Genomic DNA, 144,179 nt, shown 5'->3' on the forward strand with positions numbered 1-144,179 from the left:
TGGGGTGGATTCTTGTAAATTTCAGTTATATCTCCCGGGACGAGTCCTGGCTTGCTTTGATTGATTTTTTTGGCTTTCAAGTTGTAGCACATGGATTTCTGAATTTCAAAGCCCTCTAGCAAATATGCAAATGGTTTTAATTTGAGGTGTAACAGACAGGTGGAATTAACACTCTGAAGCCAGCACTTTCTTGGTAGTACCTGCCATGAAGCAGGTAACTCAAAAGCAAGATTATTTTTTTCTACACAAATCATCTGGGTCTCTTCCATCTGCTGGTCCTTTTAGGCTGTGGTGTTGAAGAGGGAAACATTTAAGGAGACTATTCTAAGAAGAAGAAACTTAATTTTCCTGCTTTTGAATGCGACATATTGTTTTGTGTGTGTCTTTAGCAGGAATGAGTTGGGGGCTGTGGCTTGGGTGGCCCCTGGGTCAGTCTTAGATCAGAGAGGAAGATGCCCCCCAACTCCAGGCCTCCCCCCAGGGCTTGTTTGGGTGCTTGTCTATTTTTCCCTTTTTCTCTAACTCCTCCTCAGGGGCTTTTTTGTGGGACACTCTGTTCCAACAGGGGAATGGAGCCTGACTAAATAACTGAGAGTAAGATAATGGGTAAAAGCATGAACTTCAGTGTCAGACCAATGTGGATTTAAATTTTGACTTTTTCCACTTCCTGCCTTGTGACTATAGACATTTCATTTAACCACCCTAAGACTTGGTTACCTGTAAGATGGATATAAAAACAGCACTGGCTTCATTTTGCTGGGATAAAAAACATAATTATGTAAATTGCACAGAACAGCACATAACACTTAAAAACTCTCTTATAGAATGTGTAGGGGTACAGGTTGAATGTCCCTTATTCAAATGCTTGGGACAAGAAGTGTTCCAGATTTCAGATTTTTTTTCAGATTTTGGAATGTTTGCATTATATTATACTTACTTTTTGAGCATCCCTAATTGGAAAATCTGAAATCCGAAGTGCTGAATGAGCATTTCCTTTGAGCAACGTGTTGGTGCTCAGAAAGTTTCAGATTTTTGGATTAGGGATATTCAACCAAAGGGGCTCTGGGAGAGAGGAGATTTACACATGAATAGAAAATGAGCTAAACAGATCCAAGCCAGTGTTCAATAAAATGCTAAGTTGAATGAGGCAGGTGATAAGAGGAACTGAAATGCAAGGAAGAGGGGTCACTCTGAGAAGTGAGGGGGGCCAGGCTTCACAGGCTGGGCCCTTCAAAGTGTACCATAGCTCTGGGAGGTGGACATATTTACCCCCGTTTTATTCACAAAAGGGCACTAAGGCTCAGAGACATGAAATAAGTCATCCAAGGTCATACAGCTAGAATTGGCCAGAGTTTGCATTTGAACCTGTGCAATGGAGGACAGGCTTGAGCTGACCTTGAAAGAAGGGTAGGGTTGCGAGGAGAAGAGGTAAAATGGGAGCCCTGTTCCTTGGCTTGTTTGCTTTATGGGGCTGTGGAACTGTGCCCCACTGGGAAGATATTAGGATTGCTGCCTGGGGCAAGAGAAGTCTCCCTTGGGACAGACTGCTGGGCTTGTCACACCCGACAGGCTGTGGGCCTCAGTGCCAGCCAGTTCTGGCAGGTGAAGACCACATATGGCTTTTGCCTTGCCACAGCCCAGCAATGAAACCTGATACCCACACTGGCCCCACAGGGTGCCAGGCATTTGCCTTCTTATCTAGCTGGGCACGTTCCTTGGTCAAGTGGCCACTTGAGTTACCTCTGTCAGGGCAGATCTACTTCAGGCTGTGTGTGCATTTGCATTGCTGCCTGTCTGGCGAGTTTTGCATTTTTGAAAGTCTGGCCTGGCTGTAGGGGGGTGGCATGAGGCTGTGCTGCCCAGGCTGCTTGCTGCTCTCCCATCCTGAGCTGCCAGAGGGAATTTCAGCTGAGTTTGAGCTGGTGGCAACTGTGCTTCACCTGATTGCTCAGAAAGGGGTGTGTGACTGTGACAAACCTTTGCCCCAAAACATCTCTGCTGGGCTGAAACGGAGCTTGAGGAGCGTTTACTTCAAATGTACTGCCTAGTTAGGAGCTGTGTCCCAGATGTGAGACCGTAGAAATCATAATGTGCAAATGTGTGCACGTTTCTCATCTGTTATGTCCAGGGCTTAGTAGAAAGAGAACACAGTGTGTGTCAGACACTCTGGGATTTAAACCACAGTTTGCCACCTGTATGAACTTGGGCAAGTTCCTTAACTTCTCTCTGTCCCCTTTCTCATGTCAGGGGGTTGCATCCCTTTACCTTTTCTTTCTCTGGCATGTGCTACATGACAGCCCTGGGGGGCTGCCATTATTGTGACTATCATCAAGGTGAGCAAACAAATGCAGATCTCTTAAGTGACTTGCTCAAGGTCACTGGTCCAAGAGACCCAGGGTGAGAATAAGGTGTTGCACCAGGATCAAGCCCTGCCTGCTAAAACCTCAGCCCAGTCCCCCTGGGACCCTCACAGGGGCGTTCTGAGCCAGCTATCCAGTTTGAGGCCTTGAGCCCTTTCTGACGTTCGGTCACTGTGTTTTTCCAAACTAAATTCCTAGTCTCTGGTGATACCAACTGGATATTTGCATAGTGTATCTCGGAGAACAATCTCAGGCCAAGATTCTGACGTTTTATGAGAAGTTGGCTAATCCTATGTGGCACCACTGGTCTGTTGCCATGGAGCAGATGGGGCAGCTTGACTGTTCAGGGGGTTGTAAAAATTCTCTGGACAGCTGTTGCTAAAAGGCTCTAAAATGAACTGCAAAGTGTCTCTATGGAGACCTTGTTTCACAGGGCAGGTCTGGCTTTATGAAAAGTCGCTGGAGAATGGGCCCAAAGTTTTGATTTTGATCATTTCAGCCTGAAATCAACTTTATTCTCAAAAACAGAGCCACCCAGCCTGCAGCTCTGGGGCCCCGTCAGATGAGCAGGCAGGGCTAGATCCTGGCGTAACACATGGTTCTTACCCTGGGTCTCTTGGACAAGCGGTCGTGGGCAACTCGCTGAAGCCATCTGCATTTGTTTGCTCATCACAACAGCAGCCACAATGCAGGGTTGGGTGTGAGGGTGGAGCACACTTAATTCAGGGGTCTCCTTTGGGTTTCAGAGAGTGGCATGACCCTTAAGGGTGGCAGACCTGTGGATCCAACAGGAATTTTGTTTTCCTCCGAAAATGAGGGTGAAACTCACGGTGGCTGGAGGAGATGCTGTAGCTTCTGTGGATGCATCCTTAGCGTTTTCTTCACGTGGTCTTGCACGTGTTGGCAGGAACACATGGACGCTGACTGACATGAGGTGCCAGGGAGGAAGAGGAAGAGGGGCTGCATGGTGAAGCACTCTAGGCCAGGAGGAGCAGACTTCTGCCAGTCAGTTTGCATGTAATCGGGGACCTCAGCTTAATTTTAACTTGTCTAGCTCTAAACACAGATAGTCACAGTCTCCGTTTGGGGAGAGGAAGTTGGAGAAAGAGAGGCAGGTAATGGTTGCACGAGTCAGGTCCAGAGCTGGAGATTTGACTGGCAGCTTTGGAGACTTCTGACTCAGGCTTAGGAGGAGCTGGCTGACCTCTTAGTTTCAGCCCTTCCCCCTCCCCCAGGACCCCAGTTTCATAGGCTACAGGTGAAAGGAATAGAGGACAAATATTTATCAAAGTTTTCCTTTAATAAAATGTCACTTGTTTGAGTCCTTTTGTTTTACTATAACAGAACACCCAAGACTGGGTAATTTGCAAAGAATGGACGTTTCTCACAGTTCTGGAGGCTGGGAAGTCCGAGATCACGGTGCCAGCAGGTTTGGTTGCCCGGGGAGGGCTGCTCTCTGCTTCCAAGATGGGGCCTTGATGCCGCAGCCTCCAGAGGGGAGCAACCCTGTGTCCTCACACGGTGGAGAGCAGAAGGGCAAGGGAGGGTCAACGGCTCTGGGCAAACCCCTTTATAAGGGCCCCTAATCCCCCTGCACAAGGGAGGAGCCCTCACGCCCTAATCGCCTCTTAAAAGCCCCACCTTTTAATGCTATCACATTGGCAGCACCTGAATGTGGAGGGGACACATTCAAACCGCAGCATAACCAGTTCTGCCCAAGCCATCGGCTTTCTCTGCGTATCTCCTCCTGGCCTTGGGGGTGAGTCGTTTCCTCTCCTGGGGAGTCAGGGACCTCCCCAGTGCCTGCTTTAGCATCCTCACGGATCTCTCTCCCTCTCTTTTAATCAGCATTCGTGATATATTCATGGAATAGAGTCCTTACTTCTTTTCTTTTCCTCTCTCTTTCCCTCATTCTCATTCTTTCGTCTCCCTCCCTTCCTTCCTTTAGCCTCCTCGACTTCTCTCTTCTTTCCTCTCTTCCTCCCAACTTTTCTTCTTTCTTTTTATACATCCATTTTCGTTCTTACCCTTCACAGTCTTGCTCCTTAATAAAACTGTGGGCTCCCTGAGGCCAGGGACCATGTCCTGAACATTTGTCCACATGGTTCTCGGTGAGGTTTTGACCTTCCTGGCCAGTGACCGTCCGTGGACACCAAGGCACCAAGGCACCTTGGCCTTTCCTGCCAAGCCCTCCTGGGGAGCGTTCTTTGAGCTGCCTGCTCTCTGGGTGGCTCTGGTGGGTGATGGTTGCTTTGTCTCTTTCCTGGATGGCTGGTTCTCAGCCTAGTGTTATCATCCACAACTGCTTGTTTTGGCTGTACAGACCCTTTTTCAAAGGGAAGAAGTGGTTTTGGATAGCAAGTAGGCGAGTCTAGGGCTCCCCCTTCTTTGCATGTCTTTATTCCCCTGCTGGCAGCAAGAATTCTTAGTGGCTGGAAAAACCAAATATGTCTCTGTGCCTTAAGTTTCTGATTCAGCCTGTCTGAAAAAAGAACAAAAACAAACAAAATCAAAAACGAATTCGCTAGCTACACTCATAGGATATTATTGCAGACAAATAAAATTACCCAGGCGTTAGGCTTGAAATCAGGGCTTTTTGATACTATGGGTTGTGACCACCATGCGAGATGCATGACAGTAGGGGACGAGAAGTCTCCATGGAAGGGCTGAATTGAAACCTCAATGTTAAATAGCTGATGCCCTTGGTGTCCTTGCTACATGCCGGGCAGTGGGCTCACTGCTTCATGTACATTCTTGTTGAGTCCTCCAACAACTGAAGGAGGCAAGCTGATGTTATTTATGTGCCCATTTTCTATATGAGAAAACTGAGGCTTAGGAAAGGCTAAGTAGTTTACCCAGGCTTACATACCTGGGGATTCAAACCTGGGAGGCACACTGGTTCTCATGCTCTTCTTAGCCCTTATATCATGCTACCTCCAAGAGGAAACCCATAGTTTTGAAGTTTTAGAAAGCTTTCAGGAATCAGGTCCTGGATTCCTGGAGTGAGGCACTCCAACCTAAACTGAGCTTGCAGATTAATAAATCATCACAAGAAGATTATTATGTTTGCCTTCATTTTATATGTTTGGGTCCATCAGACCAGTGGTTCCCAACATTTTTGGCACCAGGGACTGGTTTCACAGAAGACAATTTTTCCATGAATGGGTGGTAGGGGTGGGGGATGGGGGAGTGGGGGGTGGGGGTGCAGAGCACAGCCCCCTACCCAGGGGCTGGGGACCTCAGCATTAGACAAGCCCTACAAAAGTATACTATGTACTTCTGGACACCAATACTACCATCTGTGTTGCTGTTACCAGGTGAACAAGCATCTTAGTTGAGAACCAGTGACATCGGTACCAACTGGGAGCTTGTTAGAAATGCAGGGTCTCAGGCCCCACCCCAGACCCATTGAATCAGATTCTCCGCTTGAACAAGATCCCTAGGTGATCTGTGTGTGTGTGAGAATGTGAGCAGTGTTCACAGTCTTGGGGTGTGGCTGTGAGTAGTTGGGTTTTTCTCAGGAGTAGAAATAACTGAAAGCAGAGATAATGATTCACAATTTAGTCCCTCCTTTTTTTCTGTAGGAAATAACTTTTTATTATTTAAAAAACATTTTAACCACTCATGATGTAACTCATGACAATGACCAATTCATCAGAACTGATCATTTAAAAACACTTCTTTCACCCCCACATATTATCTCATTTAATGTTCACAAGACGCCAGTGAGGTGGGGTAAGTACTCTTCTTACCCTCATTTTACAGAAAAGGAAGCAAGGCATGGAGAGATTAAATAAATTTTCCAAGTTCAACACAGCAAGTAAAAACAATTTTTTTTAAAAACAGTAACATTTACCTGAAACCAAATACCTGGGCACACTTCAAAAGTACCTTATCCACTGAACATCATTTGTTTTCAGTCTAACACTTAGAGACTTTCTGAGTCACTCCACAGGATGAGGTCCTTAACGTACCTCAACAAAAGCATGTAGCCACCTGTGCACACTTATTAGCGAGAAGAACAAAAATAGCAACCACTTTTTAGTGCTTCTACTTAGTCAGTAGCACTTGTATTTGTATTTTTTCGTACTTCAATTCTTGCATCTCTTCTGATTTACTTTATAAAAGAGAATTGAGGTTTTTGTCAATAGGGACTGTGACTTAATCACCTTTCCACCAGCAGAGTGCTTGAGGCAGTGTTTTGTATACAGTAGTGGCACAATAAATGTTTATTAAATGTGGAACAGTCTAGCAAATCCAAGCTCTCTCCAAGAATGTTCTTTAAAGAAGCCTTTCCAGTTTTCTTTAGGGCATTTAAAATAATAGCTGAAAGGCATCATTTGAAACTGAGCTACACTGGAGCAGTTTCTTGTAGAGGCCAGGATTTGTCTGCTCAAAGCATCTTAGCTCCTTTTTCTAACTTCTGCAGAGCTTTCCAATTCAGTGGCGTAGCTCTGCAGCCTGGTCCCTAAGAGGCCATGGACTGGTACTAGTCTGCCCAGGGATTGGGGACCGCAGTAGTAGAGGATCTGGTACACAGCAGACACAAAATAACTGGGTGGCCCCATCTGCAGAGGTGATCACTTGAAGTCAGCAAAAACGTATTTTCTCCCAAAGTGTGGGACAGCATAGAAACCAGATAGGCAGGGAAGTCTTTTCCAAAGGAATGAAGAGGACCCTTCTCAGACTTCTGTGTCATCGATGGTGCTCTCACAGTCCCCATTCCTTCTCAGATGGTCTGGGCTGTGCAATGTGACCCGACTCCCTGGGATGACACCAACTATGACCTCTTTTCGATCAATGCAAGAAAAATAGAATTCCACAAGTTGTTCCTGGGATGAAACCATCTTTGAAGAGCTTTTCTGAATGAGGAGGTTTTAGTCCGTTGATTTGCATGCTTCCCATACTAAATTGAGGTCCAGAGAGGTTAAGGCACATGTCCAATGTCACAGAACAAAAAAGTGAAGGAACCAAGAAGCAAACCCAGGTCTGTCTGACTCCAGAGCTCTTAAGTCTTTGCTGTACTGCTTTGTGTGAAAATGGAGTCAGTGTCCGGGAAGTTGGATTCCCACTCTCTCTTCCTGCTGCCGGGAGGAGAATTGCAGAATGAACCCACCCTTCTCCTGCAGTGGGAGTGGGAGTGAATGCCAAGGCTCAGGTCCGCATGACCCACCAGACCAGGAGGCTCCCCACGTCCTCCACAGGTGGCCCCCTCCAGGTAAGCATTGAGCTCCCCTCCCCAGCCAGGGAGAGGCTGCGTGCCAGCACCAGGGGTGGCAAAATGGCTGCTCATGGAGCAGGGGTCCTCTTCCGCCATTCCAGCAGGAGAGGAGGCAAAGCCTTAGGCAAAGGCAGCCAAGCCCCTTGTAGCTTTGATCCTTCCTTTACCCCCTTGGGAAGTGTGGGGGACAGAGAAGACACTTCAGCCTTTTTAACCTCGGCTGCCAGGGAATGCTTAAAATTCTTGGAAGAGAAATTTAAAGGAGCCAACCACCCAGAGCCTCTTTAGCTGTCTATGTCTAGTTCTGCTTAATAAGCCAGCGGCAGCGGGGACAAGCTGCTCATGAATAGTCCTGCTCCTCAAACGCAACTCAGACTGGCTGTAGCGAGTGGGTGGACTGACAGAGGGAAGCTGCCTTGTGAGCTGAGAGTAGGGCCCAGGAGCCAAGTCAGAGGAGAGCCAGCTGGGGTTAGGAGATCCGAAGTTCTAACCTGCCACACCCATTCTGGACACCCTCAATCCACTGCAGCTTTCCTGGGCCCAGACTGAGGGTTTTTGATTTCAGGCAAAAGGTGGCGTGCAAAACGATTTGCTAAGACAGGCGAGATGCTCAGACTCAGAAGGGCTTGGGCTGGAACCATCCTGCTCTGTTCCCGAATGTGCCTTGTTCAACAGAGGGAGCAGCGCACGGCCCACGGTGTGCGGAGCAGGCTACTGCAGGAGGAAGAAACCTTTCTGTGGCTTACTTAGGAAAGAACATGAAAGGAAGACACTGAGCCCACAGAGAGTAAGTGAACTCTCCCACCTGCCTGGCTGAATGCTGCCATGGAGACGGGAGGAATGTTCCCGGGAGAGCATGGCGGGAAGTCATACTAACAAGTCTGATTTCTTCTTAGCCACTGGAAGTCCCTTTGCAACATGGAGCAAATAAAAGGAGCTACAAGGAGAGAGAGTCAAAGAATAAAAGAATTTCTACAAGATGCCAGACCCATGATCCCTCCAGGCCTAAATTCTCTGATAATAATAATGAACTTGGTAGGGAGAAGGGGTGTTCACTCTGTCGGCCAGGGCCTGTGTTTTTTATGAACTTTTTTTTAAAAATGTCTTTCAATAACCTTATGAGGTTGGAAGGGCAGCCAAAAGTTGTTTTGTGTTTGTCCCTTAAGGAGACCTCAAAAATTAGGCACGTGTCCCTTCTACCTCCTATCCCTGTCCCTAGAAATCAGTAGCACATTATTGGCCTGTAACCCACAAAGGAACACAGGTAACTTATGTACGGCAAAGGGCACTGGTCTAAGACAGTCCACGGCCTTCCCTGCCAAAAAATGAGCATGCCCTTGGGTAAGTCACTTTGCCACTCTGGACTCAATTTCCTTGCCTGTGAAATGAGGATTGGCTGGACTAGACCACTAGTTCTCAACCTTGACTGTGAATTAGGCTTTTCTGGGGAGTTTTAACAAAGTGGTAATTCTTATTGCATAGAAACACCCACCCCTACAATCCATAAATGCATACATGTAAAAATGGTGAAAACCGAATAAGATCTATAGTCTATTTAATAGCACTGTACCAATGTCGACTTCCTGATTTTGATATTGTCTTATAGTTATTTAAGGTGATAATCACCATTGGGGGAAGTTTGGTGAAAGTCACATAAAACTGTATGTATTATTCTACAACTTCGTGTAATTTCAAATAAAGAGTTAAAACAATTCTAAACCAGGTGCAGTGGCTCACACCTGTAATCCCGGAGACTTGGGAGGCTGAGGTGGGAGGATGGCTTGAGCCCAGGAGTTCAAGGTTACAGTGAACTATGATCACACCACTACACCCCAGCGTGGGTGTCGGAGCAAGACCCTGTCTCGAAATAAAAAAAAAATCCTAATGCCCAAATTCCACCCCGTTGGTCTGGGGCTTGGATATCAATGTTTTGTAAAACCTCCTCAGGTGATTGTAATGTGCAGCCGGGTTGAGAACCACTGAACAAGGTGATCTCGAGGTCCCTTTCCAACCCTAGAATATTATCAGTCAAATTTATCTAAATCCCTCTTGGAACTATTTACATGTTCAGCGTGTAGGAGTAAGACATTTTTAAGTTTATTACCCGCTGTATGAAAACTTTCTTGAATTTGTCCTGAAGTTACCCTTTCTTTGAGTGACCCAGGCTTGAGCCTCTTTCACTCTCAAACATTGTCATCCTCTAGCTCTGTGGTCCCCAACCCCCAGGCCAAAGACTGGTGGCCTGTTAGGAACTGGGCGGCACAGCGGAAGGGGAGCAGCAGCAGGGAAGCTTCATCTGTATTTACAGCCACTGCCCATGGCTCACATCACTGCCTGGGCTCCACCTCCTGTCAGATCAGCCGCAGTATTAGATTCTCGTAGGAGAGCGAACCCTACTGTAACTGTGCATGGGAAGGATCTAGGTTGCAGGCTCCTTATGAGAATCTAATGCCTGACGACCTGAGGTGGAGCCGAGGTGGTGATGCTAGCACTAGGGAGCAGCTGCAAATACAGATTATCATTAGCAGAGAGGTCTGACTGCACAATAAATGTAGTGCGCCTGAATCATCCTGAAACCATCCCCTCCACCACCACTCCCTACCCGCCCCCAGTCTGTGGAAAAATTGTCTTCCATGAAACCCGTCCCTGGTGCCAAAAAGGTTGGAGACTGCTGCTCTAGCTGCATCCTGGGGCAACTGCTTCTCCACTCAACCTCCCTTCCTCAGGACTCTGACCTTCCCCACGGCCCCGCTCGCTGGCTGCAAATCCCTTCCTAAGAGCCCACGACCACAAGTCCCAGCAATAAGATGCCACCAGTTCCATACGGGTCTCAGGAGAGAGGGGTGAACTGAGCAGGCCACGCTCCTCTTTAAAGCTTCTTCACTTCATTCCCTGCACTTCCACCCACAGCTCTGTGGTGTCCCAGACTCCCAAGAAGCCCACTTGAGGATGCACCCTAGTTCCTAGTCTAGCTCCCCACCCTCCAAAGAGAACACTTCCTTCTTTGCACAACCGCGATGCAATGCTTTACCCCACCCCCCTTTAGAGAAAGTGATGCCTACCCACAAACTGATCCCTCCCTTGGATTCACCCCTTTCCTCATCAGGGCAATCCTGGGACTTCAGTAACCCACAGCAGAACTCCCCTCAAAATCTGAGTTAATCGACCAAGAATTACACAACGGACCAGGGAGTGGGTGGCTTCAGTGGGACAGTCCCAGGTGAGCTTTGGCATTCCAGGTCCAGTCCTGACAGGTTAAGGAGCAGAGAGGTCTCCTCTTTCCTCCTCATTATCCAGGTGGCAGCTCATGGAGTGCACACACACACACACACACACACACACACACACACACACACTTTCACATTTCCCAAATAACGATGGTATGTCCCTATCCATATTAAGCAAGAGAAACTGTTTTCTAAAGTATGACCTAATGGACACAGATTTATGTCCTTAATAGGTTTAGTAGTTTATGATCATGCAAAACTGCATGGTCTCAGATTTGTTCATCTTCTAGCCCCTACCTGTTTCCAAGAGACCTATAGGAGTATAAGGAACGAGGCCAGTTACTCTGCCTTCAAAGTACAGAGACACTTGGTCCTGAATGGTGACCTCTGGCCATACTAAAATCGAGCCCCCAAGGCTCTGAGATACCCCACTGACCAAATGCCAGTTTTAGGCAGGGCATCTCCACGCCTCATCTGTAAGAGGAAGGGAGCCTGAGCAGACTCACCAGTGGGCTGCCCTGGAGGTTAGTTATACAGGCTTTGAGGACTGGGAAATGATGTAAATCCATGTTTATTTTAATTTACTTATTCATAATTTCATTGGCATTAACCCTAACTCTTTTTAGCCTTTTTCTAGACTGAATAATAATTTTTAAAAACATTTTCTATCAATAGGTAGCCTCCCTTTCCCTCCTCCCTCTCCTCAGTTGTCCTTATCTATCCATACCTTGCTCCCACATGTTCACCTGCAGGCTTAGGCCAGCTGCCAAGATGTCACGCTCTGGCCATTGCTTGAGGTGATAGTTTCTAAATGTTTACTGCCTTCAACTTTGTCTCATCTTATCTCTGTCAGCCTTCAAGAGTTGACCCCTAATTTAAGTTTCCCAATACTTTGAAAATCAGTCCATGCCCATCTTACCTGAAATTCTCAGAGTTTTAAATTTGTAAAATCGCATCCCCCTTTTAACTATGAATTTTGCATTTTGAAGGCAGGTATTAACATTTTGTTTTATTAATCTCTCTAATGGTTCTGAATAACAAAATTATTCCTCCTTTTAAACTTCCATTTATAATTTTATTCAATGCCTTTGTGGTATGAGGAACTGGCTACAGATATACACGTGACTATTAGGACAAAAAATCAAATTCCAAAAAAGATTATTCTTCCAGGTATTGGGGATTCAGACTGAAACATCAGATAACATGAGTTGGAGAACTTTTACCCTGATTTTATAACCTCGGGGAAGTTATGATATCTCTTCAAGCTTCAGTTTCATCATCTACAAAAATGAGGACGATAATATATACCTTGTGTGGTTTCTTGAGCATTAAATGTGATAATGCCCACAGAACTGGCCCACAGAGAGAGCTTAGTCCACACAAGCTATTATTATTGTGCTTTTAGGTCCTTCAAGGGAACAATTCAGACATTGAACATGTCAGTGTTCTTCAAGTGTACTTAGAGAACCATCTTTATCAGAATCAACTGAGGTACATTTAAAACATACAGGTGCCTGGGCTCCACCCCATACCTACCGAATCATGCTTTCTTCTACTAAGGCATCTGCATTCTACCCAATACCCTAGGTATATGCTGATGCATTTTAGATTGTCCCAGTGCTGCTGGTGATGTTTTCCCTGCCGCTATGGGTCCCTGAGCTGTCTTGTGTGAGTTGCAGCAACTAAGACTGGGTGGGCAGCATCTATCCACTTAGAAATGCATCAGGTGACCTGTTGGCCCAAATGTCTGGAAAGCTCTTAAAGACCATTTTGAGTTGGAGTCACACATTGTGATGCACAGTAGCTATATTTGCCCTTGTCTGACATTCCTTTATGAGTCCTTTTCTATACCAGATTTAGGCAAAAACTAGGGGCACGTGAAGAAAGAGTAAGAGATAAAGAGGTAGGAAAATGCTATTAGAGCTGCAAGAGAATTGATTCAGGAGGCAGAGGATCAGAATGGGGAATTAAAAAAAAAAGAATGGCATCCAGAAAGGGGATATGTCGGTGCCGACCACACTGGACATCTTCAGATTCTTTGCTCTTCATCCTTTGGGAACAGCTGCTGGGCTGGGGTGGAGAGTGTGAAGGGGATCTGGTCTGTGTGAATAGATACTTGTTGGCAACAGGCCAGTTTCAATTCAGTTTCAAGCCATTACAAATTAGTTTTATTGGCTTCTCTGAAAAGCAGCAATTGTTCTATTTCCCTGGCATAATTATCCCATGGGGCAGGCTGCAACTTGCCCTATTTGCCCAAGCCTTACTTGAGTCCCCAGGGAGGGGACAGTCAGACAGTGTAATTTTGAAAGCATATCCATCTCCTGATAGGAGGAAGCTCACTGTGGTGGTCGTTAGCTTCTTCCCTTGGGTCCCCAGAGTGTAGAACCTATAGTCTGGCAGTCCTTGTGCTCAGCATCTTTGTATCCTGTGGACAGTCCCTCCCTTTTGGGGAGGTCTGACTTAGTTGTGATGGGAGCACAACTTTGTGAGTATTAAGAAGCTGGGGCTTAATGATTCCATAGGTTCCTGAACAGTCTTTTACAAATGGTGGCTCAAACTTTTCACCACTGGGGAGTAAGGAGCAGGGCTTTGGTATCCTTCAGACCCAAGCTTGGGTGCTTACTGGCTGGGCAGTATCGAACAGGAGACTTTACTCCTCATTTTCTTGTCAATGTTGTTGTGAAGATTAAATGAGATAATGTGGGAAGAAACCCTTAGACAATTCAGGCACACAGGATAGGGTCAGAAAATGGCAGCAGTGGCCGGTGGTATGGTATCAATATGGCTGCCATTGTGCTCAAACTTGGGATATGGAAAATCTACCCTCCTCCCCCAGACTTCACTTCAGGGATTCAGTCCTGTGTCCTAATGTCCTCAGCAAACAGGATTTGACAGTATAGTCTAGCATAGGTAGATTAAGTAACTCTTTACATTGAAAGACAGCTGGGCTTCTTCAAATAGATTAATCAGACGAAGTAAACTCTGAAGTTCAGTTGTGAACAACATAGTGGGTTGTATAAATCAATTAGTAAACACAAGTGATGCATATTTAAGGACCTACAACAGAAATTCAGAAATCTGTGGTAACAGTGACTTCTAAATTGGCCTGCCTCAATGGTATGGCAGCTCTCAAGGGAGAGAAGATCAAGTATTTGCTTAGAAAGTTTACAAAGCAATCCTTTAGACAATAAAAAGAATTGTCTACAAGTTAATGTTGCTGTAGGTAAGACATGCTTTTTGGTCATATTAACATTTAATTGACTAGTGCTATATATATATGAGAAACTAACGACTCATGAATGTCTTCTTCTCGTGTTGCTGCAAGATGTACACCCTCATTTAGAGCTGAGGCAGATTTTCCCTTTTCACCATCACAGCTGTGTCTACCCTCCACCCCATGGGTGCCAAGGCATCTCACCACATTGTAAATCAAAATAATTTTAAATTCATGAATCAATCAGATTAGACTACTGAAGATGAATTATTGATTTCCAGAATTAACTGATAATATTCAAATCCATTAGAAACTACTATTGGAAATTAAAAGAAAATAACCCAACATTTTGTAATACAAAATTATTTATTGGTTAAAAAAAAAAGAGAGAATTTGTTCGTTACACAGAAAAGTAAAACAATTGAAAGTTCCCTATAAAAATTTTAACTGTGAGCATACAAAGTAGGAGTGACCCTATGACCAGGTTTGAGGACTAAGTTAGCATCAGAAAATCGAAAATGATGACATGTAAACGGTGCTTGTGATATTTGTGAAAGGGTTGCATAGTTTGAAGTGTCATCTAGATGTGGTAGAAAAACAGATATACCCATGCCACGTTCCAAACGACTGTGATTTCTATTAACTATAGCAGATGTCACAGTTTGTTTCCCTCTTATAGAAATCACTGGTGGCGGCTGCTGAGGGGGCAAGTTCCACACAGTCTGTGCCGGGGTAGGAAAAGTACTCTGATGCCCGGAGAGCATCCAAGTGCTCTGCCTCGCAGGAGGCGCAGTAGCAGACAGAGGCGGTGGGCGAGGAGAAGCAGTTGTACTGGGCGTGCGAGGGCAAGTGATGGGAGAAGTAGTCTTCCGAAGGGTAGCCACAGTTTCTGGCGTCCAGAGAAGGGGGAGAAGTGTAATTCTCCGGAGCATATGAAGGCAGCTGAGCTGGTGAGTAACTGTAGTCTAAGGAGCCAGAGAGAGTGGAGGAATCCGAAGGTGATCCCGGGGTCTAGAGAAACAAAAACCAAGGAACAAAGAGCTTGGTAACTTAGACAGGATCAAAAGAAGTGAACAGTGTGGATTCATTAGCACAGACTAAGAAAATCAGGAGTAGAAACAGAACAACACCCAACCCACGTCTGTAGAAGTAATTTTATTTGCTGACTATATGATTTCATGACACCATATTCTATATTTACCCATTTCTTTCCCAACAATAAATTGCCTTGCTTCACTGGCTTCCTTTGTTATAACCATACTTTAGAGGATGCTTTGTTCTTAAACCACAAAATCCCATTGTGCTTCAAGTCACCTGCGCAGCAAATCCTGCTGTGTGCCACAATATAAGCTGCAGGTGGCACCTTGGCTATCTCTCCACACACTCACCACGGAGAACCAGGTGAACATGCAAAGGTAGATCTTGGAACCCTAAGGACCCAGTGTCTGGCTACTCCAAGACGAGTAACTATTCTTCCCACTGCTAAAGTTCTCTGGGGGGAAGGAGCCGTCTGCTTTCTCTTAAGCAAGCCTACAATGGTTACCGAGAAAGCCTCTCTTAGAGGCTGGAAGGGAAATGGGTCTTTGTGGCCCAGTATTTTCCCCGTGACAACACGCATATTCTGCAGAGTTAATTCTCTGTCCCCTCTAAAATTTAGTCTGAAGCCTACCCAGACTTTTGACAATCCCAAAAAAGTTCTTAAAACAATTTTACATCTTAAGGTTTAAAAAAATGGTGAGTCTCTAGAAGACATCTAAAATAACTAGGATCTACTAATAGAAGCCTTACTTTAGTTTAAAGGATAATACATTTTTGGATATTTCAGATCCATCAAGACCAAACAATCCAAATTCTTTAAAAGATTAGGGCTTCATTTTTACTAACCATCTCAGACCCAGCTGAGTTCTTGTGCCTACAGCAGATCAAAAAAACCAGTTAATAGAGCCAGTTCAGTGACAAAACAGAACAAAAACCCCTCTATCAGAATGAAGTTTGGTATTGTGTACACACAGCCTTAATTCCATTTTCAAGAACTCAAAAATCCATCAAAAATCCAAGGGCCACTGTTTAAACCAGTGAGTTCCAATTAGCAGGTGTCTTAACGTCACAGTTTAAAAAACATTAAATGAATATTGCCTGGAACCTCTTTTTATTGCCATACACCAACTTACTTGGGAGGGGCCTACTTGGGAAATAAAAATTATGTGTGTATTCAAAGGTTTATGCCCTGCAATGTGTGGCTACCTCCACATGTTGACTTTTGAATGGTTCTCTACTTGTTTTCTCAGATGATTTCCTCATTAACAGTGTTTGTATGATTTCTCACGAGATGATGCAAACTCACCGACAAAGCATTACTACCCTCTATTTTGCGACAATCAGGTTATATAAAGAACTGAGATAAATTACCAGGCTCTCGTTAAAGCAGAAAGGGGCAGCCTGGGAGCCATCTGGGAAATAGTGTGGGGCACTTTGCGTGGAATTGAGCTCCGGGTGCGTCTCTGACTGAAGGTAAGAATCAAAGATCTGGTCAAGGCAGCTTGGGTTTTCTTCACGAGAAACACAACTGGAAAATTCTCGGGGATGAAAATAATTGGGCGTGGAAGAGATCGGTTCAGGCTCAAAATACAGTCCTAGCGGAGAAAGGAAAAAGACATATTTTTGCTTAAAAATTGCACTTAGGGATTTGGAGTTCTATCTTCTGAATAATTACTATACCTAGGGGAAAAGGGGGCTTGAGATGTTCCAGAAAAGTAAACAGGACGGCAATTGGGATTTTTTAGTTGTCTTAGCTAATTCAAGTCCCAGGGGAATGCATCTGGTTAATAATGTGGAAATTGGCTAGAAATGTGGCTAGGGCAAAAATAAAAGAACGGTGACCTAACCTGTGTCCAAATGTCACAGTTAAATAATGATTCAAGCCTCCACTTGCCTGGAATATAAACACATCAACATCTAGCTCCTACCAGCAGTTCAAGGAGACCTCCCAGAAGTAAATGATAAAGTTGTTTGAGGCTCTAATAAAACTTTTGATGCTATAGGAAATGATTCTTTTGATTTAGGGCGATTGCTTTCCTAAACTTTTCACACTTACTCAGAAACTTAAATTTTGAGAAAGAGAGAGTTTTGAAAAGTGATCTAAATGGCAAAGCAAATGATAAACATGGAAACTGGAAACATAGGGTACTAATCAAGTCAGCACTACTTGTTCTAAATTGCAATAGGCAAAAATGTTTTCTTAGTGAACATGTAAATGTAATAATGGAATTAAAATAAGTTGTTAAATATACCAAATAAGAATAATTTGGAAAACATTACCCCTTTTCCATTTTAGTATTAATAGGCCCAATTTGTGATAATTATTCTTAAATGCTCAAAGAAGAGAGGTTTATAGTGTGGCCAAAAATACTACAGGATACTGGATTTTTTTTTTAAATCTCAGATTCCTTTAAGGTTAAGCTAAAATGACGCATTCGGTGGAGAGCTACCATAAGCAGAGGTTTCCTTATGTACAGCCTCCTTAAACTCTTAGCTGCTGAGTAGCATAGGTAGGAGTGTTTATGTAATAGAGTTATTCGTATTGGGCTGAGAAAACTTACACTTGTTTGAACTGCTCTCTGAGAAGAGAGAGGGAAGGGGAGGGAAGCCCCTGTCAGCTGGAAGCTAAAGGAACAGAGCAGAGGCATTATTCTAGTGCCTCTGGATGTTCTTGTGTTCCATCTAATAGTACACTAAAAAAAGATAAGGTTCTGTGAACGATTCTGATTTTTTGGTTAAGTTTAGTTACTTGAGATAGGGAACTGGAATAAGTGTGAAGAACAAACTCTTGGGACAAAAATAAACGACAGAGAATAGAGAGTTCAGAAATGAGGACAAAACTTTGCACTTGTTTCCTTGCTGGGCTTGCATCTGGAGTGACTATGCCTTTTTCACCTTCTGATTGGTTGGATTCCAATTAAATGGTGGTGCCTATCTTAACCCCTGAATCAAGCACTGGAAGTCTTTCGAGATGGACTTTTGAAAGAGTTTTTGAGGGAATTGTAATGCTGGCTGTACTGACCTGCAGAAGATGGTGCAACTGGGTCTGAAAGGTGGATACTGCTGCCTCCGGACAGCTGTCAAATCAAGAATATCACCATGAAGCAAAGTGAAATGAAAGATCTACAAAGGGAAAGCTAAGACATTCTGTGGGGAACTGTGCTTCTTTCTGCTATAAGGTAAGCCGGATTCCTTCTTCTCAAAAAATTGCCTTCATTAAATACAACCAATGTTACATTTTATTTAGATTCAATTTTTATGTTTGCTTGCTTGGGAATTTTTTTCTCTCTACTATCAGATTCTCCCACTTAAATTTTAAAGGTTGTTAATTTTGATAAAAATTAATGTAAATAATTTTTATGTTACAGATATGTAACACTTTGAGAAAACTCACCTAAGAGCCTTTCTATTAAATTATTTAATTTAAAATTATTAAGGACTAACATTTATTTAATCCCAACTCTCACTTAGTCAATTATTTTCTCAAAATTTTCATATACCATCTGGCTACTAAGCCTTAGAAATTTGTTTCCCCCCCAAAACACAATTCCTAACTTTGTTAATCCTGAGTAGCTAAAAATATTCACATCTTCTCACTATATATGAAATATTAAAAGAGAAAATAGTTTCTTAAAGCTGTAGTTGGTGAGTTGTAGCCTTCCTACATTCTAATTAAAGGTCAGGAAATATTTCAATTCTTTGTATGTTTTTTTACTATTTTCTATAAAAGTTGCTTTTTTCACTACTGTCTTTAAATACTTACAGTTTATAAAACTGCTCCTTTGAACTGTTTAAAGTAAAGCAACCCGCATTTTCCAGTAGAACTGATAATTATACTAACTGAATAATTTAGAATTTTTTTCTTAAACTTTAATTTCAGGTGGTGGCTTTAAAGTTTAAAGGGACCAGCGTTGCTCTGTGATTCTGTGCTGGGAAGCCGAGCTCACCACACCTCTGTTGGTTTGCAGGGGATACTCACTCCCGCACACTGAGCCACTGGGAGAGCTGTACAACCAGCCACTGCTGAAACAGGAGGCGGTGTAAATTTTGAAAATGATCCATGCTGTAATGTCATGAACCAGGAAGCTGGAATCCTTTACCAGCTCTTTATGCAAATATTTGGCTGCAGTTTGTGCTCAAGGACTTGGAAGGAGTGGGTTTTAAAAAATCTGCTTCATTGTCGAGTTCTCATTAACCCCATTCCTCCCCCGACTGGCCTGTTTTTCTGCCTCCCATGTTATCTCCCTGAAGTATGTTTACAATATCCTACTTGATATTATCTTTCTAGTCATGAGTTCACTTTCTGCTGTGCTCCAAGAATACAAAGAACGGCACCGCTCTCTTAGATTTCAAACAGCACAAAAATCCACAATCTACAATTTATAAAAACACATCAAGGCTATTTAAAAAAAATTCATGGTTTAAAAAAAGGTAAATTACATCTTTTGATAAGTACTGACTCAAGTTTCCCTTTACCCTAAAGGCAAAAGAAATGTGTGTGTGTGTCTGTGTGTGTTTCTGTGTGCTTGCAAATTGATCTGGCTGAAATAAGTTTTTTTAAATCAAATTTTCCAATCTGGCATGCACACAGTTTCTTCTGGCACTGCTTGAAACCTGGATATTTGTCTCAGTCTGTAACTTCCACTCATGATTGCCTTCTTCAAATTTCAAATCGTGGATACTACTCTGACTTTATGACAAATTAAGAATTTCTTCCTGCTTTGTAATATTTGATATAATTAACTCTATCTTTGGCTTAAAGTTTCCCAGAGGCATCTTTCAACCACTGAACAAACTGCAGATCATCTCTTTTAAATGAGAAAGATTTATACTAAGGAGCAGGGATAAATTATCCCTTGGTATCTGCCACCCTTGCCTACTGAGTATACTGTCACAGCATTCCTAGAATCCCAGATGCTTCTGACGGCTCCTAGTGAGGGACTTTACATCTTGCTCCTGGAATTAAATTCTATGGGTGTTGCTCCTATGTGCCTGGAAGGGCATAGGCCGATACAATCTTCCAGCAAGCACAACAGAGCAGGCTCCACTCTGCCTATACCTACAGGGCATTGGTTCAGAAGTCCTGCTTCATTTCTCAGGAGGGAATTCAGAAAAATTTAGATAAGTCAAACTGCTCTAGGGAACAGAACCTAGTTAGATACACAGATGAAATACTTTACCCTTGCTTTAGCTCCTGCAGTTAGCTAACAAGGGAATAGTGGCCAAACCAATCTGTAATGGCCCAACAGCAATAGAATTGCCATGCCCAAATGCAATTTCTCCAGGAGCAGCTGGAGCAGAAGTGCACCAAGGACCAAAGCTCCTTAATGAAAGATTAGGATTTGGTATGAATGCCTTAAAAGATTTTTTTTTCCTCCAGAAGCATTTTCTAGCTCCCTTGTACCTGGTTTTATTAATTATATAACCATGTCCCAGCTGACGGGGTTGGAGCTACCAGATTCCTGTTTAGTATAGTTGGATCTGTACAAAGATGAATTTAGGGAGCCAATGGGGGCAAGGGCTTTTATAGTAAGATCAAGAAGATCCTGGTCCTACTTTTAGCTTTACCATCAGCAACTACAAGACTTTGATTTTAGCTGTAATAGAGGTATACAGATTCCTGATCTACTTACCTTTGCTGGTAATAAGAACTAAGTGAAATAACAAGTGTGCAAAAGTGCTTTAAAAGAAGAACCACTGTAAAGCCTTCTACAAATATAAGGAAGTTTTAGTGTTACCTGCAATTCTGCACATGGAGGTACTAACTTCTTCAGCTGTATATGCCAAATCATAGCAAGCTCACACCTAACCCTAAACTCTGAGCAAAGGGTGAGGGTGTGAATGAACATTACTAAATAGCTGGCTCTCAGTCCTTGGTTGGAATTTTGTTTTAATTGGTTTTCCCAAATAATAAACAATGATAGCTGACATTTACTGAGCATGCCCTATGTGGAAAGCATTATTCTAAAAGTTTTATATGCAATAGCTCAATTAACCCTCACAAAATCCTATTGTCCCCAATTTAAAGATGAGGAAGGGGCAAGAGAGATTGAGTAATTTGCTTGAGGATACACACCATGGAGGAGCTGAGATGTGAACCTAGTCCATCTGGTTCTGGAAATTGTGTTCACCACCCCTACATCTTTTGCCTCCTCCCATTTCATGAAGTTGTACAGGGCACACAAAGAGCACCAGGCACAGAAACTGTTGTGGGGCAGATATGGGGAGAAGGACCTATCCTGACATAGGCAATACAAGCCCTAGCTGTCAGATCCTACATTCATATCCAAACCAACCCCCAAGCAACTGTACCATCACAGGCTTTCAGGGATGAGCTGCCCTCTCATGGGGGACAATCCCACCTGGTTTATTTGGTTCTTCTGCTACTGCCACCTCCTGAGTGCCCTTGGCAGTCTCATCTGCTTTAGGGAGGTGTAAAAATATCAGGGAACCCTTATGCCTGCTCAGTTCAATTCTGTAATAATCTGGAACTACTCAAAGCTTTGTTACATCTTAAGAAAGTGGTTCTATATTCCAAGCTGTCTCGTCTGCAGAGACATGGCCTTTTTCTGCTAGGGAATTTCAATGACTGGCGATTTACAGTAAGTGATCTCAGAGGCTAAGTTCCAGAAGAATGAGGAGGAGAATTTCTGGGGGAGATTTTCTATGGGTGTGTGAGGATCGTACATACACTGTCTTCCTAACACAATAACCACCCACTTACCTGCTGGCTACTCCTCTCCCTGCAGAGGACCAACAAACCTTTTATACTTAATCTTTGATCATGGGGGATGGGCTCCCCCAAATCCTGAGCCCCACAACATGCCCCTACTGTCCTCTGTGGCGTCCCCTGGTGAACTGAGATGAAGCTGGGCACAGAAGTTGTAAGAACAGCCCGGGAAGGCCAGGTTTGGGCATGGGGAGTGGGTGGGCCCCGGGGTGGCCTCCACACTTTCACAGACACAGGACCGATGAGGCCTGACTGGGCTTGGGAGTGACTGAAGGGTTTATGCTTACGGTTCCCCCCGAGGCTGCCTGGTGTGCCCTTCTTTGCTGCAACAGCTCCTTCACTGTGATCTTCACGCGGACACCTTGATACACCTTCGGTTTTTCTGGGGAAAGGCAACTGAGTCAGCGGTCAAGTCCAAGGTTTGGGTGTCAGGCTAGCAGGGGGCCCTTTATAGGCTATGTCACCTGAACCCAAGTTTCTAGGTTTGGAGAACACAAATAGAATTCTAAAAGACAGTAAAAAAACCTAGTTTCTCAAACGTGAAAGAGTGAAGAGAGGCTGAGCAGGTTTCAGGGCCCCAGTGGGAACAGAACCTATGGAAATATGTGGCACCATCTACCCCTGCCTGGGCCCCGGTCCTACACCGATAGCACACAGGTGTTTCTGCTCAGGAATGTGGAGACCGGTGCAGGGGAGCTCACCACCTTGGCTCACCAAGTTGGGGGACCCTGGGGTTCTGGGCCCAGCCTGCTGGCCTGGGAGGGTATTTTGGACCTGGGGAGCGACCAGGGGCTGGAGCAGGGGAGCTCTCTCCCATCTAGAGCAGATGACCTAGCCCGCCCCACCGTGATGTCCCCACTGGTGTGGAAGTCCGAGTCCCTTCCTAGTGCACCACGCCAGGCGTGGCCTCCGTGGAGGCTCCGACCTCTGCGTGTCCTTGGTCTGGAAGCCAGCCTGGGGCAAGCGGCGGGGTTTGGCCAGCTCTGTCCTGGGCCGGTGAGGGACCTGCCAGACTGACCCTAGCAAAGGCGCCAGGCCCGAGGAGCTCCCTCCCTCTGTCTTCCCTTCTGCCATCTCTCCCTCGCCCTTTTTCTCCGCCTTTCCCGCGCTCCATCCTTCCCTCCTCCCTCCTTTGCCCCCGCTCCCGCTCTCCCCTTCTCCCCCTCTCTCCCCACCCCCTTCCTCTCTGGTGCAGGCGTTTCTCGGCGGCGCAGCGCGAGCTCCGGGGAAAGCCGTCCCGTCCCGGGCTCCCGACTGCCGCGCGCTCCGCGGGACGCGGCCCTCGGGAAGGGGCCGCCCCGGGCTGGCGGGGCCGGGCCGCACTGTGCCGGCTCGCGGGGGCCGCCGGCGCGCGCCGGAGGGGTCCGCGGGAGGGACCCCTGCGCGCCGGGAGCGGGGGTAGCCTCGGCCCCGGGCCCCGAAGAGCGCAGTGAGTAGGTGGGACCGGCTGTTAGGCCGAGCCGGGCCCGGCGAGCGTTCGAGGTGGGGGTGGCCGCAAGAGCCCAGCGCGGCGCCGGCCGTGACCTCGACCCTGGAGACAGCGCCGGGAATCGCGCGGGGAGGAGCCGGGCGCGGGGGCTGGGGGCGGCCGCGCGTTCCGCTTGGGCGCCTGCGACAGTGCCAGCGCCTCGCCTGGTCACTGCGGGGACCGCAGCTGGACAGCAGGGACCCCCCCCCCCCCAGGCTAGCGAGCTCCCGGGAGCTAGGGTCTCCCCTGGAAAGGGGCTTGCGCTATTTCTCGCCCGGACCCGGGGAATCCCGCGCCCCGCCCGCAGGCGCAGGCGCCGCGCCCTCCCCGCGCTCTGGTCGTCCCCCTAAGCCCCCACTCTGGGGCTCGGCGGGTGGCGGGCGCGCCTCGGGGGTCCACACGGGGACCGCCACTGCTCAGCTCTGTGGGGCCGGCGCTCTCTGCTCGCGTCCCGGGCTCACGGTGAGCCTCTAGCTCCCCCCGCCGCCGCTTCTGGTCGCGCAGGGTCCGCGCCGCGAAGTGCCAGGACACAAAGGGAAAAGTGGGAGGGCGGGCAGGGGCCTGGGGTACGCGGACGTCCGGAGCGGCCAGCCCGGCCACTGGGCCTCTGCCCTCGGGAGCAGGTGCCGAGTGGGAGCGGCCACAGCGTGGCCTGCGCCCTCTCCGGATCCCCGGCCCTTACTCGCATGCCCTGACTTTGTGCCTCTCTGTTGTGTGCAGGAAAAGCTGTGGAAATACACCCGGATTGCAATGCCCCTGGCTCCCGTGACCCGACCCCTGGAGAAGCAGCTGAGTTACCCGACATCGTGGTCAGCAGGAGCCGGGTCGGTGACTGGATGCTGCAGCTGCAGGGACTCAGCGCCTGGGAGGGCTCCTGTGCCAGGAGAGAAGCAGAGATGCAACATTTTTAAAGTTTCACAAAGCATCCGGCTGCACCCAGGTCCCTGGAGCAGGAGACAAACAGAATTAATGTTTTATACCTTCGGGTATAGGTTTGAGTTTTTTCCCCCTCATGCCAAGTATTTAAAACCTCTAGAAACCCATGATTTGACAATCAATGATTGCGCGATACTTTCAATTTGAATATTCAAAGGCTTAACAAAATGGACTATCTTCTGCAGAAATCCTGCACACAAGCACCCCGCAGAAAGTCCAGAGAAACAGGGAGTGAGACCCCTGTGGGTCCTGGCCCTTGCTTTTACTGTATTTTGAGCATTTTGTCCTCCTTCCCACAGACAGAGCAGGTGTCCTCAAAGATGCTCTGTGTTTCAGCCTCAAGGGCAGCTCGGGAACCATGAGGGATGTAGGCTGCCTCCCCAGCACCCCCTGAGCCAGGCTAGCTGGCCAGACTGATCCCCACATTCCCAGTCTCCATTTTAAGGGGAAATCTCAGGTTTTGGGGAGTGAACATGGCAGCCAGTGGGTGTGGCATAACAAGCAGTCACTCTGGGCCCAGGCTGCAGGCCAGAGGCCCATGGAGGCCTTAGCTCTATGCCTGTCTCATTCTGGCCCTGCCTGGCCCAGTGTGGGTTTCCCTCCTTTTCATCCCACTCTCTTCCTGGGCCGCACACACAGCGGTTTCACACAGAATGCCTCCCCGCTAAGACCCTTTGCTCCTCCCCACGGAGCTGGGATACCCATGAACCTTGCCCTCTGGAGATTTTCTGACCCTGTGTTTCATCACTGTGCTGTGAAGTTCCCTTTTCTTCCCTTTTCTCCTTCTAGAGCTACCCTGCCTTTTTGCTGTAGGAGCACATGTTAGGAAACAGTGACAAGGTGGCTCCTGCTCATTTTAGCTGAAAGGATGTGGATTTGGGTTCAAACCTTCTCACTTTGGGGTGAGAGGTAGAAGGGATTTGAGGTCAGGCTGCCTGATTGGTCCAGGCCTGAGCCCCTCACCAATGCCTTGGGACTGTGCTGGGTCATCTTCTCCAAGCATTTGCTCTGCCCCTTTGGTGTGATTTGGAGGGTGGAAGAGACAGGAGTGGTCCAGAAAGGGAGACAGTGCTAGGCCAAGTCCTCTCGTAGCCCCTGCACGAGAAGACAGAGAGGCAGGGTGGGGGTCCCTTTGCAAATAACTAAAATATTCCCAGGACACCAGACAAGGGGATGGTTATGGCTCTCTGCTCTTTGTTCCCTGAGTTCTCTGAAATGCAAAAAGTGCAGTTTGGCCTCAGAGGCCTCCAGAAAAAGACCTGAATGCCCTCAACTGAGTCCGATGCAGGGTGGGACATACAGAGCACAGGGAAAGGGCATCTCTGAGAATGACAAGACTGATGGGTAAGAATTGCTTGGCAGCCAAAGCCACATCTCTGCAGGAGAAGATCAGGGCTGGGGACACTTGAGGTGACCTGGCAGTGGGGGAAGGATGGGGTGTGTTTGTCCCCAGCCCTGCTGGAATCTCTCAGCTGCTGGAGCCTCTTTCTCCAAAGGCCCCTGAGCCTGTGTCCTGGGGTTTCCCCGATGGAAGACAGGTCTGAGGAGGGGAAGGACAGTGGGAGTTGAGAAAGCCCCTGCTTCCCACCTCGTGTCCCCTCCTCTGCTGTACCTGGGCACAGCCACTTGTGCAGGAACAGTGAACAAAGCAGTTTGCAGTCAGGAATGGTCTCTTGTCCACATAGCTTCTTCCATTACTTCTTTTCTCTTCTGCCTTCCTCCCTTTTGTTTTATTCTTATTTTTTGGTTTGCTTTTTAAAACTTTACTTCCTTTTTGTCTTTTGGGCCTTTTTGTGTATTTTTTTTTCCATGTTTCATTTTCTCTGTTTCTCTTCCTGTCACTGCTTTCATCTCTTTCTTGTCTGCATTGCTGTTTTTCTCCCTGGCTCCTTGCGTGTCTCTGTTTTCCGCTGTTCTGGGGTGCTGTCTCCTTTCTTCCCCTTCTTAATCGCTCCTTTCACATGGGGATGGACAGGTATGGCAGGAGGCCATTCAGTTTCCTTGGCAACGTCACTGGAGTTGATGCTGGTGGTTGGCTACCCTGCGGAGAAGGCAGGCAAGCCTGGGTGAGAGGGGAGCTCCTCCTTGGAAGTCATGAGGTCTGCAGGGACAGCAACGATCTCTTTGTCCCTTTCTCCAGCAGCCTGTGCCTGAACCATGGCAGCAGTCTTGGGGGCTTCTGTGTTGGCTCCTGTTGCTGGGATGGACACCCCAGTGCCCGTGCTGGCTAGCAACTTCAGAACACTAAATTTCCCCAGGCCTGAGCCCTGTTTTGAGAGAGAAGACCTGGTTTTTAGCCCCACATTAAGGAGTTTTGTCTCCTGTTGTTTTTATAATCACAAAACTCCCCACAGGTATTTAAGAGCCAAATGCCATGCTTGTGGAGGTAAGGGGGAATCCTTTCTAAATGGGTCCTGAGACTCTTCCTTACAGATTTGCATGTACAGTGAGGCCGGGAGCAACCATGTCTACCCTGAGACCCCAGGTACCCATAAAATTGGGTATTCCAAAATACTAAAAGACTATTTAAATTGTCCTTTATTATTTATTGGATGTCAGGTGCTGTATTGTATAGCATCCCCATTTCACAGATGAGGAAACAGGCTCAGAGGATAAGCGGTGTGGCAGAATTACTGAGCACATCAATGGTAGAATTGGGATTCAAACTTTGAAGTCTAACTCCAAAGCCCTTACTCTTAAGTGTTGATGTTGTCTTCCTGATATTTTATAATAGAAGCTTTCAAACTTTTTGGATTTCAACCTACAATAAGAAATTCATTTTACATGTTCTTGTATATATGTAACAATACATTTATAAAACAAACATTATGCAACAATGTATACCTGTGTATATAAAGCACTCTGATATTTTCTATTCTATTCCATTCTCTCAATTTCATTTTATTTATGAAAAATATATGTTGGTTGGGAGCCACTAAGTTAATTTAATGACCTTGTGAGTAGTATTGAAAAATACTGTCCATAAGATATGCAAACACGTTGCACATGCGTGCGGAAGTATTTTGGGGTAATGTTTTACCCCAAACGTGTGAAGAGACTAAGAGTCACTAGAGCCCTGAAGAAGAAAGAGGTTGGCTAGAAGTTGAGAGTGAGCTGTTAATTATGCTGATTATAGTTTGAGCTTCTCAGACTGGGAACTCTTCCCTCTTCCTGGGGGCATTGCCACCTCTCTGCCTCTGCCCTGAAGTCCTGATAATCTCTCTGGGGTTTTAATAAAAGACTGAAACAAACATTGGGGGGTTTCAACAGGCTTTAACAGACTCACTTGCTTGAAAATATAACAGGATCGTGATGTTTGGGTGTGGGAAGGGATCTTTGAAATGCTGAGAGGGACTTAGGGTCTTTTTCCAACATCTGTGCTGGTGGTTGTCCCCACTCTGGCTCCATTGCTTGTCTGAGATCCTGCCTGGCCCGTAGTAGAGTCTGTGTAGTGGAAATGGAGTTTGCTATTTATAAGGCAGCCTGTTACACTCTTGCACAGCTTTAAATACAATGGTCAGTGATTGAGCCATAATCCAATTAGGCATTAATTGGACACCAACTGTGTACCAGGCTAGGTATGAAGCACCAGGAATACAAAGATAAATAAACCTTGGTTTCTGCTATGCACTGCTCTATTCTCCTACTTCCATGCTTGCTGTTTTTGTATTATGGGTTTTTTTAGTTCATTCATTTGTTTATTCATTCATATATTCATTCAATAATCATGTACTGGTAATCAACTCTGACCAGGTCCAGTGCTAAGCCTGGAGGAGGTATCATGCCCACCCCACCCTCACCCCCAGCCTTCTCTCTGTGAGCCTCACCATCCACAGTTTCTCTAGTTTCTTCACACAGCACAGTTTTTCAGATCTCTGGTTTTCCCTGCCACTGAGCTCAGAAACCTTTTAGTTTGTCATTGGCCTTCTTAAAGTCAGTTGATACCCAGAATAATAGGAATAGAGTAGATTTCTTTCTAAAGTTTTAAACTGAATATTTTAACTGAAAACTTTTGGCATTATTTTATATGCAAATGACACTGCGGAGCATTATATTTTGCCCCCTAAGCAGGAGATTTTATTAAACTTAGACACATGCACATTAAAAGACTTTCAGTATAAGGAAGAAGGGTAGTTTATTCCCTGCAAATTTGACTACAGCTCTAAATTCTCTTTATTAATGCAAAGTTCTTTTGTCACCTTGACTTTGGGACACTGTTACCAAACCTTGTGGGAAATATCAAGTTCCAAAAACTTGAATACATGGAGGAAACAAGTACTTTTTGGGCGGCCTAGAATGAACATTTGGTCCATATGAAATGATCAGGAAGACTATTATATGAAGGTTACCTAATGAATTGTGCTAAGTCAGTCTCTTCCCATAAGACATGTTCAAAGTTTTAACATTTCCATAAGAGGTTTCCATGGGAAGCAAGCATTTGATAATTCATTATTTAAATAAGAAAAACACCATCATATGCTGCTTGAAAAGTTTTCATCTTTTATTATTTAAAACATTTTTATTATGTAATATTTAAGACATACAAAAACATATGAAGAAAACTGGGATGAAAACCTATGAATATATCACCAAGGTTAAGAAATAATACAGTTGAGTGATATTGCATTTAAGACTAACTTAATTTATTAAGCATTAAAACATTTGGATTTTTCCACTCAAGATATTTGGTTAGGGAGAGGTTTAGAAGGGACATCTATCATTTTTCCTAATGCAAAAGAGCTAATTTCCTAGATATTATTTATTTGGTCCACATTGTTTTCCTCTTGGAACTTGTAACATTTTTTATTGTTCTTTTTTTTCTTATAATGTACTGACAATGACATTGTATATTGCAAACCCACATGTCTAATTTACCAGAGGTTCTGATTAGAGGATACTTCTGTATCAAAGATCAAATGTAACAGGGTATCATCATTTGCAAATAACTATAGAAGACTTTATTATTTATTTGGCTTGATCTTTAAGGACTCTAGTTCCTTATTTATTTATCATACTTGTTTTAATAACACTGGAGATAATATCAAACATTGAATAACTTTTATTTATAAGATTTCTTAGCAATATATTGTAGTCCATGTAGATACAAAAGGAAGACATCAACATTTTTCTATGGGTCAGTAATTTTACTTTTTAAAGACATTAAAGAATACCAAATCATCTTAAATATATTACCACTAAAGCCCAATATCCACCTTACTGTCTGAATGTGCAGACGTTATGGCTAATGTTAAATACTAAACATGGTGAGAATTTTCTCAAACACTGGTTTCAGAGAGCTGTGATCCACAGAATCAGGGGCTAAGTAGTTATTCATCTTTATGGTATAGTTTTAGTTCAGTCTAACAAAGATTTACTGAGCACTTACAACGTGCTGAGCCAGGTGCTGGGGACAGAGAGGTGAGACAGTCATGAACCCTCCCCCTGAGCCTCTGTAGTTAGAGCATCACTCTTTGTCTAGAGTGTATGATTTTGCACTTAACCTCTCTAGAGTCAGTGCTTATTGAATCTGGTGTGTAAGATGAACAGTGTAATATTGTTTTGAATAGAGAGGGTACTTTAGACAGAACCCAATGATAGAACCTAAAGTGAAGAGTATAATTTTGGTGTGTGGTTGGTAGAATAACTGTAATGTAATCTAACTTAAATCTACAACATCAATTGTTGTTTTGGTACTTTGATGTTTTTTTTTCTTATGACTGTATTATTTAGATTTACATTTTGAAAAATGGATCACTAAGATACTATAACACTTATATATGTATATGTGTGTATATGTACATATACACATATGTATATAAATATATATTTTGCTATTGGGGTTAGTAATCCTTTTCCCTTTGTGGAATTTCTTTGGAGTACTTCAGTCTTTTTTTCCTACCACAATGGTACCATGATATTATGTTATTAACTGAGCTATAGCAAGTGGTAATGATCATTTAAAAGCATTTATTAAATAAATGAGGCAAAGATGTGATTTTCTTCTCTCATTCTTTGGGGTTTGTATAACATTGTAAGAGAAACAAATACTTTTCAAGTATGTTCTATGTCTGTTTACAGTGATTCACGGGACGATTGTCTATAGCGCAGCTTTTGCATGGGCAAATTTTGCTTTGAACTTTTTTTTGACATTATCATCTAGTCAGCTTTCTTTAGTAGCTTGAACTTGACATCACCATCTCTGCTTACTTTAAATCTTATCCTGCGTCCTGGCAGGACCTGAAAGAGCTGGAGTTTTGAACCCAAGATCTTTAATTTTCTCTGGCTTTCTCAGAAAAGCTGTGAGTCAGGGAATAGTAAGTTTAAGGAAGGGGGGGGGAGAGAAGAATGTGCATTCTTTCCGGTTGTCAGTGTAGTGCATTCTTGTGTTAAGGTGTGGTTAGTCCCTACATGTGGTGAAAATAGGGAGTACTTGAAGGGGAAATGGGATAGGGAAATAGAATTAATTTCCCTGCCATATTTTGTAGCTTGATTTAACCTTTTAACAAAGTATTCCGAGACAATAAAACAAAATCAAATTAAAATATATGTGATATAAAAACGCATTGTCAAGCTAAATAGAATTCTTAAAAATCATTTACCACTTGAAAGTGTTAGCACCACTCCTACTGCCCCAACCTCCTCTAGACTAGATAATGGAAATAGATACTATGTGCAGTACAGGCCAGTGATGTCTCTTTTTAATAAATCAATTTAGTCAAACACTATAAAAGGGATTGGATGCTTTAAGAAGAACATAGACACCATTGCACTCACTATATTTCCCTCTATTCCATGGTCTGGTTGCTGAGTTCTCCTTATCTGAGGGCCAAGACATCTTCAGGTTGTTAGGAGATAAATGAACATAATGTGTGAGTAGGTAATATCGTAGCCACAGAAGAGATATGAGCATGCCTAATATTCAGTGTTACAATCAAACAAAAGCTAAAGTTTTGTGGCTACATAGTTATGATTTACACAACCATTATTGCGCTGTTGCTACTTAGTAACAAATGGTTAGCATTTGTAGAGGACTCTAATCATTACCAGGTTTATACCATTTTATAGCAAAATGACTCTGAGACCCTTGGGAAGACCTCTAAATAGACCAAGGGTACCAAATCTCTTCTTTCTGATGCAGGGGCCTGCTGTCCAGGTATGCGTAAGACAGACGGCTCTGCCAATGATACTGGGACCCAGGTCTGAGGTCCCAAGTTATGCTGGATTTAAGAAAGAACATCTCCGCTCTTACGCAGCCAACATTGCCAATTTTCACATTTTTCACTGAAGAGTGAATACTAAGCAAAGTAAAGATCAGGCTGCCCAGAAAAGCAGGTGGGAAGGGGGAGTAGGGCAGGGTGCCCGGGCAGTGCTGCCCAGCTGCTGAGGGCCACACCCGCTCACTCTTGGTCTGCTCCCCCAGGAGGGGGCTGACGGGTGAGGTAAAGGAGGGCTCACTACCAAGCCTTCTTGCTGGCACTCCACTAATTAGAAGCGTGTTTGCTTAACCAAAGATACCCTTGAAGGACTAGAGAAGAAGGAATATCAGTTATTCACTTCTAAGTGTGAATGGGTACCCTCGTTTGAATTTCTGGACTTCTACCCAGCTGAGGTGAGTATAGGAGGTGTGACAGATGACGTGATGGAGACTGTGCTGAGGGGCTTTGGGCAATCTGGTGGCCAATGAGAGCCTTGGCCTCCAGCAGATGGAGGGAAAAGGCATTGGGTTAGGAGGGGCCAGAAACATGTGAGAAGGGAGTAAAAGGAAGGCGGTAGGAAGCTAGGAGCAAGGGAGTAAGTGTAAGCTGTGGGCCTTCACGCAAGCAAGTGTGAAGTCTAAGTGTGTGCGAGGCATTCATGATGGGCTTGGCCTATAGATAGGCACACGGATTGGTGGGGATTATGCTAATTGGCAAGGGAACCCACATCATTCAAACCTACATGAGACAGATTAATGCTTCAGACGTCTTACACATAGTAAGAGCTGTACGTATCTGACCAATAAGCCACCCAGGCCTTTCTTCAAATAGTCAGGAGATGCTGTGTGTGATGCCACTGGCTCACACCTGGCAATATGTCCCTCTCCAAAGCTCTTTTGTTTCTTGGTATTCTGTGGTTTATTTCTTCCCCACAGCTTAGTTCTACTTTCCGTATTTTCTTTAAAATGCATGAATTCTTATTTGATTACAGAATGCCCATTTTACTCATTCACTTTAATAACCTTAGGTTTAGTCCATCAGAGAGATAATGTCTTGTTTAATTAAGGCTATCATAGATCAATTTTTGGCCTCTGTTGTAGTGGACTAATTTGGGGACATCCTGGGCTTCAGAGCAGAGTCAAAGCTATGTATTTATGAAGTCATAGTCTCCTGATTTCATCCTATTTTATGGAAAATAAATTATTTATAGATGGTACCATTTTTTCTACTGGGCTTTTACAAGTCATTATAATGAGGGAAATGTATATAACACTTCACTCTTTAAAGTCACGTGGTATAAAATACATTTTGTTTTATGTGCCCATACTTGTATTATATCCTATACATTCTCTTTTACTAAAGAATACACACGGTTCATAACCAAGAAAAATTGGACAGGAAAATCAGTATGGTTATCATCTGCATAACTTTTTAATGTAATGTAAGGAAAAAATCAGTGCCAAAAATGATATTTCAAAGATAACAGAAGATTCAAAATGTAATGGGTTACTAAAGTTCCAAAAGACCACACTGTAAGGCTGTCTCCTTAGAATACGGTCCATGATATATTTAATTAACATTGTGTTTTATTTCAGTGGGGTTATGGTGGGGAGGATTACAAATAAATGCCATCGTCCATTAACAAAAGGTGGCATTATGGCTTATCCTGAAAATCCAGTTCTGAATGAGCTGACACACCTAAAACAATCTGTGGAATACAGAACCCAACTTAAAGAAAAACGCAGAAGTCCTTTGGTCCAGCCCATCAGTAAGCTCTGCGGCAATCATATGACCCCCAAGCAAGGCTCCCATCTTCTTTCGTCCAAGATGAAGGGTCATGAAAGGAAGAGGTGTCTGCCTCCTCATCTGGGGAAAGCGGCACTGCCTTGGGTGGTAGGTCGTTTGACACCGTCATGAAAGGGGTGAAGGGGTAAGGAGGTGGGGTGGGGTACCCCGGAGTGTGGTGCAGATCCTCCAGCGCATGCAGCGAGTAGGACTGAGCCCCCGCAAGGGAGGCCCCCCAGCTCGAGCCCCTGTGTTGGGCGGTGCTCCCGGACTCAAGCTGGGAGAGGCAACTCGTGCTGGGTGGCAAGGTCTGCAGGGTGTCGGCAGGCATGGGGTCCGGCTGGCTGAGACTGTCAGGCACCGTCTGCTCCCACGAGTCCCTCTGAGGAGAATGGAAAGGTTACTGGGGTTATTCATTAAGTGACACTCTGATGATACATGGGGTTGTGCTGGACTGTGGCTTCCAGGGTAGCCTTTGTGCCCTCCCTCTACTGTCTGAACTCCAGCTATCAGGCACCAGCAGTGAAAGGTTTTATTTCCTTCCTACTCTGCAATTAGATTATATATAGAGATTTCTTTTCCCAGAAAACAACATTAAATGAGTGAAATGTGAGAATAGTAAGATGCACGTCTATACAGCATTTTACTGTTCACAATGCTCTATGTCTTGCATTCTTTTTGAGCCTCCCATTACTCCAGTCCTAGGATACCCTTTATACAGTGGGGAAGGTCAGTGCCTAGCCCACTCCTGGAGCAAGTAAGCCTCCAACTCCACGGTGGGTTTTTGAGTGGCCTAGGAAGCCCACCCTGCCGTCAGTGAGCAAAGAGGTAGGAATCTCACAGGCTTGGAGCTAGAAAGATCTGGGTTCATTCATGTCTGTGACATTTATTACCTTTCTGACTCTGAGCTCCTCACTTTGGTCATCTGTAAAATGGGGCTTTCACAAATATAGCCTGAGTTTTTGCAAGCATTAAATGAACAAAGACATATAAAAATTCCTGGCATAGAGTAGGTGATTAATAACGTTAATTCCCACCCCCTCCCTTTTGCCTAAAATCCTTTCTTTAGAGACTCATTCCTTTGTGGTGGAAGGCTTTTACAGTTTTCTATAAGAAGAGTATTAGCATTCTTCAGATCTTTAGGAACTCACCTCTTTGGAAGGATTGAGCGAGAACAAGGTTCTATAGGGTAGAAATATTGTGGGAAGGGGAGGCAGGGGACTTGGAAAGAAAGGGAGGCCCCGTGCACCTGCCTTGGGAGATGACCACCCAACCATGTCTAAGACCCAACTCCAGCGCTCTTTCCCCGTGGGCTGCAAGGATGATGATGATGCTTTGCACTAATCGGGTGGGAGAACATCGGGCAAAACCAGTAGAGCATTAACAAAATGGACACAAATCCTGCCTCATCGTCCTCCCAGTTGCAAGCCGTGGATAGACGCTCTCCCTGGGATGGTGACCACGGATGCCTGAGCAAGGCTCCCTGGAGGGAGTCCTGGCAGAGCCGGCCCGTCCTGGCAACTTCAGGCAGCTGCAAAGCAGCCTCAGGGGGCTCCAGGGCGAGCCAGACCTGGCTTCAACCCGGTTGCCAGGCACAGGGGCTGGGCCAGACCCCAGCCCGAGCGCTGCGTACTCACAAACACGAAGTGCGCGGGGTCGCCGGGGAAGGGCGGCAGCAGCGGCGGCGGCGGCGGCAGGGCCGGGGCGCTGAACAGCGAGCCCGCGCTGGGCGGCAGCGCCGGGGCGCGGTAGTCTCCGTAGGGCTCGGGGAAGCAGGGCTCCAGGAGGCCCGCGAGGCCCTGCCCTGCCGCGGGCTCGCAGGGAAAGGGCTTCGCCGCGCTGGGCGAGTACACGTCGTTGGGAAACGGTTTGCTGCCGTGGAAGTCTGAGTCTGATAGGAAGGATCTTCTGACACCGTAGTAACCGGACGTGACCGGGGAACCTGTCGCCAAATGAAAAGCACGTGGGCAACACAGTCCCCCCGGGGAGGTCGAGGCAGCTGTTGCAGCTGCATCTCTGCCTGGGAAACGAGGTTGCTAACGCGTGCCCGCCGCCAGCGCTAACATGGGCTAGAGATAAATGTCTTGAAAAGCGTGAAATGTTTCTGCATTAGCTCTTTTAACTGTTCCAGCCCAGATAACTGATGTGTCTAAAGTTCACTCTGCCCTTAGGGATGAGTTCATTTTAGGCAGTACAACTGTTCAGTCATTCACTCACATTTGTTCTGTATCTTCCACTGTGCTAGGAAGGGGCTGGGCTTAAAGAGATAACTAGAACAATCCCGTGGCATTCACATTTTAATGAATGAAGCATCTTTTTCTCAGCTTCTGAGCTCCATCTCTATATACACAGGACTGTTAACAGGAGGCTGCTTCTGGGCTTGTTATCAGATCAGAGGTAGGTTGTGCTGTCTCCTAATTCACCGTGTCTCACGCCTAACAGGCGTAAATGAATGACTTGCTTTGGGCTGATAGGGCGGCACAGAGGCAATTTCACAGGACCGCGACGGCTGGCGCTGATGCGTTTCCTGTTATTTGCTGCCCTCTTGTGGCCTAACGGAATCCTTCGCTCTGCTCACCAGGGTGCTTACCAGTTTGGGAAGAGTGTGACTGGTACAGTTTTGGTGGGAACTGGGGTTGCGGGGAAAGCTGAAACTGACAAGACTCTCATTAAAGGTAAGGCCAGTGAAATGGTTCTAGAAGAGAAGATATGTGTTTGTTAAACACTCTCTGACCCCATAGCTCAGTTGTAGCAGGAAATACACAGAATGTATTTTGGGGCAGAGACTCAAGGTCTGTATAACTGAGGGTTTAATTATTCCAGCTGGTGGTGAGTGTGGTCTAATTAGCTAAGACCAACACCTTGAGATCACAAAAGGGCTGAGCTGGGCAGAAGATGCAAGTGCTTGTCTTTCTTCCCTTCCCCCAGCCACAGTGGACCACTTATGATTTTCTGCCTCTGTATACACAGAACTCTGGTCTGTCCTGCAGGATGTGGCACTTTATATTATGCTCATTGCTCTTTCACCTGATCACAACCATCTTCAGTAGACCTGCAAGCTCCACGGTGGCAGAGCTCAAGTCTTATATATTTTCTGTGAACCCAGTAGTATAATGCTGTGTCTAACAATGACATGTAAATTTATTCCTTCAGAAGAAGAAATCAAAATTCCCCATCAAAACTTATAGCATGATTCTTCTCACTCCACTTTCATCTTAAATTCTATAACCCCAAACCTCATGTGCTCATGCATTTGAAGGCTGCAGTTAGGGTTTTCAATACAAGTATACCTCTCTGGAAAAAAATCTGCGCAAGTGAAAATTAATATCAATAAATAAGGTTCTGTTTCATACCATGAAGTTATATCCATGGGAATGGTTAAGACTGAGAATATGTAAATAAGGCTTCCAGCCTCTCATGTCTGTATTTCCAATTTCCAAACAAAGACAACAATGAAGATAAAAACCTCTGCTCTCATAAGCATACACTTTTTTTTCTCCTTAAAAAGAAGAAGAAGAATTCTAGATGAAAAGAGAAGCTCTGGAGATTTTCTTCTGTAGAAGAGAGCAGAAGATGAAACCAAATTGCAATGAGCATAAACATGGTTTGGCAAACACAACATGGAGACGTTCATATATTTGGGATCCTCTACTACTCTTATTCTCTTCCCTTATCCAGCTCTGAAGGCAATAAAACTATTGAAAACTATTGAGAAGGGCTGTACCACTTCTGATTTGAGATCTGGAAGAGTGTGTGTGTGTGTGTGTGTGTGTGTGTGTGTGTGTGTGTCCAGTACTACTATTAAGAATGTCCCCTTTCCATTTGAGCCATGTGTATTGAAATGAATCCAAAATGCTGAACTCTGTACCTGCTGTATAGAAAGCCCCCAGTAAATGGTAGTTTTCCCCATCCACCCTCAGGTCATTTTCTCTTCCCGTTTTGAAGCAGGTGCATCCTCTATCAGATTATGGTGTCAGAACTTTAGACATTTAAAAACTGTATCAAGGGCCTAATTGCTGTTACTTCTGCCTAAAAAGATTCTGCTAGGCAAGGGATCAAAAGGCTGCCATCAAGACAGAATAAATTCTAAATTCAAGAATGACTGATTGAGGTTTGTCTTCACTGATCTTGTATTGTAAAAATAACTATTTTAAAGGAGAAAAGTTTTGAAAATGCTGTGAGGCAGTTATAAAAGAATGGAAGCCCAAATGTTTGATTTAAACTCGAAAGGGAATAATTGCTCATAGAATTGAAGTGCTCACCTGGCAGCTGGACAAATGCAGACTGAGAGGAGCTGACGCTGCCCTGAAAGGCAAACAGAACGCAAATGCATTTTTCTTTACTTGCAAGTTTGAATTTAATAAAAAAATTAGGAATACATTTTGTAAGCTTTATTTTATGATACTCAGAAATATTATTTGGGGAGTTGGGTTGCAGGGGGAGGTCAACTTAGAGTAAGAACTCAAGTATCAGAGAACAAAGTTTTACAAGGGACCCAGAGAATCCAAATTTGAAGATTTTGGTAAACATGACAGAAAGCACTGGCTAGATGAAATGGAATCATTTTTCCTCTGGTTTTTACTGTTACAGTTAATACTCCTTCATCAAATATATATTAAGTGACACTATATATGGATATACAGTTGTTCGCCTTTATTCATGTGGGATACATTCCCAGGTCCCCAGTGGATGCGTGAAACCACGTATAGTACCAGACTCAATTGCTGTCAGTAGGAACACATTTCTGTCCATGTCTTCTGCCCACAAATTTAATGCCTTTTCCATCTTAACTAAGTACTTATCATGCACTGTGGTTGTAACTTTTGTAATTTGAGGTGTGACAGCAAAACCAGCATAGATTTCTTTTTCCTTCTTCACAGTTTAATGGATATAAGATTTGTTCTTACTGTAGATATTAGCAACTTCAGTGTATGATTTTTTTTCTTTCCTTATTAAGTCAAGAACTTTTACCTTTTCACTTAAAGGTAACACTTTACAGTTTCTCTTTGGCAGATCCTAATTTCCAGCATCATACTCTTGCACTTTAGGGCCATTATGAAATAAAGTAAGCATGACTTGAACAAAATCACTGTGATACTGGGACAGCTGATCTGACAACCAGGACAGCTACTAGGTGAGTGGGTGGTGTAGACAGTGTGGATCTCCTAGACAAAGGGAGGATTTATATCCTCGGCGGCACAGAGTGGGATGGTGTAAGATTTCATCACACTACTCAGAACAAAGTGCCATCTAAATCTTAGTAATTGTTTATTTCTGGAATTTTCCATGTAATATGTTCTGACCTTGGTTAACTATGACTAACTGAAACCAGGGAAAGCAAAACCATGGACAAGGGGGGACAATGGTGTATGTGTATATGCATACATATATATACACTTAGCATTTGGCTTCAACACTGAATGGCCACTTTTTACTGTCTACCCCCAGGCAGAATAGAAGCTCCACCAAGTGTAGGGACCTAGACTGTAACTTGTCCTCAGTGCCCAGAACAGAGCGTAGTTCATAATAGACACAACAAAAATATGTGAGATGAAGATAGAGTCTTCAAAGAACCCACAGCGTGGGAGGTTGGGAGATGTGGTAGGTTAATTTATGTCTCCCCAAAATATGTATTGAAGTCTTAATCCCTGGTACCTTTGAGTGTAACCTTATTTGGAAATAGGATTTCTGAAGACATAATTACTTACATTAAGATGAGGTCATACTAAATTAGGGTAGGTCCTAAATCCCATATGACTGACATCCTTATAAGAAGGGGAGAGGGACACACAAATTTACAGACACAGAGGGGAGAAGGTCATATGAAGACAAAGGCAGAAAATTGAGTGATACAACCTCAAGCCAAGGAACGCCAAAGCTTGCCAGCCACCACCGGGAGCTGCGAGAGGTAAGGAAGGATTTCCTCCCTGATGCTCCAGAGGGAGGAGGACCCTGCTGACAGCTTGATTTCAAAATTCTAGCCTTGAGAACCACCAGGCAATACATTTCTGTTCCTTTAAGCCATCCTATTTGTGGTAACTTGTTGCTGCAGCCCCAGGAAACTAATACCGGGTGACAATGACAAAACAGACAGTTCACTCTAGTAGAAGTAGAGTGGTCGGGGAAAGGTGGGCTGATGAGGGCACCTAAGCCGGGGGTTAGGCATGAGGTGGGGAACACATCCTGGAGGAAGTGATGCCTAAGCCGACCTCTGAAGGAAGGCTGTCCAGGTGTGTAGAGTCTTAAAATATACAAATGCAAATTCTAGCTGAAGCGAAATAAGTGGAGAGTGTAGCTACTATGGAAGTTAAGAATCCTTAACATCCGGTTCTTTCGATCTGAGTTTTAGCCCTGACCCTTGTGGTCCTATAGACTTAAGAGTTAGAAGAGATTTTCTAGAGAGTCTCATTCAACCACACACTCCCATCCAAGTACTAACCAGGCCCGACCCTGCTTAGCTTCCGAGGTCAGATGAGATTGGGCACATTAAGGGTGGTGGTATGACTGTAGGCTCAACCACGCACTCAATGCTTAAAATCTCTCCATACTGCTAACACCAGGTGCATCTTATCTCCAGTGACAGAGAACTTAGCACCCTCTGTGGAAGCCTCTTTCTTCTCTGGGGAACTCTATTACAAAGTAGGCTGAAAAAATAACTTTCCTAGTTCTAATCTCTTTGGTCCTTAAAGAATAAGTTTTACCTTTCTTCCATATAAAGCTCTTCAAATATTTGAAGACAACTGATCATTTTGCAACTATCTTAGCTCAGGCTGCTATAATAATACCATAGTTCGGGTGCTTAAAAAACAAAAATTTATTTTTCACAGTTCAGGAGGCTGGAAGTCTGAGATCATGGTTTGGTTTTTGGTGCAGGCCCTCTTTTTGGTTTGCAGAAGTCTATCTTACTTAACATAGTGGAGAGAGATCATGCCTCTTGTGTCTCTTATAAGGACACTAATCCCATTCATGAGGGTGCCATCCTCTGACCTAATTATCTACCAAAGGCCTTCCTTCCAAATACCATCACATTGGGGATTAGGCATTTAACATTTGAATTTTAGGGGAACACAAGTATTTAGTCCATAGCACCAACCTCAAATACAATCTTCTCCAGGCAAATTATCCTCCAACCATTCAGAAGCAGCATAGCATTAAACAGTGAAGACTCTGGAACCAGAATGTCTTTGTTTGAATCCCAGCTTTGCCTATCATTGCCTGTGGGATCTTGGCCACAGGAAGATTAAATGAGATCATATATATCAGGCACTTAGAATCGTGTCTGCCATAGAGTAAGCAGTATATATATGTTAGCTATTGTTTCTATTATACATTTTTAGGTCCCTTCAAATCTATGGTATAGCCCTCTAAACATGTCCTGATTTATGTGTTTTCCTATTTAATAAGTTAACACTTTTAAGTGGCTGAAGGGAACTCTTGAGTATGCAGTGCCTAGAAGTGGGTTCTCTAACATTTGTATGGGTAGGAAAGGAGGCAGTGGTTAAGCCACAGATGCACTTGTGTTTGGGCATATTTTCCCATGTTTCTGGGGCCATGTTATCTAGTGTTACTCTCCAATTTCCAGGTCTGTCTGCCTGGGTCTTTCCTTGAAGGCCTGTGCCAACACGCACGGCTTCTGGCTTCTGCCTCAGCCTCCTTTCAAGTCTGAGTGGGGTGTGGCAGGGTGGTAGCTGTCCCGGGTGCTGCCTGGGGAGATGTCCCATTGTTCTTCTCTCACCTTCTCTCCCTGCCTGCTTCCCTTTAGCTGCCCTGGCCAGGGCTGGGGCCAGGATAAAGGCTTCTGGGAGACACAGAACACACATCCAATTTGATGACCATCAGTATCAGCGCCCTATTGGGCCCTCAGCCTCAGTCAGCCATTTGTCCATCAGCTGGAATGGCTCTGCCTCCTGCCTCTGCCCCAGCCATGGAGAAAGTCCACATACCTGCGGCTGACACAGCTCCTTCACCTTTTGATATCTCTGCTGTAAAAGTTTTCCTTTCTTTCTCTTCCACCATCGAAAATCCCCAGCATCTTAGACTCCTCCTCCTCCTTCCAGCCAGCATCATCCCCTCTCCAACCCAATTTTAATACTGGAAGACTCTACAGAGATTTCACAATTACAAGTCTAGTTGATTTTATTTATTATTTGATGAAAAGAAGTCTCTTGTGTTATCATCTCTTGTATGATTTTGCCCTCTACCTGCTGTGAAAATTATACATCTATTTCCATTCTTTATGGTTACCCTTAAAATTTTACCATGCATATTTAACAAAACCTACAAACAATATCTTAAGCCTCCAACTGACAGACAAGAACATTAACTCTTACCATCCCTCTCCCAATTTACATGCATATGTTATTTTCTTTTATTTTAGCTTATGTCTAGTTATTAAACCACTACAAATTAGACATCATTATCAACATTTTATTAAGTAAATCTGTGTTAGATTTACTTACATGTCCACCGTTTTTTTTTGCTTGTGCTTTTTCTAAACTTTCTTTCTAGATTCATTTCCTTCTTATAAAATAATTTTTTAGAACATTTCTTAAATGTAGGTGGTGAACTGTTTCAGTTTTTTATTTATTTGAAAATAGTATTTCTTTTGACTTTGTACTTGAAAGATAATATTGTTGAGTTTACCATTTTAACTTTATAATTATTATTTTCTCAGCACTTTAAAGGTATCATTCCATTGTCTTTTGGCTTCCATGATTGCTGTTGAGAAGTCTGCTATTAAATTAATCTTACAGTTATTCTTCATGACAATCTTTTCTTTCTTTCTGACTGCTTTTAATATAATCCCTTTGTCTTTAAGGTTCTTCAAGCTCACCTCATTTTATCTAGAGGTAGATTTCTTTGTATTTATCCAACTTGGTATAGGATGTGCTTCATGTGTCTGGAGATTCATGTATTTCATAAATTCTGAAAAAAATTCAACCATTGTCTCTTCAAATATTGTCTTTATTATTCATTCTCTCCTTCTGGGTCTCTGTTTAGATATATGTTAGGTGTTTTACTTTTATCCTCCATATCTCTTAAGCTCTCCTTATTTTCTCTATGTCAATTATTCTATTAAATGTATTTTCCTATAGATGGGCATAAATTACTTCAGATCTGTATCCAGTTCACTAATTCTTTCTTCAACTGTAGTTAATTTTCTCACACACCCAGTTTTTTATATCATGATTTTATATTTTTTATTTCTATAAATTCCATCTGATTTTTAAAATATACTTGGTAATTTTTGAGAGTCTCTTGTTGAGTGCTCATTATTTATTAAGTTATTATATAGTTTGCATAAGGCAATTTTAATATGTGAAAGTCCTGGGAATTTAAATTTGTTATTTATTGATTATGCTGACTCAGGCACAGTGGTTTGTTTTCTTATGTTTTGGTGAGCTTTGATTGAAACTCATGTCTTTTTGACCTTAATCTGTGAAAATCTGTGGTACTAAATTGAGGTTACTTTCCTTCAGGGGATTTATGTTTATATTTCTTGGGAATAAGCTGCCTTCCAGGATCCCCAGATGAAGCCTGGAGTCTCAGTTTCAGTTTCCCAACCTTGGCAACAAGTCAAGGACCAGCCAATTTGGGTACTTGTCCTCAGGGAACCTGTTTTTTGGTCATGATCATCTTATCATGCAATGTCTTAATTTTCCTTAACTTCCCATGCCAACCCCTGCCTCCTACCCTCAGCTTTGGAGATTTCCCTTATTTCATGTTAGATCAACAATGCATTAAAGTTTGTCTTAGGCGGGATCCAGTTCTGTTGTGGGAGAGATCTCCTTACCCCCAATCTAGTCTGTCTGAAACAGAATTGAATCTCTAAATATTAAACCGAGACTTAGATACCTTCCTGGTTTTTAAAACAGCACAAAAGCTTTTTCCATGATTTCCAATGTTTTCCAGCAGAGATTTAAATTATAATAGAAGTAATTCATAAGCACTTACCTGTAGTAAGTTCATAAGCACAGTGTCGGGCGTTGCTGTGGCCAAATATGTTATCTGTATCATCTCACTGAAGTCTCACAACCACCCCAGAAAATGAGTGATATTATTCTCATTTTACATACGAGAAAACCAAAGCATTGAGAGAATAACCTAAGCTCCTTTCTAGGATGGGGTTGGTTGCGGTGGTGGTGGCGGCAGTGGATGGGATCAAACAGGGTACTTTCTGATTTCAGAGACTGTTTCTTAATCATCCCACCAGACTGCCTTTTAAGCATTCTAACAACTCAAAAATCAAAAATAGAAAAGTATCATAGTTTTTTAAAAAATTTAATGTAAAGGAGACTTAGGGATATCCAGAGGGATCGTATAATTATATAAATGCTCACAAAAAGGATTAGGTGGGATTGGGTACTTCCCTGTCTGATAGATATATACATCTCCTTAATCCTTCAAGTGATATTCTATTTTAGGGGTCAGCCTTATTGATATATAATTTACATATAATCAAACTCACAAATTTCAAGGGTACAATTTGATGAATTTTGACATATTTTGACAAACACTGTGACTCACAATCACAATCATAATATAACAATCATAATATAAAATGTTTCCATCTAATTAACTGGTTTATAGCTATAACTAATGCTGCCCTGCTGTGTGGTGGCCTGGGAAATATTTTGAGGGATAAATACAAAAATCAATGATAATGCACTTCTTCGGTTCATCTTCCAGAGCATAAAGGAATTCCAAAGACCCTCCATGGGACTGGGAAGGATTTCACTGGACAGATTTCAGAGCTGCCACGTGTTTCCTTGTCTCATTCCCAGATTTCATAGGTTGGGAGACAACAGCCTAAACCAGGAGCCTTCAGCTTGCACACTTGCTGTCGTTTCCCATGTTAAGGGAAAACTCACATTTCATTCTTCCTTGTTCAATATATTATAGTCACACAGTTGTCTCTCATCCTACAAATCCACCAGAAATAACATTGAAATTAATATTGAAGAGCTCTTAACTTTTGACCAAGCGAGATGGTACATAATTTTTATTTTGCATACTGCAAACAACAGGATCCTGCAATGCCAGGTAGCCAAATTTAGAGGTTTATATTTGAATGAAATTTGCCAGTCGCAACTTCCTGCAGCTAACACAGCAGCCCCACAGCTGCCCCCAAACCCCCTCCATGAAAATGAGTTAATTTGAACTAATAGGTCACCAAGGTAGTAAAGTGATAAGATTAGGAGTTTCCCTTGAGTACATTTATTGTCATTTTATGACCCCATAATAATATTTCTAGGTGCCAACCCATTTGGAGAAATATATTGAAATGTACTAAGGAAGAGATCTCTGACTAACATGACCTTTTTCACACTGCTGTATAATTTTATTTTTTAATTTAAATAATACAGTTTAGAAAATATCTTTTTAAGCTTGAACATATTGTTACTAATACTTAAGTAATAATAATCATAGCCACTTATGAATAGGTTGTATCTCTGTTCAAGGAATTCACGGTATTTTATACATTTAAGTTTTCATTTTTATCATATCTATGGTTGTGAGGCAGGTGGAACTGATGATATTATATTGAACATTCTAACACCACATTTTAATATATGAATTTAGATCCACCACAGGCCATATAATTTTTGTCAAACTTTGGAATGAATGTGCAGTTAATACCAGATGTTAACACAGCCTTTAAATGAGTACTCGTGTTAGGCTGGAACACCTTCTTCCCCCAGGAAAAAATGGGCATAGGGAATTACATGCCTTAGTTAATGTGAAAAGCATATAGCAGAACCAGGGGCAATTTGATTGGCATGAAATCTTATGCACTGACTAAACTATGCCAAACATGTTCTCATAAATCTTATTACTTTTGCAAAGTTTGAAAGAGGTTTTGATTTATGGGCCACTTATCTGAGTTATATATTTAATCCCAAATAAGAAAAATACCCCATAATGATTAGGAACTACAGTTATAAACATCACTATGCGCCAAGTACTTTATATAATGTTATCTTAGTATAAGGTAGATACCATCATCTCAGTTTTACAAAAGAGGACACTGAGCATTAGAGAAGTTAAGTAACGTGCCCCAAATCTCCCATTTAGTAAATTACAGAACTAGGATGTAAACCCAAGACTGTCTGACTCTCAAATTTACGCTCATGCTCCCTTAATGTTTCAAGGACATACTAAGCAAGTTCTGTGCACTAGTCTCTCAATCAAACTACTGAGATTTATTGAGCACCTCTGATGTGCAAGGCACAGTGCTGGATTTTGCAGGTTCTAGAAAAAATGAAATCAAAGGGGTTAGATCGGGATCTACTTAGGGAGACAAGACATTTGTGGTAGATTAAATACAGCCACAATTTCTTTGTAGCTCCTCCCATCACGAAGTGGAGTCTGTCTTTCCACTTCCTGAATTTAGGATGAATTTGGGACTTACTTTGACCAATAGAATGTGGTGGAGGTGTCTAGGCCTCAAGGGAATTTGCAGCTTTCACCTTCACCTGCTTGAAATGCTGCCCTTCGACCTCCCCATAAGGAAGCTAGTCCTGGAGGATGAGTGACTGTGTGGAAGGGAATGCAAGTGCCCTGCTGACAGGCAGCAGCACCAACTCCCAGACACATGAGGGAGGTCATTCTGCACCTTCCAGCCTGGCTGAGACTCCAGATAAATGCAAGTGCATGAGTAAACCTTGGGGAAACCAGCAGAGGAACTGCCAGCCAACATACAAAACTGCAAGAAATAATACATCAGTGTAATTGAAACTGCTAAGGTTTGGGTAGTTTTTGATACAGCAATGAGTAACAGATACGGACATACCCAGGAAAGAGTAGCTCATGATACAGAGCAGTCTGTACCTGGTTTCCGGATGCATGGTCTAGTCAGAAGAGGGGGAAATCAATGCTCGGAGGATTTGAATAGAGGGCGAAGAGGATGCAGAGAAGAGAAAGGAAGCTCTTAGGGGTGAGGAATTTTTGGAACCAAAAACAGGAGTGGGAATGCACAGCTCTTCTTCAAGGAATAATAACCAAGTTGAATTGTTGGAAGCAGAATTTTCACTTCATTGACTATATTAAAATGCATTGTATGCCTACTAGGCATGAGGACTATGGTAATTTCCAGAAATACAAAGAGGAATAAGACATGGATTCTATTCTTAGCACACAGTTCTGTAGGGAAAACAGGTGCATAAATATATATGTAATTAGTGCAATAATAAAAATAAGAATTGAGGCTGAGAGAATGAATGTTGCCTGATACCCACTTCCTGCCAGACTCTGTGTCAGGCACTTCACATATGTTATTATGTGTGTGATCATTTTTAGTGACAACTAATATTTGTGTGCTTTATGTACTCTGTAGTGTGTTAAATGATTTGTATGAATTTTTCATTATTCTGATTAATTTTCATTAATCAATGAGATAGATTGTTATAAATTATTCTCCATAGTTTATAGATTGGAAAACTGATACTCTGAAGGACTTGTTCAAGGTCACAAAGCTCATAAGTGACGTAGCCTGGGTTCTAGCCACGATTTAGTGCAGGCAGAAGGATGGGGCAAGGACCAGGGTGGGTGTGGGGGTGACTTACTGTCTTGGAGGAATGTGATTGAACACATCATAACGTAGGTAATATCTGAGTTTGGTTTTGAAGGATAAAAGGAAGTCAATAAGCAGATAGTTCAGGGGACATTGTCTTCAGGGAGAAAAGCAAAGGCTTGAATTTGTGGAACAGCATGTCACAGACATGGAAATGCAAGCAGGAAATATGAAGAAAGGAAAGAAGAAGAAAAGCTGGAACCAGGTTAGAAAGGGCTTTCTGAGCCATGCTAAGGAACTTAGACTTGGTCTGGTAGCAGGCAGTGTCCCTTCAGCAGTTTCTTTGCAGCGTGGGCAAGGTGAAAGTGGTGTTCTAGGAAATTGAATCTGGTGCTAAAATGTTGGGTCTGAAAGGGTTGGTGGAGGGAGTGTACGGGTGTTGTGGTTGAGTAGAGACCCAGTGATGAGGGTCTGATGGGCCCTCAGTAGGGCCAGGATATCAGGAGGCCAGCGGGTGACATTTTTGTCCACTTCTATTGGACATCCTTTTAGAGATGCATCAACAAGGGCTGCAACTCTCCCATAAGTGTGCGGACTGTGGCAACCCGTCCTGGGAGCTGCACCATTCTCGGTGCTGCCCTATTTATAAAGAAAAACCCTACATTCTTAAGTGATTGAATTTAATAGTACATTGTGTAGGTCCAATCCTAGGGCCAATAAGAATTTTTAATTGAGGAGGGAATATTGAAACAAGTATCCTCAAAGACATTTACCTTGGTGTCTACAAAACCTAGGTTATAAGGACTTATCTTACAAAGAAGGAGCTTGCCTGGTTTCATGCACCTTGTCTCCATCATCACCAGCTTCTGGTGACAGGAGGGGCTCTGTCACTGACGTAAAAAGATTACGTGATCTACCTAAGGCCTTCAAGTGAATAGAGGGAAAATGAAGACTAAAAGCCATGTTTAAATTCTCTCTCAGGGAAGGGAAGTTACCATGAAAATATTAATTTATGCATTTTTGTAATAATGCATGCGATTATCTAACAGATTTCAATATTCATTAACTTGTTGGTGTGACAACTTAATTTCTCTCTAATAAAATGTCACAGCAAATTTTCTGAGAGAATTTGCATAAAACTCAATGGGGTGGCTCCTGGTTGTAGAACAAGGTGAGTGTGAGCAGGGATGACTTCAGCAGATTTCTACTATTCACCTCATACTCTTGTGTTTGTTTGAAATCTTACAAATATATTCCTTTTGTAATTAAAGCAACTAGTTAACATTAATAGACTTTAGGTCTCATATCTTTATTGTAAATCTTCAAATCTTTTGAGAACCGTGATTCCAATTGTCTTACATTTCTGGGATATAAACTATTTTATGACCTTGGAAAGCTCACATGGTTACAGAATTCCAACTTTTTGACGGTTTCTTCAATTTTTACTGTTAAGACTCTCCTGCTTGGCACAAAATTATGTCCAGGCTGTCTCGGTGAGAAAGTGATTTCTGTTGCCTAAGTTACAAAATGAAACACATTTTCTCCTCCTGGATCTTGGCGGGCCTTTGGAAAGCTATTTGTATTTATGTAGCTAAGTTAGAACAAAAGCAGTGGCTGGGATGCACTTTGGCCAGAAAAGAATCTGCAGAACTCCAGTCCTGCCAGATGGACTTGCTATGGCTGTTTCGCTGCAAAACTTGATTATTTTTGCAAGCTGTGTGAAAGAATTCACCACCAGGAATTATTTTAAATTTCATGACTTAAAAAAAAAAACTTCAGAACCAATAGAACAGCTGAAAAAATAAGTTGCTTGCAAAAGTTTCGCCTTTATTATTATTTTTAAAATTTCTGCGATTGTGAGGGAGCAGGTGGTTGGGTGGGGAACATGGAAAGCCCTAGAAATGTGGTTCAGTGCTCTAAACAGGGCAGGACAGTGGGCTAATTAAAGCCAGACAATGGGCCATTTAGAAGCCTTAGAAAATAAAACGTGCATTCAAATGAATGCCCAGAATATAGTATGTACGTCTGTATTCAAACATTGGCATTTTGATTTTACAAGGCACTGCCTGCTCAGAAAATGTTTTTTTCTTTTTTAATTCATCCTAGGCCATGAAGGGGGTTAGCTGGCAATGTTAACAAGCAACATGCAAAGCACTGAGACTAAGCAAAAGGTGAGGGGGTGATGGTCTCGGGATGGACACTGATTCCCTTTATCAAAACTTGCAGAAGTTACATGTGCTGGCAATTCATAAAAGCATGGCAAGGACAAATGAGGTGTATTTATTAAACAAAAATTGCAGTTTTATCAAGAGCTTTAGTAGCCAACCACGAAGAGAACAACAGGTACTTCTAAAACAATAAGAAAAGGTAAGAAAAATAAAGCAATAGCAAAGCAGGAAGGCACACGTTAGGCCATCTGATGCCCATTTGCTGTTGTACCCAGGCAAGTATGACGATCTTACAAAGCCAGAAAACACTGTAGGATAGGTTCAGTTTATGAGAATTGAAGAGGTGAAAAATAATTTCTAGAGTCAATTTTAAGAAATCAGAGAAGGGCATGAGCATTTCCTGTCCTAGCAATGGTGCCAACTTTTTTGCACTTGTATGTCTGCAGAGGTTGGGATGCCTCTGTCGAAAGCTTACTCTTCTTCCAACAGTGGATTCATTATACCATACATGTGCCATGTTCTTAGATGTGACAATGTGCTGATGGCTGCAGCACTTGTGATTTGTTCCTTGAATTTATGTACAGCCAGTGCTCTAATTTTAGGGTATGGCTATTGGTTTGTGGACTTATTTACATTCTGCTGTGTCTTCTTTCAGCCTTCTCATTGTTGATTAGCACCTCCAACAGAATGCCAAAGAGAAGTAGCACAATATACAAATTGTTCAAGTTTCAGCAAGTTTTGGGGTGCATGTCTTGATTAAAATTGGATTCCTACATGAGTAAAGAGTACCATCTGTCCTTAGCACGGAGGACTAAAACCTAGGAAATGAGAGCATTGGTGGTCTCCCTTTGCCCATATTTTCCCACACTTTCATAAGAAAGTAAGGGCATAAGGAAATCCCCATCCCTTCTTTAGTGGCTATTATGTTTATTAAGAATATGTGTAAGGTACTTTAGTGTGTACAATGGTGAGAGAATTCCAGACCCCCTGGGGGTTAAGAGAGCACAGAAGGAGTGGGTCACCAGATTAACTGAGCTGTTAACTTGATGTTTCAACAGGCTCAGCAATCTCTTCCCGCCCTCAGAAGGGAGTTGATGTGGTCTCTTCCTTCTCAAGTGGGAGGAGTGGCATTCTGTGTCCATTCCCAGGAGTGAGTTATGAGATGCCAGCCTCTCAGATCAGCTTGGCAATATTCAGAAAATAAATCCCACTGCAGCAGAAGGCATAGCAGGGGGGTCATCTGAAGGCAAGAAGAAAAGGTCGGAGAGAATGGGTTGTGTGAGGTAGGCCCGAGAGATCTCTAGGAGAGCAGTAAAGAGGCTTCTGCAAGGTCAGCATGGCATGCTTTGACTCTGGTTCAGGAAGTGTTTTCCTTTTATACAGAGAGGCCCAGCTGCCCTGGAGAGTTCCAGGAGACCGGAGGGTAGTGAGGAATGACAAGGTGGGACTATATTCTAGAAGCAGGTTCTGGGACAAAACTAAGATAAGTTCTAGAAGGAAATTAAAAGCTTCTTGGGTCTAGTTTCTTCTAAGATGTCTGAGTACCATAGAAAAGGAAGGTCCTGGGTTTGGTTTGGGCTGGGTGTGGCATCCCTTGAACAGTCTACACTGCAGGGATGGGTGGGGAGATAAACTTACATGGCCCAGAGGGAATAACAGTCATACCTGGGGCCCAACATCATGTATGAAATCTGCAGGGTGATGTGAGGACTGAGCAGCAGGACCTGCAGCAAAGTGGTTACTCCAAATTTCAGCCTTCCTTGGACTGGAAACATGAACTTAGGAAGGCAGTATGCCAGGTTAAATAAAGACTTTGGAGTCCCACAAATCTGGGTCCAGATCTAAGCCCTACTGCTTCCTACCTGATTCTTATTTTCCCCATCTGAAAAAAACAGATACGAGTACTACCCTCTTAAAGCTGTTGTGCTTGCGTTGACAAATGAAACATATTTTAAAGTAGACAAATGAAAATATTTGTAAAGTCCTTATTTCAGAGCCCAGCAGTAAATGATAGCTATTATTATTATTATTATTAATTCTTGCTTATCCAAGAGAGAGCTGATGTGATGGACTTTTAGGTCACCTCTGGGGTACCACTGTGTCCATCCAGATATATTAACCCTGGTGTCAGAACATTTGTAGGCCACATAATTGTCCTTGTGCTTTATGTGATTTTTCTGTCCCCTGTTTTCCTGGAAAACTCAATTTGCAAAACTTTAGTAGAACTAGAGAAAAGAGAATTGATTTATCTTTCTCAGAATAAAGAGGGGGTTCATCCTGGCCTTGGAGGTTGGGGGGAGGGGAGCCAGTGGGTGGGATATATTCTGAGGGCTGGGAAAATCTACTGAGTCAAGAAGAGAAACAGCTGCACCCAGCGGGGGGAACACACTGAGAACACTGAACACCGACCCCCTCCCATCTGCACCACACGGAAGATCCTTTTAAACTGAGGAAATGTAGGCTTAAGAAAGTCATGTCACTTGTAGGTCAGTGCATTGGTAGCAAAGCCTGATCCAAATATTAGGACTTTTATTTCTTTGTCCTGTCATTGGAAGCTGGGTGTTTCAAGAAATAGTAGTCCATGATGAATAAATGTAATTCTTGGTTTGTTATCCAAGACTGGTTAAGTTTTTGGACATTCAGGACTGCAGAATGGAAGTGATTGAAATGATCTTAATAAATTCCACCAGGTTGGAAATTCAACTCTAGCCGCCCTGACCTGCAGAATGCAGGGGGTGGCATTGCTGAGTAAAATTCAGGCAGCTAACTGTTGTTTCTACTGTTTTGTTGTTTCATTTATTCATAGTGAATGAAGTTTGCAGACCCACAAATGTTACCCAGTGGCTTTTCTAATGGTTTGACTTATTTGTATTAGATTAGATTTTGTAGTAATTGAGAGTATCTAACTCAAGGCTGCTATCCGGAGTGCCCCATAATCTAGTGCGTATCTACCTCAGTGCAGCACACGTTTGCTGTGACATTTGTCAAGTGCCACCATGTGCCAGATACTATAAAAACCATAACACCTACCATTAGCTGAGCACTTGCAACATGCCATGTGCTTTAAGGACATTATTTTCACCCTCATGACACCTTCTATGGTGGGTATCACTGTTCCCATTACATAGGAGGAAACTAAGGCCCAGAGAAATGAGAACACTTTCACACGCTAGAATCAGAGCCTTGGTCTGTCTGACGCTGAGATGCAGGTGCTGACCATTCTACCACACTGCCATTCTTCCTGGGCTGGAGGGTCCAGAAGGAACAAACAGAAATAGCAAGACCATAGCCAATGGGGGGAGAGATTTAAGAAAACAAGCAGGTATAGTGCAATATGATATGTAATTTAGCAGAAAAACACACTGGAAGCTCTGGGAGCAGAGGGGAGTGTCTGCGAGATCTTAACAGGCAAGACTAGAACTGAATTTTCCAGCTCTATGCACGAGGCCGGCCTCCCAACCTTCTCTTTCATTTCTCGACCCTGCAGACAAAATGCCCCCTTCCCACAGGTCTGTGCCCCTCCGTGTGTTCTGCTTGAACTCTACACCTGCTTCCTGGGCAACTGAGTCATCTTCGTCCTTCAAAGCTGGCTCAAGATGCACCTTCCCCCAAGAAGTCTTCCTCTACCCACCCTCCTCATGCTGCGTTCACCCTCCTCTGAACCTCTGTAATGTTCACAGATGGTCACAATCACTCTTTCGGCACTTGGAGCAAAGCCATTTTTAAATTTTTAATAGCATATAATTCCTTCCCCCACAACTGAACTATACATTTCTTCAGGGCAATGACTTTCTTGCATTGCTTTGAATTCTAATCTCCATTGTTTCTTGCATGTAGTAGGTATTTAATAGCAATAGCATTGATTGAGCACCTACCATGTGCCAAGCCTTTGGCAAATATGAAATATAACCCTTATGATAACCTCACAAGGCAGATATTATCCTCCTTTAAACAGCAAGGTTCGGTAACTTTACCGTCATAGCACAGTGGGCAAATAACAGAGCTGGGATTTGAATTCAGGTCATATGGATCCAGAGCCCAAACTCTTCACCATGCTACGCTTCCTGTGTCTTAGAAGATTAATTTCAGGAAACTTAAGTGCTATAGGTTCTCAGATGACAGAATGATCTAAAACATTAGCCCCAAAAGGCTTCAAATTGGGTATGAGCTCATTCTCAGAGATTCAGATCTACTTTAAATCCTAAACAGTGAGATGGGAACATTTGAAATATGAATAACAAAAATGAAGACAGTAAAGGAATGGGATAAACTTTTTAAAGTTTGAGTCTTAAAAATGAATACTGAGATGTAGCTCAAAGGATACAAAGTAGCAGATATGTAGGATGAACTGGTCTAGAGATCTAATGTACAACATGAGGACTAAATTGTGTTAGGGATTTTTGTTAAATAAGTAGATTTTAGCTGCTCTTGCACAAAAAAGTAACTATGTGAGATGATGGTCATGTTGATTTGCTATGTTATAGTAACTGTTTTACTATCTATAGATATATAGATAGTATATCTATATATTAATACTATCTATAGATATATACACACATACACACCTACATATATGTATCCCATAACATCATGTTGTAAACCTCAGGTATATACTGCACAATAAAATTTATTTAAAAAAATGAATCCTGAAATGAGAGGAATCTTAGAGACATGGCCCAGCTCTCTGCTTCTATCAGCAAGGACACTGAGGCCCAGAGAGCAGAAGGGAATGTCCGAGACCACTCATAGCCCGAAGGAGGGGTTCAAACATATTAAGGAAGGAGCAGGTTGTATTGCTGTAGGAGGGATGTCTTAGATGTATTTTCCAAAGTTCCAGGGAAATCGAAGAAACTTCCAGGTGATATAATTTACAGCTTCCAATTGTGTACTTTTCACCCTAGTACTTCCCAAGAAATCCAAATGCAAATTGCAGATCTGGACGTCACGACATTCACACTCAGTGGTAACTGAGTTGTGCACGTGACTAGTGCAGCAAAGCAGCAGCTGGATGTGTAACTAAACAAACGTCCAGCTAGCAGTCCCGAAGGACGGACAGACAGGTTTTAGGACCCGAGGCAGACGATGTACATCTGTTTTATGGTTAGACTTCACCAACCTCTCAACAAACATTTCAATTACTCCATGCCATAAAGATACCAAATGGCACCTATTCCCCTTCTGTTCCTCCACATTTTCCCATGAAATATCTGCTATCGTCATACTTCTTTCCCTTGCTTGTATTTTCCTTCCAAAAATAATTAGGAAAGGTTATTAACCAAGAAATCCAGCTGACAATATGGCCTTAGCCTACATGTCCTTGATGTAGAGATATTTAGCAGCTAATTTAAATGTACACATTTAGGAAAATGTAAAAAAAGAAAATAACTGTAAGTAGTTATGATCTGAAAAGCGAACCACGCCATGTGGCAAGAGTGAAATTTCGGTCTGTATCTGTACTGTATGTGTAAATCAAGGCCGATGTAATCCGAATATATCTCCCATTTGGGATATTTCTCCTCAACATGTTCCTCAGTGCAGACCTTCCAAAAGCAGAACCAGACATCTTCACTTATTTTTCCTCATGTTTATGTAGGATTAACCTAAGGGAACTTTCATATCGATTTCCTTATTGTTCCTGATACAGCACTTTGATGAATGAGCACAGCGACAGGGCTGTTACGCTGTCCACAAATGAAAAAAATAAATTGAACATCAGGCCCTGATATCTAGGCCCATCGTGATTCTTCTCCGTTCAGCACAGCACTCCCCCGTTCTCCCACAGTTTCCATTCCAAACTGATTTCCATTTCCTACTCAGCAAACTTTACAATTCCCTTCCATGTCAGCTGTTGTATATTCAGCGATTTTAAATGAATATATATGACAGCTTATGAAAAACTTGATTAAAAATCTCAATAGCCTGCAAATTATTCGCTGAATTTTAAAACAAAACTGAAACATTGTGGCTATTAGATTTATGGCTTTTTTTAAAAAAATAGAGAATGGACACTTTATTGAATTTTGTGATGTTATTTAAAAAAATTCAGTGATTTGCCTTAATGGAACTCAACTGAAAGAGTGTACTCGAAAAAAAATGCAGTAATCTGAAGTTTAATTGCATATTTTTTGGTACTAGATGTTAGTAAATGACTCATATTTATATTTTATGGTAGAAGATCTAATAGCGTAGTGAAGAATGCCACAGAAAAATTTGAGAAGGAAAAAAGAAAAGCCATTGTTTAAAAATAGAGATACATAATAATAGTTGTGAAGCCACAGAATGATGGCTAAAATGTATAGAAGTGGTTTTAATTTCCAGTCTTTGGTGAAAGTCTCTTTCGGTACAAGGGATTTTCTTTTTATTTCTACTGCAAAGATGTGAAAGACACTTCATGGTATCAAAAACGGATGTTTGCGAGGGAAATTGTGGTAAAGATGGATCAGCATAGTCTTGTGTAAATTTGTCAGAGTCTTGTCACAAATGAAAGGGCAGAGATTTGAGCATCACCTAGATACTTCCCAAAGTATGCTTACCCAGGGGGACGGAGTTTTCATAATGTATATGCATTAATTTTCTAGGACTGCTGTAACAAATGATCACAAACAGGGTGATTTAAAGCCATCCAGGTTTATTTTCTTACAGTTCTGGAGGCCCGAAGTCCAAAATCAAGGTGCCAGCGAGGTCGTGCCTTCTATGGGATGAGAGGGAAGAATCTGTTTTGCCTCTTCCAGCTTTTGGTGGCTGCTGGTGTTCTTTGACTTGCGGCCCTGTCACTGCAACCTCTGTGTAAGTGGTGGCATGACTCCCTCCTCTGAGTGTGTCCACCCCTTTGTGTGTGTGTGTTTCTCTCTCTTACAAGGATCTGGCACACTGAGTGCCCACCCAGGTAACGCAGGGTAAGCGCCTCCTCTCAAGATCCTTAATTTAATTGCGTATTTGCTACATAAGGCAGCATTCACAGGTGCCAGGGACTTGAAGTGGAATCTCTGGGGCGGGGGTCCATTTTTTCTGGTCTAGTACAATATGCTTATGGTGAAACCACGTGGTAGGATCCCTGACTGGTCACTGCTCATGCTGTCAGCTACACGTTTTGAACATGTCTAATGGATGGATTCCCTATCAGAACTTACCTGAGATACTGGATTCATTGTCTCACAGTGCACTGGTAGGAAAAAGAGGAGGTAGTCTCCCTACTAGCCAAGGAATTAGAGCCCCACGGTGTCTGCCAGTAACACGATGTTCCGTTATTCCTGCTTACTGGGTTGTATTCGCAACAGGGACAGAAACAGGCCCTTGAGAGTGGATGATTAACGAATCCGATATCCTTCTTGTGATTAAAGATATTTTAGAGTATCTGAGAGGATGAAGCATGAGCCCGTGGACAGTAAAATCAACTCATGGAAATGCCTAAAGCCCAAATAACCACATTTTGGGACTTTATGCATTTAATTACCTGAATGTAAAAGGTCATTGAACTGAGTATTCGAGTAAGATACTAGCGTTGCGATGTCGGGTAATGTGATGGGAACACACAGTTAGGGTGAGTTCATATCACCCATGCACTGATGCCTAAGAATAAATACCATGGTTAGAACTGGTTTGTCCCTTTCTTGTCCTAGAAATTCTTTCTACATGTCACATTTTCTTTTTAAAAATTTCCTCTGTTTGCATGCCTCAGAGATTCTACTTTTAGTCCACATTGACTTTTCCCTTTAAATATGGAATATGGATTTAGGAGTTGGGAGACCTGCTACTTGCTAACTGTGCAACTTAGAAACAATTACTTCCCTTTTATTGTTCTCAACTTACTCATCTATAAAGTGGGAAACTGTGAAACTGATCTTACAGGATTAGTGTATCTATCCAATGAAATAATACACAAGACACTTTAAATTGTCCTTACATAAATATTATTAGTGTTCGTATCACATGGCTATGCTACCTGGTCTTTTGTTCTTAGCACCTAGTCTAGTGCTCGGTTATATGCTCTTGTATTTTTTAAATGTGTAAGTATTTTTCCTTTCTATGGGTTATTTGGTGTTTAACGGCACACACTATGCATTACATGTTTCTTGTATCCACTTGCTCTATAACACAGTGTCACGGCACCAATAGTAATAACTCAGCAAGTTCTTATCTGGGAGAGATAAGAACCTTGGCTGCAGAGTGTGAGATACTTGCTCTTTGCTCCATGGCAAAGTTCTCCAACAGTAACGTGCAAAGGAATCACTAAAGGAGCTTTTAAAAAAATAACAAAATGACCATTTCCTACCTCCAACCCAATAACTTTATGTCAGACTTGGGAAAGGCCCAGAGATCTGCATTTTAAAATGAAATCAAATCATATGGAATATTATCAACTATATTTACATTGTTTTATCTTTTAAAAAGTAAAAACATCAAAAAATAAGGAGAAAAACAAAATCTGTGGCTTGACAAGCGCAGATCTTGAGCAAGAAGTCGTTATTAGGTAAATTTTAAAGAAAAAAAATACATCCACCCCTTGGGCTATATGCCTTTTATGTAACTTGCCCTTTTATATAACTCTGGGATAGTGACTTATTTGAATATAGGCACTGATGATGATACCAAGGTGTGAATTATAGCCCTGTTCACACTAGGCAGATACAATGTCTGCTCCTTGACTATGGGTATAAATTATCCTTCTGTGTGACTCTTGTCTTTCCAATTGACAGTTTGCCCGGAACATTCATCAAGTTTCAAAATTCAGTTGCTCTCTCCTCTGTAGTCGTAGCTGTGGCTGTGGCCAAGCAATCCGCATTACTTCCACTTGAAGCTGTGGCTCATTGCAAGTAGACTCTGCTTTCTCTCTCTCTCTCCCAAGAGACTAGGTTTGTGTTGATATTTTTAACACACACCCCAGATGATTCAGAGCAGGCACTGTGAGAAACATTGACTTAGGAGCAGATAAGGAGCCAATTATTCAGATCTCTCTGAACCAGCTTAGCTCCATTTGTTGAACTAGAAGAGAGGAGGTGGTTTCAAAGAAAGGAGAGCATAAAATGTGCAACAAAAGGTGTTTTTGGATGGGAGGAAATTGAATCTGGAGTTGGTTCACTTGGAACATGTCCCAGGAGTTTGATTTTGGAGCAGCGTTGAATGTGGGGCCAACGTGCTCAGCAGATAAGCTGGAGTAGAATCAGTAACTGTTGTGTGTCAGCCCCTGCACTAGCACTGCACGTGACTGCCTCATTTATCCCTGGTCATCTGCTCCCATGACCTGCACCCGGAAGATGCCAGCAGATGCCTGACATTCATGTCATTATATTTTACCTAATAGAATAGGTGGTTACATACTGATCTTGATAGCCAAATGCTATTGCCATTCTAGAATTATTTTTGGAGATCTATGTGCAACCACTTAAACATTTTAGGCACAGAGTAGAGCTATTTATGAAGACATGGATGGCAGATAAAGGTTTTAGACTCAAAATATCTCCTACTAGGATATTTAAATTTTGATTTTGCATCTTATGGAGAGGATTTTTTTCCTAAGCTCTATCTATTGGGTTTAGAGTAACATGTAGATGAAGATCAGCATTATTCCCGCCAGCTGAGCCCTTGTTAATTCATGGCTGGGGGAAATGAAAAGACACATCATCTTTTTATTGCCACTAGCTGTAGTAGCCAGACAATACGATCACAGAGCTCTTGGAACACTTGCTGGCAGCTATCAAACATGCCATGAGGTCAATAATAGTCTGAGATTTTTACAGCTGGAAGGGACCCTGGAGGTCATTTTGAATGACTCATTTCATGTTGAGGCCAGAGAAGTACAGTGACTTTCCCAGGGCCACGTGCTGGTTCCTGGCAGGGCCAAGGCTCCCTCTCCGCCCATGTTCCTCCACTCCACCAGGATCCTCAGTCAGAGGGAGAGCCAGCATTTATCGATTGCGATTTAAGTGACATACAGTTATGAGGGAATGCGAATCCTGTTTCCAAGGGCACATAATCAATAGCAGATGAATAAGGATATAAAAACTCTTTCAGAAAGGACATGAAAACTGGTGTGAAATAGACTAGGATGAGGAGAACAAAAGGGGAGTTTAGGTGATAGTGTGAATGTTGGCACTACTGAGTGAGAGACAGGAGATATCATGTGGGTATGCTCTGCAGAGGAAGATTGCCCATCATGGGGAAAAATGAAAAATAAAAGTAATTCTATAGCACGGGCCAGTTAAAGGAGGGCTTTGCTCTTGAGAATATGAGACCCAGGAGTGTGGGATTGTTGTGTGGATAAAGGGAGAGAGAACTAACCTGAACAGAGAGCTCGAACCCCCAAGAACTTCAGAAATGTATTAAATTGGGACTTACGTTAAATCTTGAGTTACTTGTCTGCCTGGATCGTTTTTCTGCCAGTAGATCTTTGACTGTGTGCTTCACTCTCACGCCTTGGTACACGCGTTTGCTGTAGTCTCCTGGGACTGAAGCAAATGGAATAGTCACAACAGATGTTGTGGATGGAGTCATTAGGTTAACTTCCTGAGGGGTATACTCAAGGGCCAATAATGATGATGCTGTTTTCTCCTTGTTAGAATAGTAGAACTCTTGAATTTGAAGTGGCTTTAACGAGTGGCTTCAATAGAGCCTTGTCTCTTCTGGTCCTCGATAGAGACTCATCCAAGCTCTGCATAAGTGAAGGAAACACTCCATCTTCTACACAACAGCTCTCCAAAGTGCGTTAGTTTTCATACTCTCACTTGTCAAGATTTACTCCAGCAAGATTTACGATTTATGCTTTAACCACAAGATAAAGGATTGGATGTAACTTGACATAGTGCTTCCTACTCCATGAGGGCAAAGTTAGATTTTCATGATTCAGGCTATGGAATGACACTATTTCTGCTTCATGACATTTGTACCATTCGCAGGTTAATGGGACTATCTTAAGAGGATTATGTTTCTAACAAGAAAGTCATTTGTTACCTGTTTATTGCACCAGATAAGTGTGTTTTTTTCCCTGCAAAGACAGAGATTCAATATGAGGAGTTGCTGCTTTGAGACAAGGTCAAGGATAAAGGAAGGGTCATTCATTTATTTAACAAATATTTATTGAGCATTTACTACAATGACTTACTGAAGATATTGTCGTGCTTGGCAATTTACATGCATTGTTTCATTTGATCCATTTTACCAATGAGGAAACTGAGGTCCAGGGCTAAGTTATCTGCTAAGGTCTCATATCTGCTAATAACCAAGAGAGCTGGGATCCAGACTTAGGTCAGTTGGTAACACTAACAAACAGAAAAATTTGCTGAATTCACCAGGAGGAAATTATAGAGAGATAACAGACTATAGAGAAAAACATTCCTCCAAGGTTCTAAAATTGGCAACATTGCTCCTAGAACAGTGAACTCCTTGTGCTGATAATGGTGAAGCAATGACAGGAGAAAGTTTGTTTGGACTATTCTAGAAAGTATTTAAGCACTGAATTAGTGGTTCAACTGGAGAGATTTTAAGATGTTTCCTAACTCTGAATTTGTCGTTTGGTAGTAGATTGGATGGCTTCAATCCATTTTAATCGAGGCATTGCTGGCTTACCAGAAAATTCAGCTGGTACAAAATTTGGCATCACTGTGTATGGCTGAATATACTAACATATATATGTATGAGGCATGTAACCAAAAATATTGTGTAATCTGGTTGAATTTTTTTTGATAGTCTAGGATACATTTGATTTATGCATTGCAAAAAGGACGAAAGGGAGGAAGAAAGAAAGACACTAAATCTACAACCATAGGCAGATGCATTCAATAAAAGAGTTTGCTGGCCTAAGAGTCAGTGCCTATATAGCCATGCATTAGTCACTGACTTGGGAAAGTCACAATCTCTCAGCTCCATTTTCTTCATGTATAAAATGGTACAATCATTTCTTCTTAGCTGTCTTCAGAGGTTTATAGGGAAAAAATAAGATATATGCATGACAAAGCTTTGAAAACTAGCAAGTTTCATACAAAACGCCTGTACAAAATAAAGAAGGAAAAAAATCCAGGTTCCAAGACAATGTATTATTTAATTCAAGTAAAGCCACATACAACCTGATTTTAGCAAAAGAAAGTTATTTGAATGTTCCTTTGGGTCTAATTTTGACGGGGTTTTGCCTATCTATCTTTTAATTAAAGAGGTTTGAAGTGCTTCTCTCAAATCAGCCTCAAATTTAAAGCTTACTGACCTTATGTTTATTCCAAAGGAATCTAAATGTTGCTTCTAGACCTGTGTGTGATGCATTATTTTTTTTGGAAAACCTAAGGCTACATTTATTCATCCATTATTTATTGAATATTTTCTATGTGTCAGAGCTGGGGATATAAAAGAACATGGTCTCTAGTGGGGAGAGAAATACTGCAAAATGCTTACAATGCAAATGCGCTAAGTACAATAACAGAAATATTCCTAGGATATTTAGAGAAACCCAGAATGGGCCACTTCTCTGAGGGGCAGGAGAGGGAATCACGCGATACCTGAGCTGGGGCTTAAAAGAGGAGGTAGGGGGTGTGTGTCGATGGCAAAATGGGCAGGAACATTCCGGGTGTGGAGGACAGCATGGGCAAAGGCCTGGTGGCAAGAACAGAAGGAGGAAGGGGTAGAATGTGAGGCTGGGAAATGAGTAGGGGTCAGTCCTGATGCTTCTGGTATAGAAAGGAGTTTGGACTTCATCCTGTCAGCAATGAGCCATTCGAGCCTTTTAAGCAGGGGAGTGGTGTGGTTAGATTTGCATTTGAGACAGACAGACTTTTCTGGCAGCTGTGTGGAGGGTGGATTTGAGAATTACAAAGCTGCATCAGGCGTGAAGTAATGGGGTCTGCATAGCGGTAGGAGGGCGGGCAAGGAGCGACAGATTTGGAAATGACTTAGATGTGGGAAGTAAAGGAGAGGGAAGACTTGAGGGTGATTTCCAAGTTTCCACAATGGATTGCTCTGGGCTCGTAAGTTTCAGCACCATCATAACATTGATGACAATGAAAGCAGGACAGGGGATGAACTCCCTTGGGAGTGCTTTGGAGAACAGAGTCACATGACAGTGCACAGAAAACATTAAATGTGTCTGGCACACTGAGATACACAGGCCAGGCAACCGCCGAGGCCTGAGAGGGTCAACATCTTTGGAATGCCTGTCACAGCGAGTTCTGACACACTGATCCAGGAAGCTCGGGACCACGTGATTAAAGACAGAAGCCTGGGGAACATTTACACGTGAAGGGTTGTCAGATGAGGAGGGGAGAACCCTATGAAGAAGACATGGGAAGACTGGTTGGAGAGGAACCAGGAAAAACCAGGGGAATAAGGCATCGTAAAATTTAGGAAAAGAGATTTCAAGAAAGCAAGAAAAAATGTTAGATGCAGCTGAATAGTCCAGGAAGATAAGGACAGAAAAACATTCATTGCTTTCAATTCAGTGGTTGATGTTGACTCTAGCAAGAGCAATTTGGAAGTAGGAGGAGTGGCTAGAAGCCGGATAATAATGTCAAGGGAGGAGGTGGAGACAGGGAAGTGAGACTATTTCTCTTTGAATTTTGAATTAGAAAGGGAAGCAAGAGATTAGATGATAATTGGAGAGAATTATAGTGTCAAGGAGAGGTTTGCTTATGTTTTTATATCTATCTATGTATTTATGAGTGAGAAGGAGTTGAGGATGCTTGAACAAGGCACAGTGAAGGACTAAAGGTGTAGAAAGAGAGAGAGAATGATGGAAGGAGGTCTTGAAGATGAAGAAAGAAATTGAGGTCAAAGGTACAAATTGACCCTCAAACTCTGAGACTGGAACAAAGAAAGGTGGGAGTGGGGGTGGGGTGAGGAGGTATGGCCAGAGATGTAGGTAGCTCTAGTGCACATCGAGCAGCCTGGAGTGGGAGAGTAACTCAGACACTAACGTCAGGACCAGGCAGGGGTCAAAGCCACATAGTCAAGTGAAAGTGGGAATATACACCAGTGTTTCCCCGAGTGTGATCCGTGGGCCCGCAGCATCGGCGCTGGCTAGGAACCTGTTAGGAATGCAGATTCTCAAGCTGTGCTCCAAAGGTACTGAATCAGAAACCCTGGATGGGGGGGGGTAGCCCTCCAAGTGATGCTGATGTTCTCTGAAGTCTGAGTATGAGGAAGGCCTGTATAAGGTTCCTGTGGAGGGGGGCTGACAGCTGTCATCTATGCAGTCCTGGCTGGGCAAGAGGGGAACATCTGACTGATTGATGGTGGGTGTGGACTGGGACAGCTCTGTGAAGGCAGAGGCGGTGGGAGTTGAAGAAGTCCAGGCTGGATCCTTTGTGTGTTTGCAGACAGTCTTGGCTTCACTTCTTTTTGAAGGGTTTTTTAATTGATGATTGTAATCTGAATTAGCAATTTATGCTTTATGTGTCTGCCAAGAAGCCTAGGGGAAATATACCTACTCTAAATAAGTTTAATAAATAACCACATGGTGATTAATAGAGAATAAAATTCATGAGATGGCAAATACCCAGATCAAAACTTCTGAAGTTTTGTCATAAAACAAGCAGTCTTATGTACTAGTTGGCACTGACTTAGTGCAAAGCATGGGGCTATATGCTACAGGGGATGCAAAATAAGTTTAGAACATACAGCAGATGTCCTCAAAGAGATCCTATTTTAGTGAGAGCAATAAGACATTCTCGTGTGAAAGAGTAGGGGAGGGGGAAGAGTACACTTTGGGTTGTTGATGAAAGTTTTGTGGGTAGGGAGGGGACTTAGGCTGGACTTAGAAGCATGTGGGTAGGTTAGGAGGAGGGAGAACGCCCTTGCAGACAGCAGGCATAAGCAAAACCCAAGAGGCAGGAAGGAGCAATGCATGTGTGCAAGGGGTAAGGAACCCATGTAATTGGAGTGACTAGATTTAAATGCCTTCTCTCTGTGGATAAATTTCAAATGGATATCCCCCAGTGCAGACCTGGACTTTAGACTTGGAAATCCATCTACACTTGGATGTGCAGTAGACATCTCAACTTCACATGGCCAAATCTGAACTCCATTCTTCCTTTCCGTATTTGCTTTACCTGAAACCTTCCTTATCTCAGTCGATAGCAACTCAGTCTCAAAGCTATAGACTCCTCTCTCTCTCACCCCTCACAACCCATCCTATAAGCATTCCTGATGGTGCAGCCTACAAAATATATCCAGAGTCTGTTGGCTTTTATTCACCTCCACTGCTAATATCCAGGTTCAATCCATTGTCCTCTCTCACGTCTATTAGAAGGAAGCCTTCTAACTGGTCTAATGGCTTCTGCTCTTCACCCCTACCCCGGTTTAATCTCACAGCAGCCAGAGTAATCCTTTGAAAATAAAGTTCAATTGTGCCATTGCTCTGCTCTAAACCCTATAATGGTTCCCCATTTCCCTTAGAATAAGAGCCAGTCTTTACGATGGCTCTCCATGACCTGTTCCCTGATAGCTCTGTTCTCATTTCCTGAGACTCACCCCCTTGCTCACTGCACTCCAGTTTCTAAGGTGCTCTTCTGCCTTAGAATTTTTGCATTGGCTATCTTTACTATCTGGAATGTTCTTCCCTCTGAGACAGCCACTGCTTTGGGTATTGCTTTGGGCATTGCTTAATTTTGCAAACATTGTTTAGCTGAGTCAGGAAGTGTCAAAACAAAGTTTTAAACTACCCTGATCAAAACAAGATGGAGACAGGACAAATTCCAGCCTGTTAGAACCAACATCTTGGAGAAATTGACCACCTCTTGACCTTACAACTTCTTTATACACTTCAATACCATAAAAGTTTCTAAGGAAACCTCCCACTCCTATCAGGGACCTGATGCCATGACACTCCCTGTTTGACCATATTTAGTCAAAAAGAAGGGCGTCACCCTAGTTCTAGGAAAATATCACCCCTTTCCAAGAAATAATATGAATATTCCTCCCCTTGTTTAGCCTATAGTTAAGCTGTTGCTTAAATAAAGGGGCTAAAGGAACCATGGGACCAGTTTTCTGCAGGGAGAACTCGCCTATACTCTGTGGAATAGATTTTGTGTACTTTCTAAGTAACATTGGCTTTCACTTTAAACTGTTGACTTGCTCCTGAATTCTTTCTTGCACAAGGCCAAGGACCCACTTGGACGTCAAGTGGCTCTCAGCATTGTGAGTCACCTTTCTGTATCACCCTAATTATCTACAGAGCTAAATGGCTTTGTCTCCTTCAAGTCTTGGTTCAAATGTCATTTTCACAATGAGAACATAATTTGAAGTTGCATCCTTCCTATAAAACATTCCTGGTCCCCTTACTCTGTTCTACTTTTTCTATGTAGCAATTGTCACTTTATAATGTCCTGTATAATTTTCCGATTGAGTAGGTTTATTGTTTATTGTCTATCTGTCTCCTCCTTGCTAGAATGTACTCTCTGTAAGTGCTGAGGTCTTTATACGTTTTTACTCACTGCTACATCCCAAGTGCCAATGCCTGGCACATAGTAGGCTTTCAGTAAATATTTGTTGAAAGCATTTATTTTTTTTTTGGTTGAGTATAATGGAAATCTTGAAGGTCTTAAAAACCTGGCTGTAAAAATTTATACTTTACATTGTAGATGATGGAAACCACTAAATTTTTTGAACAGAAGAATATTATGACTTTTATCATAATTTTTGGGAAAATTAATCTGAAGGTAGACCCCAGAATGGGTTTGTGGATGAGGAAGCAGAGAGGGTGGGAAATGGTAAACAGAAGCTAGCTAGAAATACAGAAAATGACAAGAAAAGGACAGATTTAAGAGATCTTTTAAAGGAACACACACACACACACACACACGTACATACACATGCAGATGCACATACACACAACAACAAAAAAGACCATGATTAATAAGAGAAATAAGAAGGCAGGGAAAAGAACTGGTTTTGATGGGGAAAGAAGAATTAGTTTTGAATATGTGACTTAGAGGTGGTGCCAGAATACATAAAAATAAAAATATCCTATAGACAAGAGGACAACCTGGACTTAGGTAAGAACTGTACATCCAAGAAACATCTGTAAAATTGTGGTAAGTAAAGCTATGAAATAATGTTCTACAAGGAAGACTTTGTAGCAAGAGAACTATAAAATTCAAGCATCAAGCCTTGGGAAATGCTATAGTTCTGAAGCCTAGGGGAAGGAAGGGGCTGGGGAAGGACCTCGGGTGGGAGGGGTGAAGGGAGGCGAGGCCAGAAATGTAGGAATGTACCAGAATAGTAGCATCAGAGAAATGAAAGGAAGAGGGAGTGTAGAGAAAAAGGAATAATCAGTGGTGTCAAGTATCTGGCATCTAGTTGGGGCTCAATAGATACTTGTGGAGTAAATAAAATGCCTTAGAGAAGTTGAGGAAAATAAAGGTGAGAAAGACCACAGGGTTTGGGAAGGTGAAGATCTTTAGAAAGCGGGGAAAAAGCAGTTTCCTAACAGGTGAGGGTGAAATGCTTTCTTGGGGGCTTCCTGGGGGGAGCCTGGATGGTAAGAAACCAGAGTAATGTTATCAGACATGCTCTCAAGCAGGGTACAGACAAATGAATAGTGACATTTTGCAACAGCATAAAAGGGGAATTAAAATAAATTTTAACAAAGTAATGAAACCTGCTACAAATAACTTAAAATATCACCTGGTATTTCTTCTTTGGGAATTCTGAATGCTTCTTAACCTACTGCACCCTCCTTTTTTGGGAGAGGAATGATATTTAGGGTTTAATAACATTACCAGTATTCCTACTCCAAAATATTTTTTTCCCTGTGCATTGTGTCTATTTGTGTCTAGTTGAAGAATCCACACCTGCAAAACCCAGGAGAGCTTAAGAGCTTTTATTCAAATATTCTAGATACAAACTTGCATTCAGATCAGTTGTTGAGAAAACAAAGACATGTGCTTCCGCAGAGAAAGCACACGCAAGTTTATCAATAGGCTTCCATTTATCCTTTACTATTCGGAATTTTTTTTTTTTTTTTTTTTTTTTGCACTGTAGGATTGTGATTATCTATACGCAACAAGTCGTCTCAGTCACGTCACCTCCTTATTCCCCTTCACTTTGATGAAGAATTCGGTCCATGGCAGATTTAATGGTGCTGTTGCTTTAAAATTGTTTTTCAAAATTAAACATTTTCTCCATGAAATCAAACTCATATATTCGAAATTGATTTTATATTTAGAACACAGGTAATTCCTAAACTGTTTTTATTTTTTATTATATTTTTTTCAGTGAGAAACATTTTATCTTTTTTTAAAAAATAGAAAAGCTGCTACTGCATTTTAAATTTGCTAAGCTCATTGCTAATGAGCATCATGTGGGTGAATAGTAAGTTTCAGAGGATAATCAAGCACTTTACACAAATGAGAACATCTGCAGTCACCCTAGGAGTGACAAAATTATGGGGCTATCAATCCTTGTGCTTCAGGGCATGTGCTGATCACCAGCTGGGAGACAGAAGATATTCCCCCAATGGTACAGCATTTCAACGGTATCTCATCAATTACAATCCGATTTTGTTTTTCTTTAATTTGAGAATTTTATGGGGGGGGGTACGCACATTTTGGTTACATAATTTGCTTTTGTATAGTTGCAGTCAAAGTTGTAAGTGTGCCCTTCACCCAGTTAGTGTGCATTGTACCCCTTAGGTATGAATTTACCCATCCCCTCCTCCCCCTCCCACCTCCTTGATTTCCCTTGAATTTTACTTCCTTATGTGCACATAAGTGACTACACTGTTTTTAAATATCAAATACACTTATGGCACTTGAAGCACCTCTTATTTTACTATTTTTGATGATATCCTCTGAAATACCTTTTCTTGCTTTTAAATTCTTTAGAGTTTCTAAGCAGGTGCTTGTGACTTTAGGGAATAAGGAGAGAGTTCAAAACAAAACAAAAAAGAAAAGAAAACAAGAAAAGTAAAACTCAAAACTGTCTCGTAACTTTAGAAAAGACAAAATTATACTCTGAGTTATGTGACTAGACAATGGCACAATTTAGATAATAGGTGATGTCTCTCTGAATCATAGTCCCTCATAACACTGGAGTGTAGGCACATTGTCACTCAAGACAGTGGAATAAAAATTCCAAATGATGAGTCATTGGTGGACGGCATCCATGTTTGTCAGGGAAGTGCCAAGAGTCAGGCCCCAGACAGTCTAGTGGCATACAGTGTGTTGGGCCACTGTCTGGTGCCAGAGCTAGCCCTGGTGCTGCAGGTCCTCCCTCCTCACCCCACTATCCCAGCTCAGCCTGTCTCGCTGAGGATCACAGTCCCCTCACAGAGAAGAAGGCAGATGACCACCCAGGAACAAATAGCATTAGCCCTACACCCACTAGAAGCTCAGCGTTAATGGTTCTACTTATGATCTGGGGCAATATCTTATTAGTTTTATGGTGGGAAATCTCCAGGAGAATACAAAGAAAGACAACATACAGTCTCCAAGTTCATCAACTAATCTTGAAATGTTCAAAATATTAGTTATTGAGCAGAAAATAATAATACTATTTATAAAATCTTATATTTGAAACAAAGATTAAAACTTTTAAAGATGCAAGATCAAATCGGTTAACATATTAGGATTTTGTTGAAGTTTGGTTTGTCCACACCATAGATATCCACAGCCCCCTCCCAATCTACCATTTCTTCCCACCTTTAAGCCTCATAGCTGGACCCAATATCCAAAGATGTAATTTGCACCTTGTAAAGATATCTGCACTCCCATGTTCATTGCAACATTATTCATAATAACCAAGATATGGAAACAACCTAAGCAACCAGCTGTCAACGGACGAGTGGATAAAGGAAATGTGGTATGTATGTGTCTGTATACATATATACGGGTTTGTCCAGAAAGTATCCAGTCACGTAGCCCTTCTCATTATATCAACAATGGCTAGATACTTTCCAGACAACCCTTGCGTGTGTGTGTGTGTATGGATATAATTCAGTCTTCAAAAAGAATGAAACCCTGCCATTTCTGCCACAACTTGGATGGACCTGGAGGACATTATGCTAAGTGAAATAAGCCAGACACAGAAAGAAAAATACTGCATGATCTAACTGATATGTGGAATCCTTTTTAAAAAGGTCAAATATATAGAGATAAAGAATAAAAATGTGGTTACCAGGGCTGGGCACGGTGGCTCATGCCTGTAATCCTAGCACTCTGGGAGGCCGAGGTGGGTGATTCGCTTGAGGTCAGGAGTTCGAGACCAGCCTGAGCAAGAGCGAGACCTCCTCATCTCTACTAAAAAATAGAAAGAAATTAGCCGGACAACTAAAAATATATAGAAAATATTAGGCGGGCATGGTGGCACATGCCTGTAGTCCCAGCTACTTGGGAGGCTGAGGCAGAAGGATTGCTTGAGCCCACGAGTTTGAGGTTGCTGTGAGCTAGGCTGACACCACGGCACTCTAGCCCGGGCAACAGAGCCAGACTCTGTCTCAAAAAAAAAAAAAAAAAAAAAAATGTGGTTAGTTACCATAGGTGGGGGTGGGGTGGAGGAGGAAATGAGAGTTAGGTCCAAAGTAGCAGATATGTAGGATATACAAGTTTAGAGAAATAATGTGAGGACTATGGTTAATAAAATCATATTGTATTAGGAATTTTTGTTAAATAAGTAGATTTTAGCTGCTCTTGTCACAAAAAAGTAACTATGTGAGATGATAAATATGTTAATCTGCTTCACTATAGTAACCATTTTACTATAGTGTATAGTGTATGTATTCCATAACATCATGTTGTAAACCTGAAATATACACAATTAAATGTATCTTCAAAAGCCCCAAACGGCTCTGTTGCCAATAACCAATTGCATATCGCAGAAGACAGATGCTCTTCTGGCTCTCACTGTCTTGTTAGATTTAGGATCAGACTTTGAAGAGCTGTGGCATTTTAAAAAATTAAATTGTTCTTTCATGGTACTTTACAAGCCATTTTTGAAATATTCCTTCTGTCATCATTTATTAACATTTAAAATGCTAACTTTTTCAATCTTAAATTTGTTCCTGAACAGGTTGGCTTTATTCCTTATTGACACTAACATGACATTTGTATCCTCAGGATGAACAAACTGGGACAGATCTCAACATAGTTTGAGTTCATGAAATAACAGCTCAGGTTCTTACTTCATATACAGTTAGAATCTCTTCATCCTTAGCCTTACGATCCTAAAGTAAAGTGCATGAATAAAAGATATTTCAAGTTCTATACAAATTGGATTCTTTTTCTGCACTTTGTAATTGAGGGCTTACAGAAAGTTGTTACATTTAACATAAAATTTCACTATGCTGGAAAAGAATGCTCTGATATTTGAGTCCTCATTTTATGAAAATAATGTTCACTTGAGTTGGTCTGTCAGAATAAATGCCTACTCTTTGAAGCAAAACAAAATCTAACAGTAATTAAATGTAACTAGAATTATGAAAATGTTACCAAGAGTTCTAAATAGTTGTTCTCTGGTGTGTGTTTTTATATTTTTATATGTTCTAGCCAGAGTTAGTGATATTTCTTTTTTTAAACTTTGTTTTATGTTATGACTTTGTAATGTCAAAAATAAAAATTAGGATTATTACAGTTTTTTTTTTTATTGTGACAATCAGTATTGACTTACCACTTTCCATTCTGGATGGTTCTGTTGGCTTTCCTTCTTAACTGCAGTGCAGGATTTCTGGCGAAGGGCGTTCACTCCCTGGTCAGGGATCCTGGTCTCCTAGAAAGCTCAGCCCGATCCTGTGGAAAAGCCTTCTGTACATGGTAGTGATGCTTCTGAAATGACCTCCTCTAGATTTGATTAAATGCAAATCCTTTGGTGTGTGTTTCTCTACAATTTGCATCCCCAATGTAGATTATATATGAAGGTACTTTTTTCTTCCCCAAGATCTTTACAGCAACAATGAGTTTCCATTAGGAACAAACTCTCTTAAATGTTTATTATGGAAACAGGGAATCCATTATTTGTTTTATGAATAGCAGTAGCATTTTCCATGCCTTTAATTTATAGTTAGACTTTAAAAAATAGTATGTGTGTATGAAAAAGCCCTTATTTCCCAGTAGGTACTATGCCTGTAATGCTTAGGTTATGGGCACATGATTTTTAAAAGCTGGACATCTTTCAGCATAGATGAAAATTCTAAAAAGAGGTTTTCATTCATTTCACTACTGTGTACAAATAAAATTTAATGTCACTTCAGTACAGTTGGGATACCTTTTTATTATGTATAAAACATAAATATATGATCTACAGCAGAGGTACCTAATCCTGGTAGTACATCAGAATCATTTGTGAAGGTGTTTAAAAATACCTTTGTTCAGCAACCCCCTGCCCAGTGGAACTCAGAACCTTTTGAAGTAGGGCCTGAATAGTTCTAATCTAAAACAAGATTTCTCATTTTTTTAAAAAGGTCTTTTTGATACAAAGCCAGTGTTGTGAACTCCTCTAGAGCAAAATTTAGAGAAAGCAATTTTTAGGTACTTTCCTGGCATTTCTCTCATTCATCCTTAACTACTCATAATTGCTGCTTAACTGAATTTTGGTTCTGTCTTCTGGGCCTAAACAGAGTTAGAGTTCCTGGACACCTTCCTAGTCATTCTGGATTTGTACAACACTTGGCATTTCAGGACTTCAAATGGGTATCATCTACTGGTTCTCAAGCCTGGCTGTGCCTCAGGCGCCCATATCCCATTTCAGACCAATAGAATCTGGAATCAAAATGTGTTCTAGAGATCCCCAGGGGTCTTGGAGACTGCTTCAGGGGTTCTGCAAAGTCCATACTATCTTTACAATAAAACTAATGAGTTATTTGTCTTTTTGTCTCTTATTTTCTCATGAATGTACAGAGGAGTTTTCTAGAGGCTACATCACAAATGATATCATAACAGATTGAATGGAGAAGCAGGAGAATCCAGCTGTTTTCTTCTATGAAGCTAGACATTAAGAAAATTTACAGAAATGCAAAACAGTTCTGCTCTCCTTATTAAATTTTTTTGGTTTGGAAAATACATGTTTTTTTATTTCTAAAAGTTTATTTATGTTAATATGTAATGGTTTATTATTATTTTTAAATGAATAAATAAATAGTTTTAAAATTCTTAGATTTAATTTTAATGCAATAAATAATGTGGCTATAACTCATATTTAAAAAAGCCCTTGGAGTTCTCAATAATTTCTAGGAGAGTAAAGGGATCCTGAAACCAGAAAGTTTGAGAACTACTCCTCTAGAAAAACATCTACAGTTTAAATGAACTTCTAGGATGTTCTAATGCACAAATTTGAGAACTTTGTGTATGTACCTCTATTACTAATAGAATATACCTCTTATGGTTTCTGAAGTTCTAAAAGAAAACCAAAAAGACAAACTTTGTCTCAATTTCCCAGTTCCTGCACCTGTTTCCTTTACTCCTTTCAGCAACTGAGAAGAAAGGGAAAAGAGTATGACCACACTGACCCTATAGCCACTGTGATTTGTATCCTTTTCCAAGCAGGGGTGCCCTGGAGCCATCCCAATTCATTCTTGCTTACTCTTCCAATCAATAGCTCTATATTCAAATAAAATATAAAATTATTAAGTTACTATTAGTCAATAATTTCTAGTTACTATTTCTATAGTAAATTCCCAAGCATATAGATTCTTCTAAAGAGTGTACTTTTAAAAGAGGCTGGAACATTTTAAATCTTTCAAGCAGAATGAAACCATTTAAAAACACAGATATGACTCCCTATTGCTGGTAGAATAAAGGCCAACCCCCCTAGCACGGCATCCAAGGCGCTACATAACCTGGATCCATCCTATCTTTATGCCTTGTCTGTCACTGTTTCCTTCCAGGTGGCCTGTGCCCCAGCGCAGGGTTTCTCCTAGTGTGGTCTTGGATCACTTGCCTCAGAATCATCTGTGATGCTTATAAAATTCATTCTATCTCAGACTGGTGGAATCAGAGTATCTGGTGATCATGCCGGATAATCTGCATTTTAAGCAAGCCACCCCTGACCCCTATGAGATTCTTAATAAATACTAAAGGTTGAGGAGCCCTGCTATAGCTACAACTGATTGCTCAGTGTTTTATAAATAAGTCATGGGCTTTCACACCTCTCTGCCTTTGGTTATAGTATTCTCTCAAACTGAAGCACCCTTGCTTTGTTTTGTGTTGATAAAAGATCTACAAGTCTTTTGAAATCCAGCACAAATGCTGCCTTCTCCACGTGGTTTGTAGTTCGCATATATATTCAAAAAGATTGACTCAGTGGCCCATTTCAGGGTGCTCCTTGCTGGAATCTCTGTAACGGGACTGATTTCCTGCTGCTTTCCACTCTTGCCAGTGGTTTGCACACCCACCCCCCAACTCCATCAGGATTGCCTCTCTCCCTCCTTCTCTGTAGTTTCATAGCACTTTGCTGTGCACACAGTACATCCCCAGTGAGTATCACCATGCTGGAATGCATCAGAGATGATGGTTTCTAGGTACAAGCAGCAATATGTAAGAGATAAAGCATAGCAAAGGAGAGCCCATTATTTTTCATGGTAAACAAACATGACTCTGAGTACCGTGTTCCCCTCCTTATCCTGGGGGGTATGTTCCCAGACCCCCAGTGGATGTCTAAAACCACAGATAGTATCAAACCCTACATATACTATGTTTTTTCCTATACATATATACCTAGGATGAAGCTTAATTTATAAATTAGGTGCATTTTAGAGATTAACAGCAATAATAATAAATTAGAACAAATATAACAATATATTATAACAAAAATTATGTGAATGTGGTCTGTCTCTATCTTTTAAAATATCTTACTATTTTTGGACCACCATTGACTGTGGCTAAATGAAACTGTGGGTAAGGTGGGGCTGCTGTATAATCTTTCTCTTTCCGCAAACCAAACACAACACTGAAGAGTTTGCAACTATCTCCCTGTAGGCTGGTCCTTTGTCTGAAACTCAAAGACATAAAGATTTCCTAGAGGAAGTGTAATACAGCAATGTCCATACACTGCAGAAGCATTTCAGCCATTAGACATCATCAGAGGAGCTGAAATGCGTTAAAACTGAGAAACTGATTTGCAATACATACTTGCTTGTTCTTCAAAATACCCTCTAGTACGTGTACTGCATTTGTTTGGAACTCTAGAATCGCTCACATAGAATTAAATATATTTTTTAAAGAATCCCAGAAAAGATTGTTTTCTTATACCAAGAAAACAGGTCTTCTATAGAATTGGGGCGGTCGTTATTGCTGGACAGAGGTGTCTTGGTGACAGGGCTTGGCTGTGTTTGGTTCAGTTGCTGGGGGGTTCAGAACCCTGGTACGTGTTCTATCGGGCAGGTTGCTGGGCCACAGTAAGGTCTCATGATGGTCTGGGGAACCCTGTTGAGAAGGAGGGAAAACAAGGGTAAGTTTGGGCAGAATAAACACCAATCCACAGAGCACGATTAGTGTTAGTCTGCTTTATCTTGTATTGGGAACACCCCTCAGATACTCCCAACCACAACGGTTCTGTATCAGCCTCCTTATTCATTGCAGGGCTGGGCACCTGCGCTGGGGTTGGGCAGCTCCTGACAACTGGGCAGGGGCTTCATTGACGTGTTTGCTGTGGGGCAGACACGGTGGGGGTAAAGGTGTGGAGGGCAGGGGTGAGGGACCCTGGAGCAGGCACGCCAGGGTGGGAACGAAGGCACCTTCTGGTTCCCACATCTTGCCTTTGTTCTAGGGCTTTCCTCTCACCAGGCCTATGTATGAGGGCAGTGGAGGGGAGAGGTAGGGCTGCTCATGGTTTTGGGTGATGTTATGTTCTATTTGCACAGGGCAGGAAACACTTGCTACAGCATGCAGGAGCTGAAGGGACAGGATCCATGGAGAGGCAGAGGAGAGATGTGCTAGTGATACAGATGCCCCCAAATGGAGAATGGAATGGGCATGGACGGGCACAAGCCCAGTGGGCCCGATGGCATTCCCGAATGCTGGTGCAGGTTTCTTTCCTCCTTATGCTGGGGCAGGTGTGCAGAGCTGTTTGACTCGGGCACCACTGAGGGGGTAGCTATGTCTGCTCCTGTGGCACAAACTGACCTTTCTAGGTGTGCTCTGTTGGCTTCATACTTTTTGAAGGGTGTGCAGTGACCTCTGATGAAACATGAGCAGAGAGAAGGGGCCACCATAGTTTGCATGTAAGGGTGAAGACGGCTTGAGGACAGAGCTAGTGGCTAAGCCCGAGTACAGCAAAGGGCAAGGAAGATGCCAGAGTGTCTACTCCAAGCCGCTGAATTGTTACTTACAGGGACCTTCCCTGGGAATTTGGAGTGGGGAGACCTGGGCACTTATCATCTGATCTTTCTACGTGTGGCCAGTTTCATGGCCACAAGCTTTCCCTTGAATCTCAAAACAGCTGGTTTGCAAATACCATGATGTTTGGACATAGGGAAGCTCAGTTGGAAGATAAACATGTGGATGGGAGCCTGTTTCCACTGGAAAGGACATTGGAGATTGGACAGCCTATATTCCTCGGTTGGCATGGGAGAAAACCCAGTCCGACATCTGCTGGACCAGAGTAAATCACACCATTGGAAAAATGTTTAAATTGATCCTGGCATTTTTTTTTGGTAACATTAGAACTACAGACATATGGGGTTGTATCACTTGAGGGGCATGGCTTTGGTGGCAGGACATGCTTCAGGGGAGGATGACCTGTAGCCATGGGAGAGGACGGAGCAGAGAGGCTAGGGGAGCCACTGGGGATGTAGGTATTTCATTTCCCAGGCTACACCATCTTATGACACCGCTGTCCCCTCCAACAAGCAATGAGAGCACTGAAAGTATCTCTCTGGAGCAGGGGAGATGGATGGATCTGTTTGCTGAGCCTGAGGAAGGTCTTGGACCCTGAGCCTCACACTTCAAGAAACCAGTCAATTCTTGGAGCCCATTCCCAGAATCCAGGAAAGAAGGGGTTTTAGGGATTGGTGAAAAAGCTGAGCGAGCTGGAATGGTGGCATCAAAGGAAAATGAATGTCTGCCTGGTCATCCCCACCCCCGACTCTAATACTTTTTCCTCCGGTGAAGAGCTGGCATCTGGGTCCTTTAACTGCGGTGTAGTGAGGGGAAGAAGCAGAGATGGCAGGAACAAAAATAAATCCCTCTTCCCAATTATGAGATAGTCCTGGGTTACCAAAAATGCCAGCATTTTGGAATTATAAGGTTCCCAAATATATATAGACATCCTGAATGTGAGAGCTGAAGTGGAGATTTTGACTATGTAAGTCAAGAAGTAGATTCAAATAATTTAATGTAAATAGGGAATTTATTTCATATTTATTAGGTGCAAGATAACAAGCTGGACATAGTGTAGGAGGCCCCGGCCAGATGTGTTGTGCTCACCAGCTTTCTGGCATTGTGCCATGTAAATAGCCAACCGCTTATGTTTACAGACTGGTTGTCACTGCACAATTGCAAAGTGACTGTGCTTGGTAGTGTCATTATTATGCAACCTGTGGGCAATGGCACTGGTGGTATAATATGAAATAGTACCCAGGCCAAGATGTTAGATTCAGATGTTATGGATTTCTAAAGACAGTTTTTACAATCTTATAGTTCTGCTTGAGTTTTAGCAGACATACCTGGGTAAAAGAGGCAGGTAAGCCCACTCAAGGATTATTGCTTTCTGGCAGGTGCTCGGCTTGAAGCTTGAAGCGTGGCCTGAGCACACCTCCGGCAAGAACTAAAGGGACTTGCTAAACTGCCTTAACAAACAGCCTCTTGCATACAGCTGGGTGTGCATTGATGACAAGGTCCCCTTCTCACCGACCCAGGCAAAGTACCGTACTTTATTGAAGCTTATGGTACCATCATCGATGGTTAGACACGCCATGACTTTGTGTGTCAATGAGAAAGAAAGGAGAAGCTGCCTTTCTATGACAAAGGCAATGACTATGACAAAATGCCTATCAATAGTCCTGATGCATGAACTGGTCACAGAGCCTCTCCTTACTTCAGAGGTGGTTTCTTTTTAAAATCAATTTTGAGGGATTTGACAAATTTTCTTGCCTTCGGTTGCACTGTTTGGCATTTAAAAGGCAATCCTTTTTCATATTTCCCACCAAAATTATGTAACACACCTTCATATACTTGTAGGTATCTACTCTTCTTAGGTCCCAGGAACATTAGGTTTTTGCTTTGTAAGAAAACATGGAATTGTGGCCATTCTTGCCAAAATGGGTATTTGTTTTACTAATACCAAATTTATGTCCACGGTTGCTTCTGTGTTTTTTGTGGACATGGTCATTTTCAATTTCAGCCCTTATTATGGTGTACTCTTTTTGAATACATTTTGAATGACATTTAAATCCAACATACATGGCACTAACAAGGCACATAAGGACAAGGGTGATGCTCTGACCACGTTTGCCTGCAGCAGTTTGGATTTACTCTTGTCATCACATTCTGTCTGGTTTGTGTCCTCTTTCATTCTCTAAAGTTCCTGGAGGATAAAATTATGTAGTCATCTTCCACATATCTCAGTGGAGGTGACAGCAGGAACAGCTATGACTAAGTTGCAGCGAGGCAGGCAATGACAACTATGCCATAATCATTGCTTGGACGACAGTGATTGTGAGCACGACTCCATTTCAGAGATGCTGAAATGTAAAAGCACAAGTATCTTAGAGTCCATAGTATAAGGAAGAACTTTTATAAGATTTATGCATTTGAGTGTTCCTTTTCTCCAGCTGCCAACCCTTGCCTCTAGTAAGGAATAGAAGTTAGTTCTCATTCAGTCCTTCAAATGGATCACCTACTGTGTGCGAGGAAACTGCAGCATCCATTCCCCTAAGGGGCTGGTGGTTAAGTGGGGAAGACAGAAATAAATGAATGATTAGAATGCAGCGTGAGAAGTGCCATTTGGAGATTATTGTCCCTGCCTCCCAAGTGTTTATAGTTCAGTGCAGTGTTTCTTAACCATTTTAAAATTCATGTTTCTTTTTTGATAACCATTTAAAGTCCCCTACTCCTAAAGATTCAGAAAGTGGCATCTTATCTTTTCTTCTCCTCTTCTTCCTCTTCTTTGTTCTCCTTCTCCAAATCACTGGTTTAGTGGGAAAAAGAGTTCTGCACAAATTCAGGTAATTCATAGAGCACAGGAATTCTAATACGGTATGAATGTCTAAGGAGCTATGAATGGCCTAGAAAATGGGTTCAGAAGGCAGGAAAGGCCGTTAGAGGAGTTGGCATTTGAGCTGAGTCTTGCAATATGTGCGTGTGTGTGCACAAGTGTGTGTGTGTGTGTGTGTGTGTGTGTGTGTGTGAGCATGCCTGTGCATGCCCAAGTGTTTTGGAATTTAATTAAAAGTCTCCTACCTACCCATTTCCCCATACTCTATAGGTAATCATTATTATTCGTTTCATGTGTATTTTTCCATGGTTTGTTTATGCATTTACTAGTAAATACAAATATAAACTCTTATTTGGTTCCCAGCTTCCTCAAAAAAGTTAGTACACTATACACTATTCTTCCTTTTATTCTTCCTAACTTATTACCTTGGGGAGTACTCTGCTAAATTCTGTGTAGTATTCTTTTGTATGGATGTACTATCATTAATTCAATCAGTTTTCTACTAATAAACATTCAAGTTATTTCTGATCTTCTGCTATTACAAACATTACTACAATAAATAATCTTGGACATTCCTCATTTCATCCAGTATGTGCCAGCATATCTCTAGAAGAGATTCTCAAAGCAGAATGTTGGATCAAAGGTTATGTGCACTTTAAATCTTGATAGATATTGCCAAAGTACACTACATAGTTCTCATGCCAATTTTCCTTCCTACTAGTAACGATGAGAGAAACTGTTTCCCACAGCCTCACTGATGGCGTGTGTGGTAGGGAGAGTAATGGCCTCTCAAAGACATACAAGTCCTAATCCCTGAAACCTGTGACTATGTTAGGTAACAAGGCAAAGGGGAAGTTTGATATTAGCTGACCTTAAGACAGGGACATTTTTCTGGATTATCCAAGTGAGCCCAATGTAATCACAGGGTCCTTAAAAGTAGAAGGAGGTGGAAGAGCAAATCAGAGGAAGATGTGACTATGGAAGAAAGTCACAGAGAGATGCAAGGCTGCTGGCTTGAAAGACAGAGGAAGGAGATCATGAGCAAAGGAATGTGGGCAGCTTGTAGAAGCTGTACAGAGAAAGGACACAGATTCTGTCCCGGAGCCTTCAGACGGAGCACAGCCCTGCTCACACCTTGATTTTTGCCCAGTGAGACTCATGTTGGGCTCCAACCTACAAAACCATAAGGTAATATTTGTGTTGTTTAAGTCTTTAAGTTTGTGTTCATTTCTTGCAACAGCAATAGAAAACTAACATTTATATTATCAAATTTATGGATGTTTGCCAATCTAAAGGTGATAAATGTTATCTCAGTGTAGTTTTAATTTGTGTTTCTCTTATTATGAGTGAGCTTGAGCATCTTATTATGCATTTATTTCCTTCTCTGAGAGCTGTCTACGTTTATTAGGTTATTAAGTATGAAATGTCTGATTTCCTTAAGCACTAAGTTTGACAGTTGATATCTCTGACGTTTCACTTCAATATTGCTTGTTTTATTTTTCTTGTGAAGGTACATCCTCATTCTTTTGAATGCATGGTTTGGCTTGTGATTATCTTTCACATTTTTTAGAGCAATTTTTGTGAAACCATGGACAAGTAAAAAATTAGAGTTATTTTAGAATATGATGCAGGAAAGACAGCTCTAAATATCAACAAAGTGTTTGGGAAGGATGTGGCTAATGAATGCACAGTATGTGGATGGTCTGAGAAGTTCTGTTCCGGTAATTTTCATCTTGAAGCATGTAGGTGACCTGAGACCAAGGTGGGTAATGATGAGCTGAAAGCCGTAGTGGAAGTGAATCCATCTCAATCTACATGTGAGTTAGCAGCAAGGTTTGACATTACTATTCCAACAATATTAGACCATTTGAAACAAATGGGCAAGGTAAAGAAGCTGGATAGATGGGTTCTGCATGAATTAAACGAGTGTCAGAAGAGAAATCATCTTGAAGGTTGCCTTTCCTTATTGTCATGACATAAAGGTAAACCATTTCTACACCATATTGTTACATGTGATGAAAAATCGATCAACACTTCAGTGCACATATGGTAGTTGGGAGTCAGGCAGGTGGAAGGGGACAGAAGGGGTGGGTATATTCACACCTAATGGGTTCAGTGTGCACCGTCTGGGGGATGGGCACGCATGTAGTTCAGACTCAGGTAGTGCAAAGGTAATATATGTAACCTAAACATTTGTGCCCCTGTAATATTCTGAAATAATAAAAAAAAACTGGATTCTTTTTGACAATCACAAGCACCCGGCACAATGGTTGGATAAAGATGAAGTGCTGAAACACAGTCCAAAACCGAATATTTGTCAAAAAAAGCTAATGTGTCTGTTTGGTGGTCCAGTGCTGATATTATCCACTACAGCTTCATGAAACCTGGTCAATTGATTACAGCAGATGTCTACTTCAACCATTTGGATGAAATGATGAAGATGCTTGAGATTAAACAGCTGAAACTGGCCAACAGAGACAGGCCATTGTTCTTCCAAGACAACGCTTGACCACATGTTGCACAAACAACACTGCTCAAAGTACAGGGGCTGGACTTGGAAACTCTCTATCACCCACCATATTTACCAGACCTTGCATCAACTGACTACCACTTCTTCCAGTCTTTGGGCCACTTCTTGCAAGGACAAATATTCAATTCTCAACAAGCTGTGGAAAACGCCTTTGACGACTTCATTGCTACTCGCTCTCCAGGCTTCTTCACTGCTGGCATAAACAAGCTACCTTTAAGATGGCAAAACTGTGTAGAAAGTGTAGGTACATAGTTTGGTTAATTGTACTGCTTCTTGTTTGAGATATAATAACCTCAACTTTTGATACAAAATTGGATATTTCATATTTAATGACCTAAATATATTGAATTGATTGTTTTTTTCCCCTCAGTTTGTCATTTATCTTTTGACATTACTTATGGCTTTAATATTTTTTGCTTTTTTTTTGGTACAGAAGTTTTTAGTTTTATTTAGCTGAATTTATTAATCTTTTCTTGATGGCTTTTAGTTTTTGAGTTAGAGTGAGAAAAGCCTCTTTCATGCAGGTTTATAAAGGAATTCTCCCATGTTTTCTTTTAGTACTTTTATTATTTCTTTTTAAAATATTTAACTCTTATATCCAATTTGAGTCCAGATGACAAAACTATTTTTTGAATAGTTTTTCTTTCCTGAACTGATTTGAGAAGACACTTTTATCATAATCTAACTTCACATACATAGTTTAGTGTATTTTTTGATTTTTCTATACTGTTCCATTAGTCTATTTATTTACCACAGCAACACCATTTGAATTATTGAGACTTCACATTTTAATATCTGGTAGGGTGAGTCACTCCTCTTTGCTCTTCTTTCCCAGAGTTTTTCTAGCTATTCTAATTTATCATTTATATAAACTTTAGAATTAGACTGTCTAGTCAAAAAGGAAAAAAAAAAAAGAGAAAAAGGAAAAAAAAAGGAGAGAAATCCTTCTATTACGTTTATTGAGTTCATGTTACATTTACAAATTAGTGGTTTTTAAAATTTGTTCAAGTTTTATTTTGCATCTTTCCATAGTGTTTAAATTTTATTTATATGTTTTATCCAATTCCTATTAAGTTTATTCCGGTTATTTTATCTATTATGTTGATATTGAAAATGGAGTCTTTTCTTCCATTGTACTCTAACTCATTGTGTATATGAAAGCTGTCGATTTCTATATATTAATTTGGCATTCCTTGATGTTACTGAATATTTTATTGTTTGTAGTAATTTTACCATAATTTATGTTGCATTTTTTAAAATATACAATTGTATCATCTGGGGATATTTTAGGTAAATTACATATCGTTAGGAAATTATCCTTTTAATCTTGATTTCAGATTTGTTTATGTAGAGTTGAACAGAGTAGACTATTATGATTCTTTTAATTTCTTCTTTATGTGTGATGGTTTCTCACATTTCTTTAATATGGGTGTTTTATTTTTTAAACTTGGTTTCTTAGCAGTTTATTTTTTTAAAGACAGTTTTTATATTTATTTATTAGCTCTATATTCTAATAATTAATTTATGATTTATTAATTCATTAGGAAGCCTCTTTCTTTTGGCTTCTTATGTTGTTCCTTTCCTAACTTTCTATGTTCTTTTTCTAACTTACCCAACTCACTGCTTAATACATTTGTCTTTATCTTTACCTGTTTTACTCAAACTGCAATCTTGAAAGTTGTGACTTACAAACTCATTATCAAAGTCAATGTCTTTTTCTCCATCTGCACCAATCTAGAGTTCAGTTTTTGACATGGTTGACCCTTGTTGAGAATTCTTTCTTTTTCTCTCCCACAACACTGCACACTTCTGTTTTCATCTTTTCAGATAAGCCTCCTTTTTTATTCTTTTCCTCAAGATTCTTCCTTCCACAGTTGAGTGTGGGTTTTCTGAAGTTCTGCCAGCTGCTTGCTTTCCATCATCCTCTTCCTTGGCAATCCTATGTTCTCTCACCCCTCCAGGTATCTTTCCCTACAGACTACTTTTAAATCCATATTTTATACTAGAAGCAACTTTACCTTCTCAGCTTCAGATTTACATTTTTAACTGCTTCTAGAAAGGTCTATCTAGGTCTGCTAGGAATTTAACCTTAATATTTGAACTGGAACTCTTCACCCTTCCACCCACACCCAACCTCAGCACACTCTGACTTCCATATCTCAATGAGCGGCATCACCATTTTGTGAGTGGCTAAACCTTGAACACTCTGAGTTAAGCTTTATTTCCCCTTAGCACTTCCAACATTCCACAGCTGTAAAGTTTCATCAGTCTTGTTTTCATCGTGGGCTTCCCTTCAGGCTCCTTCTCCGTACCTCTGCCCTGATTCCAGCCTGTGCTGCCTCCTCCCTGACTTGTGGTGGTTTTCTATTAGTTTCCATTTGAGTACAGTCGACCTCAGAGCTCTGACTATTCCCTCCCCAACTAGAAATACCAAATGACTCCCCACAGCCCACAAATGAAGGGCAGGTTCCTTGCCTGTCATCCAAGTCCCCTACAATGAGGTTCTGACCTCCCTCGGAGCTGGATTCTGCTAATACCCTACACTATTATCTTCATGTGCTTTCTAGATTTCCCATATATATATTTTTAATCTTCAAGCTTTGGTTTATACTGTTTTCTCCACTGGTAACATTTTCTTCTCTTCTTTACCTACTGAAATTTTATTTATCCTTCAAATCCTATTCCATACCTAACTTCCTCTGTGAAGACTTTCCTGTTGCTCTTGAATTGAAGATGATTCTTTCCTCATTAAAAAAAAATTTATTTAATTTTTTTTTATTTCAGAATATTACCAGGGTGCAAACTATTTAGTCATATAACTTGCTTTTGTACTGTGCCCATCACCCAGATAGTGTGCATTGTACCTGTTAGGTGTGATTTTACCCATCCTTTCCTCCCGCCTCCCACTTGCTTGATTTCCTATGAATGTTATTTCCATATGTGCACATAAGCGTTGATCAATTAGTTCTAATTTAATGGCGGGCACATGTGGTGTTTATTTTTCCATTCTTATGATACTTAACTTAGAAGAATGGGCTCCAGCTCCATCCAGGATAATACAATAGGTAGTTCACCAATTTTTTATGGCTGAGTAGTACTCCATGGTATACATATACCATGTTTTATTAATCCACTGATGTATTGATAGGCACTTGGGTTGTTTCCACATCTTTGCAATTGTGAATTGTGTTGCTACAAACATTCGAGTATAGGCATCTTTTTTATAGAATGTCTTTTTTTCCTTTGGGTAAATAATCAGTAGTGGGATTGTTGGATCAAGTGGTAGTTCTACTTTTAGTACATTGGCCTATGCAAAGAATTTATGAAGAAGACTCCAAAAGCAATCACAGCAACAACAAAAATAAATAAATGTGACCTGATCAAATTAAAAAGCTTCTGCACAGCCAAGGAAACAATTATTAGGGTGAATAGACAACTTACAGAATGGGAGAAGATATTTGCTGCTATACATCTGATAAAGGGCTGATAACAAGAATCTGTAAAGAACTCAAGCAAATTAGCAAGAAAAAAAATCAAACAATCCCATTAAAAAGTGGGCAAAAGACACAAACAGAAACTTTTCAAAAGAAGATAGACTAATGGCCAACAAACATGAAAAAAATGCTCAACATCTTTTTTCTCATTTGATTCCACTAGATCTCCCTAGTGTACTCACTTTTCTTCTCTGAACCATACTTATTCATTTACTTGCAGATCATTAGTTCTCAGAAGGCTGAGACTACCTATCTCCAATGGAATGTGACCCAGAATCTTTTAATTAGCAAGTGTTCAAATATTTATTGAATAGTGGAGAATTCTCTAAAAGGCAATGAAGAAATAAAATGTAAGAGTCCCTAAATGACTGTGCCCAGCAAAACAGCTTGCTACTTTCTGAATTGTAACATGAGAGAGAAATAAGCTTTACTTTCAAGACATGGTAATTCAGGGCCTCTTTGTTACAGCAGGTTAGCCTTTTAAATAAATATAATAGGGGTCATAAATAAATATGTTAAGCATGTTATGACATAAATATACCATTAACATAGAGGAAGGCTGACTCATGCATTGATCTCTGGGGATGCTAATCAGCTCTGTGTGATAAATAAATAAAGAACTTTAGCCTAAGTAAGTTTAGGGAGCTCGTCAGTGGTCTGAGCCTTTGCAATAGGGAGTGACAACAGTCTGGCAGCTGTGGCAGGGGTCTGACATAAAGCAGAGAGTCTCCCGATGTGACTCTGACCAGTAAGAGCATATGACCACTGTTGAGACTGAGCACTGAGCTCAGCTTAGAACAACAGGTGAAGAAGTCAAGGGTAGAACTGACCTTGAAAAGTAAAAATAAAGGTGAATCAAAATAGACAAAAGAGAACAGGGGCAGGGGAGCCTGGAGCTTCAGGGATGTGAGTATAGAAGTTAATAGGAAGGGGAAGGAGTAAACTGCAATGTTGGTCCAGATATGCCTGGAGGGCAAGAAATCCTGAAGGTCAAATATGAGGAATGCCATTCTCTGCCTTGGTCTGAATACTGGGGTCTTGCAGGAGCTGGGGTGCCTGCAGAGTAGATGTAATAAAACTTAGGGCTAGGAAGGAACATAGAAGGCTCATTACTCGAAAACATACCAGAATACCAGTTCCTGCAGGGTGGGGTTCTATCAGACCTTGCACGCTGCTAAACCTGAACCAACTTGGGACCAAGTCTGTACAGATTGACCGAAGTTCAACCTAGCACTATTTGACACTAGATTTGGCCACTGCCTGAATTGAATCCTATCTGTTTACACCTCTCCTGTCTGTTGCTTTGAATGCTTAGAATTTCTCCATCTCCCCAGGTTTCTAGAGGTGGAGTGGGGGAGCCCAGTCAGCTGCCTGGTTTCCCAGGGCTGGTCCCTGGTACAAATTCTTTTCACCAACGACCTTGAATTGACTTCACCAGTTAACAGCCTCATCTGCATCTGACACCAAAGCATGGACATTGTTGAGAGTTCTAGAAGCTGTATTTAATCCTGTCCCCTCACACTTTACCTTCTGGCGGTGCAGTCCTCATTTCCTATAACTTCCTTCTTCACATGCCGGATCTACACTACAGTTCTTTCGGGGGCCTTGGGATCCATTGCCCAAGCTGCCAACTGCTCTCTCATAACAGTGCTTGACACCAGTCTCAGGTGAACTACCTCGCTCTTGCTTGGTCTGGTCCCCTTGGGCCGATCCTTAAATGTTCCAAGTGGAAGACAAGGGCTGAACACCCACTAACAACTCCTTAAACAGCAACGAAGGAGGGGCACAGCGATAGTGCCATTTTGCAGCCCTTCCCTTTGTTACTCTGAGGTTTTTGCATAAGCCCAGCAGAATCTGTTCTTCAAGAAGAAAGAACCTTCTCTTTTCTATTTTTTTCCTTTCTTTCCTGGATTTTTTGCCACCAACCTTTACATGGAGTCTCCCCCAGATTTTGAGTAGGGCCACAGATATCCAGAATGGTTCTAAGTCCTGAGAGATTTTAGGAATATAATTTTTTAGTCTGTTGGTCAGTCAGTGATTGGGGCTGGGGTTTAGGTCTCCTGGGTTCTAGCTCGTGCTTTGTTCTTGATAACACTGGGAAATGCGGAGTCCTTGAACAGGCTGGCATAAAAAGACATCTTTTAATGATGCACAGCTGTAGGCTACAGGGGAACACAGGAAGAGGGCTTTGATCACGGGTAGTTTTTGCTTTCGGTTCCCTTTTCCTGCCTTGACAGATCACTATTTCTCTCCTTGCCTCTGTTCATCGGAGACATTCCTTTGGTAGTATTTTCAGTTTAAGCCACTAGGTGGTGCCTCAAGCCTATCCGTAGCTCACCAAAAGGGCTTGCTCTGACAGTGGGGTTAAAGCAGGAATTTTGGAGAACTACAGCAACCTGGAAGGGATGTACTCTTTTCTTTCTGAAAATCCTGGACATCAACCTGAATATTCCTGCCATGATTGGCTGCAGAGAAAGAGGCCGTTTCCCCAATTTCTCTGGCTATTCCTCCTACTCTTTCACCGCCCTTTGCCGTGAGTCACTACTTAGCATGTGCTAATTAGCACATACAGGAGGCACCTCTTTCTTTGAGTGGTCCAGGGGTGGGAACTTCTCTATAGTTTACCATAGGCAGCAGAGCCAAGTGGTTAAGAGCACAGGTTCTAGGTCTATAGGACCAGGTTTGAATTCTGGCTCTACCTACAAATTCTGTAAACATGGGTGCATCACGTAAATTCTCTATACCTCACAGTTTCCTCATCAATAAAATGGGGAGAAGGACAGTGACCTATCTCAGTATTGTTATGTTGTGCTAATGTGGCTATTATTTATTAGGCCTATCCATGTTAGATTCTAGATCAAACCAAGCAAACTTCAGTTCTTGGTGGGCTCTGTCTTCCGTCTTGCTGGCCCTCATGACAGTGGGGACTGCAAAGCCATCAGTTCATTGAGTGACTGACTACTGGGGATGCAGAGCTGTGACTAGAGAGAACAGAGTCCCCGGGATACAATAGTCCTCCATTCTATAACAAGTTTAAAATGAAATTCACATCTCCTTAGGGATCTACTCTGAAAATCACAGACAGAAAAACCTATACACTATTGATAACAACTGTCTTTACTGCTGAGATGTCTATAAATTGTCTGTGCTTTATGTTCTTCAGATTTTTCCTCTAATTAGTGGCTCCTGACTGACTGTTGGGGTTAAGTGGGGACGGCAGGATGAGGGAAAATGGAATCCTCCATGGGCTCAGGAATTTTGGGCACAATCCCCTCAGGTGTCAGAGGAGGGCACTGGAGGGTCCCGAACACTTGGGAGTCTGTTTCCTGACCCAATCTGCTGTTTGGTATTCTTAGCTGGAGAAACAGTCTTTCTTTCCTGATTAGCTCACAAGAGAGATTAACTTTTTGGACAGGAGAGAATTTCTGTTCCCTACACAAAAAGATACAGTCTCACTCATCCTTGACAAACAAACAGATTTGTGCCTTGGACTCCGTGGTGAAAATGTTTTGTCTTTTTTTTTTTAAGCTAGCACATTTTCCCACTGAAGCCTGCTAAAGGATGTTGAGTGGCCTCTCTCCTGATACCCCTAAATGGGCAGCAGGGTCCACAGCTGAAAACAACAGGTGTAAACTACATTCCATTGTGAAGAGCCACCAAGCCCTGGCGGACCCTGGAAGCCACCGGACTAGGCTTGTTAGGAAGTAATGGGTAGTTCATCTACCACTGGCCATTTGCATGCTCTCCTCTAAGTCTACACAAGAAAACTAGGGAGGGGGTGCTATGGTTTAGATGTTCATGTCCCCCCAAAAGTCATCATGTTGGAAACTAAGACCCAATGTGATGGTATCAAGAGGTGGGACATTTAGGAGGTGATTAGGCCATTAGGACTCTGCCCTCACGAATGGGATTGGTATTCTTAGAAAAGGACCCAAGGGAACTATCTTGGCCCTTTTTTCCCCTCTGTCTTCTTCCATGTGAGAACACAGTCTTCACTCTTATGCCATATGAGCATACCGTAGGAACTCCCTCACCAGACAGCAAATGCTGTTGCCTTGATCTCGGACTTCTCTGCCTCCAGAACTTTAAGAAATAAAATTTCTGTTCTTTATAAAGTACCTAGTCTAAGGTATTTTATTATAGGAGCAGGAATGAACTAAAATAATGGGTAAAGAAGGAGGAATGGGAAAGAAGCCACGGGCATGCAGCATTCGTGTTGACAAGCTATTTCTTCTCCTCCTGAGCAAGGTGTAAGTTATACACTTTTCCCTCTCTCAGGAAGCCAAGTGAGGGGTGGTTCCAAGAAAATTGGTTGTGGAAATTGGAGGTGCCTACCAGGAGAGACAGGCACCACAGTCCCCAGTTGGAAGACTTGCTGATCTGCTCTGGGCCCATCTAAGCAGCAGAAGGAGAACTGGGAGATGGCGGGGCAGAGAGGGTGTGACCGAGGTGAGCACGCACAGGTCTCCCATGGGCCTAGAGGCCACAGTGAAAGGTAGCTGGGCTTGAGCCGCTTAAGAGAGCTTCCAGGGGAGAAGGGGACCCTGACAATGAGCTGCCGTGGTGCTGTCGCAAGTTCCCCTAGATGTGGAAGCTGTGGTGGAGCGGAGAGGTGGAACCAGAGCCAGGTCTCCCGAGTCAGGGAAGTGTGTTGTGCTGAGGCCTGGGAGCCTCAGCGAGAATCCTCACATGGGCTCCTTGAAAGAGCAGGGATTTGGACACCAACTGCATGGAGGCGTCCATAGCTAGTCGATGCTACCCTGAGAAGCGGAGCACCCAGCAGCGAGAGGCACCACAGTGGTCAGTTAAGCAGGAGACATCTCTCCCTAGCCCTCCGCCTCCTCCCTGCCAGCATTCTGAGGAAGCCAGGCCTGGAAGAGGGGGTAGGGAAGCAGCTCAGAGCCTCCCATCCTTTCTCAGCTGCCAGGGTCTCGGCTTAAAATACCATGCTAATAGGAGGAGGGGACGGGGGTGTGTAAATCAAGTTTGAGATTAAAGTTTCAATTGGACTGATTTTATTTTTTTTTTTTTTTTTTTTTTTTTTATATATATATTTTTTATTTCAGCTCATCATGGGGGTACATAAGTTTAGGTTATATACATTTTCCATGTCCCACCCATCCCCCCGAGTCAGAGTCCCAAGCGCGTCCGTTCTCATTCTCCCGACAGTGCACCTGGCACTCATCATGTAGTCATACCTCCATCCCCTCCCCCCCCCACCTCCCCGGGTCTGCACCTTCAAGCATGACCATTCCCCAGAGGGTGTGCAACGCACTCATCATGTAGGCATACACCCATCCCCTCCCCCCACCCCCCATCCCAGTCTGATATCCAATTGGTATCCTTCCCTGATGTACATTTAGGTGATGATCAGGGAAACCAGTTTTCTGGTGAGGACATCCTAGGCAGATTTTTTTCAAAACTTTGCCCTTTATTTTCCGTTATTAAAATCAGCCCATTATACTAAGAATGGACTGATTTTAATAACGGAAAATAAAGGGCAAAGTTTTGAAAAAAATCTGCCTAGGATGTCATTAAGGGATGCAAAGGGCAAATTTGACTGAGCTGCGGGGAAGGCAGTAATTAAGCCGGAGAAAAATAAAACTGCTTCATGTTCACACACCACTGAGTCGAGACAGAACGATATCCTGGTTACAAGCCTTCTGAACGTGATTTGTTCCAAAAGGGACACTGGCATTTTTAAAAGCAAAGTTTATAGTATAAATTGAAGACAGTTTTATCAGCAAGAAGTTATAAAAGTTTATGGATGAAAACACAGATTTTTCCTAATACCACCCATATCTTAACCAAAAGCAAATCATAAAGAGTCACTTGGTCTTGGGTCTTGCTAGATTTTCAAGCACGTTGAGGTGAGAGTTGTGGGATTACTGGCCTTGCTTGCTACCTTAGAGTAGACTCAAAATCCACTGAGAATTCCAAAAATCATGTCAATTAAAAATTTCTCAGAGCATACGTAGGTACATCTTTGGAGATAGTCTAGAATCCACATACACCTTGACTGATACGGTTCCAATATTCAACCTCCAAGAGCTTCAATTCACGTTTTTAGGACTTCGGGCTCCCGGCAGAGCCTTAGTACCTTCCCTCCCTCAATGAGGAGAAATGTAAGTACCTGGTGCAGGTTTCCTCTCTTGTCTGAACACTATGCGTGGTTTCTCTTGGCCTGACAATTGCTTTCCTTGCCTGGTCACTGGCCACCAACTGGGACATTAACTCTGTCTAAGATTCCCTTCTCTTGTAGGGACCATGACTCTAACTTGGCCTAACTTATTAAATTCTCTCGTTTGGCTATGATCTCTGCTCTGCCTATTAATCTCTGCCGTCTATCTTTGGCTAAACATTTTCAAATTGTGTTCCTTTTTGTTTTAATGCCATTTTGCTTTTAAAGAACACTACATGGGCAGTGTAAAAGGGACAGCAGTTTTTGCACAGGGGAGAGGACACTGGTTGGAAAGTATTTATGGTGCAGCTATTGCTGGAAGTATTAATCTCTGTGTTTTGTCTGTGCAGTGTATCTTTTGCTCTTCCACAGGTACCCTGGGGGCTGTCTTTTCCTCCCCAGCCTGTAGAGAAGCAGAAACATACTCCAGGGGCTGCTGGCCTCACCGGAGAAGGGAAGGCTCTCATGTCTGTATTTAGCTAGAGTTTTCCATCCCCAAAGGTGAGGTAGGGGCAAGGGAAGAGGAGGTGGAGGACAACGCAGACTGGAGTGTTTGAAGCAGGGAGGGGAAGGAACCCAGACTTAGTGAGGATGGTGATGGAGTGAGTGGTTGGTCCTCAGCACACAACAATCCATCTATCATCTTTGTATAGCCTGTTGTCCGACAGTCCTGGATCCCTGTAAGTCCCTGAAGAGAGGGTGAGGAACTTGGGACACCTTGTGCGAGAAACTTGGGACCCCTTGTGTGAGAAAGGGGCTATAAAAGGAAAACTGCATCCCTGGCCAAGGAAGAACTGTTCAGAACTGTTCAGAAACAAAAGATTTCTCTTTGAACCAGGGAAACCCTGGGCATACCTCCACTGTTACATACTTGAACAGAGCTGGTTTGCTACCTTGTGGATGAAAAAGGCACATTTCACCTAAATTTTAAGTTCTGTGTCTGCCAATTCTAGAGGGATCAATCTTCCAATTGATAATGTTATTTTTAGAAATTCAAATGAATTATGAGGTACAAAATAATATTTTACCTGAATAATATATTATGATAGAGTATTTGGATGTTCGGTTTGCCCCAGATGCAACATTTGTCATTCCATTGACCTTCAGGGTTGACAGATCTGAATCTTTCTGTGGCTGGTGAGAGTTGTACTAACCAATGCCAGCTTTGCAGGTGGCTACTAGTGACTAGCTGGAAACCAAGCAGTCCAAGTTCTGGATCCAAAGTATATGTTTCTAACCTCAGATTCATGCTTGATTGCTTTTTGTATACATAAATACACCATCAAGTTGGCTACTAGCATTTCTTGATTTGGTTTTAGGGTAGAAATTATGTTTCTTGGCTGGGTGCAGTGACTGACACCCGTAATCCTAGCACTTTGGGAGGCCAAGGCAGGAGGATCACTTGAGGCCATGAGTTTGAGACCAACCTGAGCCTAAGCGAGACCCCATCACTACAGAAAATAGAAAAGCTAGCTGGGCATGATGGCACATGCCTGTAGTCCCAACTACTTAGGAGGCTGAGGCAGGAGGATTGCTTGAGCCCAGGAGTTTGAGGTTGCAGTGAGCTATGATGATGCCACTGTACTTTAGCCTGGGAGACAAAGGAAGAACTTGTCTTAAAAAAAAAAAAAAAGGAACTTATGTTTGTATGTTTATATGTGTGTATGCATTACAAAGATGTAGAAGATGTGATTATAACACTTGAGGAGTTTATAATCTAGTTAGGGAGGTAATATATAAAGTTAATAGGTTTATATTTAGCATTGTCTAATGGCTAAGCTAGCTCACAAATATTTCTTGGTCCCTGAATATGTGCTTATATTCATATATAATGGGGCATTAATAGTGAAGTTTCAACGGAGGCAGAGGCAATAGATATTGTTTACCTAAATGAGATGTGAGAAAAAATATATAAGATTTAAAAAAAGCAATGATTGGGAATGGTTCCATGATTCTTGGATCACCTAGTGAGATCAAATGGGGTGAAATCATGAGACTTTCACACTTTGACGCCAGGGTAAGAGTGTGTGTGTGTGTGTGTGTGTGTGTGTGCGCGCACGCACGTGCGTGAGCGTGTGTGCACGCGTGTGCGAGCGTGTGTGCACATGCACCTGCTTCTTTACTTGTATCCTAATTGGAGAGGAGAGTTTGGGGGGAAGACAGTGGCTTCAAGTGATTCTTCAAAATGCCTTCTGTGTGTTCCTTGAAGGTAGGGAACACCTCGGAAAGCCAGGTAGCTGTGACAGGGGAGAGTCAAGGACTATGTGTCTCTGTGGACCTTTCAGCTGCTGGCTGCTAACGTAGAGTCCTTTAGGCGCTGCCTAAGGGCACACGCTGATGGGCGAGACGATGCCTACAGGACTGCTAAGAGCCAGGACAGAGGGGATATGGAGAGAAATGTCCATGTTTTGGGACCTTGGGTCGGAGGTGCCCCACAGGTGGCCTCCAGAGAGCTCATGTAAACACTCCTGAGCTTTAAATATGTCAGACCCAAAGAGCTTGATTCCAGCTTGCAGTAGTTCCGGTTACCCAGATAAGAACTTCCGGTTCTGTAAACTTCGGGCTCCCCTTTCTTCCTGCTTCAACCCGCCAGATTCAAGGCAGACAGCGGGTGGGGAGGAGGTCGGCAGAGAAAGAGAGAGCGCTCACTGTATCTCTTACCCCGAAGTCATTACAGCCATCTATAAGAATGGGGAAAGAAACAAGTTCGTTTGTGAGGCAGTGGAGTACAGTGGGTCAGAACACAGATTGAGCAATCAGGCTTGTTCAAATCCCAGCCTTGCAGCTGTAGGGAAGTTCTTATTTTATCCATGATTCAGTTCCCTCTCTTTTAAAGTGAAAGTGGTAATGGTAGGCACATCATCAGGTTTTTTTTTTTAGTAAAATTTTTTGAGTATTAGAATTAACAGGAAAATTGTGAATAGTACAGAGAATTCCCACATAGCCCATGCAAATTTCTTTAACATCTGATGTTAATATGGTACATTTGTTACAATTAATGAACCAATATTGATTATATTAATATTCATTATTATTAACTAAAATCCATACTTAATTCAGATTTCCTTCATATTTGCCTAACATTCCTTTTCTGTTCCAGGATCTTATCCAAAATACCACACTTCTTAGGCTCTTTTTGCTGTGGTTGTTTCTTAGACTTTTCTTGTTTTTGATGACCTTGATAATCCTGAGAACTACTAGTCAGGTATCTTGTAGAATGTCTCTCAAGTGGGATTTATCTGATTTTTTCTCATGATAGGACTGGGGTTATAGTTTTTTTGGAAGAAAAATCAGAGAGGTAAAGTGCCATTTTCATCACATCATATCAAGGGCACATATAATCAATGTGGCTTATCATTGCTGTTAATCTTGATCACCTAGATAAGGTATTCCTTTTCAGATTTCTCCACTGTGAAGCTGCCCTTTCCCCCTCTTTCCATACTATAGTCTTTGGAAGGAAGTCACTATGTGCAGTCCACTCTTAAAGAAGGGGGCATTATGCTCCACTTTTTTGAATAGAGTATCCACATAAATTATTTGGAATTCTTCTGCACTGGAGATTTGTCTCTTCACTGCCATTTATTTATTTATTTAATCATTTATTTCTATCAGTATGGACTAATGGATATTTAATATTTTGGATTATAATCCAATATTACTTTAATTTGTTACTCAAATTGTTCTAGCTTTGGTCACTGGGGGCTTTTTCAGTTGAATTGTTTGTCTTTTTAACCTACCCCCATTATTGTGTGTGTGTGTCTGTGTGTGTATGTGCCTGTTCCTTGAGCACTTCCTTGCTTTCAGTCACTACAAAATGTTCCAGGCTCATCTTATATAATTTCCTGCCCTAGTCCAAGAATCAGCCATTTATCCAGGGATCCCTTCATGGAAATGTTCCATTTATTGAAGGATAGTATTAGAACCCAAGATTTTAGTGGTAGGTGTGCTTGTTGCTACTGGGATATCATTGCTTCTAGGCTCTTTTGGGTGACAGAGAAAGCAAATATTTTGTGTATCCTGTGTGCATGTTTGTGTGTGTATATGTATGATATATGTGGCCATTTGTATCTATATTAAACTAAACATGAGGTTATACTTATGTCTCTAATTCTAATACATTACCACATGGATGGATCACTCTAGCCTCTTTCCCTTGCTTATCTGTAAACTTCCATGCCAACAGTGGCTCTTGCCATCCACTTATAGAATTGTTCATGTCCAGTATACATATATGGTGATTTCTGCATTGTTAACCTGTACCCCTCTGGGAAACAACTTTATCAACTAGAGCACAGATCCCTTTGCCTTTGTCCTACAGACACCAGTCATTTCCAAAGTCGGCCAGCACTGTTTTTCTTTACCTTTTTCAATAAGGCTGTTTCATACATATTGTTGGATTGTTATGTTATATTTTGCATTTAATTTTGGGATTCCCTTGAGTTTCCAATTTTTTTTTTTACATTTGCACACATTAAGGTTTACTCTTTGTGCTGTAAAGTTCTATGGATTTTGATAAACACATAATATGTATCTGCAATTACAGCATTCAACGGAATACTTTCACTGCCCTAAAACATTTTCCTGTGCTTCACCTATTTAACCCTGCAAACATTCCCTAAACCCTTTGCAACTACTGATATTTTTATCATTGCTATATTATTTTTGCCTTATGTCATATAATTGGAATCATAGTAGGTAGCCTTTTCATACTGGATTCTCTCACTTAGCAATGTGCATTTAAAATTTACCCATTTAAAATTTTGTCTTGACAGCTCCATTCTTTTTATTATTGAATACTATTCCACTGTATGGATGTTCCACACTTTGTTTATTCATTCTTCTGTTGAGGGACATCTTGGCTGCTTCCAGTTTTTGACAATTATAAATAGAGCTGCTATAAACATTTGTGTTTAGGTTTTTGTGTGAACATATTTTCAGCTCAGGTAAGTACTTAGGATCATACATGACTATATTTGGCTTTGTAGGATACTGCCAAACTGTCTTCCATTGTGGCTGTATCATTTTGCATTTCCATCAACAATGAATGAGAGTTTTTATTGTTCCATGTTCTCACCAGCAATTGATATTGTGAGTTTTTTGGACTTAAGCCATTGTAATAGGTGTGTAATGTATTTGCAGTTCCCTAATGACAAATGATGTAGAGCATCTTTTTATATGCTTATTTGTCATCCATATATCTTCTTTGGTGAGGTATTTTAGATCATTTTCCTATTTATAAATTAGGTTGTTTTCTTATTGCTGAATTTTAAGAGCTTTTTGTGTATTTTGGATACAAGTTTTTTGTTTGCTTGTTTTTGAGATGAGGTTTTGCTCTGTCACCCAGGCTGCAGTGCAATGGCACAATCATAGCACACTGTAGCCTTGAACACCTGGGCTCAAGCAATCCTCCTGCCTCAGCCTCCTGAGTAGCTGGCACTATAGGCACATGTCACCACACCTAGCTAATTTTTTAAAATTTTTCTTTTTTAGAGACTGAGTCTTGCTGTGTTGTCCAGGCTAGCCTCAAACTCCTGGCTTCAAGTGATCCTCCTGCCTCAGCCTCCCAAGTTTCTGGGATTACAGGTGTGAGCCACCATGCCTGGCAGCAAGTTCTTTATTAGACATGTATTTTGCAAAGATTTTCACCAACTCTATGGCTGTATTTTCATTCTCTAACAGTGTCTTTTGCAGAGCAGAAATTTTTAATTTTATTAAAGTCCAACTTATCTGTTTTTTCTTTATGGATTTTGCTTTTGATGAATCTAAAAAACTCGTTGTCAGACCTAAGATCACCTAGACTTTCTTCTACGTTTTATTCTAGAAGTTCTATAGTTTTGCATTTTACCTTTTGGTATGTGATCCCGTTAGAGTTAATTTTTATAAAAGGTGTAAGATCTGTTACCTAGGTTGATTTTTTGTGGGGGGGAATTGGACACCTAATTGCTCCAGCACTATTTGTTGAAAAGACTGTCTTTTCTTCATGGCATTGCCTTTGCTTCTGTATCAAAGATTAGTTGACTACATTTGTGTGAATCTGTTTTTGGGCTCTCTATTCTGTTCTGCTCTGTTCTGATTCCTGTTCCTATCCTTTCACCAGTATCATGCTGTCTTGATTATTGTTACTTTTTAAAAAATATTATTTTTGTAACAATTTCTTTTTCTCACTATGATGCCCAGGCTGGTCTCCAACTCCTGGGATCAAGTGATCTTCCTGCCTCAGCCTACCAAGTAGCTGGGACTACAGGCATGCACTATTTCCCTTGGCTATTATAGCTTTTTGTTTTGTTTTTCAGGGAAGATACACAAAACAGTATCTTGTAAAGACTACCTGAGTGTAAGGTATTATTAATTGAGTGGAGATTGAAGTGGTGTTGATTAATGTCTTGGACTGGACTTTTAATTTTTGAAATGAGAGTGAATTATGTTCTTAAGTGACTGTGGAAGTGTGTATTATCTTAAAATGAATAGAAAACTCATGAGACCTACTGAATTTTCATCTAGTGCGGCGGTAAAGCTTTATTCATTGAATACTTTCAAAGGGCGTTAAAAGACAAAAGCAAAGTTGAATTTTAAATGAAATCCCACCCCATGGGCTTGTTAAGCATGTGTTATATACATAAATGTGTTGGAACTCATATAAAGATTTAAACAGCTATTTCGTATAATTGGGTTAACATGGGTTGAATCATGTCCCCTCAAACATTATAACTATATCCAACAAGCAAGCTTTGATATGCACTATAAAATATAACAGTTAAATTATAGAGGTTGGTTCTGTTTTCTGGTAACCAAATTTAGAAAGGAATATTATATTTCCTTTTTTAATATTATAGCGATATAACCCAGATAAAGCGTAAGTAGTTCCAAATAATGTTTTGGTTTTGTTTTCTTAAAAGGTATGAACTTTAGGTTGCTTTAATAACATTACAGTCTATTAATTACCACTTATTTCTCAGTGTCTGCAATTTTTCCAAACTGTGGATCTAATACTACATCAATTATGCTTTGTGTTTTATAGCACAATTATTATTTAAGGATTTTTCACTCTCTTATATAATTTTATATCTCAGACAAAATTATAATATGCACTTTTGTTGTAGTTAGAAGGTTCCATTATTTGTATTTTTGTGAGGTACTTGTGTAAACTCCAGTTGCCTATAACTTCCCTTGTCAAGTGAGAAAAATGTCAGCCATTAAGAATTTACCAATCACCTTAAAGTAGCTCAGTATTTAGCATTTGCCCAGTAGTCTGGCCGATTATTTTGTATATTTTCCATGTTACCGTTTAGAAAAAAAAAGATATTGTTGGAATTTGCCTCATTGTGGAAGTAAACCTATACGGGTGAAGTGACTAGTTAGTATAGATCAGGGGCAGCCAATTTTTCTATAAACATTTTAGGCTTTGCAGGCCACACAATCTCTGTCGCAACCACTCAACTCTGCCATTGTAGTGTGAAAGCAATCCTAGATGCTGTATAGACTATTGAGTTGAGTTCTTATAAAACTATATTTGCAAAAACTGCTAGCATTTGACCTGCAGGCTGTAGTTTGCTGATGACTGGCTTAGGAATTAGAATGTCTCCTTTAAACTTTTTCTTATTTTGGCAATAAGTAGAATTAAGTAAATATTAGTAAACCACTTATAAAATCAAGCATGGAGAGTAATTACAATGGATGCTTTTGATATTAGTCTGTCTGTCAGGAGTCTTTTAATACAATTTCTCAAGTACCACAATTTGATCTGAAAATGTTCAAGAATTTTATGTATCCAGAAGAGGAATCACAAGAAGGGAAGATTCTGTAATGGTGAAAATGAGCCGCTAGAATTGATTTACCTCTGACTTGCAGACAGTGGCTCGAAGCTTAGCCATGGCTCACTATCCCATGGGGAGCCTCAAAAAACTGGATTATTCTGTGGCATTGCAGAGTAGCAAGAAATAGGTACACATGCAGAGTTTAAAAATGGTTCCTGCACCCAAGGCTTACCCACCTCCCTCGTAGGAAAGACTCTAGCCATTCAGTCACAGTGTATTTATTTTTAATTTAGAATAAATTACAAAATATTCTAGCCCAGGATGGTTCTGAAACAGCAAATAAGAAAGGAAGAATAGGAAAACTGCTGGAAACTGACAGCCTGAGAGTGAAGGAGGACATGGACTTAAAACAGACACAACAATTCAAAACCCACAACTCTGTGGTTATTTACTGCTCGGATAAACAGACCTTATGTACAGATTACTGCTATTGATTTTGGTGAAGATAATTGTGAATATGGACTAGATCAACCAGAATCATCATGGAAATAAAGGGATATTGGCGTATATGTGTCTGGGAATAGATGTTACTCAAGCTCAGTGAAATTGACTGAAGTAATGGCTTAGATATTAAAGAGAGCAATTTTCTAGAGAAACACCCAGCAAGTGTTTAGCAGCCCCAAGTATGAAGGGAACGAATACTACACATATTTCCTGGAGACCAAGGTGGTCAAGGGTCCTTTGGAATTTTAAAACAAAATGTGATTGGGAGCCTAATTGGTCTTGACCCCAGGTCAACACAAAAACTTTAATCATATTCTGTCTGCTGCCTTAAGAAAGAGCAAAACATCCAAATGTGTAATAGCTTTCCAAAAATGATTCCAATCCAAGTGGCTGTAATTATAGGAAAAAAAAGATGTCTTGGCACTTAAAGGCGTAAAATTATTTGAAACACTTCATTTCACAATGATGTTGAATAAATAAAGCATTACTTTCCTTAAGTAAGGCCAGGTGTAGAAACAAATTACTTTTTTTTTTTTTTTTGCCGAAAGTTTTAGAGATTTCTACTTGCATAAGATTGTTTCCATACAGTACAAAGTGTAGTGGGGATTCGACTATTATTTGGTAATTGTGGTCAATATTAAATACTCAAGAATAATTTATTCTTCACATGAATTAATTTCATGCAGATTTTAATCTTAGATGTCTAATACCAATGAAATTAACTGAATAACTGCCAAACATCCTTCCTTTTTCCTAGGTAGACAACTTTTATATTGCTAGGAGATATTTGAAATTCTTAAGTTATCCCGGATTTCCAATCTTGTTGCCAAGAAGAATTGGCTGAACATTTTTTTCTTTTTAAAAAAGTTTACCTGTTCCTCAGGTTCAACTCTTTTACCTTATTTGTTTCAGGTTTCTCTCTCCTTTTAATGTAATAAATAAAAATGTAAAAGATACAGATGAAGCCCCATTTGTACCCATCTCAGTTCCACTACCCACTTTCTTACTCTAGAGATAACCATTATCCAACTTCATTTTTTATTTGCTTTTATATATATTTTAATTGTATGTACTATTTTAGTGTATGAATAAGCCACAATTAATTCTCCATTCATCTGTTGATGAACATTTGGGTTGTTTTGCATGAATATACAATTCTGAAATCAACTGTGCGATGTTTGTTTCCTTGCACATGGGGTTTATCTTTAACTTGGCTGTTACTGCAAAATTGCTCTCCACTGTGGCTGTACCAAAGTACAGTTCCATCAGTGTGTGAGAATTATTGTGTCTCCACATCTACAATAAACTTGATATTGTCAGGCTTATAATTTTAACAAGTTTGCCAATCTGGTGAGCACCGACACTGATGGGGTTTTGTTTCAATTTGCATTTATTTGATTATAGTCACATTGAACTTCTTGCCATATATTTTTGCTTCCTTCATGTGGTTGTTGAAGTCACAGAGCATGAAAATGAGTTGAAGTCCAAAGGTTTCCGTGGTCAGGGTCCAGTTCTTCAAAAAAATGAGGGACGTGATTTCAGGTTGAAAAACTGTCAGCAATGAGCAGAGGGAGAAGGTGACAAGAACCTCTCAGGATCAAGAACATGTGAAGGATGGTTTTGAGGTGCCACTGGGATCCAGAAGGCCCCTACCAGGAGTAGGTGGGGCTGTTTCCAGAGGGCCGAGAGGGCAGAGGGCCAGAGTGTGTCCACAGGAGAGAGCCAGGTTTTAATTTAAGCACAAGAACAAGTCGAAGACACAAAAGAGTTTGTAAGTTGCAGATTGGGATGTTCAAGGGCCCATTTGAAGGATTTGTGGGGGAGGAGAATAGGTCATAATTGGGCATAAAGGGAGCGGTGTGGACCTGAGAGTTTGGTGGAAAAGGATGTGAGTCCTGATGGGATGGGCCCTGACATCTTTCAGAGCAGGGTGGAAAACTGCTGTAGGGGGATGGTCCTCCCTTGAGGTATGACAGCTCCCAGGGAGAGGGATCAGGCTTGTTGCTCTTATTCAATTTGGGGTGCCCAGAACCTAATATGATACCTTCATCTGAGTCAACAGTTTTCTCTGTTTCCCAGTCCTCTGGGAGGCTCAGCTGTCTGCAACACCAGAAGCTAGAGCCAGGAGCACTCAACTCGATAATCCCTGTTTTCAGAGTAGGGTTTACAAAAGAAATTCAGAATTTAGGGCTAAAATTCACCAAGGAGGCACTCTAAAAAGTATTTTTAAAAGATCTCAGTTTTAGCTGCGTAACTCTGAGTTATATTCTTTTTGGCTTAGGCATTATCAAACACTTCATGGGAAAATATTTTTATTATTTAAACATGGTTTTCCCATGGGCTTATATTCTTTTTTTTTTTTTTTTTTTTATTTCAGCTCATCATGGGGGTACATAAGTTCAGGTTACATACATTGTCCATGTCCCGCCCATCCCCCCGAGTCAGTCTATGCAAATATAAGTTCTGAGCAAGCTGTGGGTTGTTCACCTTCATGTGCTGCATAAAATGTGTTTACTTTATGCACATTTATCTACAATTAAACTGATACATTTTGGAAATATTTGTTACAAGCAGTACTCTTGATGTTTATAACATTTTACTAAAATTTGGTGCTTATGAAAAAACAAGTTTTCTTCTGTTGTGTAGCATCAAATATGTAACGGCAAAGCAATTGCAACTTTAAAAAATACTAAAATCATAATATATCTAAATCAATATAGTACTCATGATTTTTTAGAAATAAGTGAAGGTTTCACAGATTTATCAAAGAGTCAGTGGTGAGTTAAGACAAAGGAATTAAGGCTGAAACTTATTTGGCTCAGTGGCCAAGTCTCATCAGATGATGCCAAGATATACCCTGCTTCTGGGCTTTGCCTGTGACCACGTGGCCTCTTGTCTTCATTGAGTGCTTGCTGCCTTTGCCCAGACTGAGATAATACACTTCCGGTAACTGCATCTATTTAAATAGTTAAAAGGGTATTTAAATATTTATTTAAAAATTCAAATTTGGCTCATTAAAAAAAACTATTAGTAGAAATTAGAGAACCATCATTCAAGAAGAGATTTCACTATGGTTTATATTCAGTTCTGCCCCCTCCCCACTTCTTGATTTCCAATGTCCTTTATATCTCTCTGTGCCTGCGTGTGCTCATCGATTAGCTCACATTATTAGAGAGTGCATGTGGTGTTTGATTTTCCATTCCTGAGATACTTCACTTAGGATAATGGTCTCTAGTTCCATCCAAGTTGCACATAAGACATTACTTCATTCTTTTTATGGCTGAGTAATATTCCATGGTGTGCGTGTGAGTATTTATATATCTCTGTGTGTGTATATATGGTATATAGTGTATGTGTATATATATATGTTCTGTGTGTGTGTATATATATGTGTATATATACATATATATACATAAATATATATGTGTGTACACACACACACACACACACACACACACACCACATTTTCTTAATCCACTCATGAATTGATGGGTATTTAGGCTGATTCTACCTCTTTGCAATTGTGAATTGCATTGTAATAAACATTTGAGTGGAGGTGCCTTTTTGATAAAATGACTTATTTTCCTTTGGGTAGATACCCAGTAGTGGGGTTGTTGGGTTGAATGATAGGTCTACATTTATTTCTTTGAGGAATCTCCATACCGTTTTACACAGAGTTTGTACTAATTTGCAGTTCTACCAACAGTATATAAGCATCCTTTTCTCTGCATTCATGCCAGCATCTATTGTTTTTTGACCTTTAATAATGGCCTTTTCTGACAGAGGTAAGGTGATATCTCATTGTGGTTTTAATTTGCATTTCCCTGATGATTAGTGATGTTGAGTATTTCTTACATAAGTTTTTTGGCCATTTGTCTATCTTAAATTCAAGGTAGGTAAAAGATTTAAATATAAAGGCATGAAACCATAAAAATTCTAGAAGAAAATGTAGGAAAAGCTCTTCTAGACATCAGCCTAGGCAAAGAATTTATGACTGACCCCAAATGCAATTACAAAAATAAATAAATAAATAGGCCTTGACTAAATTAAAAAGCTTCTGCACAGCAAAGGAAATAATCAACAGAGTAAATAGGAGAAAATACTCACAAACTATAATATACATTCAATAAGTGGCTAATATCCAGAATCTGCAAAGAACTCAAACAAATCAGCAAGAAAAAAAAAAAAACAAACAATCAACCACATTACAAAGTGGGCAAAAGACATGAACAGAAGTTTGTCTTGGAATTTTGACAGGAGCCTCAAAGGCTGAGAACATCATGTGTCAGAGTACTTATGAAGAACAAGTAGAACTTGTGAAGGTGAGTTTTGACTTGTCTTCAGAGTATGGAAGGGGAGGCTTGAACATGGGTAGGGAGGAGTTCTAGAGTGAGAGGGTTGTAGAGGAGCTAGGTTTGGGGAGGTTAAATATATAACCACTCAGATAGTTTTTCCAGATCTTCTGTGATTTAGGAGATGGAGGAATTGGTATCTGACTTATGCTTGGAAACATACAATGGCAGGAGGCTGGCCCGATGCCCTAAGGCAGAGTGAGGATTGATGGCTATAATAAGGGAAGCTACATTTCCACTGAGTGGGGGTAAAGATGAATGCTCTTGTGGGCCAGATGTGGATCCTGTGCTGGAGAGAATCCGGGAAAGGGTTTTGCCTGGAGAAATGGGGTGATTACAGCAGGAAGATAGGACCCAGAAGCCAAGGATTTGGGGTTCTCTTGAGTGGCCCCTTGAGAAGGGTTGCTCACACTAGGAAAATGCAGATATAGGTTCTCAGAAGAGGAATCTTTGGGGAATCCAGAGAGCATTTCAGGAAGGAAAGAAAAGAAGCATTCAGCCATCTCCCACAACTGGAAGGTACCAATGCTGCATCACCATTGCACCAGTCAAGTAGGACTCCCCACCAATCCTTTGGACTTTAAGTTCACAGAACTACAGACATCATTAGTCTATGCATGGCCTGGTTGTGTATTTAATTTTAATAATGTAATAAGAATCATGAAACCACTATGCTGAACAAAAGTTAGGACTTTGGTAATAGCTAAATCTAATGGTGTGTTTCCCTTATGCATTATTTCCTGACTCCCTCAACTCAAAGTAGTCATTATTCTGAATCCTGTATTCAACGTTCTTTTGTTTTCTTTTTTGCTTAAAAAGTTTATTGAGGTATAACAAATATACAAAAAAATAAACAGATCTTAAGTATACATCCCAATAAAATCGAATTTGCTCATTAAAAACGCTAATAAAATAGACAAAATTCTGACCAAGCCTATTGTATCTGGCAGGAAGTAGAACAAATTAACAATAATAGGAATAAAAGGGAACAACACACTATAGATCCAGTGAATATTTTAAAATATATTATCTGTGAACAACTTCATGCCAATAAATTTAAAATATGAAATAGAAAATTCTGTGGAAAAGCAAAATTTGAAAGAACAACTTCAGATGAAACAGAAAACCTGAATAGATCTAAAATTCCTAAAGAAATTACATCAGTACTTAAAAATATAATATCCACCTCCCCAGAATAAACAAACAACAAACAAAAACCAATGCTGTGGTCTGAATGTTTGTGTCCTTCCAAAATTCACACGTTGAAACCAATCCCCAAGGTGATATTGTTAAGAGATGGGGCTTTTGGGAGGTGATTAGGTCGTGAGGGCTCCACCCTCATGACTGGGATTAGTGCCGTTTTACAAGGGCTTAAGGGAGCCTGTTAGTCCTTCTGCCCTTCCTCCAGATTAGGATGCAGCAAGAGACGCCATCTTTCAGGTGGAGAGCCAGGCCTCACCAGTTGCTGAACCTCGCGGTGCCTTGATCTTGGACTTCCCAGAGTTGTTTATAAATTATCCAGTCTAAGGCGTTTTGTTATGGCAGCCCTGATGAACTAAGACAACCCACCAGACCCAGGGATTTTATATGTGACTGCCAGCAAACACAAGACATATAATACTATTCTTGTACAAACTTTCTGTGATTCTGAATTTCCATGTTGGAAACTACCTTGCTTTGTGGACAAGGTGGAGCCATGGATGTATGAACTTAGACATGGACTATTTAAATTCTCAACCCTTCAAAAATAATATTGCAGAGTCTTAGAGAGATGTAACTGAATTTTTGGCTTCTTAAAAGTTTTCACAAACAAATAATTGAGCCACAGTTTTAGTTGGTGAAAATAAGTACTGGCTATCTCAGAAGAACATGTTTCTTGTTTTGAAAAGAGCAAGTGTTCCAGATAAATGTGTCCTTTGTTAACCAACTTTACTAATCAATTCATATTACAGGTTGCAGAAGCAAAATATTTACAACCTGCATAGGAATTACTGGAATCAGTCATGTGGCCTAATTGTGTCACTTTAGCCCCTTCCTTGGTAGTTACAGTGTTTTGAGAGACACGATTCAGTCCAAGTTATATTTAAATCTACATTTTAAGGAGTCCTGCTATGGTAGGATTCTACTGTTTTCTTTAGAATTTAGATTTTGCCTAATTGCTCTATTTCATGCTTTGAAATTTCCTTACTAGCTAACTCCACAGCTCAAGTAATATAGATCTGATTAATTAGTGGTTTGTGGATTGTTACCTTGGTTTATGGGTCATAACTTTGACAGATATTTTTGAACATCTTGTATGAGCTAACATGCAGAGATTTTGCATGAGGGTCCTACTCTGGCTAGGACAGTCTTGGTATTATAATTCTTCACTCAGTCAGTCATTTAGTTGTCTATTCATTCATAAACAATTTATTTTTTTTCTTCTGTGTGTCAGGCACTGTTAGCTGCAGGAGACACAAAGATTAATAAACTTTCAGCCTTGGCCTTGAGTACCTAACAGCCTAGAAGGAGATGTGAAAATGCTCATAGATTTATTACAGCAGAGTAGGGTAAACACCATTGCAGAGATAAGAAGAAAGGGTCAGGTCTATGCAGAGGAGGGAGGAATGAATTCTGCCTCATCCGGGAGGTGAGTTGTGAGCTATGTTTTGAAGGACAATGAAGAAGGAGGGTTAAGCAGTGGAATTAACAAATGCAAACAAATGAATTTCTTAAAATATCTAGGAAGTGGTTATAAATTCAGCATGGTAGGAGTCTAATGTACGAGGGGGAGTTTTGGGAGATGAAGTTTGGAAGATATTTTGAGGATTGTATTAATCCATTGCTGTGTAACAAATGATCTCAATACTTAGTGGCTTAAATAAATTATTTCACAGGTCTTGTGGGTCAGGAATTTGGGACCAGCTTAGTGGGATGTTTCTGGCTCGCGGTCTCTTATGAGCTTGCAGTCATCTGAAGGTGTTATGGGGCTGGACGACCTGTTTCTAAGGTGATTTGCTCACATGCCTGGCAAGTTTAGTTAGTGCTGTTTTTTTTTTTTTTTTTTTTGGTTGCTGTGTATTTTTTTTTTCTTTTGACAGATGACTTCAGTTTCTCATCTCATGTACCATACCAGCGGGCTGCTTGGGTGTCCTCATGACATGGCAGCTGGCTTCCCCCAGAGCAAGTGATCCAAGAGAGTGTAAGTCAGAAACCATATGCTTTTATGACTTGGCCTTGGAAGCCACACACATCCATGGCTACAATACTCTGTTGGTTACCCAGGTCAGCCCTATTTAATATAGGAATCCCAGAAGGCAAGAATCGTTTGGGGTCATCATGGATACTGGCTACCACAGAAGCATATCGTGAAGTGCCTGTGTGTTAAAGCTCAGGAGTTTGGATTTTTAAAAACAATCATGAGGTCACCAGTGGAGTTTGTTATTTAAAATAACATTTATGAAAGCAATATATGCACATTGTAGAAAATTTGGAAAGTACACAAAAGTGCAAAGAAAAAAAATACCCATCATCTTACCATGCAGAGAGGAGCAATGTTAACATTTTAGTTTATTTTCTTCCAGTTTTCTCCTGTTTTATAAGCCTTTTGTACTTTTTTCACTTTTTGGTATAGTGCAAGCAGTTTTTTATATAATTTAAAAAGCAGCAGAGGTTTTTAAACAGAGTAGTTGAGGAAACTAAACTGAAGGCTTGAGAAACTTGTGACAGTGCCCAATAAGGAGTCTGAGAGATAATGAGCAATTGGACAAGGCAATGGTCATGGATTTAGAGAGGTAAGAGTTGGAAGACATTTCTGAGCTGGAATCCATAACATTAGGTGCTCAAGTAGATGTTCAGAGTAGGGAAGAGAGATATTAACTGAGTATCTAACATATGCGAGGCACTGAGTGCACATTGTCTCATTTAATTCTCAGTGATGCAGTGCAGAGATACTATTAACCTCATGTAATTGGTATACAAGTTAGGCTCAGAATGGTTAAATGGTTTTTTAGGATCACTCAAGAACAAACCTAAGATTCAAACCCAGCTCTTCTTGGAGAGTGTAATAAAGAGTGTGACTCTATGTGGGATGTCTGCTGACAGCTTTGAAGCCCTACCACTCCTCCCTCCCCTCTGCCCCCCATCAGGGCAAGCTCATAGGAAAGTCCTGGCGCTCCCTTCTTTGGTGCTGGTGGGATGCGCAAGCCACACAGGCCCCAGCCAATGCAGGAGAGCCTCACCCCAACCCCTAATCACGGTAACAGCCAGGTCAGTCTCCGTTCCATACTCTGTCAAGCCAGTTTTGGACTTTCTTGGAAGCTTGTCTTGCTCTGCCCAGAAAGCCTTGTTATGTGAGTGATAAACCTTTCCATACACTCCTGGTGCGTGGGCGGTAACCTCAGCTTCAACATTTGAATCAAATTTTGTGTGGGTGGGGGCAGTTTATACTCCCCTGTGGGGCAATCACAACTGTGGGACTGTGAGCAGGACATCTAGGATACGACCATCACCACCAGGGCTCTTTTGTTCTCTTCGTGCAACCAGCAGGCACATTTTTTCCTTTGGATACAAGCTGAGGAGGGACCAGTGGGCACAGTAATGCATACATTTCAGGAGGTGTAGTGATGCAGGGGGAGAGAGGAGAGTGGTGACCTGGTGGGCTTCAGCAGGGAGGTCAGGCTTGTGCACTGGCTCAGAGAGGCGCAAAAGAGAACTGGCTCAGAAGAAACGAGAGGATGGCTGGGCAGCACTGTGGTCCCCACATGGTTGTGGTGGCTCTGATTTGCATGGCTGTATGGTTTTCATCTAGCAGTGAACTTCAGCTTGGGAAAATAATCTGCATATGCTTTTAGGATATTCACAGACCCCCTGACATCCAGGTAGGGGATCGAGGACTCAGGGTTAGAAGTCCCTCTGACTGTGAGGCCTCAGTGGAGGTGATGGGCAGGCTTAGTTGGAGGAAGATGATGGGGGAAATAGGGGATTATAATTAAGGAATAGGCTATAAATTTTGTAGACAGAGCAGCCATCTCTGTGTATGGCTGTGGGAGCAGGTGGCTGAAACGAAGAGGATGGAAGGTCACTGGAGGGGAGAAATCCAAGTGCCCAGGATCCAGGGAGTCAGTGTCAGCTGACCCAATTACTCACATGTTGAAAGTACCTAAAGTAATGGCAAGAATTTGAATGGAATAAATGAGACCTAAATCCTCTATGACAACCAAGAGGTGATGATGGAGCAAGGGTGGGAACCACTGAATGTCACAGGACTCAAAGAAGAACAGGGCTTTTGAATGAGGCAAACTGCTGGATGGATATGAGGTACCTGCCCCAAGAGAAGGTAAATCCTTGAGCATCCTTCTCTTACAATCCCAGTTTCATTTAAAGGAAAGTGCGTTAATTTGTTAGGGCTGCCATAACAAATGACCCCAAACTCAGTGGCTTAAAACAAGAGAAATTTATTCTCTCTCAGTTCTGGAGGCTGGAAGTCTGAAATCAAGGTGTGAGCAGGGCTGCGCTACCCCTGAAGGCTCTGTGGGAGAATCCTTCCTTGCCTCTTCCTAGCTTCTGGTGCTTGCTGGCAATCCTTGGCTTACAGATGCATCACTCCAATCTCTGCTTCCATTCTCTTCCCTGTGCTTTGTCCGTGCCTTCAAATCTCTCCCCTTGTAAGGACACCAGCCATTGGATTTAGGGCCGCTCCAATCTAGCATGACCTCATCTTGATTACGTCTGTAAAGACCCTATTTCCAAAATACAGTCACATTCACATATACTGGGGGTTAGGATGTCAGCATATCTTTTTGAGGGATGAAGTTCAACCCACACCTGAAAGGAATAGAAGAGAGACATTGTGTAATGTGGCTGAGGGAAGCAATGAGTTTGCTTGTAATGGAGTGAGGACTCCATAGAATTCAACAGCAAGGATTAGACAGGAGGGTCAGTGGGAGATGACTGGATGGAAGGCAGAAGCTGGGAAGGAAGAGTTGTAGCATTGACTCCCATAATGCAGGGATCTCAAGTTGAACGTCACAGGGAAAAGCCAGCTAATGTCCATGTGCAAAGCAGCTTGGATGGGGCATGTGCTCAACCTGAAAGCAGCCACTGCTCAGCTCCAGCTGGTTGTTATCACAAGAGAATGGACTCAGTGTTGCCACAGTTCCCAAAAATAAGCAATACACTCAGATTATGTGGCATCTCCGGAATTTTGAATGATGACAGCTAATTTACAAATGTTGATGAACTATATAGACTGCAAACGCTGACACAGGATAGATTTGTACCATGGATGGTCAGGGGTCATGTGGGTAGGGGAGGCAGGGTATAGGGGACAGGCAGGCAGGACAACAATATACCAGCCAGCTCAGGGTTCCTGCTGGCATGCACCACTGCTCTCCCAGGTTATGTGGAAAAGTGTTAGGCTGCAGAGGCTAAGGTCTGGGCCGTGAGAACCACCTGATGGCTTCTGCTGAGCAGGCTGCTGGAAACAGCTTGTCTCCTCTTTGCTAGAGACAATCGTGGCTCCTGACTTTAAAGAACTTAGCTGTCCATTTGAGTGGACAAAATGGTTGTGCCCAAGATGGGAAATTTCTCGTGCCAACCACTTGCGTAGCTAGAGCCTTCAAGGTTAAGTAGGATGTAGGCAAGCACAAGAGGTGGCCTCAGCTGGGGTACTCCAGGAAGGGGACACAGCATGGAGACAAGCAGGGAGGTGGTGTATGCAGGAAGAGTGAAGAGCCCACCTTGATTGGAGGACATCAGGAGGTCACAGGAAGATCCCCCAGTGCAGTCTGTTCTTCTCCCCCTCCAGATTCACTGCCCCCTGCTGCTCTGCATCCCAGGACGCTGACCTCTCTGGACTGAATCAACCAGGCTCCCTTGACCTTTGGCATCTGCTTAGGTTCAGCCAATAGAGGCACCAGAAAGAGGTCGGAGGAACCTGATGAGGGTGTTATTCCAACCACAATAATGCAAATATTATAATAAATGAAGTCACACAAATTTTTTGGTCACCCAGTGCGTATCAAAATTACGTTTACATTATACTGTAGTCAGTTAAGCGTGTGAGAACATTATGTCTAAAAAGTCCCCATGTATTATACATACCTTAATTAAAAATACTTTGTTGTTATAAAATGGTAACAATCATCTGGGCCTTCAGTGAGTCATAATCTTTTTGCTGGTAGGGATCTTGCCTCAATGTTGATAGTTGCTGACTGATCAGGAGGGTGGTTGCTGAAGGTTGGGGTGACTGTGGCAATTTCTTAAAATAGGACAACAATGAGGTTTGCTGCATCAATGACTCTTCCTTTCACTAAAGATATCTCTGTAGCATGTGATGCTGTTTGATAGCATTTAACCCACAGTGGAACTTCTTTCAAAACTGGAGTCAGTCCTCTCAGATTCTGCTGCTGCTTTATCAACTAAGTTTATGTAATATTCTAAATCCTTTGTTGTCATTTTAACAATGTTCACAGCATCTTCACCAGGAGGAGATTCCATCTTAAGCACATTCTTTGCAATATCTGTAAGTGCAATAAAGTGAAGCACAAAAAAATGAGTATGTAATATATGCAGGCGTACCTACATATATAGGCATACCTACAGGCATACGAGGGCTGTCTGGAAAGTATCTAGCCATTGTTAACATAACAAGAATGGTTACGTGGCTGGATATTTTCTGGATAGCCCTCGTACATACAATATACAATATGTATTTATTATATATACATATATACACAAATAGGTATGTGTGTATATTCTTTGACCTTAAAGTGTCTAATTAGGTTTAATGGTTAGCATTGTAACAACACCCCAAATCTCTGAGGGGCTCCCAAATAGAAGTTTTCCCACCTTATTCTTTTTGCCATCACCCAAAATAACATGGAAAAATCTAGAATTCTCTTTCTTGGTCTGTGCCTTTGCTTTTCACGTCCCTGGCTGTGTGCTTCCCACAGGGGTATTCTTGCTATAGGTTACTGGCACTGAGCCACTTAGAATGCAAAAATGAACTGTAAGAAAATCCCAGGACAAAAGAATATAAAGGTACAGTGTGCTTATGGCAAAAGTGACACAGTGAGTACAGCAATCAGATCATTGTCCGTGTCTGTGGTTTCCTATCTGGTTCACCTTTATTATGGTCACCAGCTGAAAACCAGAGCTATGTTCCTCCCTGTTTTCATCCCTAGGGAATCAAGGCCTTGTTCCAAGTCTACCTCTGGTTCCAATCAGAGCTGCGGTTTCCACAGTTCTTTGAGCGTTCAGACTGCTGCTTCTGGGAATTCCTTCCTGGTCACAGGGTTCCTGTTGAATTAGTAGCTATTACCTTGGTGCCCACACAACTCCAAGAGCTTTCTTGTTTCTTCCTATACGGTCCTCTCTGTCTGTCTCACTACTTTTTTCTTTTTTAATTTTGGGTTTTCTGACTTCTATTTCTTTAGAACTCAAGATTTTCTCTTCAAATCATAATTTCTTTTCTTCTCTTTTTCTTGCAGCTTTTAAACATGGTTTTCCTTTCATTTTCAACATAGTTCTTCCTGGTCAGGACCAACCTCCAAACCAGCGGCGTGGCGGTACCCAGCATGCCCAAGAGTTTTGCGGCATTTGTAAGTCTCCTTGCGTCTCTAGTTCAAATGGTGGCACATAAACGAGCAGATCCACACCTCAAATTGATTGCATTGCCGTGACTTTGACCTCAGTCAGGTTGGTTCCTTTTGAATGAGGAAAGAAAACTTGACATTGTGAAGGGGAATTGTGCCAGCTCATAACTAAGTGTGATATGACTTCCAGAAAGTCAATTATCTTCTCTGGGCCTCCATTTCCCCATCCATAAAATGGAAGGATAGAGAGAAGTGTTTTTTGTAGCAGTATGTACTCTTGTCAAACAAAATCTTATATGTAAAACAGTTCTATGTAGTTTTCAGTTCACATTTACAGCATTTACATATTGTAAAGTCAGTCGCCGAGGAGAATGAATTCTGTTACAATCAATAGACAAATTGAGATCGGGAGAGGTGGTGGTGGAGCATGACAGGCGAGGCTCAGAGAAGCCTCATTGCCAGCAAATTTAAATCTAGGATTGACAGAGCATCTGTCCAGCACTCCCCACTGAATCCGGGAGTTCTGAGAACACACTTGGATAACACCTGGGCTAGCTGATCTCTGAGACCTTGCTACCCAGACTGTGAGTGGCACACAGCCACGTCAGCCTCACCAGGGAGCTTATTAGAAATGCAGAATCTCAGGCCCATCCCAGATCTGCTGAATCAGAATCTGCACTTGAACAAGATTCTCAAGTGACTTGTTTGCCCATCAACATTTGAGAAGCACTTGGTTGCACGTGGGAATCACACAGTGCTTCTCCAAACTTAATGCTTTTTAAACCTTTAGGACCTCATTGTTCTGGGGTCCTTTCCAGCTCTGAAATTACATGATTTTAATGTCAGGCCTATAATGAATTGAGGGTAGAATAAAAGATTTCTGTTAAATACACAACCAGTTTGATCATTTGGTTCTGCCTTATTTTTTTCTCTCCTAGAAACTGACAAATGAACTAAGTAGTAAAGGAATTCAGTGCTTAGAAATGTGTGAGTCACCTTTATTATATTATCTAGAAAATCCCTAGGACATTTTTAAGAAGTTAAGACTTGGGAGGCAGGAAAGATTGTAAGGTCTATCTGCTTTCTAAATGATATACATTCTTGTATCTCTTGAGGTTTGCAGAATAAGCCCGTGATGAAAGCATTGCTTGGAAAAGGAAAAAACAAAAGACATTTAATTTATAGAATGTATGAAAGAGAAACATCCTCTTTCTGTGTTGATGGGGGTGATCCTTGAGTGACCACGTCTTAAACTTTTCACTTTTATGTTACTCTCCTTGGCTATCATAACTCAAAGTACTTTATTTCAATAGATCTACTTCCCCTAAAAGTAATACCTCTGTGCTTACGATCTAGATCACAATGTGGTGATAAGCTTGGATTCATGTATTTTGTTGTGCCTGTGAGAGTTGTTTTCTTCTACTCAGGGCTGCCTTATCAGTGAGAGGAAGAATCTGTAATTATCAATCAGTCTTTCTGATGTGGGAAGAGTTTTAACTCGTTTTTGCATCTTGATAATTTCTATTATAAACAATACTTCAATACAGATGCAGCCTATGCATTTGATAACATTTAAAGCTCTTCCCAAATTCTTTCCCTTCGTAGAAATGGTGCATATATAAAAGCTGAATAAGAAGTATGATGACAGATGAAAATAGCTATTTTTACCTAAGCTAGAAAACCACTCCCAGTAGAATTACTGTTGGCAAGAAAAATGATCTTTTCTCTAGGGGTGTCACTGCCATGGTTAATGCTGCTGTTGGATGTCTTCTGAGGCTGCACATAAGGTTCCACTTGAATAAAAGGAACTGAGGTCTATCCATCAGGTTCAAGTCCAGTTGACAGTAGATGTTTCAATCTTAAATCTTTCAATCTTTGATATAAAATGAGTGAATAAAATATAATGATCCAACGACAGAATGTAAGCTATCACATTTGACGGAAGGAGAAATGTAGCAACTGCCCTTTCATTTTAAGGAAATTTCACCTCAATATTTGTGACATCAGATCGGTCTTTATTAACACGCTGTCTTTGACTGAGGAGAGAGAGTCAGTTATCACCTGGTTGGTTTATAAACTAACTGGCTGTGATCTTGAATAAACCAAGGCCAGAAGGTTAAGAAAAGTAAGTGAAACTAGACCTTAAAAAAAAAAAAACAAAACCCGCTGTATATAAAAGCAAATCAAATAAAATTGGTAATGATGTTTTGGTAATACCACAGAAGGTTTGTCAGTATGAATTTGAAAAGAGTCCCAGTTCAATCGATAGGCTTTCTTCTGTTTACCTGACAACATTAATATATCCAGTTACTAGTGTGATCATTTTCTATGTTTTTTCTTTTTAAAATTGTACCTAGTACCCAAATACTGGGCATTTCCTTTTGCTGGGTAGATGAGAGCCACAGAGATGTCTAAAGGGTTGTATTTATACTTATTAAAAGCAATTAGCCTAAGATCAGAAGGAAAACATGGGTGCTCCCTACTCCACTCCTCGGGAGCTGAATGCAGACGTCCTTGACTTTGTAGGAAGAGTGGGCTACGAAGCCTGCACAGGAAGCCTGGAGGTACTTCAAGGGTTGAAACAGCTGGAGCTGTTTGTCCATCAAAAGTAAGTGTAACCAAAACAGAGGGGAAGAGGAATTTTTCAATATGGGATGACTCTGACTGAAAATGACTACTCATCTTCAGGCTAAACTGCTGTGAATTCCTGTGGAGGGGAAGACTTTTGAATAATAAAACAACCAATCTAAACCATCTGTCTTAAAAACACTCTGCTTGCCTGAAGAGAGTAAATTATGCTTTATTACCCTAGATGTCAGGATTGTGGTTAGATGAAAAATTAAAAACATTATGCTTTATTAGGAAGGTTGAAACTATACCGGAAGCCAGATTCGTGGCTGGTTACAAATCTATCTGAAGGCTTTAGGATCTGCCAAGGTTATTTTTGGAGGAGTACCTAAACTGGACACACTACATACTATGATATCAGGAATAGCAATTGTTTATTGAGTGTTTAGTATGTTCAAGGTACAGCACAAGGTGTTTTAATTGATGTTCTCTCTTTTAAAGTATTGTCCAATTCTTTATCTGTCAAATTGAAATTTGAGCCAACAATTAGACTTCCTCTACCTCTCTCTTTATATTCACTCATCCTTTCCTTTTGGTCAAATCTGTAGCTTCTTGAAGTCAAGGATTACGTGTAGGGAACTGTGCATGGGATTAAGGTAGGGCGTTGTCTTTGGGATGCACAGACGTGCTTTGTTCCCTCACAGAACTCAAGTCTTCCCTGCAGTGTTTGGTTCCTCATAAGGCTCAATTCTGCTGAATGGATGGAATATATATAAATATGTATATATTTATACAGGTGATTTTCACTTCACAGTCCTTGAGGGGAATCAGATAAGCTTATGAGACCGTTAGAGGTCTTTCACATTAGTGGCGTATCACTGTCACTCTATTATGACTGACTTCCTAGTCTCCATAAGTAATGCTGACTCTCTTGTGTGACTTTTTCTATCATTGATTTTGGAATTGTTCTAGCTGGTATTTCCTTCAGTCATTGCCACCAAGATGTGTAGAATAAGTCCCCTGCCCGTTGGTGTTAGGGATGTTTGCACTGGAGCCATGCACATCAGTTTCTTATTGGTCTAGATTGTTGAGTTCTTTAATTTGACTTGTGCTTGCTGTATTCTAGCTCTACTCCTCATTTTTATACATGTATCTCTGTTTCATATTAAAAATGGACACTTTTTGTAGTATGGCACCCCACTTTTTCTCCTCTGAGTGAGTTCCTTGTCCATCTGGTGTACCACCCAGAATTTTTTTAAAGAGGTGGCTATTATCCTCACTATTTAGGATTCTTGGCTGTGAGGGCCAGATGTTGTACTAATGCATTTAATTACTGACTATACCTTGAGCTCACTGGATTCCTGGGCTGAGACCTGCCTGAGATCACCAGAGATATATATGTAGCTTAGGTTTTTGCTCTGTGATGTTCTCTACACATATATACACACATATCGTAATGTCTCAAATGGTCAAATGCCATCAGTCACAAATTACTGTTGAAATTAACCAATTGTTTGGGAGTCCAAATGCCTTAATTCAGCATTTGAGCTTAGCACAGTGTGGTCCAAAACTATTTGTTCATCTTGTATTAATTATTATTGTTTATTTATCATGCTTCATTGAGCATGTCTGCCTGTTTAATCTCACCTTCCCTTTCTCTTAGCATGGCCTCTTCTAAACCCCATCGTTATACAAATTTAACCCATTCTTTTAGATCCTGTTCAAGGGTCATCTTGCCCATTGAAATTTTCTTATAAGGTCTTTTGGCTTTTGTTTCAACTCCTCCAGCAATTACTATCTCTACCACTCTTTTAGTTCCTCATCATATACTGCCTTCTTCCATCTCTTGAATTATTGTGTTTTGTCACTAGTGACATCAATTGTTCCTGTTGTGTGTGTGTCTTGCTTCTCATAATCAATTGTATTTAATAAGTTCTTCTAGGGTTGTAACCATGAAACTATACTCCTCTCAATCTTCCTCCCACACCAGTAATTATCACATGCCTATGATAGATACTCAGTAATTACAAATTGAAGGAATTAAATCAGTTCTCCCAGCTTTTTAATGTAGATTAAGATCCATCTCTCTCTCATATCTTTCCCTCTCTCCTTGCGTCTCTTCTTCTGTCTCTTGCTAGTGATGGATTCTGGTTTCATCATTTTTGTGTGTGTGTTTCATTTCGTTTTTTCTCTCTACGGCCCAGTTTCCACCTATGTCAAATTGGAATAATAATAATTCTTACGGTTTCTAGGTGGGTTAAATTAGATAATGTATGAAAATGCCTAGCCTAGTGTGGGTTCAGTGTCTCAACAGGTATGAAATCTCTTTTTTATCCTCTGGGCTCTACCACTTCCTATGTTTTTTTCTAAAGAACTTATAGTTTTAAAAAAAGGTCACAAAGTTACTGGTACTATGAAAAAATAGAGGTAGAAATGTGCAAAGAATGCTCTCTTCATGTTTGAAATTTCACCTTATTTTTTTCCTGCTCAGTTTCTGCTCTTAATCCCATTTTCCTCCAACTCCTAATTCACAGGGTAGTCAGTTATCCCTTTTTTTGTCTTGTGCTTTTCCTATCACCTTTCCTCCAACTTCTTTTCCCAGACTGCTATTCATAAAAGCAAAGCTCCTAGTCAACTATTGAGCTGAATGCACAGCCGTCTGCTTTTCTTTTTTCTTTTACTTCTTCCTTTCTTCCAAAATTCCTTCTTCAGTGACCTGGAATCTGGCTTCTACTCTTAGTACTCCACGGAACCTGCTTTGCTAAGGTGGTCGTTCTCAATTTTCAGTAACACATACCCCATGCTGCCCTCCACCTCATGTGAGAGAAAGATCAGTTTTTTGAGAATTATTAAGTGAAAGTTTTAATTTCCTCACCAAATTTCCAAATCCACGGGGCATTTTTTTTCAGTCCTTATTTAACTTGACCTACCGGTGGCATTTCACACTTCCAACCACTTCCTTCCTGAACTCAGTCCTCTCTTGATTTCTGAAACATTACTCTCTCCTGGTTGTTTTCCAGCCATTCTGATATTCTCTTTCACTATCCATCTTCCTTTTCCCATTCCTTAAATGCTGGTGTTTCTTAGGGTTCCATCTTGGGCTCTCTCTCTCTTTTTTTTTATGCCATTTACTGTATTTGATTCATTTATTTGGTTGACTTCATCATCACTAGGTTTCAAATTTCTATCTTTATACCAATATTGGTATATTACACCAATCTATATTTCCAGATCTTTCTCGAGTGCCAGATGTAGACTTCAAAGTGCCTAGTAGACATGTTTACTTAGAAGCCTTCAAGCGTCTAAAATGAACATTAAAATGAACATGTCCCAAACTGAACTTGTTTCTACATCATTTGTCTTTCTCCTGTATTGCCTACTTTAGTTAAAGGAATGCCATATTTATTCTGGTTATTCCAGCCAGAAGCTTCAGAGTCATCTTAAATTCATGCCTCCCTCTCACCACCTTCAAAATCTCAAAATTCAAGTCCCATTGAATGTGTCTAAATTCTCAAACTTGCCCTTGTTTTCCAGCTTAGAAACCACTTCTTATCATTCTCAATGGTAGTTTTAAAAATTGTCTTTAACTTCTCCTCCATATACGCACTCTCTTTCCCCCCAATCCTTACTTCTGCTACAATCAGAGTGCTATTTCTCAGATGCCAATTTGATGATGTCTCTATCCTGCTTAAAATTGTCCAATGTTTCCTTACTGACAAGCAGACAGAGGTTAAACTCCTTGACCTCACCACCAAGACCTTTCAGCATCTTCAGCTTTCCTCTGTCATCCCTCCCACATACGTTGGTCCTGGTCACACTGGAATTGTTGCTGCTTCCTGAACAATCCCTTCTTGTACATAATGCTTCTTCTTCAGATTTCCCTAAAAACTGTGTGGATTGAAATACAACACAAGATAGTAGGTGTCCAGTAGAAATAGGACCTTCTGTGTCTACTAGGATTAGAAAAAGAGAGGATGTACTTGAGAGGGTTGTGCAATTTGGAGAAGGATTTTAAAGTGCTTGCTCATTCCTGGTAGAAGCAGGCAAAGTCTTTGCCAGATGAGGAGAGGGTCTCTAGAATGGTGAAGATGTGAAGAAGCTTGTGTTTGTGTGGGAGTTAGGAGTAGAGAAGATGGAACTCTTGAGGAAATGGGATGTAATCTGCAATTCTGGGGCCTATGGGAGGTGGGGGTCAGGTTATAAATCTTAAAAATGAGATAGGCCTGAACTGATGCCTCCCTAGGGGCAAACAGATCCTTACAGCAGAGCTTAATACTAGAAAATCCTAGGTTCCACTCAAGGGTTACTGAGTCAGGGCTTTGCCAATAAGCAGAACAGTTTCAACCTGAAATTGAGTGGATCTGGAATTCAATCAAAGAAGAAACTATTTTTCTAAGGGATGAGACTAATCCTAATAACAGTTAGCCTTTTTTAAGTATTTATTCAGTATTAAGCATAGGTCTAATAGTTTTATATCTACTTATTTAATCTTTACAAAATTATGATATAGGTACTATTATTAGCCCCTTTTTACAGATGAGGAAATTGAGGCATAGAAAGGTTAAAACAATTCCCTAAAGTCATAGTGCTGTGTGGTAGAGCCAGGATTAGAATCCAGCATTCTGGCCCCAGGGCCTGTTCTCTTAAATGTATTGCACTAGGTATACAGGCACGAATGAAGCTGAGAGAAGAGTTTGGGCCAGAGAAAGAGTCTATGAAGCAAGGAGGAGGTGATTGTTCACTGAACTTGTACATATGTACACACATTCACACACATGCATATACTCATACACACTCAGACACATGCACACTCAGGTACACATCCGCACACACACATACATGCACACATGTGCCTCTCTCCCCCCACACATGTAGAGATGACAAAGAGAACACCTGGGCTGGGCCTTTGAAGAAATCCTCTTGTCATCTCTAGTGACAGTTCTGAATGTTACCTGAACAAGCCAAAATAGGAACAATGTGTCATTTGAACTGCCTTTATATTTCTTCTCATTTATAGATAATTTTTTTTAGCTTAAAGCTAAATATAGCTAAAGGACGAGAATTCTGAAATGTGGTGATTTTTTTCATAGCTATTTTTAAGCATTTTCAAACAGATAATTAAAAGATACCTTTAAAATACTAATCCAACGGGAGAATTTAGTAATTTAGATAATTTGGGCTGATGATGTAGAGTCGCATCAAAGAAAACTCAATATTTTCAGCCTGAATTGGAGAAAACTGTTATTTTTGCCTCCTGCCTTCTGAGATAATGAGGAACTCCACACCTTGTGCTGTTTCAGTAGCAACTGTTGTGCAGAAATTGGGATGTTCTGGCTTCTGGTCTTGTCTGTGGCCACACCTTGTTCAAGAAGGATACTTGGAGAGGCACCTGACCTAGCTAAATGCCTGTGGGAGCAGTCCTGTTAGGATTGTTTGGTGCCAAGGCTCAGAAAGCCACTCCAGCACACATGAGCACCTGAGGGGAGGGACGCTATTGGGAGGACACAGAAGTACCTCATTGAGCCAAGGGTGAGAAATGCAGCTAGCCTTCATTTCCCTCTCCCTCTTCATGGGCTGTGGTCCCACATCTTTGCTTTTGTCTCTGACTACATCCTTGTCTACTTTTTGCATAATGGCTCTTTCTTCTTTGCACATACTTTCCTTTTTTTTTTTTAGACAGAGTCTCACTCTGTTGCCCTGGCTAGAGTGCAGTGAGTGGCATCATCATAGCTCTCTTCAACCTCACACTCCTGGGCTCAAGCGATTCTCCTGCCTCAGTCTCCTGAGTGGCTGGAAGTATAGGCTCATGCCATCACGCCCAGCTAATTTTTCTATTTTTTGTAGGGATGGGGGTCTTGCTCTTGCTCAGGCTGGTCTTGAACTCCTGAGCTCAAGCCATCCTCCTGCCTCAGCCTCCCAGAGTGCTTGGATGACAGGCGTGAGCCACCGCACCTGGCCTGAATATACTTGACCTGACCTGCATATGCTTGACCTGACTATAGCTTTATATCACTTCGGGTGCATGTCAAAGTCTGACCCAACTCTCTCAGTCTCAATTCGGAACTGTGGAAGAGAATTCTGGTGCTTGGGGTAGGTGTCCACTCTTGGTTCAATTAGCTGTGGTGAAGCAGCTGGGAGCAACTGGCCTGCTTACTGCCCACTCAGTAGGGATTCTTGGTGCAGACTCTCTGAGAAAGGGTACATGGAAAGAGTAGGGGATGGGAGTGATTAATTAGTGAAGAAAATGATTTTGGCACCTATAATACAGCAATGACCACTTTTTCTTGCATATGTTACTTGAATGCTCCCAAATCTTAAGAGCAGGTTGGTGTGAATGGGGTCATACAAACATTAATACCTGTATATTAATATACAGGTATTAATATTGAGGGACAGAAAAGTTAAAACAATTGCGTAAAGTCACAGTGCTATGTGGTGGAGACAAGATTAGAACCCAGCACTCTGGCCCTAGAGCCTGTTCTACTAAGCATCTTGGACCAGCGGTATAGGCAAGAATAAAACCAGGAAGAAGAGTTTGGATCAGAGAAGAAGGCTATGAAGCAGGGAGGATTTGTGACCTGCTGTGGTTTGAATGTGTCCCCCAAAGTTCCTGTGTTGGAAACCTCATCTCCAATGCAACAGTGTCGGGAGGTAGGAGCCTTAAGAGGTGATTAGGTCATGAGGGCTCTGCCCTTATAAATGGATTAATATCATTAACTCAGGAGTGGGCTTGTTGCAAGAGCAGATTTGTTATAAAAGTGAGTTTGATCCTTTCTTACCATCTATTGCTCTTTTTCACTCTCTTACCTTGCTGCCTCCCGCCATGGAATGGTGCAGCAGCAAGGCCCTCACCAGGTACAGGTCCCTTGAGCTTGGACTTCTAGCCTACAGAACTATAAGAAATAAATCCCTGTTCTTTATAAATTACTGCATCTGTGATATTCTGTTATAGCAACACAAAATGGACTAAGACTTGGCCACTCACTTATAACTTGCTGCACACATGTACACATGCTTACACATATATGTACATGCTCTTGTACATATGCACACACACAAACACACACTCAATATGAGCCTTTGCTGATGTTAAAACCCTTCTCTCAAATATTCTGGGTATCCCTAAGGGGTGTCTTACCAGTGCCCATGGGTGAAAGTTACTCTTTTTCTCTTAATTCAAAAATTTTTTAATTTATGTACAAGTGTAATTTTGTTGCATTATATTGCATTGTGGTAAAGTCAGGGCTTTTAGTGTATCCATCACTGGAATAACATACATCGTACCCATTAAGTAATTTCTCATCATCCACCCTCTTTTCCATCCCCTACCATTCTGAGTCTCCATTGTCCATCATTCCACACTCTACTTCCATGTGTGCACATTATTTAGCTCCCACTTATAAGTGAGAATATGTGGTATTTCTCTTTCTGTGTCTGATTTTTTTCACTTAAGATAATGGCCTCCAGTTCCATCCATGTTGCTGCAAAAGACATGAATTAATTCTTCTTTATGGCTAAATAGTAATCGATTGTGTATATGTACCACATTTTCTTTATCCAGTCCTCCATTGATGGACACTTAGGTTGATACCACATCCTTGCTATTGTGAATAGGGCTGCAATAAACATGCAAGTACAGGTATCTTTTTGATATAATGATTTCTTTTCCTTTGGGTAGATACCCAGTAGTGGGATTGCTGGATCTATTGTAGCTCTATTTTTAGTTCTTTGAGTATATTGTTTTCCATAGAGGTTGTACTAATTTACATTTCCACCAACAGTGTATAAAAGTTCCCTTTTATCTGCATCCTTGCAAAATCTGTTATTTTTTCATTTTAGTAATAGCCATTCTAGTTGGTGTAAGAAGATATATCACTGTGGTTTTAATTTGCATTTCTTTGATGACTAGTGATGAATCTTTTTTCATATGCTTGGCCATTTGTTTGTATTCTTTTGAAAAATATCTATTCATGTCCTTAGCCCACTTTTTAATGGGCTTTTGTGTGTGTGTGTGTGTGTGTGTGTGTGTGTGTTGAGGTGCTTGAGTTCTTTGTAAATTCTGGATTTATTTACAAAGATGTCAGATGTCACTTGCAAATATTGTCTCCCATTCTTCAGGTTGTCTGTTGATTACTTCTTTTGCTGTGCAGAAGCTTTGTAGTTTAATTATGTTCCATATGTCTATTTTTGTTTTTGTTGCCTGTGCTTTTGAGGTCTTTTGAAGTCTTAGTCATGAGCACTTTGCCTAGACTAATGTCCAGAAGAGTTTTCCTTAGGTTTTCTTTCAGTATTTTTATAGTTTTAGGACTTACATTCAAGTCTTTAATCCATTTTGAGGTGATTTCTGTATATGGTGATCCAGTTGTTAATGTTGTTTAATTTCTATGTATTTATATAGTTTCTGAAATTCTTCTTTGTATTGAGGAAAGCTTTATTCCACCATGGTCTGAGAAGATACTTGATTTGATTTTGATTTTTAAAACTTTGTTAGGACTTGTTTTGTGGCTTAACATATGGTCTATCTTGGAGAATGTTCCATGTGCTGATGAAAAGAATGTGTACTCTGTAGTTGTTGGGTACAATGTTATATAAATGTCTCTTAGGTCCATTGGGTCTAAAGTACAATTTAAGTTCTATGTTTCTTTGTTGATTTTATGTCTTGATGATGTTTCTACTGTTGTGAGAGGGGTGTTGAGGTTATCCAATATTATTGTATTGCTGTGTATTTCTTTCTTTGTTTTATGAGTCTGGGTGCTCCAATGTTGGGTGCATATATATTTAAGATTGTTATATCCTCTTGCTGAATTGATCCCTTTATTATTATAAAATGATCTTCTTTTTATTTTTACTGCTTTTGATTTAAAGTCTGTATTATCTGTTATAAATATAGCTACTCCTTCTCACTTTTGGTTTCTATTTGTATAGAATATCTTTTTCGTTTTTTTTTTTTTTTTTTGAGACAGAGTCTCACTCTGTTGCCTGGGCTAGAGTGAGTGCCATGGCGTCAGCCTAGCTCACAGCAACCTCAAACTCCTGGGCTTAAGCGATCTTACTGCTTCAGCCTCCTGAATAGCTGGGACTACAGGCATGCGCCACCATGCCCGGCTAATTTTTTCTATATATATATTTTAGTTGGCCAGATAATTTGTTTCTATTTTTTTTAGTAGATATGGGGTCTCGCTCTTGCTCAGGCTGATCTCGAACTCCTGACCTCGAGCAATCCACCCGCCTCAGCCTCCCAGAGTGCTAGGATTACAGGCGTGAGCCACCGTGCCCAGCCTCTTTTTCATCCCTTTACTTTTGGCCTATATGTGTCTTTACAGATGAGGCAAGTTTCTTGTAAGCAACATAGAGTGGGTCCTGTTTTTTAATCCATTCTACCAATTTTTATCTATTAAGCAGGGCATTCAATCCATTTACGTTCAAGGTTGGTTAATACTGATATGTGAGGCTTTGTTTATCTTATATTGTTAATTGTTTCCTGGTTGTTTCATAAATTCTTTGTTTCTTTTTTCTCTCTTTCTTTTTGTCTTTGTGGTTTGATGAAATTCTGTCATGTTGCCACTTGATTCCTTTCTGTTCTTCCCTTATGTGATTGTTTTATGAGACTTGAGACTTTTATACTTTCATATGTCTTCATGATGGTGAATATCAACATTTCATTTTCATGTTTAAGATCCCTTTGAGTATTTCATGTAGGGTTAATTTAGTGGTGATGAAGTCTAGTGGTGTTTGCTAGTCTGGGAAAGTCTTTATTTCTCATTTATTTGTGAAGCTTATTCTGGCAGGATATAAAACTCTTGACTGGCAGTTTTTTTCCTTTCAGCACTTTGAAAATGCTATTCCATTTTCTTCTGGCCTGTAAGGTTTCTGCTGAAAAGTCCACTGTTAGTCTAATGGGGTTTCCTTTATATGTGACCAGACAATTTTATCTTGGTGATTTTAAAATTCTTTCTTTCACTTTGACTTTAGACATTCTGATTATAATATTATAATATGATAAAGTCCTTTTTGCAATGTATTTGCAATGTATAGGTCTCCTGTATTTGGATATCTAACTCTTTTGCTAGACTTGGGAATTTTTCACCAATTATTTTCTTAAGTAGGTTTTCTAAACTTTTAATCTCTCTACCCTTTCGAGAATACAAATAATTCATAAATTCAGTTGCCTTATGTAGTCCCAAACATCTTGAAGTCTTTTTTACTTCTGTTTATTCTTTTTCCCTTATTTTTTTATTATATTTGATTATTTCAAAAGTCTTCAAGTTCTGAGGTCACTCGTATTTTGTTCTCGGCAAAAACCAATTAGTGCTGCTCTGGCTCAGGCTGGTTTTGCCTGATTTGCATGGATCTCTATCCCCAGTTAGACCTGGATCCCTGCTGGCTCATCCTGCTACCAGTGCCATTAGCCCCTTCATGGTGTGGGCAGGGAAATGCTTTCTGTTCTGTGTTACACTTAATTAGGGCAGGATGGGCTCCAGTGTAATGCTCTGATGCATTGCGGAGTTTGGTGTAACAACTCTTTCCATTCTTACATAGGCTCCTCTTTCCTCAGGGTCACACATACTGCCAAGACAGCTGGATTTGGAAGTCTTCAAGAATAGGTCACCATCTGATACTCTCTCTCTTTGTGACCTGCCATGCCTTACTGCTGATCTGTTCCATCTGGTGAATTTTCTTTTTGGTTTCTTTCTTTAGTGGTTTCCATTGCATCTTCAACTCCTACTCCATCATGAATAGCTGAGATGTCAAAATCCCATTATTGGACATTGTTCAAGCTTTTAACCCCATGATGGATACTTGGAGTATGTGTGTGTGTATGTGTGTATACTGACTCCACAAGATGGACTTGTACACGTCAATTGAGACACCAGATATACATAACTTGCCAGATATTGTCTTGGAGATGAATAGGACCTCCAGCTTTTCTACAGTTTTCGTACAGATCTTTCACACACCAAAGTCTTTTACTGGTGGTTTTAAAGCATTCCAAGATTCTTCAGGTTCAGCATTCTTAACCTGGATTTGTGGACCCCAAGGGGGTCCATAAGTGAGTACCAGGGGGTCTATGAGAGATTGTTTGCAAAATGCTACATGTACATGAACTTATTAAGGGAGATGATTCATAACCTTTATTAGAGGTAAAAGCATACAGATCACCAAAAATCTGAGAGCCAGACACCCAGATTGACTCCAGCATCTGGGAAATGATGGATATAACCAAAACCAGAAAGGTGAGGGAATAAAGAAACTAATACTCACAGAATAGCTACTACATTCCAATGCCCTGAGTTAGGTAGGCTCTTTACATATTTTATTATTTCATTTTCAAAACCGTTCTGTGTAGTAGTTACAACTCCCATGTTCTGGATGAGAAATGGAAGCTGAGAGGGGTTGAAGAAAGGTGCACAAGGCTACACAGCTGCTAAGTCAAGGCACCAGGATTCACATCTAGGCCTGTGGCCTCTAAGTAATCAGGTACTCTCTATGACACCATGAGGCCTCCCTAGAAAACCAAGAAATACCAATTTCCACAGATTTCATAAGAACATAGGTAAATATTGCATTCTAATTTTCCGTGGCTCATACTGTATACTAATAGAATGCATTTAATTGTAATGTTGCTTACAAAACAAGGTTTTCATCAGGTATCCATGGCGTTTAATTTTTTTAAAATACACTTTCATTGTTGTTTATCATGTTTTCTGTCACAATGAAGAATGTTATTAATAAATATATGATACTATTTACCTGAACTCCTTATTCTATCTTAAAGACAGAAATGGGACCACGTAGAGTGATTATCAGGGATTTCCTGTCTTTGGCTGTAGGCAAGGTGGTACAGTAGGTGAAGAAGTTTTTACTCTGTGATTAATTATGTAATCATCTTTAAATTTTTGAGGTACTGATATTATATGACTTCTGATCTCTTTAAATTTTTGAGGTACTGATATGACTTCTGATGTTTGTTTGGAAATAAATAGTATATAAATTATATCTGGGAAATTAAAAAAATTCAAATCCAATCCTCAATGTAGCTTTATGCCTATTGTTTATTTTCTACGGTCTTCTTCAATATAGTGTAACCTACTCAACCTATCAATAGCATTGGTAAAAATACCCTGGATGCTAGCGACTTCTTAACCATTTGTAATATCTACTTGCAGAAAATTTTAATTCTTCCTTCTTGTTCTTTCAGTGTTCCATGTAATTGATTATGTCACAGATAATAAAATAGATCTTCACAGTTCATTAGTAGACTCTAAATCAATTTTGAACAGATTTTCACTTGCTTCATACCTGTTTACTTAAATGTAAATATAGAAAATACTGTGTATTCTTGCTCTATATTAGCAGTTACAGTTCATATTAAACAGTTCATAGGATTATGTAATTCAGACTTGAAAAAGAATCACAAGTGAATGAATTAGAAAGTACAACATTTATTTCACATTAATATAGTCAGTTGTCTTTGCTTCTTAATAAAATTCTGCTCTAAGATTGATTTATTCATGAAGCCAATTGCACTTCCTCACTACTAGGCTCAGGGTGGTGGGTTCCATGGTAGTTATTTATAGTATGTTTGCTTCTTTAGGAAAGGAGAGACTTGCTTACAAAACAAGCCAACAGTGGTGAAGCCTGGAGCTTGTGGACATGGGGTCTAGTATTGCAGGGGAGGTGCTGGTGTTGTCCACAGCTCAAATACCTAAAGTAGAGCAGCTCTTCTCAGTTCCTACAGCTCAGATTCAGTGTCTCCCAAACTTCCCTGAAGGAAAGAATAAGCTGAGGGGTCTGGTAAACAGCTGGCTTCCCAGACCACAATCCCCCAATGTCCCAGGGATGCTGATCCCATGGGTGTAGGTTGGGGCCTAGGAGTTCATATTACTAACGAGAATTCAAGTAATTCTCCTGATCAAAAGGTTTGGGAATATATTTCATTGAAACCCTTCCTCTTTCTTCCTTTCAATGCTTATTAAATTATCCTAATGTCACACAATTACCACATGACTATTGCAATCTGTGACGCTCTTCCTTTCCTAGCAGTTTCCTGAGTTGCAGCCCACACTCACGATTCATTTCACACACTTTCACCAGCTCATTCTTCTAGAAACTCAGCTTAGATCACTATTTTCCTCTTCAGAAAATAGCAAGGCTCTCTGTTGCCTGTTGAATTGTGTCCAGATTCCTTGGCCTGGAATTTGATTTAATTACTCCAACCTGCCTTTACAAATTCTTTTTTTTTTTTTTTTTTTACAAATTCTTTCTTACCAAGTTCCTTCATACACTGTAGGATGCAGCCAGGTATAGCCATTTGATTTCCCTGTACACAATCTTTAATATCCTGCCTCTTTTCCTTGGTTTATACTATTTTTCTACCTTCCTCTCTCCATGTAAGTCCATGTCTTACCTATCTGTCAGGGGCCAGCTCAAAGTTACTTTTCTCTGAAGTGTGGTCTTATTTGATCAGGGAGAGAATGGGAATCTACTGACTACCAACTCTATGTCAGGCATGATGTGGACCCCTTTATTTGTGTGATCTCATTTGAACCTCAAAACAATCCCTTGAGAGAACTGTCTCTCCTCTGAACCTCATTTCCATAGCACAGTAGCTCCTCATTATTCTTGGGTTTGGTATTTGCTAATCACCTGCTCAGTAATTTACTTATAAATTCAAAATCAGTACTTGTGGCACTTTTGTGGTCACTTGCAAACACGCAAACAGTGGTGAAATATTTAAGGCCTCCACATGTGCATATTCCCCACTGAAGTCAAACAAGGTGATTCTCTGCCTTCTTGTTTCAGCTGTCACGCTAATTAAGTGACCTTTGCACAGTCTATTTAGTGCTGCATCTTTCACATCTTTGTGCCTTTTGTTATATATGCCCCAAGTGTAGTGTTGAAGTGCTTCCTGGTGTTCCTAAGAGCAAGAAAGCTTTGATGTGCCTTACGAGAAAATACATGTGTTAGATGAACTTTGCTCTGGCATAAGTCACAGTACTGTTGGCGATGGGTTCAATGTTCATGAAGCAACAGGACAGTACATCTAGAAAAAGGAAGGGGAAATTCACTAATCTGTTTCTGAGGCCACTCTGGAAAGTGCTAGAGTGACATCGGTAGTGTGTGACACAGCTATGGAAAAGAGGGAAAAGCAGCTAAATTTGTCGATTCCTGAGATGATAACTGATAAAAAACTTGTAGTGGACAGTATGAAAGCCAATGAAATTTATGGTCACATTACCCAAGGTCAGGATAACAAGACACTCTTCTTGGCTAGCATTGGCTTGGCTGGTTCAGACATTCCAAAAGATGATATGATGTGAAAGATGTTAGACTTTCAGGTGAGGCAGATTCTGCAGAACAGAAGGCTGCAGAAGAACTTAAAAGATACTTGCTAATATTATACAGGACAAGGGTTATGTGGAAGAGCGAGCAGGTTTTCAATGTTGGCGAGACTGGCTTGTTTGACAAGGAAGTTGGCAAACAAACATACATAATGGCAGTTTGGTTGATAAAAATGGTGTGACCAGAGGCTCCTAGGAACCTAATCCTGTATTTCCCCTGGGAGCAACAGTTTAGTATTTACTAATTCAGTGTTCGCCACAACTTTATAGAATACAACTGCTGCTGCTAATAGTGAGAATTGACTGGACTTTGTTTTAAACTTCCTTTATATTAATAAAATTTATAACTTTCTACTTTGTATTATAGACATTATATTAATACTATATGTCACCTTCCTGCCCTAGTACAATTTTATAGACTTTTTGAGATAAGGATTTAGTCCTCATTCATTCAGCAACCATTTTTGAGTGTGGCTTATGAGACTACCTCTCTACCCGAGGCAGAGGATGCAAAGGTAAATAAGACTGAGACCCTGTCCTCAGGTAGCTTATTGTTCAGTGGAGGAGAGAGGGTTGTCACAATGATTCAGAGAGGCACAGGAGATTGCATGTGTCTCATCAAGGCATTAAACGAAATTTACAGCCTAGACATTGAATGAATGGATCTTGCCTTTAAATATTTTCTAAATATACACTTTACCATGATTTGACAAAGTCTTTGCCTCTAAGTAACTCTGGTTCTGTATTTATATCTTTCTATCTATATTTCTGAAGAACTGTAATAATTAATGTATGATTTTGGTAAATTGAAACAGTCGGTTTGCATTTCTTACTACCACTAACATACATTGTTAAGTTTCAAGAGGAAGCTTAACATAGCTCTTAGTAGGTCTTGTAAGAAGAGAACCGTCCAGAGGCTCTGCCTCGTGAAGTTGCCAGCACATGAAAAGAGAAGACGGCACGGATGTGGGTGGAGTAGGGACAGCCATGGCTATGCTGCCTTGGAACTGGCTGTCCACTGCATCACAGATAGTGGTACTCAGATGCTAAGCGCACACGCAGGTGCTGGGCCATGCAAGGCAAGGAAGGTACCAGCAGGACCACATGAGAAGCTCTGGGGCTTCTCATTCTGGCAGGCCTTGGCTTTACCACACTAACCCTAACTAATAACTGTGGTTTGGATGGAGATTTTATGGTCAGATTACAAATGGGACACTTTCTCTTTCCTATTTTGGCAAGAATTGGAAATAATTAGTGCTCTACTCAGCAATTTCAAAAACTTCTGCTCTTCTGTTTGGACAGAGACTTTAATATATCTGCTGGGAGAACTCTGGCTGATGTCCAATGAAGGGTGCATTTTTAAGCCATTTCTTTTATCTTTTAAAGGAGAGAACTGGACAGAAACATCAATTTTAGGGGAGAAAGGGGAATGAAAATGAAATGGACACTACATTAGTCTCAAGACTTTTCCTCAGCTTTCTCTCTTCTCAGTCTTGGACTCCCCTACTCAGACCCCTGACCTGGTTCCTAGACCCTGCCGGACTCTTCTCTTCCATGACTCTCTCATGCTCCGTGTGCCCAAGCAGCTGTCCCTGTCCCTGCGGGCAGTGAAAAGATCATGATTAGATGCCCACTCTGTCCTGCTGTTCTGCTGCACGCTGCAAAGTTGAATAAGGTCTGCCCACTGACTCGGAGGAGTTTATTGTCTAGCAGGGAAAAGACACATAAACAAAATGATTATAATACTTCACGATAAGTAGAGGAATGTGAGAAATATTTTAAGAGAATAGCAGGGAGGGTGAAAATGAAGGACCACAGGCACGACCATGTCATCCCACTCTGAGGAGAATCTCAGGCTGCAAAGAACATCTCCCTGTCTTGGCTCTGGGTTGTCTTTCAACAATCTTCTTGTTTCTTTCTCTTCCTGACTCTCTCTAGCTTTGGCTTCTAGAAGGGCTTCTTCCCATCTGCTCCGCTTCTCTCTGTCCCATTTGGCCTCCCTGAGGCACATTCTGAAGCCGTCTGTCAGAGCTGATTCTTTCCTTCTGTGAAGCCGGCCCTTTCTCCCATTGAGCTACGCTGGGGTTGGGGTCTGCTTCCACTTGTGGCTTCCTTTGTTACAAATCTCTTTGTTTCCCACGTATAATCTCATCTCCTCAAAAGGATTATCACCTCCTCAAGGGCAGGACTGTGCCAGTTACTTCTTTAATTTACCTCTCATAGTTTTGAGGCCGCAGCAGTTAGGCCATAATCATTTTCACAACTTAATTTGGCTGACATGGTCGCAGTATTCACATGCGATATCAGATACACTGAATCTGAGAAAAGTAAGGTTTTTCAGTGAGAAATTATTTTGTTTGTGTATTTCGAGGCTGACCACTTTTTCTCTGACCCTGTAAAAATAAATACCTCTTGAGTTTTAGAATTGCGTCTACCCAGAGGTTCACCCACTGTGTCCATTTTGAGCAGACTTCAAACGTAGCGTGGTGTTTCTTCGTCTACCAACACAGAAGACACGAGATGAACAATTTCCCTGACCTTTGATGTTCTAAATCCGGACTCTTGAAAGACGGAGGACGGCTCAGAGTTCAAAATGCTGATCTGTGTCATCTGACTCTGGCCTCTGGGGAAAGGAGGTGGGAGTCACATAATCCTTCAAAAGTATTTCCCTACATTTTGTGCTCAAGGCTTCTTACTATTCCCTTCAAGAGTTCTGTGGCCTGTCAATTCCCTAAAGGCTGTTTCTTCCACCCTGTAGAGAGTATTCATTTCCCACGTGTGAGAGGGGGCGTGTGTGTGTGTGTGTGTGTGCGTGCATGCGTGTGAATTGTGCTCTGACTTTTCACCTATTCATCAGTACCTCATAAGGGTATGCACAGGTCAGATTAAAATGAGAGCTATTTGCTACTTTTTTTGTGGTTCTAATGAAAGGTTTGGTGAAGAAAGGGATTAAAATTACTGCTTCCAATGCTGTGCTCCCTGTTGGTAGTTTAAAAAGCATATGAATTGCACATTTCATATTTTTCTCAGGAGAAAGAGAAAGTTTCTTTTGTATATGATCCTTAATTTTTGTCTGTGAATAAGGCCTCTTTTTTTTTATCTGTTTTGAAACTTTATTACAAAATTATAAAGCAGAGCTCTGTAACACAAAAAAATACACATTTGGGTTTGCTTTAACCCCCAAATTTGAGACAATCTTAATATAAGCCACTCGAAGTAACACATTCACATCCAAGAGATTTCAACAAATTTACACAATATATATTGAGCACTAATTCCTGTACAGCTTATTATTAGTTTGGATCCAACTATTCCAATGTATTATGAACCAGTCAGCTGTCCAAGTCTTAAGTCTCAACTGAAATCTCAGAGCAATCACAGCAAAAGCCACGAAATAATTGGAAGAATTAGATGTTTCCATCATAATTAAAACCAAGGATTCATGAGGGGGAGGAGGGAGGATTCAAGGATTTTAAGAAATCAAGTTTTATACTTGCTTTAGATATTAACTGGACTGGGATGTTGGGACTTCCAACTTTTATTTGTTGTAATAATGAAAATGACACCAAAAAAAAAAAATCAAGGTTGATACCTTTCTTCCTAAAGGGAAACCTTCACCATAAGAGGACAAAATATTTAAAGGCAAGTTCTTTCTCCAAAATGAGTCAATGGACATCAGTTCTAATTCTTTCTGAGTTTACTAACCAGCCGTCAGTATATTATTTTCAACTTGTGTCTAGGGGAAAATTGGTAGGTAGGGGGAGGCAGGGCTTCAGCAGAGAAAAGTTTTAAGTCAGGAGAGAGCCAGCTTCTGCCCTGAAGTTATTGGTAGATCTTAACTGAGTAGCATATACTAATAGACTTGTTTCACAGTGGAATTGAATAGTAGCTGAATGAATGATCCTTTGCTAAACGGGTAGGCATTGTAAACTATAGCATTTATTGTCTGCCAGAAAGGTGATATTTTCATGGGAAAATCTCTGATTCCCCCCACTTCTGCAAAAACTTTGGCCCAGAATCAAATTATCCAGGCCTTGGTATCATGTCGAGGTAAGGGGCCCAGTGTTCAGCTGACAACTATTTTTTGAAATTATTTCATTCCCCCGAAGGGGTTTAGTGGTTGATGATGAAGCGAAAGCATAAGTACATCTGCACTAATTAATAGGTCCCTTTCGAGGTTTCCCACTACCACCCAGAGTCATGATTGGTTCTTCTAGTCTCAGGGGGCTCAGCTGAAGCAAGGGGGGGTGCCTCAGGTGTTTAGGGTTTGCATAATTCATCCGTTGGTAACCAGAGGACACACAGCTTTCCTGACAGCATGTGTGTTCTGTTCTTGGCTAAGCTTCTCCAGCAAACTTAAGCCCTTCAGTTCCTCCAGTGGTCTAAAGACCCTAAGAGGGCTCAAAAACATCACCTACTCATTACATGGTTCTTCCTAAAGGGCCTAGAGAATGCTTCTTCCCTGACCTGCCCCCCAAAATCAGCAGGCTAAGAAGGGAAATGCAAGTAGGGACTCCCCACCAACCAGGGGAATTAAGACTTCTAGATATCTGTTCACAGGCAGAATCCAGCCTCATTCAGTACCTTTTTTCCTTAAGCAAATTCTCTTATGTGAAACCTTCCTAGGACTTCCTAAAACTGTTCTCATATGCACTGTTGCGTTCTTGTGCTGTTTTCACTTGGAGAGCAGGGGAAATTCTTTTCTCCTTGGTCTGCTGCATCAGAACCAAACCCAAGCTTCACTGCTGCTATTACGGGCCGCATCCTCCACTTCCTCCAGCAGTTATTTTCAGAGAACAAAATCAACTTTATTACAGAGAAAGGAAGCGTTTTCTAAAGTGTTCCTGAGAATTCTTGTTCTGCAAGATGATTCATTAAAAAGGTTCTGTGTTCATGTAAGTTTGGGACACATGTCATACATGCTGTATCCCTTTCTTGGGGGTTTCCAAAGCACAATAATATATTAATGCCTTCCTGCCTTCGACAAACCTGTTCATTCTTATTTCATCATATCTCAAATGTATTTGATCACCGAGCCCCTTTTATTCTTGTAGCACATTTTTACCATTTGGCAAAGTACACTTGGGAAAGGAATTAGGAAAACACAGCTCAGTATGTGTGGATGAACCATAAGCGTGCAATGGCTCTCTCTTAAATCTGGCCTTTCAGGTCCTGTTAGTTTTATAAGTGCAATGCGAGCTCTATGGCCACAAGGACTTTTTATCAGTTTTGTTCACTGTTGAATTTCCAGTGCTATAACAGGGCCTGGCATGTATTTGGTGCTCACTAACTATTTGTTGAATGAAAGGACACATGCACCCTGGATCATGGACATTATGACTTTCTTAGCTCAGTCCTGGGGTGGCTTCAGTTTCAGATTGAAACTAGACTTTTACCCATTGATTAAATTCGTAAACCAGTTATTTCTTCTCCCAGGTTTAGTAGCAAGAACCTCCTGAATTCTTCATCTTCAGAAGCCATATGGTGTACTTGCATCCTATTCATGGCTTCCCATCAGATTTTGACGAGTCTGTCTGTGTATTTGGTGAAGTTCCTGTTGTGAGTCTTCTCTCCCAGTATAGAAGTCAACACTCAAATTTCCAGGCTCTCTTGCAGGCAAACTTGTGGCAAACATAAGAAGAGAGGATCGTGAGGAAATAGGGTTTGTTGTTATGTGGTCCAGCTGAGTCAGCTCCTGGTGCAGAAATGGCATCACTGGTGGGGACTTCAGGCAAGGGGCATGGATTGGTCAGGTTGGCCACGGCAGGTTAGCAGTTGTCTCATGAGACCAGTTCTGCAAGGTGGTTGGAGACTGGTTCCCAGAAGCTTAGCCAAGAGCCTGGTTCTCTAGGCCCCAGAAGCTAATTAATTCCAGTATGTCTAGATGTCCCTGCTAAAGTTGTCACCCTCTATCACAGATACACCACATCTACTCTATAATTCCACAGGTCTCAACTTCTCATTTCAGAATATTATTTTCCTAATTGTGAAGAATTTCTCTACTTTATAGTCACCTATACCATTTTCCTATTTCACTCACCTCCATTAATTAATTAAACACAATATTCCTCCTTTGCCACTTGATCTTGCCTGTTTTCCTGGGTTTTGATTATACTATGTATATAACTCTCCCCTTCTGAAGGCCAATGTCCATGATTTGTTTTTTTATAATGGGTTTTTTCTATTTTTTTGACAACTGAGACACATTGAAGGATTTCTTATCCCTCCAAAATTATTTTTTATTATGCCTTTCTTGCATTCCAGAAATTCTTTTCATTGAAATTATCACACTAAAGAACTGCAGAATTCTATTTCTCCATAGTTGGAATCATCTAAGCTAAATTTTGATAATTTAGTTTAGTATCCCAATCTTTATATCTGTCAAACCCAATTAGTAAGGTAACAGGGAGACAGAATTGGGTTTGGCTGCTAGTAAGAAAGACCCCAAATCATGGCGCTTTAAATAAGACACAGGTGCATTTTTTTTTTCTCATGAAAGAGAACTATAGAAGTATGCTAGTAAGGACTGGCGTACTGACTCCTTGTCATCTAGGATCAAATCTCCTTCCATCTTTCTGTTTCACTATCCTTGGTAAGTGGCTTCCATCCTCAGGATAACCTCATTCTTACAAGATGACTGCGATAGCTATAGCTTTCTCATCTTGCCTCCCATCTGAGTCAATTCCCTTTTCAAAAAACCACACTCAATGACTTGCACTTGTATCTCTTTGACCAACCCATCTACGAGAGAGGCAATGTATTCATAATCTTATAGCTGGGCAAATTGCCACACCTATTGAGGCAGGGCCCTGTTCTCTTATAAAAGAAGCAAGGAACGAACAGCGAGAAAACAAACAACAGTGTCTGCTTTGGAGATTTTTTTTTTTTTGCTTCTGTAAATTTAGGTTTTGCTCTTGTTTGGCAGAAGATGCTATTAGTTCTATAAATCCAATCAGTGGTGTTGTGAAGATTTCTCATGAAATGTACTTTTCATGATTTGTTTCAGAAACAATCATGACTCAATTCTTTGTATTTGTCCATGAAGTTGTTTGGGCCAGAAGGTGGGCACCAATGACCTATGTTTACAGCCACTGTGAGCAAAGTTGTCCTCCAGGATTGAGGCCACACTCTTAGTGTATTGTTGGTCTAACTTCTGATATGCTTTTAAAAGAATGTGTAATGTACATAGCATGCCTCCCACGAAGCATTCAGTAATGCTCTGTCACAATTAATTCTGGAGAACAAGATTCAGGATTCAAGGCATTTTGAGCTTTAAAAAAAGATTTATTCCTTTTGAACACAAAACAGCGTCAGTTTTCTTTGGGCTCATTATAAAAACCAAATCATAGTCACTGTTACAGAAAATGGTTTTGTCATTTCTTTTTGTTTCTCTGTAGATAATGGGATGTTGGGTCAGGGTGATCTAATTCTGCTCACCTGAAAGGCAGACAGGGCAGAGAAGAAATAGTGGAGAAATATGCTGATGCTGTCTCTGATAGCTATGTTGGCATAAACTTTCTTTTGTCGTTTTTAAGGTGACAGGTTCAAAGATCAAAACCATGGGCAGACTCTGTAGTGTAAAGAATATGCAATGAATCTTGTCTCCAATGACTTAATGAGGATGCACTGGCTTTCAATCCAGTGATTCTCTTGAACACTTCTGCTATGTAATTACCCATTTTTGTCACTTACTTGAACAGATAACAAAGAATTCAGACTTAGCAAAATGCTGTGCAATTCTTGCCTTCTCCCTCTTCCCACACAGTTCGTCATTGTAACAACTGGTTGCTCCGCCCTGCGACATTTCCATGACCACCCTTCCTTTCCCTCTGTGGTTCGCTGCTGCATCAAAGGAGGACACAGTGATGATTGCTCTCTAAACAACTGGGAAGAACGCTTGCTTTTACAAAAGTGGAAAAAGGATAATATTGGTCAAAGGGCATGCCTCTGTGCCCATTTTAAAGAGGCTGAATCTTATTTACACACAGTGACTTCCTCCCGTGGGAGGACATAAGTTTCCGAAGAGACTGGTGGTTATGGAATGAGTTAGTACTGGGTGAACCAAGGTGTAGTTGGAGTTGAGTTAGCACAAAGGAGCTTGGGTACAGCAGTGAGGGTGGTCTTCCCATAATAATGACACTACAAGGTTGTAAACAGGAGCTCTTCGTCTTGTTTCACTCAGGCAAATGTTTCATTAGCCCGGTGTTTCCTGCTTCAAAGAACATCCTGGGTGCTGGAAAACTAAAACGTCTGTTCTTTCAGCACCACTTTCAGCATCATTTTCTATTCAAATCCAGCCAAAGTGGAGAACTACTCACTTATTCAAGCTGTCAGACTTAGGGGCTCTCTGTGAAGTTGCTCTTTCCTCTTTGTGGTTTGAATGCATCCTAGTAAGGGGTAGAGAAATGGGACAGTAGCAAGGAGAGAGGGTTGGGTGGTGCAGGTGGTGTAGCCATGTGTATATACAAGGTGGCAGGTGGAGCAGTGTAGCCTTGTACTCCTCGCCAAGAAGAAAAGGAGGGAGTAGAATACACAGCCTGTGTATTCCAACCCCGTGTCAGCTTAAGGACTATGACAACTGACTCCACACCTTCTAGGTCTGAAAAATTAGACTCTACCTGCTTTCTGGATCTGTCCTGGCAAATTCCATTTAAGTTATCTCATTCCTTTACTATTTTTTTAATTTGCATTTTCAAATAAAAAGATACAGTAAAAAATGTATAGATACATAATAAAATCCTGTACATACCATAGGTGCCATAAATCACTTTAAAAGGAAAGAAGCCGTTCCCCAGACATTTTAATGAGGAACATAAAAGAACAAAAATTTTTACAGTATATATTTTATTCCAAACTTGTGTTTGAAGTACTCTGATGAATGTGTCAAGCTAAAACTGTGATTATTTTGGTTTGAATTAAAATTAATTTATCTATTTATTCAAACTCTAAAGTATGCAGCAAGAAAAACATGTAGCCCAAATCATTCTCCAATTTTGGAATTAATTTTTTACTGTTTATTCATGAAGCACTTTCAGTAAGTCACCCACAGTCTTTTAAACTACTGACGTAAACTAAAGCTCAAGAAGAAGCAGACTAGAATCTCTGATCATAAATTCTGGCCTCTTGTTTTTGTCTTCTTGAGCTTAGACACTGACTTAGTAGCAACAGGCTAGTGATGAAGAAAGTCGCCATAAGTAGCATTTTCGGGAACAAGATCCTTAAATCAGAAAGTGCTTCAGAATGTGGACGGTCAGAAAGAAATGTAAAGTATGATGGTGGATTGCTGTAGCTTGGAAGCTCTGATGAAATGATGATGATAAAGGCTGCAAACTATATTTTTGCTTTTTAGAGCAGAGATTATGAAGTTGCTAGAACTATCTGTGATGTCTTTTAAAAAATTCTTTAGCATAGCATATTGCTGGGTAAGTCATTGTTATTCTAAAATAGTTTTAATTTTTATTTTTGTCACCTTTCTCAATAACATTGACATGATCTCTGTGTGTGTATGTACAAAGAGGTATACATACCTCTTTGTTATATAGAAATTTTTTTTGGAAGCTTCAAATTCCCCTTATTGTTAAATGATTATAGTACACCTTGACAATTCATAAGCTATATTAACCTTACAAAACTTACGTTGATTCAATCCAACAAAGTTGTATTAAGCACCTCCTATATGCCTCTTTTTTAAAAATTTATTTATTTATTTTTATTTTTAATTTTTTTTTATTTCAGCATATTACGGGGGTACAAATATTTAGGTTACATATATTATCTTTGCCCCACCCAGGTCAGAGCTTCCCGAAGACAGTGCACACCGCACACAGTAGGTGTGAATATACCCATCCCCTCTTCCCCCTACATCTGCCCGACACCCGATGAATGTTACTACTATATGTGTCCTTAAGTGTAGGTCAGTTAAGTCAGTTAATACCCATTTGATGGTGAGTACATATGGTATATAGAAGTTTATATATAGAAGTTACATAGAAGATATAAAAGCAATAAAATCCTCATTTTCAAATAGCAAATCACCTAGGAATCTGAAAGACTAAAAGGACTATTACAAAGAAGTAGAAATGTCAGGCACAGAGTAGGCACTCAATAAATAGTTGTTGAGTGAATGAATAAGTGAACCTCCTCTTTCATTAATAGCCCTTTGTTATCCTATAGAGAATTATATTAATGAAAATCATGCTGGCATACAGTAACCAATTTTTCCACATAACCTGTAGGACAGATATTGTTATCCGTGTGTGCTGATGAGAAACTGCAATTCATACTTTGAAAAGACTTGCTCACAGCTGGTAAGTGCAAAGCTGAGATGTGGCCCCGATTAGATGACTCTGAATTCTGTGCTTTTTGCCACTGTAGGTTACTGCCTGTCCGTGTGTGCGTGTGTGTGTGCACATGTGTGTGTGCGCACATGTGTATGTGTGCACATGTGTATGTGCAGTGAGGTATCCTAGTTTCCAGGGATTGGTACCTAACCACAAGGCAAATCACTTAATTCTTTGTTGTCAGGTCAGAATAATTATTTCATTTACGTTTGTTCACAGTTTCCAGATCCTTTTTTTTTTTGTTGCCTCTGACATTGTAATGTCCATTGCATGTCATATTACTGGTTCTGGAATAGTCACTGAAAAAGAAACTCTTTGAAATGAGAAAACGGAATGAAAAAAGAAAAGATAAAAGTGCTACTGAAAAGTTGCAGGTCCATTGCCTTAATTTTGGAGAACTTTTTTAGGCCAGAAGTCCGTCTCCTGTGTCCAACCTTTTACACATGTGCACGGGTTTCAGAAGGGACATGAGTGAGTTTAACAATAAACATTCGCGCTTCCACTCCTCCTTCGGCTCAGCGTTGGGCTCTCAGTTCTTTGTGTGCAAATGACCAGTGGAACAAGAGGTGGGACAAAGAGGCAGCAAGGAGTTTGTTGGCAGAAGCAGCGGCCCAAAGAACTAAAACAAACTCGCACACCAGGGTTATGTTGTTCCTGGACCTTGGAGAAAGTAGCTGAGATGGAGAGGCCCATGTTCTACCGAGGGGAGCCTCTGCCTGCTCTCCTCTTTCTGAGTGTGAACTTTTCAGACAGTCTGCGACCTTTGGAGACAGTAGAACATACTCTAATTTTTCAAATGACAATTCCTCTTCCCTTTCTTTGTCACACATTTGTAGAAAATGCAAGATCTGCAGATATATCATACCTATAACCTTTTCTGCAATCCAGGAGTTGACACAGGGAGAATACAGTAACAATTTCTGTTTATGTAATGTGTTTCTACCTGAGAACTATTTGTGCTTTGGAGACAACTCAGCGATGTGTCAGTCAGTGCCTGCCTGCTATTCTTATCTTGCAGCCAGAGCTGAACTGCTGGCTGTCTTGGGAGTTCCTGCCTCTAAAGAGGATGGGAAGTAGTTGCTAAGCCCATGTCAGCAACCTGCTACCTGGGAGGGTTGCCTGAGGTCCCAGAGGCCCATGTGAACAGGGAGGTGGAGCCTCCTAACTTCTAACAGTGAGGAGGAAATGAATCTAAGAACACCCCTCAGCCGTAGTCCTCTTCTCAGGGAAGCAGCAAAAGATACTTCCTGCCCCACAGGCTGCTTTGCTTTCTGTCACGGCCCCCCGATTCCCTGGACACAACAGAGTGAACAAGAAATTGGACACACTAATGACTAATCTAACAAAGACAATCAGGCATACACTAGATAAAAGAGAATCACATGACCTCTGAGACGCCTTACTGAATATTGATTGTGATCTTCTCTGGCGGAATGTTAACATAACCCACAAACACACAGAGGGCAGTGAAACAGAGACTAGAAGAGGATCAAGTAGACACAGAAACTCAGTCAAAGTGCTGCAGAGCTCCTGAAGTCAGGAAAAAGGCAACCTTTGACCAGGTAGTCCGCTCACAAGAGCTGCCCTGGCATTCTGAGCAGCACTGCTCTGGATTTTTATATGAAATTCTGGAAAATGCAAACTACTTTATAGTGACACAGATCATGTCAGCAATTGCCTAGAGAAAGTGGGAGAGGACAGGGTGGGGTAGGAGGGGGGAACTGAGAGAGGCAAGAGAAACTTCTAGGAGTAGTGGACATGTTCATTGTCTTGACTGGGATGATGATTTCATAGGTGTATATATATGTCAGACCTATCATATTTTACATATTAAATGTGTGTAGTATTGCATATGAATTATACCTCAATACAGCCCTTAAAGAAAAATAATAATAAAAATCTTTGTTAAATTTGATCCTAAATGTTTTAGATGCTATCCTAAATAATACTGTTTTAAAGCACATTTTAAAGCACATTTTAACAAAGAATATGTAGAACTTGTGTACTGAAAACTATAAGACATTGCTAAAGAAATTAATGAGGATCTAAATGTCAAGATAGGCCATGATCATGGATTGGAAGACTCAATGTTGCTAAAATGATAATTCTCCCCAAATTAATCCATACATTCAACATGATGCCCGTATAAAGCCTGTAGGCTTTTTATTTTGAGGAAATTGACATGTTGATTCTAAAATTTACTTAGAAATGCAAAGAATGTATTTAATAGGATAGCCAAAATAATCTTGAAAAGGAAGAGCTATATTATAAAGCTGCATATGTAGATGGTGTGGTTTTGTTATAGATGGTCTGTCACCCTCAAAAGAACCATAGTACATAAATATTAATGGATATACAGTAAATCTGTGGTATTAACATTTCACTTGGGAGTGATCAGGAAAAACGCATCTAAAGAGACTCACTCCTTTGGGAGCATCGCAGGTGAATTGTCTCCCAAAAAGACATCTTAAAGTCTTAACCCCTGGTATCTATGAATGTGTCCTTATTTGGAAATAGAATCTTTGCAGGTATAATTTAGATAGAAGTTAAGATGAGGTTACACTGGAATGGGGTGGGCCCCCAATTCAATATGACTGATGTCCTTATAAGCAGAAGAGAAATGACACAGAGGCAGACAGGGAGGAGGACACATGAGTATGGAGGCAGGGACTGGAGTGAAGCATCTAGGAACACCAAGAATTCCTAGCAAACCAACCACTCATGCGGTAAAATTAAAAAGACTGATGAGGAAACGGAAGGGTTAATCTGATCAGGTCTGCCAGATTTAGCCTGCCCTGGTTGCTTTTTGTTACTTTTTGTCCTTGAAGTTGAAGGCCTCACACTGAACACTGCAACTTAACCTTCACTGCCTACCTTATAGGTAACATTTATAAGTCACCATGGTAACAGTCACTTCAGTTGTCTTTCAGGAACGTGGGGCAGCTCCTATCTAGATCAAACTGGTTGAGACCACCAACCCTTCAACTGGGACTGTGCAAATGCCTGAGAGGTGGCCTTTTGATATTAGAAGGCTCCGAACTCCACCCTCAGATCATGCTAACACTGCCATTTTCTGAACATAAGTGCTGTGAAATGCCATGAACTCTGACTGTGCTTGCATAGATCACTGACTGCTTTATTTTTCCTCACTGCTAATTGTCTTTCCCTACATCTTAGACCACCTCACTTCTCTAATCTATAAATATTCCTAAGCCGTGTCTTCGGGGAGGTGGCCTTAAGACCGGTTCTCCCACCTCCTCACTTGGCTTCCTTGTGAATAGCCTCATTCTCTTTTGCAAAACCTGTCATCTCAGTGATTAGCTTGCTGTGTGAGTGCACAATGAACCTGGTGGATAACCGTTACACCAAATGTTGACTGAGATGTGGAACTAGTGGTAGTGAAAAATGGTATAACCATTTTGAAAACGGTCTGCTTTTTTTCTCATAAAGTTAAACATATACCTACTCTATGTCTACTTGTAGGTAGCAATCAAAGAGAAATGAAAACATATGTTTACAGAAAGACCTGTGCATGAATGTATATACCCCAAACTGGAAACATCCCAAATGTCCATTATCAAGAGAATAGATAAATACATTGTGGTGCATTTATGTTATACAATAGCATACTACTCGGCAATAAAAAGGAAGAAACAACTGATAGTCTCAACAGCATACATGAATCTTAAAAACATGCTGAGTGAAAGAAGCCATACATAAAAGTGTATGTACTATACTCTTCCATTTATGTGAAGCTCTGGAACGGAAAAAAACTAATCTGTGCTGATAAAAATCAGATTAGTGATCGCCCAGGGTGAGAGTTGAGGGGGATTTACTTCGAAGGGACAAAAGAAAACTTTCTAAGGTAATGGAAATGTTCTACATCTTGGTAGGACGTATACATAGAGATGTTTACGTTTCTTAGAACTCACCAAACTAACCAAGTACTTAATATCTGTGCATTTTACTGTTGTAAATTCTCTCTCCTTCTGCTCCCTACCCCCATTGTAAATTCTCCATCTCCCTCTTCCTCTCCCCATGTATGACTCTGCTAGAGGGTTACAGCAGCAGCCTATATGTGAGCACTATACATAGTTTGCTCACCAGAGTTTTTCTTTTGGACTGCAGCTTTCTTATGCAAAGTGAGGAAATTGGACTTATCCAAGCTTTCAAAACTATACCTTATCTGGACACGAAGTCCTTTCCAACTCTAAACATTTGTGTAAATTGCTATTTGTATCACTTCAATTCATCAGATCACCTGTTCGACAGCTCCTAGAAACAAGTTGCATGTACCCTGAACGAATTAAATAGAGCTACTGGAGTTGAGATAGAAGGGCCCAGCTATTTTCTGCTCTCCTTGCTGGAGACCGGAAGTGGCTATTTTCACTGCTGTGGCTGAGCCAATATGGAGAACCCCAGTCAGGTGAGCAGATGCCTAAGTTGAGGCAGCATCTAAATTCCCAAGAGTGAGACCCTGTTTGCATCTTGCAAAGGATGTGGATGCAGAGGCAATTGTCATGCAATTATGTGGGCAGCTGACTGCCAAAATGTAAAACATGCATTTTTCTGTGTCCAGGATCATCTCCCCAGAAGCCTAAACTCTTTCACACAGCTGACTGATATGTAGGTAAATCAAAGAAAACACATTATGAGCCTGTGTGAAGAAAGTGAATTCATATAATAGAAAGCTTAATAAAAGAACTGTTGGAAGTCCAGGGTCTAGAAACTCCTACATCTTTATAAGAATGTCAACAGCATTGAAACACTTTCCACACGTTCCCCAAAGTTTCTCTTAACAGCCTTGGCATGATCATTACATTTGTTTTCTTCCCAGTCCTTGTTCAAAATGATTTTCCTAAGGGAAGTGGCAACCTACTCCCTACCGCTCCTGTTTCCCCCTTATCTTTTATGAAAAGGGTATTTCACTTTCTAATCTCTTTTATATAACTGATTTTAATTAATGGTGGCAATGACAGTCATCCTTCTCTCCCACACTAAGACCTGGTTGGGGTCAAAATCACAGCTAGTAGTAACTAATGAGAACACACCGTTAGGACTCAAAGTCAACATTTAAGGGAACAAACTGAGCTTGAGCTTACAATAAAATCCCATTTATTCTTTTCGCTCTGTTTCAGCAGCACTTCAAAAGCAATTTATTTCATTGGCAGGTGGTGGGGTGATTTGTGGACATTTAACATTTATTTGTTAGCTTTTAAGACTTTAGGCAACTCCTTTATTGTAGCTCAGTGGTTAGAATTGCATTACATTCAGAACCCAGCACTTAATATAGTATTATCCATTATATATTCTTTTTACTTAAATTATATTCCAAACTGTTTTTTAAGATTAAACCTGTGAAAACATATATCCATTAAATTGTTCTTGCAATGAGGTAATGTATGTTCAGCTGAGAGCAAACTCTCCCTCCTCCGGAGTCCCAGTAGCATATTGTGCCATGCATATGGGCTGGAATTAGAAGCTGCTAAACTTTCAGAAGTGGAGTGTTATGTTACTGAAACCTGTTTGTAGTCACGTAGTCAACTTCTCCCACCATTCAGAGTGCCTGTTCCCTAACTCTAAATCTCACTTTTTTCCTGGGAGAGAGTATTCCAATCATTTTT

At 41.2% G+C, this 144,179-nt stretch overlaps 3 protein-coding genes and 1 long non-coding RNA gene across 5 annotated transcripts; 1 reads left to right on the plus strand and 3 right to left on the minus strand.

Annotated features, from left to right (window-relative positions):
* The first annotated feature begins 3,871 nt into the window (after positions 1-3,871).
* On the plus strand, positions 3,872-8,561 carry LOC123641101. Of its 2 annotated transcripts, XR_006736219.1 has the most exons (3): positions 3,872-4,119; positions 7,490-8,368; positions 8,478-8,561. It is a non-coding gene; the product is annotated as an uncharacterized LOC123641101 (long non-coding RNA). The 2 variants fall into 2 exon arrangements; XR_006736218.1 differs by lacking the exon at positions 3,872-4,119 and having other exon boundaries at positions 6,814-8,368.
* A 5,812-nt stretch (positions 8,562-14,373) lies between these two features.
* On the minus strand, positions 14,374-22,498 carry COLCA2 (colorectal cancer associated 2). Its single transcript, XM_045556642.1, has 5 exons — positions 22,078-22,498; positions 21,137-21,264; positions 18,083-18,137; positions 16,432-16,655; positions 14,374-15,033 (listed from the first exon to the last, which is right to left on the minus strand). Exons 2-5 carry the CDS (start codon positions 21,137-21,139, stop codon positions 14,662-14,664), a joined length of 654 nt encoding a protein of 217 aa, XP_045412598.1. The 5' UTR covers positions 21,140-21,264; positions 22,078-22,498; the 3' UTR covers positions 14,374-14,661.
* Positions 22,499-23,234: 736 nt separating this feature from the next.
* On the minus strand, positions 23,235-27,847 carry LOC123641982. Its single transcript, XM_045556922.1, is given in 4 exon segments — positions 23,235-23,785; positions 23,788-24,035; positions 26,235-26,461; positions 27,842-27,847. Coding segments are annotated over 4 exon segments (774 nt in total). The 3' UTR covers positions 23,235-23,492.
* Positions 27,848-32,958: 5,111 nt separating this feature from the next.
* Positions 32,959-70,572, minus strand: C7H11orf53 (chromosome 7 C11orf53 homolog). Its single transcript, XM_045555627.1, has 5 exons — positions 70,436-70,572; positions 59,192-59,301; positions 37,438-37,480; positions 34,813-35,117; positions 32,959-33,557 (listed from the first exon to the last, which is right to left on the minus strand). The coding sequence occupies exons 1-5, from the start codon at positions 70,443-70,445 to the stop codon at positions 33,156-33,158; spliced, it is 870 nt and encodes a 289-aa protein (XP_045411583.1). The 5' UTR covers positions 70,446-70,572; the 3' UTR covers positions 32,959-33,155.
* Between the last annotated feature and the right edge of the window lie 73,607 nt (positions 70,573-144,179).

The sequence above is a fragment of the Lemur catta genome, chromosome 7 (assembly GCF_020740605.2).
Source record: "Lemur catta isolate mLemCat1 chromosome 7, mLemCat1.pri, whole genome shotgun sequence".
NCBI lineage: Eukaryota > Metazoa > Chordata > Mammalia > Primates > Lemuridae > Lemur > Lemur catta.

What these genes read in the sequence shown, in the direction of transcription:
- COLCA2 (XM_045556642.1), bottom strand. An exon ending in AGTTGCACCATCTTCTGCAG is followed by an intron (nt 16,656 to 18,082) that starts GTCAGTACAGCC and finishes TTTCTCCGCTAG; the next exon opens with GACTGTATTTTGAGCCTGAA. An exon ending in TCTGCTTTAACGAGAGCCTG is followed by an intron (nt 15,034 to 16,431) that starts GTAATTTATCTC and finishes TTGTTTCTCTAG; the next exon opens with ACCCCGGGATCACCTTCGGA.
- C7H11orf53 (XM_045555627.1), bottom strand. An exon ending in TGCATTTGTCCAGCTGCCAG is followed by an intron (nt 35,118 to 37,437) that starts GTGAGCACTTCA and finishes ATTTGGCGACAG; the next exon opens with GTTCCCCGGTCACGTCCGGT. An exon ending in ACCCCGCGCACTTCGTGTTT is followed by an intron (nt 33,558 to 34,812) that starts GTGAGTACGCAG and finishes CATTCTCCTCAG; the next exon opens with AGGGACTCGTGGGAGCAGAC.